Below are 144,179 nucleotides of genomic sequence, written 5' to 3' on the forward strand. Positions count from 1 at the left end.
AAATAATTCAACATTAAAAAATAAATACTACATTGGTTTAAAATTTAGGAATATCAATGGTGCCCTATACAGGTTGGTCAATTGTTTAAAATGGGTGTTGTTTGTGTTTCGTAGGCTTTACTGAATTTTTTACGTTATATTTATGATGCATGAAATAAAGCGCTTGTATATTTGTTGTAAGGCACAGGAACAATTTTCATTGTGTTGACAGTAATTGTTTAGTAAATAAGTCAAAATATTCAGAGAGCACATGCTGTATACAGGACTGTGCATAGTAAGTATATAGTATACTGTATATACACTGAGAGTACAAAACATTAGGGATGCCTGCTCTTTTTTTAAATAGACCGACCAGGTGAATCCAGGTGAAAGCTATGGTACCTAATTGATTTCACCTATTAAATCCACTTCAATCAGTGTAGATGAAGGGGTGGAGACAGGTTGAAGAAGAATGTTTAAGGCTTGAGACAATTGAGACATGGTTTGTGTACTGTATGTGAGGGAGAATGAGCAACAAAAAAGATTTAAGTGACTTTGGAGGGAAAATGATAGTAGGTGCCAAGCGTGCTGGTTTGAGTGTGTAAAGAATGGTAATGCAGATGAGTTTTTCAAGTTTAACAATGTCTTGTGTGTATCTGGAATGGTCTACTACCCAAAAGACATCCAGCCAATGGCAGGACAGTGGTCGAAAATGGCTCTTGATGAAAGAGGTGAAAGAAGGCTGACATGAATTGTGCAGATCAATAGACGGTCTAAATTTATCAAAGGACAGTCCAGTAGAACATTGGTGCTGAAAGACTCACAAAAAATGCACAACTCGTCGCATTTTGACACGAATGGGGCAGCCAACGACCTTACAGAGTTCCACTTTCTTCAGCTAAAAAACAATAAACTGTGGTTGAACTGGGATAAAGGACAAAAAGCTTGGATACTGGAGGATTAGTAAAACATTGCGTGGTCTGGCGAATCCCAGTTCCTGCTGTTTCATGCGGATGTGAGGACTAGGGTATGGAGAAAACCACATGAGTCCATGCATCCATCATGCTGCATCAATATTGCAGGCTGGTGGTGGTGGTGAGATGGTGCATTTTCATGGCACACATTGGGCCCCTTGCTAAAAGTGGAGCACCTTTTGTGTTGTGTTCAACAAAGGAGACACGATCCAGGTGTGTATGAAGCAGGCGTTACCTTTATTACGTATTCATACGGGAGCCAAAGCCGATGAAGCACTGATTCAACTTACTGATATAAAAGGATGCTTTTTATACAAAATCACAAACAGAAAACCCACCCAGAACAGTTTCAGTACAATTCCATGCCATATATGGTGTAAAGTCAAGGCTGTTAGCCTTGGTACGTGATAAACTGTCAGAATATTCTTGGGTTCCTTTAATTATTGTTTAAGCAGACATTATGTACTTCTAGATTTTGTTAATCAAGGCTTAAGCAGATATCAGGCACTCTCAGTTCTGGTCAGGCTACTAAATGATGTTAGTAAATTATTTACACAGTAAAAGCAAAAAAGGATAAAATAATAAAAATAAATGTTAGATCCCTCAGGGGTGTGTTTTCATGGCACACATTGGGCCCCTTGCTAAAAGTGGAGCAACATTAGCATGTCACAGGATATCTCAACATCATTGCCAATCAGGTGCATCCCTTCATGACAGCAGTGTTTCAATCTGTAAATTGATTTTTTCAGCAGGATAATGCCCGCTGCCACGAGGCTAAGACTGTCCAGGAGTGGTTCCATGAGCATGACTATCAATTCAGCTTAATGAAGTGGCCTTGAGTCACCTGATCTCAAGCCAATTGAATTCACATCTATGGGATGAGTTGGAAGGACCTATTCGTATTAAAGATCCATCAGCCAACTCAACACAACTGTGGGAAGCACTGGTATCAGCATGGGCCAACACTTACTGTATGTGGAATGTTTTCGACACCTTGTTGAGTCCATGCCCCAATGAATTAAGGTTGTTATTAGTATTCACACTAATAATCAGCAAAGTGAAAAAATCTTTTGTGGCATTTGAGGGTTTCAAATGAGAAGAAGCCATCTACTGTAGCTCTAGTAGGTAATTGGTCCAAGGATTTAATCCATCTGTTTCTTTGAATAAGCCAGGCTGTTGCCTATGATAACGTGGCCGGGTAGCTTGTTCCCAGCATTGTAACAGCAAACTATTCTGAATTGTCTTTCACTCTTCACGAGAGATGTAAAATACAAATAGGCAAATGTGCTGTAATATAGGTTGCACGTTTCAATGTTAAAGCCAAAAATAGTAGGAACATTTTGTAAATCCAACAAGTTCTTGACAAACGCTTCAACAACATTGCTGGGTAGCTTGTTGCAGAATCCTGTAAAAAGCACAGACCAGCAACATATTGTATGTGGCCAGCACCGAATGTAATACAAATCGTACATCGGTGATGCAAGCTTTGCATCAGGTTGCACATGCTGTTTTGTGTGTCACCTGCCTCTTTTAGAGCCTGGACAGAAAAGGTGCCTTTTCACTGGTCGCTGGTCTCTACAGTTCATATGTCTTCCCTGATCATTCCACAAATGTTCAGTTTGTATGGCATTCATAGCAATACTCTTATACTCTCATCGTGCAAGAAAGTCATTGTTACACAAGGAGCATGAGCATGGGCCCTTTAGAATGTTGTCATGTCAAAGTGAGCCCACAGAAAGGGCAAGTGAGGTCCCACATCTTGATTAATGCAGTGCTGTGCCATCAGATTTACTCCAATCACTACAAATGTATTTGTGTAGCAAATTGACCCTTACACCCAGACCATTGCACTTGGATGTTTCCATTGATTGGTATACTGTACACAGCAGTTTTTGTATTGTTTTGCATGTCTGTGCCACACTTACTGACTCCCAAACAGGTGGCCTATAGAAAACCTACTGTATATTCATCACTAACTTTGCTGAAGAGCGTACGTGGCTTGGCCACTCGTGTGACTTATACTGTACTTGTGACTATAGTCTAGGCTCAGACATATGGCAAAAAAGTATTATTTTCTGGATAACATGTATACATTGCTTACTTTCTTTTTAATTTCTTGATTTTCACTACATTTCATATTCAAATGATTAAATCATCTCAACACCTGTGCCCAATCAATTCTCTAATAACGAAGTGATTACGTGTTTGTGCAACAAAATCACAAGATTGTCATGTCACAAATAATCAATTATTCAAAATAACATATTGTATTTAATTCAATTGTTTAAAATACTACATCAGACCCTATATTAGTTACAAATTAAAGATGATTTTTTTATATTTGACTCTATGCAAAGTGGCTATTAAAAGTATTCACTCTCTTGGGCTTTTTCACTTTTCATTATCTCACAGTATAGAATTATAAGGCATTTCATTGGAATGTTATGCCATTGATTGTCATGAAACACTACAGTATACTGCACAGTATAATGTCAAAGTGAGAGCAAAATTCTACAGATCCTCCTAAATTAATTACAAATATAAAATAGAAAATAACTTATTGAATATTTTTTCTCCCCCTTGGCTAAGACACACATAAACAGATTATGGTGCAACCAATTATCTTTAGAAGTCAAAATATTAGTTTAATGGAATAAACCTTTGTGTTAACAAGGTGTTTCATAAGTTAAGGTTAAGTACACTTATTTTTGGGATGTCCCCTGCAGCTGGGAGGTCTATCTGCATGGAGATTGTACGTTCTCCCAGTGTTCTTGTGGGCGCTCCAGTTTCCTCCCACAGTCGTAGGTTAATTGGCTTCTGGGAAAAATTGGCCCTGGAGTGAGAGTGCATGTCCGTGTTTGTATCTGTCTATTTTGCAATGGACTGGTGTTCCATCCAGGGTGTTTCACTTCTTGCAGGGATAGGCTCCGGCTCCTCCATGTCCCTGAATTGGATAAAAAGTTTAGAAAATGGATGGATGGATTATAGATATTTATTATTCTACTCTTCAAAAGCAATTTCACCAAATTATATCAAAACAATGAATTTCAAATCAAACCCAAACTAATGCTAAAATATGAACATATGAATTTAGAACATTCCCATGTGTTAAAAGAGGGTTGTAATGCTAATTAAGTCCTGTTTTCACTTTATTTTTTTACTCATACTATAGGCACATTAAGGAACCTAAGTACAACTTAAGTACTGTTCTATCTTTTTTAACTTACATGTATATTACAGATACAGTTGGTATTCTAACCATAACGGTGACAAAAATAATATTGTAATTGTGTTTCAAAATATTAAATGACTCTTAATGAAAGCTTGCGGTCTCTATAATTTTGAAATTAGATGCTTTACAACCTAATATATTTATAATTTACTGTCTGTGTCTACATGGTTGTATACAAAATTTATAAAATAAATAATATGGTGTGAAAAGCACATACTGAATCTATAATAGCTACCTAGTAGAAAGAAGGTTTTTGTTAAATAGGTAATTGAAGAATTGTTCACAATGTGATTAAGGTATTCACAAGTATGTCTGATGTTATCAAATATTATTATATGCTATGGTTTTGGAGACACCAGAAACCCTGTGGAAATATATTAATTTTTGTTTCTTTATTTAGTTTACTGCTTGTGGAAGTGGAAAATGTCTGGATTACAGTTGCTCACTTTTTAAACCTTAAAAAGTGCATGTGTATTCATAAGCACTGCAGGGGTACTAGTCTTTGTTCAACACAAGGTAGCATTTGTGCTGCAGATGTAGTATAGAAAACCATAATTTCCATCTTAAGGATCTCTGCTGCTGCTGGTTATGTATTAGTCACACAACATTCTTAGTAAGTTTAATTTACATACACTATTAATGAAAAAGTATAGTGAATAACCATATGTAGCACTTGAAGTGGAAAGCAAATTGTTAAACAATACAACAAATAGAGTTATTTATTTAAGTGTGATTAAAAAGTTGCATGGAACTATTAAATATCTACTCTGGACCTGAATTTTTTAATGTATTGTACATGCAGATAGTAGTAACATACTGTGCATTGAGTTCAAATAGTCCTGTTTCTTTGTAAAAGTCATTCACATGTTTAAAAGCATTGCTTTAACTGCAATAACAATATTATATCATTGGTCTTCACATTTATATTTTTCATCCATAGTCATAGTGTGTAGTATTCATATTACACAAACAATAAAATGCTTAATGGTTATATATATATATTTATACATTATAGAATTGTGCTACTTTTCCACGTATATACCATGTATAAGTTTTCTTCAAATAGATATTTATAGATTACATTGAATTCCAATAGTGTACAGAAGGTTTCAAGTTTTAAAAATTATCAGGATGGTTGTGACTAAAGTTCTGCTTCAGCTGATTTTGTCCAAAATGTCCTGGAACAATTTTTTGAAATACAGAGAAAACAGATGTTAAGCTCCATTTAGTGATTAATGTCAAAGTGAAATTATACTCGGAAACTGTTTGTAGAGCCTTTAAAGCTGACTCATTGGCTGAAGTATTTATTACTTTTTTATTACTTTCAATTAATTTATCACTGTAGACACATATTACCAAGTAAAATAAATGATTGGTTACTGGTCAAAAATTTTAAATGCGTATTCATTACTGTAGATATCTTCTTGACTAATAGTTCATGGCAGATTATGAGGGTTGTTTGTAGTTATGTAACTGTAAACAGATAGTCCTCAAAAACTTTTTTGTCACAATAATGAAGTGAAGATAGTATTCTAAATTGTGACTGTGACTACCTTTAAATTAAAGAAATTAAAGTACAGTCTATAAATACAGTATTTATAACCATAAACTTTCTTATTATCGAAAACAATAAAACACTTGTATGTACAAAGTGTTTACACTGATAGTGTTGAATACATTTTCCCCCACTTAATGCAAGCCAAAAGTATGAAATTGGGTAAAGAACAGAAAACCAAATTCAGAACAGAACATTTTAATCAGAGGGAAAGTAAAAAAAAAGACAATGAAGGACTGAATGTCTTATGATGCATTGAAAGACAAGGGATGCCACAGTGCATGTTAAGACATGTTAGTTATTAGTCGGAAATCCACTTCCTTAGTTTCTTGAAAAAAAAATATTTTACTTAAGATACTTATATTTTTTATTCAAATAAATGTTGATATCCATTTGAATAAGTGCCATGAAGCATTTTATAAATGGCTACCTCATATTAAGAGTGCATGCTTTTACTTCCTGTTTTACAATGCTAAAGGTACATGAAGAGTATTTACAATTATTTACATTTAATTTTACTGCAGTCACATCGTATTACTGCATTAATACAGTACGTTATTTTATCACAACAAATATTTTCTCTTTGGGAATACCTTTAGACTTCTGCTAAGGTTTACACTTAAGTCTATACAGAAGATTCATAATTGAATTTCCATATTTCTTTCATCCCAAAGCATCTTCTAGTTATTAAAGGCACTTTACATATAGGAGGGAACCACTTCATCCACCACTGTAGAGCCATTGGAGAGCCATTATCTGTCAGCAACCCCACTACACAATGGCTCAAGTAGAGACAAGTGAGAAATTGCTTCACCATTTGAATTAAAAGGGGACTTTCAGTAGGCCACGCTGTTCAAATCTAGATTGGAATTTTAGGCAAGACACCAAAGTTACTCCTGTGGGAAGTATCATAGGATCTTCAATGACCGAATAAGTATGAGCTCAGTTTAACATCACCGCACTGGGGTACTGGTTTGGAAATTCTGATCCAGAGGGAAGAGTGCCAGTCCACCAAGTAAACATGCATCTAAGATCTGAAAATTAAAAATAATTAAAACAATTGCTGTTCATTAGTACAATTCAACAGATTTTGTGCTGATGCTGCATAGTACTGCTGAATCGATTACTGCTGATATTTCACCAGTACAAGCAGAACATGATGTATTGATGAACGGTGGAGCACTGATATTTTGCATAAGATTAATATGCAATAAAGTATGTGTCCTCGTAGCTGAATTTGATCATTGCTGTCCATAAGGTTCTAATCTAAAATACTAGTTAGTTCTTTGGAATACTTCTGTTGCCTGGATATTTTTAGGTATCATTTTCCATAAAAAAAACAACTTTCTAGGCTGACTACAGAAATCTGTGTTAAATTAATAACTAAAACACTTGCTACACCATGAAAAAATTAAATTATTGAAAGGGGGATTTGATTTTTAAAATGATGTGATTTTTTAAACAATTGTAAGAAAGGTGTTCATCAGCTATAATGAAATTCTTTTGAAACAGCTGGCACAGCACAGCAATATGATCAGAAAACAACATAGCTCTTTAACTGTGTATGAAGCTGCGCACCTCAGGAGCACTGAGGCACAAAGGGAAGTTAAAATGTGGTGATATCCTGTGATTTCACCACAGAACCTAATGAAATGACTAGGAGGATGATCCTTGTACTCTATTTCAATAATTTTCTATTGTTTTAGCCATGCCCTGGGGGAAACAAGAGAATATCTCACTTTAAATCCCTTGACCTTGTTTCATGAATGCCTCAAAGAGAAGTGCCTTTTTTTAATCCCGTCCTATGTGCTGAATGTTTGATACTCTGACTAAAGGTTATGTTGAGAATGCAAAACTCATACTATTTGTAACCTGAGCAAGACCTGAACTCATGTCCTTAGAGATTAATATCTTCAAAGGAAAGTAAAAAACCTTTAAAAGGTAGTAGATGACAGATTGAATGTAGCAATATTATAATGATCTACTGTAGACTTGTATTCCACTTTAACCATTTACCTCTGCCTAAAAGACAAGAGATTGTTAACCTGTTTTGGGTCAAAGAAATTTTAAGCAACTGTTTTTAACCTTAAATTTCTAATTTACATAGAACACATTCTAGGTGGTGTAGAATTTCATTGGTATTTTAGACATAGCTAACAAAGAAGTCTTGCAAAGGATTTAGCTTGATAGTGTTTAAGAAAAAAGAGCTGGCAAAAGGTCACCTAGCTTTCTGTCCTTTGGGGAGCTCTTTTGCTGGGTGATAAATGGGAGAAGAAGGTTCCAGTGATCAAAGGGACCAGTTTCTCCTTCCCCCCCCCAAAAAAAAAAGTCTTGACTTAACCTTCAGGTTTTCCTGTCATTATTAAAAGAGCTTTCTCCAGAAAGTGACCTGCTAGAAACTTGGACCATGACTATTTTGCATCTAACTATACTTTCAATTAATTCTTTATTCAGCAGACAAAGCTTGGGTGTCGGGAAAGCATATACAGTAGTATATTTTCTATTTTTAATGTACTGTGTTGAAAGCTCTGGAAGCTCTTGTCAATGTATTTTTATTTGGTGCCGACAGCAATGTCACAATTTATCAAAACATCCTAACTCAAATTTTCTCATTTCTAATAAAAACAAATTTGAAAAATGTATGTGTACGTACAGTATAAGAATATAACAACTCTGACCTTAACATCACATACTGTATGCCATGACACTTCAGCTATTATCTCATTTTACATTTATACATAATGTTGATCATCAAAAAGAAAAGACCCAACCTTCCAGAATCTTTTTTCACAGTTGGTATTCATGAATATACTTAAATTATTAACATTTGTGTCATCTCAGCTTTATATTTGCGCCAGAAAGGTTTTGTCTACACACAGTGATCCCTGTTATTTAGCACAACAGTGCTGGTAAAACTAATTTCAAAAGGTAAATGAATTGTATAAAGTAACCCAAATACTTTGACACCCGTATGTTCACAAATACAGCGTAAACATAATACTTAGAGAAAAAAAAAACATTTTTTCAAGTGATATACATTTATATCATTGCTAAATATATGTATTTTAATGGATACAATAAACAATAGAACAGGACTTCTTTTCTTCTAGTTTAAAGAACTAGAATAGAAATTAAACAGATGTGAGAATATTGTATTTAATTAACATTGAGGCAAAGTGCTTGAAATATTACCTTTAAAAATACTGAAATTGTACAACAGATTTCTTAATTAAAAGTTTTACATTATAGTACAGAGCTTTTTTTAAAAAAAAGCTCTTATATTGTACATAGTATTGAATCATTTTCTTTTTCTTGCTATTGTAATTGGTGTTATCGCTGTCAATGCTATTAATTAAATAATTACTATTTAGAAAATAAATGTGTTGGAGTGAACCATTGACCACAATGTAGCTACTTATTTTGCCCCAGACAATCACACTTCTACTAACATGATTATTATTTACACTTTTGCCTAACTTCTGTTTTCAAGGCCTGCTTTTCTGTTTTCCTTGCTGAACTTAAAAGGTTGTGTGGGTTAACCCTGTTCATTTCCTTGTAGGATTTTACATTTCTGAATACCTATGACATTTATTATGAAACTTTAAACATATACTATACCAGAACCAACTACTGACCAAAGATAGAATAAATCCTTGATGTTTCATGGCCAAGTTTCTGTTTCCTGTGGTTAAAAGAGGGAATTGACATTAGCCAATGTCATAGCATGACATTCTGAGGTCAGCAATTAACCACCTTTGTGTAGCAATCAAAGGCAGGGCAACTAAACACATTGCCAAAGAGTTCATTTATATCATATCATAGAATAGGATGGCATTCTAAAGTAATGAACATAAAGTACATTTCTGATTTAACTAAATCCAGATGGTCTTTTCTTTTCAAAACAATCTAAAAAAAGCCATCGCACAGATGCAAATGTTTATTATATATAAATATCTTACAATAGCTCTCTTAAGAAGGGGGGGAGTGTATTCCAAGAAAGATAAAAAGAAACACAAAATTACCAGAGCATAAATATACTGTATGATATATGTGACAGCAAGATACATGGACATTACATGTACATGTAGGCACAAGCTCTGTACATTAGGATAATGCTGACTGAGTGACTACATCAAAATTTGATAGCCGACCATTATTTACTTTTTCCTGACGTCTAGCATAGCAATGTGTGTTCTGATAATGAGATAGGAGTTTAGGGAACAAGGGAAGGTAGTGTGAAAAATGTATTACACTCTTTTAATTCCTTCAGGAAGGTATAAAACCATGATAAAAACAAATGAACAGCATCAAACTTGAAAGAGAAGTAAATTGCTGCTGCTGTTTGTCACTTGCGAGAAACTGCAGGGAGTGTGTTAAGTAGCCTCCCCTCAGCTCTGCTCCACGTGTTTTTTTATGTGTGCTGTAACGCTACCAGAGGAAAGAGGTGGGTCAGACTTGCCTGTGTTCCTATTGTCAGACTGCCTAGGGAGGGAGCTGAGAAAAACCTGTCGAGGGGATCTTCTGTCATCTCCCCGCTCGCAGCAGAACACAGTCCTACTCTTTCTCTCACAGCTGCTCTTACTCACTCACTCTCTTTCTGATTGTGCAGTGGCTCTCAGTCAACTGGAGCTGAGGACAGGATTAACTGCTGCCAGTGACTATTAAAAAAATTGCTTAAAGAAAAAGGCATTACTACTGCAGCTCTCGTGAAATTTCTTTCCAAAGCCTCATTATCCACCACATACAGCTCTCTGTGGTGAATTTTCCATGTTGTTTGAAGTTCTTCTGCTTTGACTTCCACATCAGGAGCAATGTGAGCACAGCTCTTGTAAATCGTCTGCCTCTCAGTGAAACTGACCTAAATCACCTGTTAACCCTCAGCTTTTAGGATCCGGTTTTCTACTGAGTGGAGTCTTTCCTGAAGGACACTGAACAACTACACTGGGACCATGGACTACCTCATTGGGATTGTACTGCTACTCTCTGGGGTATTGCTGCCAGCAAATGTGTATTCTCAACGGGGGAAAAGCAATGTACCCAGGCTGAAGCTGTCTTATAAAGGTAAGATACCTTTTTTTATTTTATTTTATTTATTATCTACATCATGATTCTTAATATAAGGATTTATGCTGGTTTTAGTTTAAAAAAATCTACTCCTCTTGTAATTTAGAATCTTTAAGGCTATGCATTTTTACATTTCCACATGTGCTCAGAAAGTTCTATTAAAATCATTATGATTAGCTTTTACACTGTTTCCTTTTAAGTTTTGATATATCATTATTGAATTATGTCTCAGAGCAATGATGTGCTAATATCGTAGTCTTGACAACTACAGATGTAAAAAGTACATAGGCGTATATCACTTAAACAGCTTTCAGTTACATATTGAATTCAAATCATTCACATCCTATGCATCCAAATGTGAGTTTTAACTATATAAAATGTGATTGCATCCCTTTCTGGACAGGCAGCTTTTTCAAAACTGAGTATGTAATGTCTGTATTACACCTTCATGTCTAGGCCTAAATAAGGCTCTTTGTAAAGTTACAGTCAAAGCAAACTTTTCATCTTTAATTAAAATAACCACTAAAGTTTTGAGGGATTTAAATTCTTTAATGTCCATTGAAAAGGTGCTTTGATTATCTGCCCAGGACAGGACTGAAAGTTTTTTCCTTCAGAGCAAAAGGGAAAAAGTGAATTGAAAATCCTTATGGAAACAGGAGCTTTAGACATCATGCACATAGAGATCTTTTTATTTTAGGTGAATCACTGAAATACAGTGTGGTAGTACTACATTTTAAAATGCTTCCTTTTCATTTAACTTCCGTACTGTATAATCTGTAAAGATAGTAAGAGTCATTTCATGAAAGAGTGTACCTTTTCCTAGAGTTAATTTTATATCAAGCTGATTATTGTTTACATTTTGCAGAAGTTTAATCATTTTGATTAAAACATAGTTTTAGCATTTAAACACTTTAACAGTGAAATGTTTTATGTATGGCTGTTTTTAATCAACAAAAATGTCAATTGCCACATGTATATAAATGTACCTACAAGAAACTGACGAAACAGAAATAGTAAATTAAGGTGTGCTTTTTATGTTATTTAAGCAAGCTTGTTGCCTGCTTCACAATAATATTGAAGTGAAAAAAGACGTTTAGATGCTAAGGCAATTGGAATTCTAATTATGGAATTTAAACATTCAGCCTATGATGGAAACCTGGTATATGTTTGAAAATAAAGGAAACCTTTGAATAAAATAATATCTTAAAAGATACAAGTTGTGCTTTGAGAAGGTACGGCGCTATGCAAATCATATCCATATGTTTGTGGCCACAGATGTCAAAAAAGACAAATTTCAAACACAGGCAAAACCAGAAGTATTTAAAAAAATATTCACAGTCTAGGTCAATGAATTGCATCACCAAACTACTGTTTCAGAGCCAGATCCTTATGTCAGCCAAATTAAGGAGAGTTCCTGCATTTTTTATTTTATTTTAGCATGTTACATTATTGAAATGTAGAACGTACTGAATCTTTCCCAGAATAAAGATCATGACTTTAAATAAAATGACATTTATGTCTGTGGCTGTTGTAATCAAGTTTTAAACACATTCTATCTTATTTAGCTTTTGTTTACTTGTTTACAGTGCATATGAAATATTGTAACTGTATTTTACTCCCCTTGCCTTTCCATTGTCATTTATAGTCTTTACTAAAATGGTTAAAATGGTAATTGTTTTCTGCTAATAAGTAATGGTTCACAGTGAAAAAAACAATGTAACAAAAACCATCTGTGCAACAAATTATAATGTAAAATACAGATCAAGACAAACAGTCCTACAATAGTCCCATTGACAGCAGAAAAAGGGGAGTCACAATAACATAATCAGAAAATTTTATCTTACTCTTATGCAAGGTTCAATGCAAGCATATTATGAATACATAGCACCCTTAAAAATTACGTGGATATTTTATGTAACAATGTAAGTTATTTTTTGTGACAATACAAAATGATACAATCAATCACATAAAGGTATAAATCTGGAGCTACTATGGTGGGTGATGAATTATGTAAAGTATGAAGGCGCCATATAAGTGATTTCTCATTGAGAAGAATAATGAACTCTAAAATATTATCCATAAGAAAAACAATGAGCATGCATGTTATGAAAAATCCACTGAAATAAAAACACAAGCATTTGTATTTGAAAAATAACCTTAATTTAAAAAGTCAAGAATAAAACATTGCTTTTATTGTAGTGTGGTTCTAGTATAGAATTGGTCTGTACTAAGACTGACAAGCTATTAGAAATGCCTCTTATACAGTATATAGGTAACATTGTTTCAATTCGAATTCCTTTACAAGTACTGATTCCTTTCTACAAGTACATGACAGGATAGATATATAATTATATATACAGTAACAGCACCAAGCTGCCCACAACAGTAAATTACAGAAACATTTTCAGAATAGTATATATCCCACAGGTGTTGGTGTTTAATTATATTTTCAGTGTGTATTGAAGAGGTTTTTACCATACTATATAGGGTGTAGTCGGAATATATTCAATGAAGAGAGTTTCCAAAAGTAAACCCAGTGGGAGAAACTGGTTGTTAAGAAAAGTGCTATTCTGTTTATGTGTATCTAGCATAGTAATTACTTTGAATAAACTGGGAAAAGAATGCTTTCCAGACAACTGTGCAGAACAACACAAAGTGAGCAATGTTTCTCTTCCCCCCCCCAACCCTTTAATTATGCTGACATGTCTTCTTTATTTTTAAGTGTACAAGGAGTTTTTTTTTTACAATAGGTATGCCTTGAAGGCTTTTGTCACTGTGATATACCTGAAGACAAAGCTCTTACTCAGCTGGCCCTCTTATTTTGCTGAAATTTGTGTGATAAGTGTTTCTTAAACACAATATCACTCATTGCATTAATGAAGTCACATAATTGCTTTGAACTTTTGTGTATTTGGCAGTGTACTGTATCTTTCTAGTTTGTTTTTTTGGTTTCTAGCAGTATGTTTCTCAAAACATTGATTCCTTGGACAGCTGTGCATTGTCCTACACTTATAACTACTTTCACTAAACAGGAAATCCAAATTAAACATAAATTTAAAACAACCATTTAAAAAAATCAATTCCATCTTTAATTAAGAAATTATTTAAATAAGTGACTGCATTGTCCTCACATTTTTTCTGAAGAAACAATTTAAGAATTTCTATTATCTGAAAGCAGAACGATGCTTTCAGATTCACTCAGTATAGATAATACTGACCCCTGTAGGTCAAAACTTAGCACCAAATTCTAACTGCATTTCTAGGAGTAAAGATAATTTTAATTCCTCCTATATTAAATTACATATAAGCTGTAATAAAATGGCCTAGATGTATATGAATTAATAGGTTTGTAAGGATTTTAAGATTCAATTATTATGCTGTATTAAATGATTATACTTGATAAGGGTGAAAATACATAAAAAGTAGTTATATTAAAAAGTAATTACTGGTTACAAAATGTTAAGACATTAAATAACAGAAAATTGTTTATGTTAGAGCATAAACAGAAAATAGAGAGGTAATTACAATCAGAATAATCAAAAACAATTTACAGCCTCTCTTTGTAAAATAATTATACTGACAAAACACATATGTTATAATGCAAGAACTTAGTTTATTAACATTTACAAACACTTAAGCATAAAACTGTGTACATGTCATACATGTACATGTGCTATCTGTTCATAGTGTGTATTCTGTGTTATAATATTTGAGCAAAATAAAATATAACATGGTATTTTAGTTGTTGTTTAATACTGAACTATTACTACTTGGTACATTGTAAAAAGTCTAATGCCGATTATATAAAGATTAATAATCAAAGAATATCCTCACCAATTAGAATGTATTAGACTAAGTATGACTGAGGTTTACATTACAATAATAATTTTACAGTAGCCCACTAGTCACACCATCTACTTACTTCAGTGGTCAGCATGGTTTTTCACTTAGTTAAGTTAACCAAGTCTACCTGCTGTTTATACTGTAGAGTATGTGTGGTTTTATCTATTAATGGTAACTGTATGACCTTTGAGGGAAAAAAAAAGCTGTATTCTTTAGACATGGATTCCTGTACCAAAAACGCAGCTATTCAAAACTTTTGCAAATTAAAAATAAAAAATGTCCACAGACAGTGCAGACTTATTATCACTCCTTGGTCTGTTGGGATTACCCTTAGTGAATGCTTGTTTGTTCTGGTCACCACCATTAAGAAGCTGCTTTTCTGTTTAGTGGATGCAGTGAGTGCGAAACCTAACAAGACTGTCTCAACCCACAGCCAATTTGCTATCTATGTATAGTATCTTAAAGACTGAATACTCAATGAACAATGTAATGAATAGCTAAGATATTATTTCATTTAACCCAAGAATGTAGAGTATCATAAGGTAATGAAACAAGTAGTGGTTAATTTGATACTGAAAAGTAGCAAAAAAACAGAGAACAAACAAAGAGCCTTCTTCAAGTGTGTCAGAAAATGTGTTTCTTTGTACTTTTCAACGTGGAATTAGCCTCTAGTTGGTCATTTGTAGTTCGCCTGCTGACAGAGCTCTCCCTTCTCAACAATAAGGTAGTAAACAAGCCTGGTATTAAATGCTCCAAAATGAAAAAAAAAAGCTTTTACATTCATATGAATATTTTTCTGCACTAAAATGTAAGTTTTGTAAAGCTTTAAAGGTAGAATTAGAGGAGTCAAAATCATATTTTAATTTTTTTTATCTGAGATGATTTTAGAACAAAAGCAATTGAGTATTATACCACAGAGACTTCAGTCAATATATCTCCCAAAAGATGAAGAAGTTCAAATGGTAATCACTGTGGCTGAAGTGGGCTGGAAAGCATTTAGATAATTCAGCGTCATAAATTAAATTTGTGAAGCGTTTGCACATTAGTAAATACTTGAACGTTCCATACTTTTGCAGTTGGATAATGTATTTGTTTCTTGTTCCATGGCCAATCATGGTAGAAAAAATGTTCCTATTGGAAATGATGTTACATAAACATCCATGTATTCAGCAACAGATCAATTATTTAAAAAAAAGAATACGGATTAAAAAGTTCAATGTTTGGTATAGCACTTTGTTCAAAAAGTACTTCTGGATTTATAAAAATACATGTATACAAAAAGTATAAAAATAGACAATAAATAGTGATAAACATTTAAAGGTTAATGTTTATATTGTATTTAATTTGTATAAAATAAAATACATTGCATTACATTGCAAATCCAAGTGTAGTCCTAAAATTGTATTTACCAGTGCTAAGGCAAGGTGTAGTTAAGCACCAGTAAGGTGTCACACAGCCAACATACTGTAAATGAGTGGGAGGATAATACTTCTTAAAATGCTGTTGTAAATCATTGAACATTTCTAGTATAAGCTATAGATGATATAATCATTTTTTTCTGTAGCCGTTTCAAAAAAATAAAAATATTAACCATATACGAACAAATGCCATGTCTGAAACCTGGCTCGAGCTAGTTGTAAAATAATAGAAAGTACTATTTTATCATCTTATTTCTAATAATGTTAAACTATAAGTCAGCATACCAACAAAAGCAATTTGCAAAAAAAGAAAAAGTACTTCCAGTGCAGTGTAAAAGCAAGTCGTATGATAGTTTCAACACCATGAAGTAATTCTCCTTAAAAATAAACCATAGTATTTTTCCTCACAACCTTTAGTTTGATCATTAATTATTTAGCCTTGTCTGTAGGCAATTAAAAATTGAAATAGGTCTACAAGTTAAACCTTTCTACCTGGGAAAAACAAAAGGAGCTTAAACCTCTGTGTCTCTTAAAATTGAATTCTTATCCCAGTGTGCTATCACCTTGTTTTTGGTGGTACTGTGGTAATTGGTTTGGTTCTTTGTTTATCCTTCATAAGCCAACAGCTTTCTCTCATCCCTTCGATGTTTAGATCCAGGTTGAAAACTGTAATAGGCCAATAGGACAGGGAGAACTGACTGCTACTACCCAGGAGCTCCTCTTTTCATCCCCTTCTTGACACAGGCCTTATTTACATCATCAGGAAAGAAAGCTTTTCCTGGGGCAACTCACCACCCAGGAGGAGGCCTTAAACATTGCTGACATGCCAGTCCATTTTAACCTTAATGCTGTCGGAGAATTTCAAGTGCTCTAACTGCACAGCAGGTCCCAGGTTTCAAAACAGATAGACATTAATGGTAATAAAAATAATACTAAAGATGACTTAATAAAACTAAGAGTTGTGTCACAGCCTTGAACCCTAAATACTAATTTTACACATTTCATCCGGTGCAAACTGAAAATATGTGAAACGCAACATTCATCAAAGATAAAGCATCAGATCTGTGTTACCTAAAAAGAACACAAATCCACATGTTTTACTGCACTAGATTTCCTTGGAATCCATATAGGTGTTTTACTTTTTTTTAATAGTGCTTGTCATGAAATGGATTATATTACAACATACTGTATTGCCAAATTAAATATCATAAAACAAATTGTATTTTATTACAAGTTTGTAGGAAAGGGCATATGCTATCCATGTGCGTTAAAACAAATATTCTACATTCAGCTCTGGAATACAGTACTTATGAGAGGTAAAACAGCTCTCTTTTGATAGAAATTACTATATGGTACTGTATGAAAGAGCCTTTTTTACACTTATGTTAAGCTTTTAATCCACAGAAATGCAAGGAACTTAAAGCTTGAATGTCTATCTGGGTGGTTTAGGAGCAGCTTATTTTAATTGCAGGGTTTAAGATGTGATGAAGTACAGTACAGGGTTTCAAATGACTGCGTGTGCATAGAATCTATAGTTAAAACAGCACAGAATCCAATGTAATTTTCTCATCCATATTAACTAAAATGCTTTAGGTGTTTTTTTTTCTTCTAAGGAGTATAACACTGTAAAGATCTCTGCATGCTTCATTTACTGAATCTATTTTCACCTATCACTGCCAGAGGACATGATAAAAAAAGACATTTGCAGGGAGTCTGCATAATCACAGTGTGTCTGACACACCTGAATGCACTGAGTATTGCACTACCTTAGCAGAAAGAAGTAACGGAAAACAAATTCACAGTTAATCCCTTGTTGTACATCTACAGTATGCAAAGGAAAGCATGGTTTCTTGGTTTCTTGTTTTATGCTCCACAGAAAAATGAAGCAGTTCACCAAGAAGAGGTTAGTTTGGATTCAATCCAAGCAGCATTTTTCTGTAAAATGTGACATTTGATTGTCAGTAATGTACACCAATCTATCTGCCTAACAGAACCCCCAGTCCATGTTATTATATTTTTTAAAGAACAAGGCACACATAGCTGCTACACCCCCAGTGGGCTCTCCAGAGTAGTATACTTAACCTTAACTAGCACAACAGGACACTTATGTATTTTACAAGAAATATTTTCAAGGTTAGGATGTCTTTTTAACAGCTCTCACTATGAATTTTGGGAATGTATATTAATAAGCAATGTCTGGTTTCACAATGAAGAAAATGTGTCTATTTAATAAGAACCAATTTTCAGGGTTATGGTGTTTTTTAAAAGCAATCAAGCACCCATCCATTCATGTTTAGAAAGATAAGGATCATGGCATTCCAGACAATATCTCCTTCCACAAAATGTAAGGCTGGATCACTCCCTGGACAGGATGCCAGTGCATTACAGGGATCACATGTGCACTCACACATGCACATACAAACACACAGACAATTTTAGGGATTCAAGTAAGAATGTTCTTCAGATGTGGGAGGAAACCAGAGCACACTTGGGAAAACCAAAAACCTTAGTACACAATTGAACCCAGTATCCAAGTGCTGAGAAGTAACAGTATGAATTATGAGCAATAATTGGAAAGAAGCTGATGAGCTCTAAGAAGAGCAAAAGCATTTACTGTATTTGGCTTTTGATGCTGACATTATATGCACACAGTGAAATTTAAGACATCTGTTTAACTCGTTTAGCTTTCTAATGGTATTAAATAGCCAGAGTTAATTAACATTTACTTTCCTATATTGTCTAACTATCCAGTTAGTTAACTATCTAACTAGACATATAGATATCAGAGTGGGGAACTAAGCCAGCATAACATCTACACACACAGAGGTTAAATGTATGTTGAAAAGTATGAAAAACAACACAACATTATGCCTGTAAAGTTTTCTGCAGGTATATTTATCTTCTTTTTACTTTTCAGTGTGGAATTCTTACTGTATTTCTATCTGTAATTCTGTCTAGCATATGTATTATAAATATTTTCCCAAATAATATCTTTATTATGTAGTTTATTTCTTGAAATATGCTAACTTCTTGAACTAATGCACAAGGGAATGAGACTCATCTAGCTCAAGATATTATCCACTGCAAAAAGAAGCTACCCTTAAGGCAAATAACTGCTAATTATAAGTGCAAGACCTAAAACATTGAAACTTTACTTACTTGGGGTGTTTCATACTGTATTTTAAATGGTAAAGAACATTATAATCATACTTATACAAAATAAGTATATACTGTGCTCATATGGAACAAACTCATACTGTATTGTAGCTGTGAGTTTGTTCCATATGCTCACAAGTTTGTGTGAAGAAATGCCTTTTGATGTTCTCCACATTTCCCATTTTTGTAATTTGTCTCTTTAAATGCTTTTGAGAGTTTTGAATAGTTGAATCAAGTTCCCTGATAGTTGACTCCAAACAGAAGATACAAGTTGGGATTGCACTATTTACCAATTGAATAGCTTATAGGGTAAAATGCATTGCTGTGTTTACCTACAGTATGTGTAAGAGCAGTACAATGCAGCAGTGAAAATTCAAAATGTAGGGTAAAAGCATTTATTTTTATCAGATTCCAATGGGAATGTTGCAGTGCATCCATCTGCCTACTATGCTTTAAATCCACTGTAACAGAATAAATTTGCAGGACGAAAGATACCAGCATGGCAGAGAGCCTATCAGATGGTGTTGCTTTCTGTTACTATCAGTAAATGTAGCAATCTGTCAGCAGGGCAGTGATTCATCATGACGGTGAGTGTAGTGCTGTGCTTCCTTTCCACACCTAGGACCAAGGTTATGCTAACAATGCCATTTCAGAAGATGACTCATTTGTCTCATCATTGATTGTTCTCTGTGTATCAAAGATAACTACATCTCTTCCTTTTCTGTCATTTCACCTCCTTTTGCCTTTTTGTCTGTTTAACCTAACATTTTTTTTGTCATCTGAATTAATCACCTGATTTGAGGTTTTCCTCAAAAAAATAGTATGCTTTTGGAACAGGGGTAAATATATAGTTTGAAGAATACCTAAAATCTATATTTTAAGTAATAGACTCAGACATACAGTATATAGAATGTTATATAAGGTATTTGACAGTTGCTCACTCAAAACACTTCATTAAAAGTATAGCTACTTATGAAACTCCTCAGAGTCAAGTTACAACTATTACACTTATGCGGTTAATAAAATAATTACACCCACTATGTAACTGAAAGCACCCTTGGGTTAGACAATAAAGTCAAGTGTGAATCTCTAAATCCTCTAATTTAATTTACTTGGGTTAAGTGTCTGCATTCTTTTTTAATGATATTTATTTGGAATTCACAATTATTTTTTATACCACCAAAATTTGGAAATGGTAATCATCAATCAACTTCCTATGACCTTTGTTCAACCTGTTGCACAGGATGAATAAATATTTTTTTTTGTTCAGACATTCACCTGTTTTTACACTTATAGCCCAAGAGCATCTTCAGCTAGGAGCAGTTAGGATCAAATGGAGAACTGATCTAGTTGATAGCATTGTAAACTACTGTATGGTCACTATGGGTTCAAACCTGGCAAAAATGGTCCATTACAGGTGACAAATGATTTATGTACCATAAGTGGTGGGCCTGGCGTTCGTACAGTATACAGTACATCAGCTCTTGGGAACCTTCTTTTGTTTGAGCTGCATAGCTAGCAAACCCTAAACCCTAAAAACTTACCCTAAAGGAGTCCTGTAAAATGACAAAACTATAACAATCTCATTTTGCTCTATGATACAGAATATGTTGCACATAGCCCAGGCTTGAACCATTAATGCTTAAATTACATGGTTCAACCCAATTGAATAGGAACCCTTAAACAAGAGATTATTTTATATCTTAAATAAGAGATCTGTTTTGTCTGAGACATTTCTGTGAAAAAGGAAATACATTCTTGTATTCTTGTATTGCAGAAGTAGTTCAGGCGAGTAGCTGCGTCAGCATGCCTAGGCTGCAAAGGAACAACTAATAGGTTTATTCCATGGTGAAAAGAGAAGAAAGAAAACACAATGTTTCGGCTGTGGAGCCTTCATCAGGTGTGAGAAAGACAGGGCAGTAAGCAAAGGTAATGTAGCATAGGAGAACAAAAGCTGGGAGAGAGGAGGAGCGGGAGGCGGGAGCAGGGGACAGACAGAGTGGCCAACCAGGTAGTGTGAAGTCAGGATAGGTGAAGAGAGGTGTGAAATGAAACCTACTATGAATAGAGAGAATTTAGAAGGGAATTATTCTGTCATTTAGAGAAGGGGAAGGTGTGATCCTAGCTGCAGGATAATTTAGTTTCTGTAGTCTTTCTGATGTAGGAGTTAGGAAAACCATCTTTGAGAACACAGATGGAGAGATTAGTGTGACCATCAGAGGTGAAATGAGAATTGTCCTGACTGACCTTGAATGAGTGTGGTGTTAGATATGTACTTGTAGGTGATACAGCGAGATCTGTTATAAGGGAAAGTGCTTGGTGTGGATGGTTGCAAAGGGCGGTCAAGGGAGCTGTGAACAAGAAGGTTACACAGATTAGGTGGTTGGCAATATGAGATGATGGTGTGGTCAGAAAAGAGGGCCCCAATGGAGAGATCATTCAGTAGGATGGAAAAACTGTCGTTAATAGTCCTGGGGATAGAAAGTGTTGATCAAGTTGATTGTCCGAGGGGTGTTTTTGGCTGGGGCAAGTGCCCTGTCAATAATGTATCTTCTGTTAAAGAGTACATTTTGAGGGCTTGGTTCTGGAAATCGATGTTCTCACTGCAGAGTTGTCGTAGCCAAAGGAACTGTGAAAAAGTTAAAAGAGTTTATATGTGTTTGGAAGGTCTGTGAAGTTGGACCCCCTACAGACAGCACAAATATTGAAACTAACCTCATTCATTAGTGGTACTTTTGTGCAGGTTTATGCCATTGAAAGTAGCGTTTGTGCAGCTTTTGTTTCCAAGATATATCGCCTTGTTTCTTCGGGGTCATAACTTTACTCAGCTCCCCTACAACGTCGTAGGGAAACCAAGCCGGTCTCATTCGTTAGTGCTACATTTGTGCTGGTTGGTGCCGTTGAAAGTAACTTCCTAGCTTCTTTCTTTCCTGAGATATAGCTCCTTCTTATTTGGGGGTGTGATGTCACTCAGATCTCCTACATTGTCGTAGGGGAACCGAATCAGTCTCATTTGTTAGTGCTGCGTTTGTGCCGGTCTGTGCCGTTGAAAGTAGCTTCCTAGCTGCTTTAGTTCCCGAGATATAGCGCCTTGTTTGCCTGGGTGATCACGTGACCATGCACAGTGACTTTGACCTCCAGTGACCCTGTCAGCCGAGTTCAAGCGCTCTGTTACTGGTGCGAGAGTAACAATTCTGCAATTGTATTTCTCTAGTTGCCCGGGTGAGGGGCGGCGGTTGATTTTGCTTATAATACCAGTATCTTCTGTGCATTTGTGTGAACAGTACAATTGTCACCAATATCATACCCTAATCAGAACAGTTGCGAATGTAGCCTTAAAAGGCAAACATTAGAAAGCAACTGCATGTTCTTAGAAAGAGGCTTTATGTAGCACCTCTCAGTATTTCGCAGCTGTGTCCTTTATTAGAAATCTGAAGAAGTAATCGGTTTACATGGAGCCTTGATCCATTAGATGGAGAGCTCTCGCTGTAGACCACTAAAAGATTGGAAAATAATGTCAATATACCAACATTTACAAATATTAATTTATGGGTATAAATGTATTGAATCGGTGGTTGTGATAGCTGAAAATAAAAAAAGGTGCAAATCAGTGTTCCACCTTCTTCATAAAAACGTTCTGCAGCACATTTCTCATTGGAGCAAATGAAATGTTTAATTTTTGCTATATTTCCCATGAACACTTGCAAGGTTCAAATTAAAAACAATAAATAATATATGATTGAACAAGCATAAGTTACAGTATGTAAGTGCTTATAAACCACTAAAGCTGGGCAGGACCTGCAGGACCTAAGGGAACAGACATTGATAAGGACACTGCAGACAAAAAGATACAGAAGAACTGTCCTCATGTCTACCTGTTGTACTCAATACAGATTTATCAACACTTACAGTATCTCATGGAGGATTACATGTTGAGATGTGAGCTAGACAGCAACAAGTGCTAGAATGTGATTGCTTCAGCTTTCCCGACTATCCATCTTCTTCTTGGCTTTCTCCATAGCCAAGTGTTATTATGTAATCATCCATTTTTTCCCCATTTAAATAACTTCTTAATTATATATAATATCCCCTCAAATATGAAAAGTTGTTTTTTTCTCAAAAGGTTTTGGAACATTTTAGAGTTCAAATGTATTCATTACAATTAATTTGAACTCTGTTGCCAGTAATAATTCATGCCATGTCAGAACAGCTGTCAACTGTTATCCTCATGTCAATTATGTTACTTATAAATTTGTTTAAAATAAATAGTATTTTACATATATTTTATTTGGTTTGTATTTGCTCAAATTTATGAATTTATGAACATTTTATGCAAAATGTGAGAAAAAGGTAGCACCACTTTTTTGTGATTTCATATTTAATAGATGTTTAACCCATTAGTGTCAGTGCTTTTCAGGTGGCAATCTAGTCTAATATACATAATATCGCATATTAGAAATCAAAATAATTTGTAATGTGGCACTTCGGCAAAAGTGTGGTTTCTCCATCTTAAAGAGAATCTCAACACAACACCTGCTGGGCACACCCTTATCTCACAGGCTGGTGAATAATAGAAAAGGTAAATATCTTGTGGTTTAAAAGATTTAAATTTTGTTTTAGAATTTGTGTTGTAACTGTTAATACTATGGCAAATATTCAACAGTAAAATTGCAGTTCTACTGTTGATTGTCTAATATTGCAAGTCAAAAACGTTATACCAGTGATGTGATCGGATGTACATCATTAGTAAACAGGTATAATCTTTGTTTACACTTAAAAAAAGTGTAGCTGTTGTGTTGAATTATGCTATTTCTTTCCATTTGTATCAATGCAGAAAAATATTTATTTTAAATGTGTTTGGTACCTAAGCTTTTCTAGATAGGAAGATCTTGAGTCTTGAATTTGAACCAAAAAATTCCCACCTGATAGCAGATACTACAAATATCATAATCCCTCGACAACAGGGAATATTTCTAAAGACAAACAAACAATTAGAATAACAAGTTTCTGGGTTGATTTACATGATAAAGACACCTTTCATGCAAAGAGCTTTTTGCCAACTGCTAGTAACATTTTGGACGTGTGGCAGATACAGTAAATGGTCAGTAAAGAATGAAAATGCTTTATAGACTGATGGGTAATTCTATAATGACAGTACAAATATATAGAAAAAACATTCTTTCTACAGTATATAGCAGGTTGATGTGAAGATCAGATTGTGTTACTTGTTACTATAATGAATGAGACCTGTATTTGTTGTCACCTCAGTCAAATCGTACAGCACATGATTTAGAAATGTGCTTGGGTCACTGACAAAATGGTTAATTGATGTACAGTACAGATTTCATAAGTCTCTTGACCCATTTTTTAAGTTTGTTTTTATCTAAAGAGGAATTTAGATTAATATAAACGATTTCATCATGTCTTCTGATATGTGCAATATAGGTTAGCAATATTGGTTACCTTCTGTTTTTCCTTCTCAAGAGATTAAATCTGTCTCCAGTCAATATCATTTGAGTTTATCATGGACAGTCATGAAAGATCAAGTAGCCACAAAAAAAACCCAGAACATTTATTTCATATCCAAAATCTGTGTTATTTACATTTCTTTTATTGCTCTGTATATAGTTTTTATTGTCTTTGCAACACAGTTTGTTTCTTCATGATTCAATTGTGTAACAAATCCTACCCTTGTGTTCCTGTTCCACATTTCCTTTTCAGACCACAACAGCACTCAGCAGTTACACAGCACTCAAAATACCCAAACCAGCTCTAGAACAATGCACACCCTTTATAGACCAAATATACTGTAAGCCTAATTGCACTCATGTGGCAATGTAAGGGATACTCTTCACCACTAAAATAATTACATAATTATCACCCACTCTGTGGTTATTATCAAAGATTGGAAGCCATATAGTCGCCTTTTGTGGCAGGTCAGCTGTGAATGCAGCCCCATCTTGAACCAGATTCCAACACCTTCTCCCCTTTCAACTCTTACCAATGTGGGGAGCATCAATCTGTCACAAACAAGTTCAGTCCCTGCTCTTTCTCATAAGAGTTGCCACAGGTTTAAACTCAGTGACTACAGGTACAGTGCCCTAACCCTGGCAGTACTCTTCCACTTGGACAGAGATTGCTGGAAATGCAATATTGCCAACCTGCTGACACTGTCTTTCTCAGATGCAGACTGCAAGGAATGTGACACCATCATCTATGTAATGCTCTCTTCCACATCTCATTTTAGAAAAAAGGGTTGTAGACTCACTCTATCTACCACATTCTTTCATTGTAATTTGTGCCTGATGTCCCACCTATTTTTTCTCTCTTTCAAGGCCTTTCGGCCTGGCTGGCAACTGTAGATTATTATCTGCTGCCTTTTCCAAAGGTGCTGACCATGATAATAGATTTAATAACATTAATAACAGACTCTTTTTCCTCCTCTGAAGACTCAGACAAGGAGGCAAAGTCAAACTATTATGTCTTTCCTTCTCTAGCTAACCAAGGTGCAACACCATCTGTCAGGTCTTGGTGAGAACAACTGCACCTCCTTAAACTGAGGAGACTCTTGAGTCACGGATCATTGTGCCTCCAGCACTAAAGTAATGTCTGGAAGGATTTATGGTTTGCCTATTCAGGTTGCAACAGCAAAAAAGGATCACCAATAATCCAAACAGCTACAATCACCCTTTATATACCAAACACCATTGTGATAATGTTATAGAAAACAACATTAAGCACTAATCTAATCATGTACATAATTACCACCCAATATGTGGCTATTTACAAGAATTAGAGGTTGTATAGTACCCTGTTTTGGCAGGTTGGGTATAAATGTAGCCCCATCTTAAGCCAGTCTGCTACAAACATTTGTTTTACCCCGAGATGCTTAAACTAACCAATATTCAATTACATTGGAGAGTGTATTGCTCTATGAGTACATACTGTATGCTGAACAATGTTCTTTTGTGTTCTGAATAGGGGAAATGTTAATTGTAAGTGCTCACTACTAGTCTGAAAAAAACACATTTGGTCTAAATGCATTGAAGATACTATTTTACAGTATTACAACAATAAATGTCACAAATTGCTAAGAAGTATTTCTGAAGATGAAAATTACATTGGCTTCAATGACATGATAAACAATTCAAGCAAGCTGACAGTAACCTTTATAGGAATAACAACAAGCAAGGAAAATGGGGGGAAAAGCGGTTTAGATTTGCAGTCTGTTCATCTTAGGACTTAGAACTTAGGATGTAAATGTTCACTTTTGATAGACATTAAAATATGATAGATGGTAATAAATGACAATGCCTGTTAATAAATAACCTGTTTTATTTGTTTTATACACATTATACATACAGAATATATACATTGATGAACTAGAACAAGTCTCGTCTGACATACAGCTTTGGAATTCTGCTATTTTTATTTTAACTTTTCCAAATATGAATTCATTATAACTGGAATTTGTCATAACCTGTAATCCATAAGGTAAACTAGGATGAATTTCTACAAAAATTCAGAAGGAAAACAAAGTACCATGTAGCAAAATGTATTTAAAATAAAAAAATACCACTTCAAAGACAAACTCTGGCAGGCAGCTCTTTAACTGTTGAAGTCTCATTTAGAAAATTAAAGTTATTCATTATTTCTATTGCTAAGAAGCTGCATACAGATGCTACTGGGATTTTTATTATTTTTTCTCCTGGAAAATATTTTCTAGAATGCACAATCTAAAACAGGTAGCATTCTTGTTTATAAGACTTCAGACCACAAAAGGGAATGATTTTCTTATTTAGATGATCACTTACATTTAGAACAATTCTAAAAATGTAAACATCATGAACAAAAAGATTAATCATGAAAATAATTAGAGAAAAAATATTTTATTAACAAGCATTTTATTTTAATAAGGAAAGTTCTTAAACAAGCTTATGTAGCAAACAAGACAAAACAGTTACTTGAAAATAAATAAATGATTCCTGGCTTCACAGCTTCTGTCTGAATGGATACAAATAAATTTGATATTTTTTTCCATTTCAGTTTGGTCTTTATTATTATCATAAATATTTCCTTCTAAGCATGGAAAATGGAAAGATTACAACTAATTTAAAAACTAATAGCAAGTTCTATTTTTGTATGCAGTGTTTCTTCCTATTTTTAAAACATTTAGTTAGGATCAACCTACAGTATCAAATTTCAAATCAAAATACGGAATCAGTTATCCTACTTCATTTTCCAACTTGTAGTTGGAACACATACAAATTATTTCACAGCTTACATTGCCAGGAGAATACTGTATTCAGCCTTTTTTAAAATATAAGAACACACTTAAATAGATCAGTAGACAGCAACTACTGTATCTTTGTTTTATTTTAATTAAGTAAAGCTATTGAGATGAATTTTAAAAGAAATATGACTGGGCTGAAAATAGGCCTCTATTGAAGAAAAAACAAAGGTGAAGCACAATGTTCTTTGCAAAATGATTTTTAAGAACAAAAGATGGTACTTGTTTTCTATTATGTATTTAAATCAATATTTTTGTGCAGTGTAGATTATTCTGATTGTATTCATGGTGCATTATAAGTGGGTTGTGTAAGCAGTGTTTAACATTACAAAGCAGGGCTGCCGCTATTGCTCACGCAATCTTCAGTCTTTAACAAAACAGGAAAAGCTATTAATCAAACCCTTCCTGACATGTAATTGCTTCAGAATTTACATTTTCAACAGAATTCCAAACCATAGCTGTCAGCTGGCCCACTAAGATTGTTTACTTTAAGTACAAGTGATTTTTTTTCCCTTCAGGTTCTGTTCATGCAAGCTCACCATAAAAGTATCGCTCAGAATTACCTTTAAGGCATTCACTCAGGATTACACTAAGCATCTGCAAAATGAGCCTTCAATGAAATTTACCAATTAAAAGTTGAAGGTCAAAAGGCTACCTCTGGAAAAGTTTAAATATCAATGCTTACATGTCATTTTTATCTCTGTTATCATATCCTTTGTGACTTTTGTATTGTTTTAAAAAAGGTTAAGTATGCAAGCTCTGCAATGGAACGAACTCACAACTGGGCATTCTTTTCTACCGTACTGTTCTGTAGGTGTCTTAATACAGACACATTTAAGTGGAGTTTTTTAAGAGTGATTAATTTGTGTATTTGTTAGTTCTTTGTAGCTTGTAGCTTGTACAGAAGTAATTTTTAAATAGCAAACAATACTGATTTTTGAAATCGTTTTTATTTTAAGGAAAGTCAATTGTTCTCTAATTTAGATGTCACATATTTTGAATGGGGTCCACAGTGGGGCTCCATCAAACATTTTGTGTGTGCCAAATGATATGAGAAGCAGTAGTTTTATATGCTGTGCAGAACCAAAGGATTTAACAGTATTATAGATGGGCAAACTTAAGAAGGTAAATATTTAAGTGACAAGAAACTGGGAATCACTCATATATTATACTTATCATTTGGCTGTTCCTTATGGTTGACGATGATTATTTTCCATTAACCCAACAATGAATGATAAGGCCAAAACAAGATCTGACACTGACAGATTAACTGACAACATTTGTTGTTTTTGGAAATGTCAGACTGTTCACTGCTCAATCTGGTTGTGGCAACATCTCCTCAAAGCTTTGCTTTTCCATTCTGACACCTTTGTCTTTCATAGGTTCCTTTCCTAATATTCTCCCTGATACAATCTCCCAGGAACTGAAACTCACATTTAATTTATTTAAATTTGCTTTTATCTTCACTTTGAAAGGATTATTTTGGCCTTCTTTGGTGTAATTACTTTGACTAGGCTGGGAGAAAGGAAATACTTAGCAACTTTGGAGTCTGACATTCAGATGACATTATTAACCTAACAAAGTGGACAGCAGATGATTAGAGCAGCAATGATTATGGTGCTTGTCTGGGATGCACTTTTGTTTGTGCATGTGTCCTTCCACTTGCTGTCATATGTAAAACTATTAATGAGATCACTTGATTCCTTTTAAGCATCTCCTTTATGTCTTTTGATGTTTCAGAAAAGAAACAAAAACTGCACAGTAGAGCAAGAGATTGGTTTCAAATTTAATGTTTTGCTCTTAAAACACCCACTTCCTCAGGGTGGAAAAGGTTGCATTAGCAGATTTCAGGTGATGCTGGATAGTTTCAACAATAACAGCCTTCTGTGAAAGATAGCTCCCAAGTTATGGATCATGTTCTACATTCTTCAGACACATGATGAATCGGATTTGAAATCACTGTTGTGTACAGTTTGAACTTGCTGATGGAGAATCTAAGTCTAAGTTTAATCTTTTTATATAGCTTAATAACTATGTTTACAGAAATGTATTATTCAACAATTGCCTGGAGATCCATTCCTGTCAAGGTACACATAGAATAATCAGCAGTGTACTGGCATTTGACGATATTGGTGTTGTTTTAGTTTCTGACTGTGCATTTTATACATCAGTTACATTCTAGCAAAGAGAATTTGTTATAAAAGACTGTGTACCTTCACTGACATAAAGTATTAACTATTCAAAAAATATTGACGATACAGTAAGGGTGTGTGACACATCCTTTTTTGACGTATGCCCAGACATCAAAGAGCTAAGTAATTGATCTATTAGAAGAAATTATTGTATTCATTTTTATAAAGATGTTATTGAAGGATGCTGTCAATAACTCCTTTAGGAGGATCATTCAGATCTCTTCTACATAGAGAGGTTGGAGCTACTCAACATTTTCCCAGTAATTAACAGGGTGTAAGAATCATGTTTGAAACCACATTGGGATTCAGGGAGACCTTCTTCAATATAAGAAAAGAAACAATTATGGATCATTTTTGTAATAATCTTGCTCACAGTTAATATCAGAAAAATCCTTCTGTAATTTCCACAGTTGAATTTGTAACCTACTTGAAAATTGTTACAATTATCCGTGAAACCTCTTTTGAGGTTGCCTCATTGCCAAGGTAATAATTACATTATGATTACATTAAAGAAGTTTAGTGTTGGTTCCTGTCCAATGTCCTTAATTATTTTAGCTGCTTTAGCTATTCACTTTGTAGGATGGATTTGAATATCCTATTTTTGACAGTAGATTCTTGGTTAAATAGACAAAATACTCCTTCTGTCTCTTTCCTTTGTCTCCTGAAGTCTGAATTTTTGTATGCTGTCTGTAAAACACTTATTTTTGATTTCACAAGTTATTTGAACCTGTGCTTGCTGGTGAACCAACATTTTCTCAATCAATCAACTAGTTTTGGTCAATCATCACGTTTTGGTCACTGTGTCATGCCCAGAATATATTGCGTTGATCTCCTGGTTATTTGTGTCAAACCAGTCCTAATAGTTCTTGTTTTTAGGCAAATGTGTCTCTTTGTAGGCATTGGTGATGTCTCTCTCAAAGACTTCCCAAGTTATTTGAATATTATTTTCTCTTTTTAGATGACTCTTTAGAGCTTATCTAGTGACTTCTTAAAAACATTGGAGCTTTTAGGGCTTTTATGTTGGTTTTATGTGAACATTGCTTCTGCTGAAGGTGATGTTTGGGAATTTGAATGACATAATAAATAGGGCTGCTTAGTGACAGTTACAGCTGCCTGTATACATTTTTCCCTCAATCCACATGTTTCATTAGCCTCTTGTAACAGCTGCCACTGTACCAGATTATGATTAGGAGCTTCCAGACATTACTATCCTGTTCTAGTCACCATTAGCTGGTTACATATCTTAACAAAAGAAGACCGTGATCTGATGACATGTAGACCAAAACAGATGGAGATCTTTATCCACAAGATCAGCAGATAAGAAACTTAGACTACATGGGGATTTTGCAGTTAATACATTTATTTAATTTAGAAGCTTTTATTTTTGCTTCTTGTTTTGCGAACCTACATTAAATAGGTTAATCTAATTAAACGATCTTTGGCAGTCTTACAAAAGTTTAAAAACTTAAATGAATAGAAAGATTTAGCAGTGATTATTTTAATATCAGTAGGATACTAAATCGTTGTTTTTTTTGTAAATAAATGGGTATTGATTTGGTTTTGTCAAACATGTTCCTCCTTGGACTTGAACTCAATTAATTCTACAATACGGATCTTTGCAGATCCGATGACTAAGCAGTCATCACCACTGTTAATTCTGATACTTTCACAAAAGTCTTACAATGTATTGGAATGACAAACATGTGAAACGGGCCATCTTCACTCACCATTTTCTAATCATCGCACATTTCTTAGAGATAAATATTTAAATAGAATGGTAGTCTCCTTTTTGGGACGTTGTTATGATCTTTACCTCTTAGAACTAAATTTTTAGTTCCATTTGTTAAAGAATATTTCTACTTACATCTGCAGTAAGTGCTCACTGAAGTGTTACAAAGGCAAAAGTCTCCTGACATCTGACATGCAAAACATAAAGAACATTCAGACACTCATTAGTAGGTGGCTGAGATCCTGGTAGCGTTGCTGTACTGCTTTTCATTTATTTTTTGTGAGTTAACATTCGCAGGTGCGGTCATCACCTCATTAAACACTTTTGGATCCTTTGTGTAGCCCTTTATAGCTATTGGAATTTTCCAGATGAGAAGTCACTTTATAGCTTACTGGTATGAAAAACACTTGGTCCATTATCGTTTTTTCTAGTGGTCTTTTGTTTTATAATGTTATGCCTCATTTTAAATAATGCCTTACTTCACAATCTTGGAGTAGAAGAGTTCTCTTCACACCAGAAGAGCCTAGGTTCACATTTTCTGACACTTCTTTCTAGCACAACATTTTCTAAATTGTATAAAGAAGCCAGATTAACAAACATGGTTTGGCTATGGTTTCACAAACTAATTCCATATACATAAGTTTAAAATGGGTAAAATAAAAACTTGAAGATATGTTTACCTTTATCTCTATTCACATAACTTTTGCTTTTAGAGACCAGCTTCTGTTTTGTTTTTTTTAGTATATGAATGTAAATTCATACATGATGGCCAGATAAAAGGGGGAAATGGTATTTTCATTGTCATGTACAATAATCTTTATTTTGTATTGATGTACTGTATGTGGAATTTTAAGTGATTTATATTTTTTGTTAAATAAATGTCCTTTTATGGATTTCAAAGTTAGAAGCCAGTTATTTGCAGCAAATTTCCAAAAGTTACACAACTTTGCAGAGTGGCAGTTTTAGCAGAGATAATTATGAATCCTAATTTTATACACAGCAGCAATAATAATACATGTTTTTTTTTAATTAAACTGTCAATTAAAAAGTGATTATTTCCTTTCTAACAAATAATATGAGTCTCAGCATACATCAAAACTTTGTTTTTGGCAAAACTAAGGTGAAAAACACATCTCTTTGGAAACTTCCTAGACAAGAATCTGTCTGCCCCTTATTATTATTTATAAACTCTTTCACAACAAACTGTTGAGAATAAAAGACCTTTCTTGCAGCTGAAAGCTTCCCTTCCCCCAAAAGAATCTCCCCTTCAGAGTTTAAGGATATCGCCTACATTTATTCCATGCAGGCAGTTAAAGCCGAACTTCCTGATACAATTCCTAAATTCCCCAACCTTACAACATTACAACATTTGCTTTTTTCTGTGTTTTATTTATTTACCATTTCTTTCTTGTTATTAGTGTAGAAATATCAATTACAGATAAATCAAAATCTGAATTGATAATTATTATTTTATTTTACTGTGGTTTGATTTTGCTGTCTGATAATAATATTAACCAGAAGACTTTCTCTTTAAATAAAAGGTCATAGCTACCTGGTTATCCCTTAGGGTAAAATTTAAAGTTCATATTGAGCAGCTTTTCAGTAACAAAACTCTCTATTGTAAATCCCTGTGCATAATGAAAGCATATGCTTTTAATTTCCTTAGATTGGATTCAATGTCTTAGGCTGAAATATTAAATCTAGAAAAAAATAAGGAGGCTTAACTGATCAAAAGCAAAAAAAAAACATTTGTGTCCCATTGGTTATATCAAAATCTACAGCATACATTTTAGTTTTGGTATAGGATAACTATGAAGAAGAAAGCTGTTTGGATTTTTATGAGCACAGGGATTGCAGTCACCACCTTTAATATAAAATCTATTTTTATTACAAAGATCAGATAAAATGGATTCTTGCCATAATGCACTTACATAATTAAAAAAAAAAATTAAAGAGAGGAGTTCTTTGACACATTAATAAAGATCATACCTTTATATTATGCTTTTTATTACAGGGCATTTCACACTGGCAAACTTAAAACTTGATCCCTTAAGGGTTTCTGTTTCTGGGGTGGAACCTGAAACTGCCAGCAAATCCCCCACTCCTACACCAAAGTAAGAGCTTGGGAACAGATCAAAATGGAAATTGGGAAATTGAGCGAAAATCACTTCTAATTTACTTTATAGAAGGTATTAATGCATAAGTAACAGAAGTGAAAAACTTTTATAAACAAAGTACAATTAGATCAAAATATTTTTATTTGAACATGTTCTTAAGTGATCATTTAATATCACGTTTCTCCAGTATGATATAATCACATAGACAGAAGTATAGTGTTTTAGTCCATCCAAAGCAAAAAAAGTGTCGGAATTATTGTTCTTTTTTTATCGAGGATATAATTCTGTTATTCCAGCCAATGGCAGCAGTTGCTCAGAAAGTTCAGTGTTATTACATTTTCTGCCAATTGATTTTAGGGGGTCTTTTTGTTTTTTTAAACAAAAAGCAGAAGGAATTTAAACTGTATCCCTCTTGCTAATTGTTCTGCTTTTTAGTTCTTAAATATATATTTTTCAGTTTATTTCTTTAGGTCTGTGAAGGTCAGATCTGCAAAAAAAAATAATAAAAACAATGATTTTGGATACAAAGATATCCAAACGGGATAATTCTAACATCGACATACAATTTCAAGATTCATTTACAGTGATATATTTCATTTTTTAATGGAATATGGAGAACATGATCCCACTGTCAATATAACCGAGCCTATGTCACAGTATTCATTATGTGCAGTAAATGTTCCTGCTGATATTTAGACAACATATTGTCAATTTGGCCCTTAAAATACTTCACAATTTTTATATCTTATTAATTGCTTATCCGGGGCTAGCTAAAGTACCTATGCACAATTTTTATATTAGGAGAACCTTATACTTATGAATCATTTTGGTACAAGGAAATGAATTAAATGACAAAAGCTGAAACAGTTTGATGGAAAGTGAACACAAGTGCCTCAAGAAAATAAAATTGTATTTAAGATGTTAAATAAATTACCATGTATTACCATTTATAACAGACACTTGTTAAAGATTATTAATTAAATAACTTCTAAACTGTTTCTCAGTTTTTAAATAATATACACATAGTCCATTTATTCCATTGAATGTTATCTAAATAAGAATTAAGGTACACTTGAAGGAACAGTTCTCTTAAATAAGATCTTCTCAAGGATCACAGGTCATTACGAGGTCATCTGATAAGTAAGAGACCAAAACCATTTTAGTAGCAGAGTTACTTTGTCATTGAATAGATAAATCAATTTTTATTTCCTCCTCACTGTACAGTGAGTTTAACTTGATTGGCACATGTCAAGATAAGCAGCAGTGCTGGGGTGAAAGCTGAGATTGATAGAGCAACTGTGAAAAGTAATGCAAGGTGATAGTGTTAAGATAATTGATAAGATAAACTCTCTGCTTTTCTTTAGGAGAATACACCATTTGGGAATAGTAAAGAAGTGATCAGTACAAAGAAGAAAGGTTTTGAGCACAGAAACAAGTTAAAACAAGTTAAAGTGTTATTTAATCAGTATTTAAAGAAGACTGTTTTCACCTACTTTCCCCCTTACTTCTGCTTTCCTACATACAGTATATTATTCTACAAGACAATGAAATTTCAAACTGCTGATTTTTTTAATGGCTCATCCAATGGCGACAAAATAATTTTATTCTTAAAATATTTTTAAATGCTTTACAGAATGTTTTAAACGGGGTACTTTTTATTTTTATAGGAGTAAATACAGAAATAACTACAATTACCATAACATAATTTGACCTAAGAGAACATACAGTACAGTACTGTTAACTTTTATGGACATAGGAAGAAAGGAACTAATCTAATTTTTTCATGTCTTAATAAGATTTTTGCTCCTTTTAACTTTAACTCTTTTCTCCGCCATCATGTGGTAAAAAAAGAAATAAGCACATAACAAACTGTGAATTAAATTCTTTGTGACAGAAGCTATTCTTAATCATATATTTTAATTTGAAATATTAAATTAAATGTCAAATTAAAAAAAAATGTTACAATAACTATTGAAGTTAGATGACATCAGTGATGCCATAGTAAAATACCTTTAAAGCTGAAAAATTACAATTACAATAAAGATTGAAAGTAATGTAATTTGAGATAATTGTTTGCTTTTCACATTAATAGTTTATTAGATGTTTGTCATTTGTAAAATCAATAAATGACATAGGACTTGACATCATTATATTCTTATATATTTATAAAAGTACTGGTAAAACTCTCTAAAGTCATGTGATGCATATTAAAACTAAAAATGACAAATGTACTGTTATACAACACTTAGGAACTTGGGATAGTTTGTGTGAGTAGTAACATAATAAATTTACTTTAAATCAACAGTCCTCGATCAATTACAAAATTAAAGTTAGACTTGAAATTTGAACACTACATTAAACCAAATGTTTACTTGAAAATTAAATTTAAGTTTTGTTTAATGTAAACCCACTTAACACCTCTTAAAAAGGTGTACAATTACAAATGGAGTGGGGGCTACCTTCACAGCAAGCACCCTGTCTGGATTGATTTTGTTCTGAGTAATTTTGTTTGAGTAGTATTAACAGTGGTGGTTTGATGGGGTACAAGCAGACATTTGCTGGATGTTGAAATTTCCATGACCAATGATAATGTTTGTATTTTGGGTTAATGGTGGAGGGTGGGAATACCCACTTAATAATACCCATTTAAGAAACAGGATGAAAACTTCAGTTACAGTCTGTCCTTATGCAATTACCTGTATGCTTAACATCACTTATTGTGCAATAATGAGGTAGCTTGAAGTTGACTACAACTAGACTAGTAAATGTATGAAAAGGTTAAATATAAAATACTGTTAATGATATAAAACGAGGTATAAATGCATTAATAATAGCTTAATTTTGCAATTGCACTGAAATTTTGCCTGACTTTTTTATGTCAGTCACAAGTCAATCACTTCAGTCTAAAATGCCACTTTACCATATTCGCTTACATGTATATGGTATTAAATAAATAAAAGTTGATTTTAAATCTACTGAGCCACCCACACAACTCTTGGCCCAATTAATTAAAGACCACCTCCAGCACCCTGTCTTTACCAGCTGTGTTGTGGCTGGCTTGAATGCCTGTTTTGTGAGGTTGAGCACCTGGAGTGCCTGGAGTACAAAAAGGGCACGCAGGCAAGTATGACTGACTGCTTCAATTGCAGTCCATCAAGTCAAAATAAAGCCAAGTGCCTGCCTGAGGCGCTTCAGAGTTTAATAATCCACTCTCACCTGTGCTTCTGCTGCCTATATTCCCACATACAATAGTTATCTACCATACAGAAACATGTATCTTTTATCTGACAGGTAAAGGAAAACAACTATCCTTGATGAATCTGTACAACAAGTTCAGTGGATTGATCAGGATTGTTCACTCTAAGCAAGATATAGTGTAACCTTTTCTAACTGTGTAATCCTTGTAGAATCAGTAGACCAACTGTTCAATTCATATGCTGCCAGTTGTCTTTGTGTTGTGAAACAGAATGTAGCCTTTTACAGTTTAAAAATATTTTAAAAAACAAAGAAAACTGGGGGGATATTATTTAATCTAGAATGTACATACAGTATATGCAGTATATTATCCCTCAACTATATTTTTGCCTTCTAAAGCAACATTCATTTTCAAGTAAATAACAGTTGAGTACAGAGAGACCATTTCCTTTTCAAAATTTTCAGCTTGCTGGGTGTATTTATAAAATCATATGGTAATCTGCAAATGGTTGAGAAAAATACTATCATAAACATGATTAATGCTACAGTATACAGTAGGCTACATTAAGAATGCTGAGCCTCTAACAAATTATACTCTTGTCTGTGCCTTTAGACTGTAAAAAGGCAGTTTTACATTAAAAAGCAGCACTGACTGGCACATTAAGAAATGTTTCTAGATCCTGCAGTACAGTCCCTTCAGCTATTAAACATTCAGAGGAGAGACTCAAAAGCAAAAGATGAGTGTGCTGCTTGATTTAAAAAGCTGTCTCCCCTGTGGTGTTTAGAGTGGTGCCTTTTCATATTTATCACAATACATACTGGATGGAAATTTTATAAATTAAATATGGCATCAGTTTTTACTGTTTATTTTTCACTATGTTACTATGAAAAAGTATCGGGTAGAGCTAACATTTTATGAATACATTTGTTTAAAAAGGTTATGTCACAAACACTTTGCTCCATTTGCTTAGAATTTATTAAATTAATGTTTCAGCATGAAACACTGGTTTAATAAACTGAGTTAGTTGATGAATTTGCTCATTAAATGCTTGAATAAATTTAAATCAAGCTGTGCTTCAATTGATAAAATGTTTCATGATATGCTTGACAGCTTCCTGTGATATTTTGGACAGAAAGCAATGCCTTAAAAACAGAAAAGATAATACACCCATTTATCAAGAGAAAGGACAGATACTATATATCCAGTGTTTTGAATAATGCTTAATGTGATTTTCACTATTCAACATGAATATTAAAATAAGGAGAGGTAAGTCGTTGAAGCAGGCAGACATACAGTACTGATCTTCATCCATCAAGATATGAGATAAACAGCAATTTATTGTAGATTAATGAAAGTGCTTTGTGTGGTGAAAGAAAACCAAAATGACATTTTTCAGGAATTTTGTACTTGTCATATTTGAGCTAAATCAGAGAATATAATGAAAAAAAGTAGTTTTAAGAAAATGCAGGCATATTGCATTTTTGAATTATTGTTTTTTGAGCTTGTTGGTTGACCTTTCTTATTTGAATGTAATGTTTTAACAGATAACATACAGTATTATACATGCAGTACCAATAAAAAGTTTGTGCAGTATATACAGTATGGACAATATATAATTTAGATAGCATGATACACCAACAATGGGCTTATAGATATACTGTATAATAGATATATAATTTTAGAAAATTATTGTGAATATGTACAGGTAGGACCTTTATGATGTCTTCAGTGCAGTAATAATCAACAAAATTATCACAAACATATAGACTTATACACTTTCATCCACACATTGCTAAACATCTAATTTACAGTGAAATGTCATATTTTCTCATGAACTGGTAGAGAGCATTGCAGTGGGTGTAATGTTTACATTTCTGGTGTTGGTTATTTCCTCCGAAAGGGTGCCATTAAATGCTACATGCACCTCCTAATGAAAAACATGTAGGAACAGCTGGGATCTTTACATGCACTACAGGCATTAAGTGGAAAGCAGCACAGAAATGGCGCCTTGACATCAAAATGATATACTGATATGCAACACTTATTTATTACTACATTCTTTCAGATGTAATTTTCAAATTGTACTTTTCTGTTGACATATGATATTCTTTATTTCTTTTTCAGAAATGTTGGAGTCCAACAACCTAATTACCTTTAATGGCCTGGCTAACAGCTCCAGTTATCACACTTTCCTGTTGGATGAGGAAAAGGGGAGACTATTGGTGGGAGCCAAGGACCATATATTTTCCTTTAATCTTGTCAACATTAACAAGGACTATTTAAAGGTAACCTTGATTGCTTTAGGAATGACAGGCATAGTGAAACGTGGAAAGGGGGAGTATTTGAAAATAATGTCATTTTCTTTAAGCTTTTTCTTTCTTCACGAATTAATTAGGTGCTGAGATACCATGTGTGCCATTTGTATTTTTAAGTCATACATGACTTTTGAGAAAAATATTGTATTACATGTTTCTAGTCTGTGATTAAATTATCTAGTATATAGTATACTGTTTCTATTCAGTGTGGCATTGCAGCGTAGTAAATGCTACTGGTTCATAACTTGGGTCCTAAGTTTGTTTCCATACTTGGCTGTCTTTTATGTGGAATCCATATGCTTGTGTGGGTTTTCACCAGCTCTGGATTCCTCCAACCTTCCAACGATAAGCAGGCTAGTTTGTATCTCTAAACTGTGTGTGCCTGTGCCAAGCAATGGATTGGCTTTTCATCCTGTACGTAATTCCACCTTGTGCCTTTTGCTTCTGAGACCCTTACCAGAAGTAGTTGCACTAATGTTTGTATTTGGGCACCACGATGGAATAGCTGTTACTATTGCACAGCTCTTGGGGCACATTCTGTGTAGGCTTTCTGCTTTTTCTGTTTGTGTGAGTTTGCTTTGCATCCTTTTGTTTCCTACCACTTTCCAAAGACAGGCTTGCTTGGTTACTTGGTGTGTTTACCCTGTGTTAGGTATCCCTATTGGTATCCAAGGTGTAGTCTCACCTTGCACTCAGTAAATTTCTGGAATACATTTCGGTTTGCTGCAAACCTTACCTGAATGCTGTTCAGATAATATGACATCATAAACAAGCAGCTAAAAGGTCTTGGTTTTACTCATCCATCTTCTAAGTACTTTATACAATACAGGGCCTTAGGGGAACCGGAGCCTATCCTGGCAAGCAACAAGAGCAAGGCAGGTTACACACTGGATAGGATGCCAGTCAATCACAGGGCAAATGCAGACACATACAGTACACACGAACTCTCAAATGAGCCATTTTTCCCATTACTATAACATGCATAGTCACGGACTAAGTGTCCACAGTAACATTTCCTATTGATATTTAATAATGAAGCTGGTCTGAAAATGCGGGGGAGGAAAATGTGGGAGGAAATTAGAGCACCCAGAGGAGACCCACACAAACAAGGGGAGAAAGTAGAAACTCCACACAAATAGCACCCCAGGAAATGAGCCCAGGGCTCCAGCATTGCATGGCAGTAAGTGCTAACTGCTGAACCACAGTGCCCTCCATATGTGTTTTAGTCCAAATAAAATCAATAATAAATATGATGAAGATAAAATAAAATAATTACATATTTCAAATATCTGCTACAGCTAGCTTTGAAGAAAAACATTTTTTGCAGACTACTATAACATGCACAGTCAGGGACTAAGTGTCCACAGTAATGTATCCTATTAATTTTTAAAAGTGAAGTTGGCATGAAAATCTAAAGATGGACCACCCATGTATGATGTGCATCATACGCCTGGGTAATGAACAATAAACTGTAGACAGAATACTGAAGAATACTGTATGTTTCATTTTAGTTTTTTTTTCCATACTCCATTAGCTTTTTCTGTTATGCTACCCTTTGTTTACTCTCAGACTCACTCCTCAGATGAGCCCCTCAATGATCTCCATTATATAATTACCTTTATCTTCATCATACTGTTTATTTGAACTCTAAATTGTTTTTAGATAGTTCTTTTAAGCCACTAAAAGATATGTTTTATTTGTTAAACCTGTGATACAGCAGCAATAGCTTCAGAAGCTAGTGACTTTCAAATAAAACATGTCCAATGAATCAGTATACAGTAGTTATTGTAAAGTATTGGTTTTCAAGGGGTTTAATCTACTTAGAGAGATTAGTTTTGCTTCATCATTTCCTACCTTTAAAATAAGATAATTTGTTGATTAAATCCTGTGCTAGAGATGTCAAAATATTAATGGGGTTTCTCCTGTTCAATAATGTTTGGGAAGATCTTACTAACCAACAGCAGATTCAAACAAAGTTGGGGATGTAAAGGCAAAGTGATTCCCTAATACACAACGAAAAAGATGAAAATTGCATCACAACAGGAAATAGAAATACAATAAACTTACTATATGATCCACTATAAATCTGTAATATAAAGAACTATTAAAAGCAACACACAAAACATAAAGCCTCCCTATTTCATATGTGTTGCAAAATATACTGTTATATAAAGTGATGCTTTTTAAATGCTGAGATTTTTTCATTAAAATGTTCTATAAAGTTATGTATTATTTAGGCATAATAATTCAGTTTTAAATACCAAATATTCTTACTGCAGGTAAATATTAACCATAATCATAATAATAATATGGAACAAATAAAGGTTTATTCCATGCTGAAAACAGAGGAAAAGAAAAAAAATTTAGCTGAGAAGCCTTCTTTGTGTGTGCCGAATAATAATATAATACATTTTATTTGTAATAATGACTGTGTTTTCATTGCAGGTGATAGTCATTCCAACAGGTACCATAGTACAGATGTGTTTATTATAGATTTGATTCTGATGATGCTCTTGAGCTGCTCTTCCAGCAGAAGCAGGATAAATAACAAATGTTGTACTACAGTACTGTATGAAAGCTGCAGAAATAATTGATCAACTCAATTATCAAAATGTCTTGGGCAGCACACTTTTCTTTGGAAATTTAAAGACTTAACAACCAAAAATCTAACAAGGTTACCTTAGGTTAGGTAAAGTCATTTCTTAGACTTATCAGTTTTTTTAGGTATCAGTTTTGGTATTTTTGGAATTTGTTGGTATCAGTTTTGGTAACCCCAGGATGCACTGGAACTTTTAGCTATTCTACTCATCCACCACCAAAAAAAGTAATGATTTATAACCATTCCGAAGGGTTTAGTCATGGAATCTTGTTTTTTTTGCCATTATGTTGTACATACTGTATAATTAGAATATTTCAAAATATGTTTTGTATACTCTGAGTTTTTAGTGAATTCTGTCTGGATAAATTTCAGAGTTGTACAGTTGCTTAAGTGGAAAAGCCCATATATAGACCATAGTTTTCTGTGGTGTCAGACTAAATCCAAATAAGGCAGCTCTTGTAATGTAATGTAATGTAATGTGTCTATGATACTTTATGTGGATAAACAGGTCTGTGTCTATAATTATAACAGTGTACATTTTTCTATGCAGACTTTTCTGTACAGAATTTTTTTGGGTGGGCGACATTGCTTACATTTCTTTACTTTTGTGGAATTTGCTAAAAATACATTAATAATCTTTAGGTACCTGAAATAGGTTTATAGATATCTTATCTGATAAATAAGGTAAAAAAAAACTATAAAATGCTAGGCACAAATTCCTCAAGGCTGATGTCTGAAAAAATATCTTTGTGTCAAAATAAAGTCGATATTTGAAATGAAAAGGAAAAATGATAATGTAATACTTGTGGGTTTTGCTTAACTGAAAGAGTACTTGGGCTACTTTCAGATTCTGCAATGTTTTCTTTTACTGAAGTCAATTCTCAGTACATTTTAATATTAACTTAAGCAAAATGGTATGAATGCCTTAATGTGTAAAATGTGCATATGAACATAGTTGCTGAGAAAAGCAGATATCTTGCTGTTGTTTTTTTCCAGGAAAGAAAAAGAAGTAGAAAAAATGTTTTAGATACAAATCAACATAACTAATTGTTTTTTTTATTTCCGATTTTGAATGTGGATGAACATAGGACAGAATGTTTTGTGAAATAAGCATCAACGGTTAATTCAACATTAAATGGCAGGATTTCTGATCTATTCAAATGTTGGTTAGATATTCTGTCACAATGAAAGTTATACTTATAAAAGTAGTTTTGCAAGCAAATTACTGTTACTGTTATTTATGGAACATGATTGTAATGTAAGAGATGTTAAAGACAATTACCCTTATGATAATTTTCTGGTCACTTTTAGATTGCATGGCCTGCTTCTCCCACAAGGAGAGATGAATGCAAGTGGGCAGGAAAAGATATTTTGGTAAGTAAATAGCACTAAATATCATTTAAATGCATTGAAATTCCTTTTTGAATTGCTGTTTGGACAATTAAAAATTAACCTAACTTTATTTCGGTGCAGGTGTTATTAATTTTGGGATAACACGGGGTATCACTTCTAGTCATCCAAATCTTGCAAGTATGCTTGTTTTAAATATAAAGGGATGAGTTGTCAAAGATGAAGGTTTGCATAATTTTAAATCTACTGCATTGTTACCTGTACCAGTCATTGATAATGGAAAGAGATGGCATTACATTCTCACATTCAATTTCTTCATAGATACCTTATTTCTCTGGAATAGAGGGATGTTTCTGGTCTAGTAAACTAGGAGAAGTTTAATTTAAATGTGTCAAACTCATATGGCTGCCTTCTAAAGTTCTAAGAATTTCTTTTTATATATAACAAGCAGAGCATGTCAAAATATGCACTAGGCCAACAACACTTCAGTCAGATTACCTGAAGATATCTATGAAATTAATAATGCCTAAAATTGCATTTATTTGAACTGTTAATCTTAATTGAACCTACAAATATACAACAAATGGATTATAAAAAGACTTTTACTTTAAAAAATGTTCAACACACACGCAAAAAATGAGAACTTTATGTAAACAAGTTACTTAAAAATATATTTTTAAATAATCACTTAAATGACAGGAAAACTAAAACAAAATACAGTACAGTAGTGTCTGATAAACTAGATTTATTTATTTGCATTCTTAAAACTGTCACCATTTTTTATCCAATTAAATAAAGCAAAAAATAAAACCAATTTTCCAATCATAATGTGAAGGTCAACCAAAAACAACACTCCACTTTTATTTACTATTCACTTCATAGACTGAAAAACACAACAACAATTCTTTTAATCATGACTCATTAAAGTCTGAGATAATTAGTCTTCTTTATAACCATGGGGCTTACACTGATTCACTGTGTCAGTGTTCATGTGAAATTTTGTCAGTAATAATTAATAACTTGTTATATTATCAAAAATATTATAAAGACACTGTCAAAGCTTTTTGTTTAACTGACATGTGATGGTGACATTAATATATTAGAGAGAATAGGATTCTAAAAATTCTTACATCAAAATTTACCTGGGCCTAAGTGTATAATGGGACATTATATACTGTATACTGTATATGCAACACCAATTATTAAATATACAACTGTAACTGTTTGAGTATATTATCAAAGGTTGTGATATGTTTGTACAAAACATTACATCTCATATGTTCTCCTTTTTACCTTCTGAGGAAGAAAAATAATGTGTTACCCTGGATGGTCAGAAATGTGTGCTTGTAAGATTGTATGTGCAAAGACACATAGGCAGTAGGTGTACCATCTGTAATTTCCTGATGTAGTGATGCCACAGGTCAGTAAAAGAAGGAGGGGAAATCTCTGGGAAATTTGTTAGCTTTGTTTGCACAAAGAAGACCCACAAACATAATAGCTAGACTACCCAAATGCAGCAGCCTTCAGATACAACTCACTTTGGTGCAGTTTTCACACCAAAATATGCAATAAACATTGTTCTCAGGACTCCCAACCCTGTTCCTCATTTGTCCAAGTTGGAGAATAAGGTTGTTAGTGTAACATTAATCCTTTCTTGTTTTAATGAAAATGTCACTGAACAGTGTTATGATGACAGCATTTTCAGACCGATTTTCCACCAAGACAATGGTGAACATACATAATTGCTTAATCTCTGAACATGATAATATGCAATACAGTACCTTGAAGTAAGAATCTCTTAAGACTTTCTATTTAAATTGGGGATCACTCACATACTATAGATTGGGACACCGTATTTCATTAAATGTTTACCCAGTTTGTCATCTGTAAATTGAGTTAGATAGAAGGAATGTCAACTACCAACAAACAACTACCAACAAATAACACTGGCATTTTAACAGCTGTTTTAACAATTGAATGGAGGAGTGTGAATTGACGTCATGTGATGCTGTAGTATGTCCTAAACTCTCTATCAGTCTATAAGAGTCTTGTATGTGGGTTAATGGTGGACATACTTTATTAGATACTGATCACTCATACAGTCATACCACATGCAGATTCTCTTAAACATGTTTACACATGATACCATTATGTCTTTTTCACTTTACATCAATAAACACCACTTTCTCTCATCTTGCGTTTGTCTTGAATGAGAGCTTATTTTCTTAAATTGTTTCATTGTGGCATCTAAAAGGTCAGAGAGGCCCAAACAGCGTTATATCAATATGAGCATGGCTTTACTGGTGTGTTTCATTTGTTTTCTAAACACAAAAAAGTTAAAATGTTGATAGAATGTTGAGAGACATTCTGTCTTTTGCTTTATGTACTGTACCATATTTAATTACAGAATTATAGAGAGTTAGAATACCATTTCAGATCATTCTATTAAGAAAAGTAAACAATAGTTGTAAGAGGTAAAAAAATAGTTTTTGGTTTTCCATTTGCAAAAATAAAAGTGAAAGTAAAAAAATACAGTACTTCAGCTTCAAATTGCACTATTTTTCAAGCAAGCCATTTTCTCGTGTCTCTTGTTATGTATGCTTTTACATAGAGCACTTCTGGTCTTTTATCTAATCATAATTACACATAGTGATGGAAACAGGGGTATTGCTAATGGGATACCTGCTAGAAACTCTTAAGTCTGTTTCATAATTGTCATCTGTGGATGTAAATTTAAAAAAAAACCTTAACAGGCAGATGGAGTTCTTCATTATACTGCATATACTGTTAAATTTGTATCTTAAATAGCACAGCATTTTAAAATAGAATATTTGTTTTAAATAGAAACCACTATAGCAGAAAAGAGAATGATTGGCAAATCTTAAATTATATGCAGATCATATAATAATTTGCTCTTATGTTGTATTTTTTTAAAACACTAATTTTCCATTAAAACATGTTAATAAATAATAAATACACTTTTACAGTTGCAATATGACTTAGTATGTACAGTACTATTAAACGGAACCCGCAGTATTATAAATGGAAGAATAGTATTCACAATAACTGAAGAAATTAAATTGTGAAATGATGCTGGAATACACCACTTAGTGTACTGTGAATTCTTAGTTTTAATTAATAGTTATTACATATTTAGTGTAAGTATCATCTAACTGAAGAATAGGAAAGACGTAGTAGACATTTTTGCTTTGTGCACTTAACATTTGTTCTGCTATTTTAATAATTCAATGGATTTATCCAGCCTTTATTCACAAGATTAACTTGTAAAGCATGCAACTACTTTAGCAAAGACAATAGCAGAAGCTTATAGAAAATGATTTTCTTGTGTTTATAATGAAGGGGTAAATCTATAGAGGTAAAAGATTTTTCAGCTGTTTTTGGAATACACTTAACAATAGACCTTCCGGAACATCATGATCTAACACAGACTATGGATAGTGAATTACTCATGATGTAAGCAAAAGTTTGTGCCAAGAGGATTAAACACGGATTGTTGAGCCTGTCTGCTCTTTTTTGACCATGGGCAGGTTTTAAAGACTGATGTTTTATTATTAAACAAGTTGAGCATATGCTGAGGATTAATATATATGGTTCAAAAGACTTAAGTTAAGATAAACCTTACATAATCCCTGTCTTTTATTTTGTCTTTAATTTACATTCCCTGAAGGCTAAATAGGCGACATAAAGGGCTAAAACCAACACATTAAATAACTATACTGTTATTTAAAGTGGGTAGCTACGTCAGCATGCGTAGACTGCAAAGGAACAAGTAATAGGTTTATTCCATGCTGAAAAGAGAAGAAAGAAAACACAACTTTTTGGCTGAGGTGCCTTCTTCTTCACACTCGAAGACCCGAAGAAGGCTCCACAGCCAGTTCCTTCACTGTTATTTAATGTTATTTAATACTTTTCCTATGCTTTATTTGAGATTCTGTAACTAAAAAACTAATAAAGATCACTTTATTAGCCATATTCAATTTCTTGCATTAGGAATTTGTCTTTTTCACATACCCCAACTTGCTCTCCATGACACACACAGAGAGAGAGAACCTTGGAGTCAGAGCACAGGGTCAGCCATTGTACAGCGCCCCTGGAGCAGTTTGGGTTAAGGGCCTTGCTCAAGGGAGTAGGATTCCTCTGCCAGCTGCAGGATTTGAACTAGCAACCTTTGAGCCATAGGCACAGATCCTTAGCCACAGAGCCACCACTCTGCCCCAATTCTACACATCATGTAATATTATGATTGAAACCATTGCATTAAAATACATCTTAAAAGAGAAAAAGATCTATCTGCAGAACAGCATTTATAAAAGTCCTAAGCATATACTGTACAGTACTGTACAGTGTATGTATATACTGTATATGGAATATGAAGAAGCCCTGACTGTTGAGAATGACTTTGTGGATCACTTAAAATGTGAGCAACGATCATAAGACAACCTTAAAACCAGTGCTGACATAATAAAATGTAATCAAATAAAGGACACGTTTAGTTTAAGAAAGCAAAGCTTATATATTCTGTGTGATATATATATAGTTGTAATTAAAATGCACTGCTAATTATACAGTACTTGTATTCAGAGAAATTTGGACAGGAAAAGTGTGATGCTCATTCTTAACAAATAAATTTCTTCCAGAATTTCCCCAAAATAAGAATATTTGAACACTTTCATTTAATATTATTCCACAATATTATTATTTCAAATCATGTAAAATTATTTCTTCATCCTTTACATGGACATGCATAGACATGATGGTGCAAAAATGGAAAGATGGACTATAGGCAATTGTCTGGGATTGGAGCTCTCTTCTTTCAATGTTTTTTTCACTTTCTAAGAGTGGAGTGGAACTTGAAATTGTTACGCTTAGACAAAGGCTAGCGATTCACTTCCCAAATGAATGGGAATGTTCCATACAATTGCACCAGCTATTGCTCCACCACTGTTACACACATGGCTTATTTTCATTTAAATATGGGCTTATAATAGTACTTAAAATATAGCTGCTTGCAGCTGAGTCAAATACCCTAAGCAGTAACACAGAAGAATGATTATATTTTTTGGACTTGATTTCTGACTTCTTGTCAGTTCTAGTGCACTTGGAACACATACAGTACACCCATGCTGGCAAAAGATGCTCTAAAAATAATAATAATGCAAAGAGCCTGTCAACTTCAAAATGTCGCTCAGTAAAATGATAAATGAAATGGCACGAAATCTCTAGATTAAACATCAGCATATGAATATATACAGATTACACACACTGATAAATTTCAACAAGATATTGCCCTGGGCAATTCAATGAAATACGAAATTGTAATAACAGAGCTTTTGCCTAGATGGGTTCATATGGAAACTATCTAGCTCTATTGACTTTGAGTAGGTTTTGTTTGAACTACTGTATTTTTTTTTCAAACACATGAATGTCAGGTGATCTCTTTAAACAGGTTTTCTGTCTGGACAGAGATTTGCTAATGAAAGGAGAGGCTGACTAAAGCTATTTGTTACTGAGCTGGAACAATGTCATTTTTCAGCCTATTGATACTAAATGGAATTACTGAGTATCTGTCTTGTCAAAAAATAAAAGACTGAAGGCTCTGCAGCAGAGCGAGATAACAAAGGGTGCTGCAGCTTAGCTATCTTTTTATTGTTATATTTCCTACTAAGCTGAGTCTGAGGACAATGGAGCTGAAATAAGTTGAAATCTGTAATCTTCTTGGATAATGATCAAGTGTGATTGGTTAACATTTGCTAATCCAGTGGGGAAAGTGCAATTTTACTAAATGGCATGATTAGCTTTTTTTAAAAGTTATATCCATAAAATAATGCCTGTAGCATTCCAAACAATCTGTAACTTAAACCTTACTTCCTGTAAGAGTAATTCTACCACTTTACAATAAATTATATGTAAGGCTTCAAGTCTGTAGTATATTTATTTTTGTATCTAAACCCAAGTTAAGTAATTTTTTTTTAATTTTTCATATCTACCTCTTTAAGGTACAGTTCTGCATCATAGTCATTTTAATTGTGATCCTTTTTTCCCATTGGTGTTTATGATTCCAATGCTTACTATGTTTATGTATTAGATGTTGTTTATTGACAGGAAATGTAAGTGAAAATAAATTGTTAGGTACACTATATTGATGTAAAATTGAAACAGGAATTAGTTTTAACTTGACTTTTTATGTGTGGGGGCAGGAATACAGATGCAGCAACTGTTTTTTGGATCTGTCTATTTGATTCCTGATATTTTCAGTTAATTAACTTATCTAGCACCACTATACTCAGCTACCATGAGGAATATGAAGTAAAACATAATAATATTGAATAAATCAATACAACCTTTATGTTTTTATATAGTATATAGTCATACCTTAGAACACAGATCTGTGAAGATCAAGACTAAAACCACCAAGCTAAAAGATTTGTTCCTTGCTGTGGGGTATGACATTAATATCCAGAACAGTTATATTTTATACTACAACACAATTTACAGTTTACTTACTTTATGCCTGGCAAACTGAAATTGAATCTATGAAAACAAATTCTTAATACTGTATTTGTAAATTTGTTTGATAAGTAATTTGAATTGATTGAGTTTTTAAAATTTGGAATATGTTTACTATACAGTATATACTGTAATATAACACATTGTTTTCTAAGAATCAAATATTTAATTAAAAAGGATCGCATTGGTCACTTATTAGACTGATTCCTCTTCGCACAATTCCTCAAAGATCACACTCCTTCAGCTTTAGGTAACTATACACATTGACGAAACAAAAAAGCCTAAGACTCTATGTACTGTTCTAGACAACTAGGACTCCACAGCTGTGTTGTAGAAAGACAACAAGCCACTCACCTGAATATACAGTATAACATACCTTACCAGTAGTGTCCTTTATTAATAAAATAAAATTCTTGATCCTTAATCAAGATATACTTGAAAATAAAGCTGTCAGATCTTTTTCAAGGAATCATTGAGATCTTGCAGAGTTCTTTTATGTTTCCTGCAGATTTTTAACATTTTGATTTTTCTTGTGTTCAGTGGCCCTGCAGAAACCATTTAAAGTTGTTTAAAGACTGTAATTAAATCATTTAAAGACCATTTAAAGACTGTGTTAAATCTATGGAAGTAGAATGATCAAACCAGCTGAAATATTCTAATTAAGAATACTCTTGTAACAGTGCCCTTCAGGAAAATTAACTTTCTGGAATAATAAAAATATCAACCATGTAATTGCTGATGTAGTTTCATTGACAACTATCCAGTGACATTTCATATTCATGTGTGCTTAAAAAGAGATCATATTTCTGTATGACATACAAAATACAAGAGACACAAGTTTGCTTTCCCTTTTGAACAGATGTTTACACAGATGGATGTTCTTTATTGTTTTAACAATTCTGAAAAGGTCTGCATTAATCTTTGTGGATTTGTGCTTTGGAATATGAAATGCTCACTGATATGACCTTTGCTAAAGAAGCTCTTGTGAATGTTTATTATTCAGGAAGTGGCCTGCAGAAAAAAGATATGATATCTTTAAATATAAATAAAAAATGTGGTGTACATATGTTTTTAGGACAAACACAACTCACTTTTTAGGATTATCTCAAATTCCCAGTATTAAAATAATTACTTCTGAAAAACAGTCTTCTCACTCTCAGTTACAAATGAATCACAAAGATTATTGTTGCTGACATTATTAGAAGAACAGATCTACAATGTCACTCAGAATGTAATGTGTTGTAATGAAAGAGATACTTATCACAATATGAGCATTAACAAATAAAATATTTTTGGATTGGTTTCTAAAATATTTCTAAAAATATAAGTTCCAATATTAATGGTGTAGGTTTCTGTGAAGGTTTCTTGTTAGAGCTTGTAATTTACTATGTTTGAAATTTGCTTGTGATTTATTTCAAAATGAACAGGCCTTCATAGTTTATTGACTTTTGAAAGCACGTTTATTTCTATCTTTAAAGGTGATTTTCTTAAAATGAATAAACTTTTTGTCCATTAACAGGATAATTATACATGGCTTTCTCTTTGGAGAAAAATTCTGAAAGGTGAAAATGTAAAAAAAGTAGAAAGGTATAAATAAATGTTTTAATCCAATATAATTCAATGTATTTGTATTGATACAAATTCTACATTACTTTATTTGAGTGTTCAGTTCAAGAAGTAAACACATTTCGTGGCTTGATTAGTTAAAATGGCATGGCTTTCTCCAATTTACATTTGTATAGTCTGGAGTAGTAATGTGTTTCAGATATGTCCACCTGTATGTACTGTATCATATGGGAAAGATTTCCTCCATAGATGCTCTCCTAAAACATCCTGCTGGGTCTCTATGATTTTTTAGGAATGCTATTAAATTTTTGTTAGAGGGCCTCCACTACATCCAGCCTTTGAGAGAATACATAAAACAGGTGGAAACAATTCAGTTGGGAAGAATCAATTTAAAATTTATAAACTGAAAGCAAGATCGTGAAGCTTATGGTTACCAAAGACCAAGGTTTTTCTAACCACAAATATACAGTAGTACCACAAGAGAAAGAAAATTGAACATGTTACTGATTAAATCCTATTGTTGCACTATTATCTTTCCCAATAGAAAGAATGTTCCAATTTCATCAAAGTGCTTCAAACCTTTAACCAAACACATCTGTATGTTTGTGGAACTGGGGCCTTTCATCCTATTTGTGCCTACCTTGAAGTTGGAAGACGTCCTGAGGTAATTATTTTCTTTTAAGTTCATTGTTAACATTTTTGGTTGATTCATGTCTTGCCGGTTTAAATAACATTGGCAAAGAATAATTTAATAACAAGAGGAACAGATGTGTATAACAGTCATTTTTAGTTTTAAAGTGTAAATTAAGTATTTTACATGAAAGCAGATTGATTGGACCTTTATTACAAGTGTGTGTTACATTAAATACAGTATACTGTATATAGTACAAACACACATACAATGTTTTCCCATTAAACATTTTGATGTTCAGAACTTCAATATATTCATTAAAAATGCTAACATTTGGCTTCTTCCTTTGTAATTGTGAGCTCAATGCTTATAAAATAGAAAACTATAATCCAGTACTGTTACAGGTCCTACATTTTGTCTACAACATCATCCACTAAGTCATGTCTTTTGGCTTATCTCTGTATCACTACTCTCATTTGACATTACAAGCACTTCTGAAGAGCTGAATCAGCAGGATGTGTAAAGACTGTTCTCATTTGTTTTGTTGGATATTGACAAAAGGTTCACTGAATGCACACAGCACAGTATCTGAAAACATACTCAAGCCTTTAGATTTTTTTTCCCTGTAACAAATGTGCTCATATACAGTAGTATACCCATTTTTACATTGTTATTGTTTTATATTGAAATGAATAAGTAGATTAGCATAATTATGTATAATTTAGTACAAGCTTTTGTCCAAAAATAGCACAGGTTCAATTAAAGTACACTGCAACAAGATAAAGCATCAAAATAGAGGAAATAAATCATACCTTGTGCACTCTATTCCCTTTAATTATACTTACAGATCAAACTCTACGAAGCCTAGTAAGTTGGCAATCACTGCACCACAGGACAATGATAGCATTATTTATGATACCGACAATTGCTATATTAAAATCTTTCATTTCCTAATGTCTGCAAACAACAAAATGCATGGGAGGCAGAAATCCATTCAGACATAAATAGGGTCTTCATTGTTTGGATGTCTTTGTTTGGACATTGTGTGAACTGCAAATTGACATGAAAGTAACATATGAGGCTGAGAGAGATGGGATATTTTCCAGCTGTCCTGTTCAACCACTTTAAGATGTCACATTTCCACAAATGCATTTTTTTCAAAGTTAGACATGGTTCGAAAATAGAATTGGACACACAGACATACTCTATGAGTTAGGAAAATCACTTAGAATTTTTTGTACTGTGAGAAAGAGACATTAGTCTTTATTGAATGAACTTTGGTAATTTTTGATTTTTCTAATTATTATTTTTACGATGATAAAATACCTTTTAATTTGGATTTTACCTTTAAACATCCTATAAGCATGAGACTGTTTCTACTTTAACATATGAGATGTCATCTGTGATTCAAATGTACTGCATACAGATAGCTGATGGTGCCAGTGATCAAAATTTTACTTTGTAAGATGACTAGATGAACTTGCAGCTAAAAATTCTATATGAGTATTATACTATAAGATTATTACAAATTCTGATTATTGTATTCTGATCTGAAAATGTCCATGATGTACAGATTATAGTCAGACCAGATTATTTAAGTGTAAATTGAGTTCAAAATACTGAAAAAATTGTGAATCTTTATTTGTTGTATGAATTTGTTTTACATACAGACTAAGTAAATGAATATTAATTATACGGACATTTCTGTTTAAAAAAATAAAATTCCTATTTGGATATTTTTATTATTTTTATCCTTTCATTGTTGAAATAATGTTTTGAAATAGTTTTTTTCAGCTTTTTAATTATTTCCCAAGTTATTTATGAGTGTTTCAGATACAGGATTAAACTGCACGCAGTGTCATTTCTTTGGAATGCAAACAGGGAGGTTTTGTTTTTCCATATGCTCTGTATACTCCAACCATATTGTCTATTTTGCTGTATAAATAGAGGACAGAATTCCCACTGAAGAATTTCTCCATCCTATTCTTTTTTTGTTTGGAATAAAACCCATTTCCTACCTTTATATTTATTCTGATGTCTATTCACATTATATTCTTCAATAAACATTTACCTTCTCTTAACTTATTCAGAATGTATAACAGGTGCTAGGTAGTGTGAATATCTTTTAAAAAAATGTCTAGCTAATTATGAATGCAGTCTTTACGGAACAAGATTATCAAGATAATACCATAAATAAATAAAAGGTTCTCAAAACATTGTGTTAAGAGCTAACTAGTCTGAAATTTCAGATTTAAACTACAACATTTTTAACATTGTTAAACTACACAGATTTAAACGACCACAGTCAGCAGCCATATCACCCTGCAACTCACATCTGGCAATCCAATGAAGATAAGCAGTTGTGAGCCTAGCCAGTACCTGGATGGGAGACCTCCTGGGAAAGCTAAGTTTGCTGCTGGAAGAGGTGTTAGTGGGGCCAGTAGGTGGTGCTCATCCTGTGGTCTGTGTGAGTCCTAATGACCCAGTATAGTGACGGGAACACTATACTGTAAAAAGGCGCCATCCTGTGTATGAGATGTAAAACCGAGGTTCTGACTCTCTGTGGTCATTAAAAATCCCAGGGCATTTCTCAGAAAGAGTTGGGGTTCTATCCCGGTGTCCTGGTAAAATTTCTCATTGGCCTTGACCAATCATGGCTTCCTAATAATCTCCACCTATGAATTGGCTTCATCACTCTCCTCCACACTGATAGCTGATGTGTTGTGAGCATACTGGAACATTATGGCTGCCATGGCATCATCCAGGTGGATGCTGCACATTGGTAGTGGTGGAGGGGAGTCCCCATTACCTGTAAAGCGCTTTGAGTGGAGTGTCCAGAAAAGCGCTATATAAGGAATTATTATTATTAACATTTATGTAAATACAACCCATAACAAGCTATAGAGTTGCTAAAACACTGAATATTGTCTCTTAATCAGGCATGAGGAAAGTCCCCTAAGTCCTCCCGTTTTGACCACTTTCAAAACTTTGATTTTTTAAACATAAAATTTAATATTACAATATAACACAAAAATAAAATATTAATGCAGCACAGTAATATCATGATGTATACTTTTAGTGAAACTTTATACATTGAAAAATACTTACTATGATTAAACTGAATCATTTCTAAAATTCAAAGATTACTGAAAGGCTAACAGGCAGGATAATAAATCATGCCACGTTTTCCCCTTTGACATCTTAGAAATGAAATTGCTTTTCACTTTTGCCTTAACACAAATGTGGATAATGTTAAAAGCCAAAATAGTTTTCTGAAATAAAATAGTGAATAGGAGAAAAAAAAAATAGTTCTAGGGGGGATTGTCTTTGGCTTTGGTTGGAAATTTAGACTTAAACTAAGAACACAATAACAGTTTCAAACGAGAGTAGGTCATTCAGCCCTGCCCTTCTAGCTTGTTTGGTATTTAAATTAAGTCATAAGCTTACAGAGTTATAAAAAAGGACTGTTGCTCTTTTTTCACAATGAATCACTTGACACAACTGCATTGTAATTATACTTGGATTCACAAATGCTCATATGAATATTTTTTGGCCTCCACCTTTACACACTTTACTTTTCAGCTACATACCACTTTACTTTTTCCCTGTCAGTTTCCCTCATGGCGATTTGTCCCAGACAATTTGTCCCCATGACAATTCACTCCCATGACAAATCATCCCCATGACAATACATCTAAATCGGACAACTTGTTCCCAAGACAGTACATTTCAACAACAATTAGTGTGTAATAATTGGTCCCTGTAACTTGTTTTACTCACTAGAATTCACTCCTATGGCAATTTGTACCTCTAACAGCTGGTCACTACTCTTCTGATAATAATATTCCAGTAATCAATTAATGTTAAGTTTTTTTACTGTATTACTGTTGGAGTCATTACTTGTATTACTTGTGGAGTCACTTTCTGAGAACTAGGCTATGGCTGTATATAGCCTGATGACTCTTTATTAACTAGAATAAAAATAACTAGGAAAACATACAGTAGGTCATTTGTAAATGTATCTTAGTTTGAAATATATATATTCACAGCACTTATCTATCTAAAATGTATGTTAATTATGGTATGTATAATGGTAAAAATATAGATATTGGAGAAGTGAGTGTTTGTCATATGATGTACATTTTAACTTGTTTCACTTCCTAGATTACATTGGAATTGTACCTTTTAGATAGTTGTCTATTATATCAAAATCAAGGAAGAAAAAAATATGTTTTATTATCGCCTGTAGAGGAGAAAACCATTACGGTAGATTCAGTTTACAAAAATCTATATATGTATTGTAGTTAGTATCTAATTAATTACTAATTACAACTTATTTTTTTGTATTTTACCCTGTATTCATAGTCTTTGGATGTAGTGAAATACATTAAGACAGTAATGAGGTACACAAGTCAATGCTCCAGGGTAAGCAGAAATAATACATAATAATAATAATCAACTTTGTTTTATATAGCGCCTTTGAGATTTACTGTATGTGGTAAAATGAGCATTTTTAACAGAAAAAAGGTGACTTACAATGTGGTAAGCAGTATGAGGGAAATAGAAGGGTCTCCATGGGGAACTGCATTATTATTGTGCTCTTACACTCAAATGTTTTTAATACTTTTGAGTTAGCAAGTTAAAACTACATTTATCAGAATCATGTGGAGAAATACAGTACAAAACACCTGACATACAGTATACAATATAGCTACTCATATGAATGATATTCATCCATCAGTTTTCAGAAAATTGGTTATACAGTACACTAAGTAGTAAGGGTCACAGTAACCCAAAGCCTTTCACAGGGGCATACTATGCTCTGGATGGCACACCAGTCCATTGCCGAAATGGGATTCATATTCACAGAAATGATCACACATAGCTTACTTGGTACTGCATTTATCTGGAACAAAAATTGTGAATTCTACTCCAAGTTAATCTATTGAAATATAAATGTTTCTTTCATTTAGTATTCTATCTAACAAGGGGTATGTAGGCTGTAGTCTTTGATTAATTTAATCATATTTATTACAGAATATCCAATTATTTACTGAACGTCAAAATATATTTAACACAGCAAAGTAACTGGGAAATGTAAAAACTATTGATGTCCAGTTTTGGGACATTCCGAATATTCATCCTAAAAAACCTATTGTAAACAATAAAAAGACCAGAGTTATTATGTTTAATTATTATTATGTAATCCCTCAAATCACCCATTTTTTAATCACTTTATCCAAAACAGGGTCATGAGTGCAAGGCGGGATACATCCTGGATAGGAATTCTGTCCATTACATGGCATAGACAGACACAAACACTCACACCAGGGCCATTTTTCCAGAAGGCAATCCACCTTCCAGTATTTCTTTGGACTAAGGGAGGCATCTAGAGCACCTGGCAGAAACCCACATGAACATGCAAACTCCAAGCAGACAGCACCCCAAGAAGCTAACCCAGGGCCCCAGCGTTGCAAGGCAACAATGCTAATCACTGTGCCACTGTGCCACCCCGATAATGTAATATTATAAAAAATATGATTTATAGGTGGCCTTAGAGAACTTACTCCAAAGAAATAGAAGATACGTAAATACAGTATATACTGTAAGTCACAAGTGAACAGTGTGCATTTTAGTTTTATTTTGTTCTTCATTAAACTGTCGGTCACACTAAAAAGACTGACAAAACAGGGCAATGTTATAGATCAATATTTATAGGTCAGTTAACATAACTGGATGAAATCTTTGGATTAAATTAGCTACTGAAAAACATTAAATGTTTTTAAATGACCTCATTTCATTCGTAACTGTTCTTATGCAATTGGCTGCTTGTAAAAAGTGTAAAAAAGAATTTTGATTTTATAAAATAGCCCAAAACCACTGGGTGCTTATTACTGCCCACTGCAACAGCTGTTTTGTAATACATTAGAGATTGTTTTATACCACCTTTACAGCTGACATTAGCATGGAATCTGCTTTATTTTGCTTTTTCATATCTTAAACTACTGTAGTACTTTGAAAGTCTGTATCTTCTTCATCAATTTATGCTTAATACACTGAAGACCTTTCTGCCTTAAATGTTTATCTGGTGTTCTGGTTCAATTCAACTTGGAGTTGAACAATCCGGGCCTCCCAAACTCCCCCTTTAATTCGATTAGTGAAGTAATTTTTCACTTTTCCATCTATAATGCCAATTTACTGGTAGGTGTATATGAAACTCTGAGGCAGTTTCTACATACAAAATGAATGTGTTCTGTGCTGCACTGCCCTCAGCCTGTTATCTTTTTGTAAAGATCAATTTTCTTCATAGGGTTGAAGAACAATTTGATAGATTACACTTGACAACAGTGTGTTGCTCGGTCAAATTATTTTAATTGTCAATGCTTTTGGAGAAGTGTGCTTCCATCCCTGGAGAAGAAGGTTCAATACTGTTGATTGAATTCAATGTCTCCTAAGTGATTGACTTACCCTTACTACTGCCTTCATTAATCAGTGCAGGTGAAATTGCCATTTTCACAACACTTGATACACAATAATTTTATAATTAAGATTTCACTGAATTAATCAATCCTGAGATGTACTGTCTCGATTTAATAGTTCTTAATTTATGAAAAGTAAGAAACCAACTACTTCATTCCATGCATGCTCAATGGGTTACATTTTTATTTCACAAAATGCAATATACTGTTCAAGTGTGACAAATGGGTGTTTTTTGCTGATACTAATGACTTAAAGATTTAAATCTTAAATGATTTGGATCAAACAGTGAAGTAGAAAATCAAAAATAGTTTACTGTGCCATGATCTTTTAATTTGTGTAAAAATGCAATTAGATTTTTTTTTACAAAACATTAATGATTAGAAATGACAAATTACTGCATTTACAGTTATTTGGGATATAATTGCTCAAAACTTCAATAAGAAACATTTTGAAAACTCCCTGTAATGGTTAAAGAATGTATATTACACGTACCTGTACCCAAACATTTAATGTTGTCAAAATAATAGGGTTGTTATATTAATTCTATTTATTCATTATATTATATTTAATAATACTTCTCTGAATACAAAAATTCCATGTAATATATTAAGTGACAAGCATGATTATTAAAAAAGTTAAAAATATTCAATTAAATAGATTTCATTATGGTGAGACATGTCCACCCTAATGATAAAAATCTACAAAAATATTGAAAACTGAATTTTAATAATGTATTTCCTTTCATGTAAGATTTCTTACTATTGATTTTATAACTAGGATACTATCTTCAGACTGGAAACATCCCATTTTGAGAATGGCCGTGGAAAAAGTCCCTATGACCCAAAGCTGCAGACTGCTTCTCTTTTAATTGGTAAGTTTGTCATGGATAGGCTGATCATTTATTTCCCCTGGGACTTTGAATGTGTTAGCCACATTTCTAAAAATAGAAATTGCAGAGGAGCTGAGACTGGAAAACATGAAGACAAAGGTTCTTACCATGTGTGACTGATTCTTTTTTTGCTTAGGTATTAAGAAATTAAAGAAATTTACTGAAAAGTTATGAATTGGTATAAGAACGTTTATTCAGCCCTTCTTAGTCTATCCTGGAGTGCAAAGTTTTGATTGATTGTGCAGTGTTTGCCCTTAATGAAGGACACATGAAAGTTTGCAGGCTGTTAATGCTTCATGTTGACATTTCTATGTTTCTGAAAATGTAGGTTTCTCCATGGTGTCATAATCCAATGGCAGTTTAATCCAGATGTCTGTAGCTGCTATCGTAAACAGACTACCCCTTTGACCTAGCATCTGTTACAGAAGTTGTCTAAGCACTGTTGCTCTCAAAGAGTTTTATTTTAAAATGCCTTCCAGATGAAACTTTTATGTCATGAGTAAATGTAAATGTTATCCTAATGAACAGCTCAGTAATACCATTTTCTAATCTGTATGTTTATCTTATTGAGGGTAATAATAGCAACAAAATCTATAGAAAGCTTGTATCATTTTAAACTTGTGTTGGCTAAAACATGACATGCCATGTATTGTTTCCAAAACTCTATATTTTTTTATTTTTAAACTTTAAATCAGGTTCATTTAGAACATTTTTCTGTAAAAGTTTCTATCATTTTCTTGTTTGGCACCTAAAATTATTCATAGTGTTTAAAACATTTAATGAATCCACTCATATTAAAAATAGAAATTGTTTCTATTATAGTGTCTATTTGAAATTGTTAAATTTGGAAAATTCAGCAGCTATAAAAAAAGCAAATCAATTTGTTTTCATTTTGACTTAGGATTTTTTTTACCCCATTAACTTCTTAAAAAGTTTATCCAGAATCTGAATGAATCTTCTCTGCTTCCAGCATATATAATGAAGACAGGTCAGTGATTAGATAATGCTCTTTGGCTGACTGAAGTGTCAGAAGGCTGCTGACACAAGTACAAGCTTTTCAAAAAGCTCTTTTTGGACACCATGCAGCTCCTCAATGGCAGCAGCTCCATGCTTGACTTCTCATCTTTTGTTTTGCTCAGTGAGGAACGTAATTAAACTGCAGATTTGCCTGACTGCTGCAGATTAGGTTTGGTGGGCTGAATAGATCTTTAAGTGCTCTTCAAGTATGCATTCCCTGAGTGCCCAGCAAGAGATGAAAATGGCTACAATGTCAGAAGAATACATTTGTGGCTTTCTGTGACAGAGAGTTCGAGACTTGTGAGAACATGTCTCATTTTAGTTTATAAATTTATTTCCTGATTTAACAACTTTTGCCAGCTACTCCCACAGGCTTTGAGCAACCTTGGTATTTTTCACTGTACTTAACATGTTACTAAACAGTGCTGAGAAAATGTTTTTAAAACTCCAATTTAAATATTGGAATTACAATTCCTTACCATGATACCTTTGATTCAGTAAAACCAAATTCATTCAAATTTTGAGACATGCCATATAAAGGAAAAAAATAATAATTAAAAATAAATGTATGTAAAAAAAATAAATATAAAAATAACTAGTTTATTTGTCATAAACTAAGGGGTTAATCAGAATCATGTGAAATAATTGGTAATGAGTAAATGGGTATCCCTGTCCCATATGATGGTCAAAAGCTTTGATTTTCACCATACAGGTAAGTGAAAACACTTCATGATCTAAAGAGATTTCGGAGGACCTCAGGAAAAGAGTAATTGATGCTCATCTGTCTAGCAAGTGTTACAAAAACATTTCTAAACTATACATCACCTGTGAGACAGGTACTATAACTTACAAATGGAAAATATCAAGACCATGATGACAAAATCCAGGACTAGACATCCTGCCAAGACCTTCACAGAGCAACCTGGGAAATCATCCAGGGAGTCACAAGAAGCCTAAAGTAACATCTAATGATCTCTACGCCTGTTTTTCTGAGACTTATGTCAGTGTTCATCCCTGAAAAAAATAAAAAAACAGGAAAAGCCAGGGAGAAACCATTGCTCTCTAAAAAGCTTAAAAACTTGCTTATCTCCAGTTCACCAAATAGAACCCTGATGAGCCAAAAGACTACTGGAAAAATGTTCTCAAGAAAAAGAAGTCCAAAGTTTAACTTTTTGGCTACAATGAAAATGTTTTGAGTGGTGCAAACCAAATACTGACTTCCAGCAGAAGAACCTCATCACATATAAACAGATCTTCACAACAGAATAGGTGAAGAATATGAAATTTCACATTTTAGAATTTTCAAATCAAGGTCTAAATCTTAACTTCATTGAACAGTTATCAACCAAGCTGTTTGTGTAAGAAAACTCACAAATGTCTGCACTTGATAGAGTTCCTTAAGGAAGAATGGGTCAACAATGTGAAAAGCCAGTGTGGGAGACTGATAGATAGTTATTGGAAATGTCTAGTTGAAGTTGTTCTTGAACCAGTCATGAATTTAAGGCTTCACATACTTAATGTACACACAAGAGGATATTTACTGTTGGATCGTTTTGTTTATAGATATAATCCAAATATACTGTATATATAACATTTATGTGTTATACATTTAATTATTTTATGCTTATCATTTACTAAGGCTTCTTGCCGTAGTAGATGATCTACAGTAACTGTCTTTAAGTCTGAAATATATAATAATATGGATCAACCTAAGGGTTTTACAAACTTTTTCTCTGTACTGTAAATTTGCAGATGTTGCCTCAACTTAATGATTTATATTGTTCACCAGCAAAAATATAACAAAAATATTTGATGTTTAACAACATTCATCCTCTGCTTTACCATCACGTTTTTGAGAAAGCAGTTATACATTTCTTTCTAGATTTTAAGATTTAAGATTTTAATGAAATTTGAACGTGCCAAAAGATTTAATTAAATCTTCATCTTTTGGAACGCAGGAAAGAGTTGGCAAGGAGATTAATCTTAAATGGCTGAATTATGCATGACATGCTCACTATTTAATTTTTTTATTATCCCTCCTGCCAGGCCAGTCAGATTCAATTGCTGTAAATCTTTTCATTTGAGAGTCCTTAATTTCTAACCACTTCCACTGTCATACATTTCACCCTTCTTGTTTTTCATCATTGCCATATGGCACTGGGTCTTTTCACCAGCAATTAGAAATTTCACACCGCTAATTATTTCTGGTTCCTTCTTTGTTAAATGAGAATAATGTAATCAGGGTGTTCCACCATGATAAAGTCTCCATCATCTGTGAAATCTCACATTTCATATTGCTCACTAAAAATGGTTAGTGTTAAGAGGAAGAAAATGTTTAAACAAATATGTGAAAATGTAAGTTTTAATTGGGGCAGTATTTGTTTAATTACTTTTTTTTTATTATTTGCACTGTTAATGAACTCGTACAGTAAATCTTGTTCATAGGGAGCTCATTATTATATTCTTATCATCACAAGAATATATTTTCTTTAACATGAAAGGCAGCTGAAGTTTGAAAGCATATGTGAACCTACAGTTTGTAAAAAAACTGTTCCTCTAACTGGGATACGTACTGTAATATGACATGATACAACGGAAACTATAGAATGATTTTGAATAATTGTGAAACATGCATTATTGTTTAAATTACCCTGAAAAATAAAAAAAAAATACTGAATTAAAAAAAGAACGAAAAAAAAAAATAAAAAAACTGAAATGGCTTACCTAGAATAATTTCAAATGCACCCAGAAAACATTCACATTGTTAAAATTGTTTTAAATGAATTAATTAATAATTAATCATTGTTATCAAGTATTGCATTCATGTCATTTTACAGTCATTTTAAGAAATTCTGATGCTATGAATTATAATGGATTCTACATCCATAGTGATTTTTCTTCAACAATGTGTCAAAGTAGTCACAGTGTGATTATTACCTGCTATTCATGCAGTGTTATACCTTAGGTACAATAGCCACTTGTATTTTCTACAATGTACAGTATGGTCCCTTGGATTTTTTATTCATTTTTTGTCTTTAATCACAGATGGAGAATTGTATTCTGGAACAGCAGCTGATTTCATGGGCAGGGATTTTGCCATCTTCCGCACTTTAGGACAGCATCATCCAATCAGGACTGAGCAGCATGATTCCAGATGGTTAAATGGTAGGAAACATATCTTGTTTGCTTTTGCATTATAATACTGGGTAGGTATTATATTATACTGAATCTGTTTAATAAATAAGCAGGAGACTATATAAAAAGTAATGCATTTCCCAAGTAGTAGGTTTTTGTGAACTTTGAGATCAGGAAACCTACCAAGAAAAAAAAATCATTGTCCAGAAATGACCCAATATTACAGATGTTGATACAAAAACTGAACAGATAGGCTCCTCCGGATGCCATTTGTGTTTGCTTATGGGTTTTTTAACATTGGCGACTTACTGAATGTACTATCCTATGACACAAGTCTTCCTATGCTTCACTTTAATCTGTCCTTTGAAAGACAGCTTGCTAAGAGAATGGCTGTTATCAGATACTGTCTATTCATAACACACTTGTTTTTGATGTTTCATTCCCACTTCAGAGATTAAGAAAAAAGGGTAAAGTGCCCTCTAGCAAATTGTCTTTTGGAGAGGAATTACAAAATACAATGGCTAAATTTAAGGTTTAGAGGATGCTGTTGTATTTTCCCACATAGTTAAGCCTTACTGAGTTCTTATTTTTTTTGCATCCAACTTAGGCTTTTTGTCATGCTTGACTGGGCTTTTTTGTATTAACAATGAATGCAATGCACAAAAAGAAATCAGAATAGAAGGAGCAGGCATAGTCCCAACAATAATCCTTTCAGACATGCAAACATTATCATAGCAAATGTGATGTTTAATGTCCATACTTACTGATTCAGCCTATTTTATTCAAGTGTATTAACTGTCAACATTCTTTATTATATTATTTAAATAATGGACAGCAGACAAGGACAAGTACATTTCCCTCCACTGGTAGAAGAACATTCAACATAAGACACTTAGATTCTTGCACAGTGTTGTGACAAAAGATGTACTTCAAAGATTTCATTCAAAAAGGAGGTCAGCTGGAAGATAATTATTTCAGTCTGTGCTGATCAGTGTTAAAGTCATTAGCTTATGCATAGGCAGGGGTCTGTTGTATTTTACTTTTTGTGACTTGTTAAAGCTTGCAAGGCTATTGAGCTATTCTAAGCAACAGTGAGCATACATACAAGGTAATTACTATTTGAAATAGCATGCTAAAGATGGGGGGGCACTAAGGATCTGATAAGCCAATTTGTGTTGTTCTGATGCAGTCTTTTGGAGAAAGTTTCTTTATTTTAGTCATTTTAATTAGTACTTGTCCTGTCAATTCCAATTTCATTAAATCAGCTCACTACTTTATAATTATTATTTTTTTCTACTGTTAGGGATTTACTGATGAATAAGTAATTCATGTGTGCTGGGAGTTAGTCACAGATTAAGGCTCAAGTAGATACCACAATAATTTGTGTCACAGTGATGTGACCAACTCTCTTGACATGGTTCTTCTAAACTCTGTTAAAGCCCATGGCCTCTGTGCAAATTAATTAGTTTCTGTCACTAACTTGATTGTTGACCTAAAGGTTTTTAGAGTGGAAAACTATCAGGAAATACTGCAGAATAAAAACACAGAAATCTGAGTCATACACAACCACGAAAGGCTTGACTAAAGTAAAATAAATAAACTTTTATTTTTTGTATTATATACAGAGACATAGAGGTCAAATACTGATCCTGTTTGATGAATTTGATTAAATCTGCTGTAAGTGAGAATTTGGAGGAGGTATCATACTAAAATGTAAAACCATTTTAATGCATTTATGCAAAAGCAAAAACATAAGAGTTGATTTACAGTACTGTTATCTCCCTAAATTCTTTTTTTCATTGTTTGCATTTTATCAAACTAGCATTTACTTTTTTTCAGATTATTCAAACAAAAGCAACATGGTAAAATGCTTTGAAAACTTTAATACGATAGAAATAATACTTATTAAAAGTTATATAATGCTAATTAAAAAGTTTAAAACAAACAAAAAAGCTCACTGGATGTATAATGTGTTGGGACTTGTACTAGCGACAACTTTAGGAAACACTTCAGAAAACTTTGGCAAATTGTTTAGAAAACGTTTTTATTACACCGTACAGTGATCTTACCATTAATAACAACACATCAGCTCCTAAAATTCATATACTGTAAGTTCCCCAACACCTCTTACATTACAAAGCAATGTCTGTCCTTCTGAAGAGCTCAACAAACACTTAAGAACATAAAAGTGTAAAGAAAGCAATAATGGAATGAAAGCCATTCAATCCATTTAGCTTGTTTGGTTGTTAAGAAGTAGTTAATCTAAGGATCCACCCATTCCTTTAGCCTTTGTGTAAAGAAATACCCTCTGTTCTCAGTTCTAAATGCGCTTCCCTGTAATTTATAGTTGTGTCCTTTGGTTCACATTTCATTGTTGTTTCCAAAGTCCACTAGATTGATTTTGTCAATGCCTTTATGGAATATTTGAATCAGGTAATCTTGCTTTTTATTAAGGAGTAAATACTATAGATTCAGTTCTTTGTAATCTATCATAGCAGGACATTCCTGTAAGCCTGGGAATGTATCTAGTAATTCTTCTCTGGACCGATTCCAGAGCAGTACTATCTTTCTTGTAAGGAGGTGACAAAAATGGACGCAATATTCTAAATGAAATATTCGGAGTGAATTTTAACTACGCATTCATTCATTCAAGTTCTGAACTCTAAACTATATATTCTAAAAGTATGTTTGCCTTTTTATATCACCCCCATTACCCTCTTTAGCTGTATGACTAGGAAATGAAAAGGATGTGCCAGGTAGAGTTTTCATAGCTAGATTCTTTAAGCTCAGTTTTCCCATAGTGTATAGTGAGTTTATATTTCTTCTAAACTGATGTAATATGCTTCACTTTTTATATTAAAATTTCCATCACATTTGTCCAGTCCTCTATTTTCTAATTAAAATAAAAAATGACTGAATTTCTTTTGCAATCCTCTACAATGTTTTTCTGTCTTTCTAATTTGATATCGTTTGTGAATGCCAGAGACTTGATCATTGATATAAAAAAAGAGCAGTGGTCCTAATTCATAATCCACTGGTACTCTATTAATTGCATCACTCTAATTTAACCATTCACTTTCCGTTTACTATGCATTTAATAGTTCCTCAAATGTCAGCTGCCTGTAATACGAGAATTGTGTGAAGACTTTATGAAACTACTGTAATTTAATTTAAATATATCATATCAGGGTGGCACAGTAGTTAACATTTCAGCCTCATGCTGTCTACATGGAGTTTCTATGCTCTCCCCGCATTCAAGTGGGTTTCTTCCCACAGTCCAAAGACATACTGGTTGGTTAACTGGCTTCTGGAAAAACTGACCCTGGTGTGACTGTGGGTCTGTCTATGTCTGTGTGTGTCCAGCAATAGACTAGCATCTCATCCAGGGAGGACCCTGCTTTGTGCTCTTTGCTTGCCGAGATAGGCTCCAGCCCTCCTGCAACATTGAATTGGTTGAGGCTATTAAAAAATAAATGGTTATATGATGTCATATGCTCTATGTGTATCCAGTACAACTGCTGCTTGTTCAACGGCTGCTTGTTCAAACTGACAAGTTAGTTTAAACAATGCCTACCTTTTCTAAATCTAAATTTCTGTCCCTAGAATTCAAATGCTACGTGATGATCCATAATAGCATGTAACAGAAGAAATACTGTACCTACTGGCCTGGATTTACTCAGGTTTTATCACCATGTTTATGGCTATGTGTTGCATTTGCAATTTTCCAGTGAATGGGTATTACTCTGTCTTAAGTGACTATTGTAGGAATTGTATTAGCATTCTATGAGTAACCTCTATTGTTTCCTTAAGCAGAATTGGTGGAACACTATCAGGTCTTGCAGATCTGTTTACTTTAATAATGTCTCCTACTTGTAACACTTCTGACCCTTATACACTAATATTACTTAATATGTAATAATGTCTTTCCTCAGCCTGGGGCATGTCGTGGATTTTATTGTTTAAAAGTTTTCTGTTATCTTTGGGACTATTACTTCTTGCTTTGTTTGGTGTTGTATAACCGAAACAAAATATTCTTTATTTTAGTTTCCATTCTCTGTCGTGGCCTCCCTAATATGCCTTTTTATCTGTGCATGATATTACCTGTACTTGTGTTCTTTAACTGGATGCTTTTCATTTGTAGTTTCTACTTTATATACTGTACATACTCTGATATCACTAAATGAACAACAGAGAAGGGTTGTTGTTCAAAAAATAAGTCAGAAACTCCACCAATTGCCAGTATAATTGTCCATATGTTGTAATCTGTATTGCTTTTCAAAATTGAGTAAAATATTTTTGTGAAACTGCATCATAAAGTTACCTTTACTGGCACTCTTGATGACTGCAGCTTGGTTCATGATTCTTCCATGATATCCTGTTCCATCAGGAGCCATGTCCGTGTTATGTGTAAGTGACCCTTTAGGAAATGATTTTGTTCTTGCAAAAATTGATCACAATGGAGTTGATCACCAGCCCTACCTATTAATTATCTTTGGGAGTTTCTAGTGATGTTGGACAGATAGATCTTGATTGCCATACCCTGGCCATTTCTGTTAGCAGCATTCCCAAGATGTGATAACACTCCGGATTTGGTAAAAAGTACAAAAAAGGTTCTGATAAAACTTTCTAAATTCATTAAATTGATTTGCTGAATAGATTAGAGAGGGCTGTTGGTATTACTACAACTGCATCATCAGGGTTTTTTCTTATCTTACTGATTGCTCATTCTAAAAACCATTTGCATGTTGCTTCTCACAGGGCTTTGTTCTTGTTCCCAATGTTTTAATATTTATGTGTTACCTTTGTAAATATGGTATCAGGTTTTATTTCTTCTCTGATGACACCCAAGGTTCTATTTCTATATCTTATATATCTGCCTTTTCACAGTTTTGTTTACATCAGAACTCCATAAGTCAAAAGTTGATTTTGGTTCAGGCAGATAGGGTTTCCAGCTCTGTAACTGTGTTAACTTTAGTTTCCATCTAAACGCTCAGCTAAGAAATTTTGGAGTCATCGTTGCATTCAAGGCTCATGTTCTCAATATTGTTTAAGTGTCTTTTATTTTTGATCTTCTTTATTGCTTGTATTTTGTACATGGCACTCCTAGTCTGATGAGAGCAGCGAATGCAAACATTTGTCTTTTCCAGGCCTGGATATTGTATTACTCATAGTATTTATCATATTGTGTATCTTTTATTGTGAATTTGGAAGCTTAGTTAAAACTTAGTCATACTGTATGTACAGTATATCTATTTTCTCTTAGCTTCCACAAACACTGTTTCTATGTGTCACAACCTCTGCTCATAGACTATTTAGTTCAAGTAGGGACACCTGAAGAAGGCTTCACAGCCAAAACGTTGTGCTTCTTTTCTTTTCAGCATGGAATAAATCTTTACTTCTTCCTGATATACTACTTAAACCGGTTTATGAGTTAGGATTGTATAATTAATAACTACAGGTGGAAATTAATTTTGCTCTTCAGTAAAGTTACAGTACCAAAACAACATAGATTTAATAAACAGTTTGGCCTCACAATCTACAGTCTTTCTTTATGTTTTCTGGTATTTTTTACTTTCAATCTACATTCAGACTACATCCTGTACTTCAACTAATCACACCTTTGTATAATTTACAGTACATGTTCAGGTGGGTAGCTGCATCAGCATGCGTAGGCTGCAAAGGAACAAGTAATAGGTTTATTCCATGCTGAAAAAAAGAAGAAAGAGAGCACAACGTTTTGGCCGTGGAGCCTTCTTCAGGTGTGTCAAAACACCTCACACCTGAAGAAGGCTCCACGGCCGAAACGTTGTGTTCTCTTTCTTCTTTTTTTCAGCATGGAATAAACCTATTACTTGTTCATTTACAGTACATGTTAATGGTAATGGTTGTTACTAATGCACATATTGAACAAATAATATCTTTATTGTATTTGTATGAATTCTCATTTTAAGGCCATACAATAAGAAAATGAAGAAATTGTTTCCAATTTCTCCATAACACCTTTAATTGAAATCACAGATTCTTTAACATTTGTTTCATCCTGTTGGAAAATGAAGAGAAACAAATTATATCAAAACATATCAGACTTACTACTGTATGTAAAACATTTTTGCAATTTTCCTCAGCCTGAAGCTAGAATATGATGAAAAATAAAACAAAACAACTTTCCATTTATGTTTTTCAAAAAATCATTTTGTGCATTTTTCTGTGTTCTTGCCCAGAAGGCTTGAAACTTTTTTCCCCTCCAAGACAGCTTAGGCTATGACCTAACTGCCTTTTTCAATGCAGTATTCTAGGCCCCCAGTCTGTTAGATTCAAGAATAAGCCACTGAAAAATAAACAGGAAGAAGTTCATGTCTGTTCCAGAAATCTGAAAAGTTCATCAGCTTTAAAAATAAGCAGTACTAGTGTACAAACAGGTGCTTTGCATGATTATAGCCACGATGGAAACAAACTTTGACCCACCTGACAGTCAGAAATGACAGATTTCGTATTTGATAGCAGTTTTTTTGGTTTGCTGGAAACTTCTGAAGTATAATTGGTATATTAGTAACAGGCACTAATGCTAAATCCTGTGAAAATAATAAAACATGACCAGGGTTGCACTAAACATTCTTTCACATCTGTGATTTTCAATGGTACTGCACTATTCATAATTTGATTACTATACAGTACATATCAACACATTTATTTGTGTTAGTTCTAAGTTTTGATTTTGGGGGATAAAAATGTAGTCACTGTGCGCAAAAGAATTCTAATATCATTTTAAGAATGAATTTGCCTGATTTTTCTCACAATATGGATCGTTATATTGATATATCTTTTTAGATCCCAGATTTGTGAGTGTCCACCTGATTCCAGAGAGTGACAATCCTGAAGATGACAAAATTTACTTGTTCTTCAGAGAAAATGCAATGGATGGAGAGCACACTGGAAAGGCAACACATGCTAGGATTGGGCAGCTCTGTAAGGTAACAGCTTTTTTCACAATAACACAATTTCTACTTGTATAGAAGGAGGACTTGTATAGAAGTAGACTTTAACTCTTTATACAGGTACCACTTTAAAAGTACTGTAGGTATTTGGTTTTTCAATACGGTTTCTGTCCTTTTTTAATTTAACCTTGTGCTGTTATTCAATATGGTTCTTAAACCAGATTGCTTCTTTCAGTCCTACAGCTGACATAAAAGATATTGTAAGAATGCAGAAACCTTTCAAAATCCCTGCATTAATACAGTGTATAATCTTTGGCTTCATGAAGAATCTCTAAGCTGAAGAAACTGAACACCAGTACAGACCAGCCTATGCTGTTAAGTGAAGACCCACTCATCTTACACTGCAGCTGTGATTTAATTGCCAGCTGCTGATTTTGAACCTCCCTAGCAGTAAGAAAAAAAAACTTAAGGAATATGGTGTGAGCAAAATAAAATCTGCCTATAAAGTTTGTGGTTGTGCTTCTCAAGATTTTCATTGCAAAAAGTCATTTCATCTTGATTTTCCTCATCCACCTAACAAGATCTTTTCTTGCTAGAGATCAAAGTTTTATGAGTGCAAAATCAAGGTATAGGGATACGAGAGCATATTACATTCAGCAAAGGCCTCATAAAAATACCAAAGATTATCACTCTAAATACCCCATGAGTTCTTGGCACTCATTTATGTTTGAGGGGTGATTTTATACCCTGTAAAGGATATACTGTAAATTCATTCCAAATTTTAAGAATCGCTAGTATTTTGAAATGTCTTGTGGATGGATTCTTGTGGATGCCATGGATTCTTAAACCACAGTAATCCACAGTAAGAAAATATGCTGATTATGCAGGATGTGCATTTGTAATAAAAATAATTTGATTTGCCTAATATTGTTTGATGTGGAAAATAACAGTGTTGATTTTAATCAAACGTTTATTAGGATTTAAAGGTTTAATACAACTAGAGTAAATTTACATTTTCTTACATTCTATACATTTCCTTTTTGATTTAACTATTGTATGCCAAACCAGCATGTTTGATATATTCCTTTTATGATCTCTTACATACTGTATATTTAAAAATCAGTTAATAGTGAGATTGACTTCACTGGGTCTTTTTCCAGTGAATAATACACAGAAATAAGCAGTGTACTGAAAGCTCTAGCAGGTTCATACAGTAGCTTCTATCACCTAATTACTGTAGAACGTAAAGTGCACCATTATGCAAACATTTAATTAATCCTCCCAATTTGCATTTCTTTTAACTGACTAAATTAAAGTGACAGAATGCCTGTATTTAATTAAACAAACTGTGTATATTGTAGTAACTACATTTTCCTGAGAGTAAGAGTAAAGCAATTACGTTTTCTTTACAAAAAATATTTCATCCATTTGCACAAAAATGCCATTATCACAAAATTAATAGGATTTCGTTAAGGACAACATCTAATTAAATATAATTATATTTTAAATGATAGCATAAAACACATCAGAGGTGTGAAACTGTAGTATATGCAATAGTATTACTATTAAGTGTCCAACAGTTAAAATATTTAATCTATATAGAGGAAAATATTCACTATTATTATATAAGACAATAATAATATGCTTACTAGGCAAAAAATAATAATATTGGTTTACTGTGCATTAAAAACAAGTTAATTTATTTTATTTACTTACAGAATGACTTTGGAGGTCACAGAAGCCTTGTTAATAAATGGACCACCTTCCTGAAAGCGCGATTAATCTGTTCTGTACCAGGTTCCAATGGCATTGACACACACTTTGATGAATTACGTATGTATCAAGTCTTTATTATAATATACTGTAAATGATTTATCTGTATACTAGCATATACTGTATGTTTCTGAACTAATGTTTCATTGATTTCAGAGGATGTCTTTCTGATGAGCTCAAAGGATCCCAAAAATCCAATTATATATGCCGTTTTTACAACCTCCAGGTACCTGTCCATTTTGCTTGGATTGTTTGAAAGGCACACACATTTCCTGTGTTTTATCTTTAATAATAGAATCAGCCAAGATTTTTCTTTTCATTTTCAGAAATGCTGACCTAACAGTTTTTTTTTTGCAATTGTGCAATTGTCCTGCATCAGTACATTTCACAAATTGTTTCTAATACATTTACCTGCAGCTATTTCTTTGACCTCACTTTACCAGAAATGGAAAAAAAGAGATTATTTTAGCCATCTGTCAGCTCTAATAGCTGTACTCTTTATTCAAGTTTCAATCTGGCCTAAAGAAAATCTTGTTAACATGAAACACAAGTCTCCTCCTAGATACAGCCACTGCATTTACTAAGGATCAATGTACAGCATGTGCAACTGCACAACCAAGGGATACAGGAGCGATGTTGAATACTGCTGAAGTATTTATCAAAAAGTGAGACATAATAAGATATTTCTAAATGCATCAGGCTTACTCTTGTTGTATAATGTTTTTTATATTTGTTATAGAATGTTTTTCAAGATGCATGCTTCAATAATATTTTTAATTTTATTGAAAATTTTGAGAAAAGGTTGAATTAAATAATTTTAATAAGTAAGACAATTATTCCAAAATCACATTTGAAAAATAAATTTAATTTGACATTCATTTCCACAATTAAATTTAAAGTACCAACAAACAATGAAAAAGCTTTATTGACTTTCTCAATTTTAAGGTAAATTGCCTCTTGGTTGCTTGAATTTGCATTTTATTTCCAGAGATTTTGCAGCAGTTTCTGGCACAAACTGTTGATAATAATCAGTGGTTTAGTTAATTAAATAGTTACTAGGCAAATGTTAATACACTCATTTTTCACTCTGTCTTAATCAATATGTGGTGCTAATTGTATAAAGTAGGCAATTTATCAGCTAGATTAATCTTTCACTTAATTAAGTCTTACACTTAATGACTTTAATAGATTGATTGTATTTCCTTCAGCAACATCTTCAAGGGGTCAGCGGTGTGCATGTACAGCATGACTGATGTGCGGAGAGTGTTTTTAGGACCGTATGCCCACAGAGAAGGTCCCAACTATCAGTGGGTACCATTTCAGGGGAGGGTGCCATATCCACGCCCAGGGACTGTGAGTGCAAGACAGTATAAAACCTAATTTAATGCAGTTTTTTATTGCTTAATACAAAGATTAATGAAGTTAAATTACTAATATCTTATTAATGAGCTGTATAATGTTTTTAAATTGATTTTAAGCAGAAAGTTACATTGAATGTAATATATTTTCTTTTATTTGTGTGTTCAAATCCACATACAGTATATACAAAAATGACTTTTTTTTGGTAGTGTCCCAGCAAGACATTTGGAGGATTTTATTCAACCAAGGATCTTCCGGATGATGTCATAACTTTTGCAAGAAGTCACCCAGCCATGTACAACCCTGTTCATCCAATAAACAACCGGCCAATTATCATTAAGACCGATGTTGACTACCAATTAACTCAGATAGTTGTGGACAGAGTGGATGCAGAAGATGGACAATATGATGTCATGTTCATTGGAACAGGTGCTAATAATTGTATTAATACAAGCAAACAGCATACACTCTAAATTAATTAATTATACAATTTATTTAAGCAGAGCAGATTGTGATTGAAGTTTGTGTCTGGCAAATATTTTACAAAAAACAGAAGTTTGATCAGTCATTTAACAGTATATGTGATATATACAAAGTAAACACATTTGCTTTCTGTGATGAAATACCACCTTTAACAGATTAACACAAAAAGGAATAAAGCAGATTTAAGAAAGTCCTTGAAATGATCTACATTCAAGCCTGTACTACTCATGTTCTGCTACTCAACATTTTTTCCAAAGGCTTTCATCAACTTAACCACATCGATTGCATGATACGAATGAACGTACTAGTGTACACCTGATATTTAGAGACTTTATTCCATTCCTTTCATTTTGATATGGATCTATAAAACCCATGTATTTTTTATGTTTTGAAGATGTTGGCACAGTTCTGAAAGTTGTATCAATTCCTAAGGAGACCTGGCATGACTTGGAGGAAGTGCTACTGGAGGAAGTGACTGTTTTCAGAGTAAGTTTATTTTTTAAATAATGACTGTTAGCGAAGAACTCTTTTCACAATAATTCTGCTCAGCAGACTCAAATTCCTGATAATCTGCATTGGCTCCTACATGTTTACTTTTGCAGTTTGGACTACACTCAAAAGGACATACCATTCAAAAAATAACATTTCTTGCTTTAAGTAACTGAAAAGCAATGAGGGATGATGAGTGAAAAGGGCCTTATGTCATTACAATATGCAAGTCATGAAGGCTATAATGGGGATCCATTATGTGAGGTTTTGGGTCTTCTGGGTAAAAATAACATATTAAAAGTAGGACATGAAGCTCATTCTGATTCTTGTCAGAAAAGTTGGCTGTATGAGATCCTTGGATGAATTAGCTACTGAAAGAAAACATGTTAGGTGAGACAAATAGACTCATCGCAGTTGTAACTGTTCCTTCAAGCATGCACTGTTATTAAGAAATAAAACAGACAATCATAAGTATTATACAAAGCACACTGCAGTGAAGTTTCATCAGCTGGAAAGTATATTTCTGTGTATGTATTTGAAAATAGTGGCATGGAGATGAGTGATGCTGCCTCACAGTTCTCTGATTGTCCCTGTGTGCACTTGTGTGTGTACGTGCACCCTGTGATGGACTAGTGTCCCATTTAGTGTGTATTTTCAGGTTGCTTCTGGAGTGAGCAACATATATTATATATTAATTATACCTGTACTAACTTTAAAAAAACAAACAAACTTTATAGCATATATCCCTTCAGAACATGTCTTTTACATTTCAGCTAAGCTGTGAAATTTTAGGGCATGACTGCAGTAAATATCAATGCATCCAATTTCAATAACCACTTTGTCCAATTCAAGGTCAAGGTAAGCTAGAACATAAATCATCAGGCAATGCGAGACAGGTGCAATGAATTTTAAAAGTATATATATTTCCTTTTTTATTAGTATTGAAAGCTTTGTTTGTTTCATGTTAAAACAGACAAATCCCCAAATCCAGCAGCTTTAAAATAAGAAACAAAATTGCTATTAATAATTGAGAAATATGAGAGATTATTATACAGTATTTTTTTACATATAATGCCAAATTGAAAACTGATGTAATATACTGTACATTTCAGAGAAACAAAGGGAAGAAAATCATATTGGTTTGTGTGTGATCCATATGCATTAATTTAATTAGACTTTTCCACATTGGTATTAAAATACTTAATTCCATTTACTGGTAATATTATGTCAGAATGCAAACTTGTAAACACTTTAAAGGGAATGGAAAGGTCTCATTTACTTTTTTATATTAATAGCATCCGAGCAGCACTATATAAGTGTCATTAACACACAGAGTTTGTCTTTGAAAAATAAAGGATTTTGTTGTTTACCTCATTGCAGGAACCTACTGCCATTACAGCAATGGACATCTCAACAAAACAGGTAAGTTACGGGTTAATTGGAATGAATTAAATTACTGATGTCTGATCTAGGCCCTATATATAAAATGCATTCAAAAGAAATAACAAAAATATGAAAAATAATAGTGTAAAATTGCGGACCATGGAGCACAAAAATTGTCTTTTTAACATAAAGTATGTTCAGGAGGAGGGCAAATTCTAATGTTGCACTACCGTTCTCCTACAGATAAATACTTCCTGGCTGCACACAATTCTTTGCCCCCTCCACCCCAGCTTCACCATTGCAGCTGCCTCCCAGGTCATTCCTCAGAAGTGAGGGAGACTGGGACAGCACTGATTTTCGGCCAGCACTGTCACTTCCTCAGCCAGACAAGTTAACTCTGAAGTATTAAGTGCACTACTCCTTTATTTTCTTTGGCTTGTTTCATCATGGTTACAATTTGACTAAACTACTGTAGAAGCCACTTGTTGTCAGCAGACAGCTTGATAAGTTTTAATGATGCATAGCTTCTGACATACAAATGTACTGTTGGACAGATCTGTTTATGTTGTAAGCTCTACAAAGCAAAAGTGTCAGCAAACAGCTGTGAAACACTACAGATAAGATAAGGCCGAGCACATTGGTAATCAAAAAATGATTCACAGAAGTTCATGAAGAATAATAAATTCTGAAAACCTAAAAAAAATCTAGCAGAAGGGTTATTTCCTTTCCATCAGGAACGTGCCTTCCCAATCGCACAGAAAAACTAAGGAAGGGACTAAAGATGAAGAAATCATACTGTACTGTACATTTAGCAAAGAATTCCTTGAATTTAAATCTTGAATTTAAAATTTAATCTTGAGTTTGTATTTGTCTAAATTCAAAGATTTGAATTTAAATTCAATAATTTAAAGTTTTGAATATTTACTTAATAGTTTTACATTACATTATTTTTGGCATATTTTAGCTTTTCATTCTTTTCTAGTACTAATCAATCCTGTTAATGTAATGTATATCATGGTGTTGCAGTGGTTACTATTGTGGCATTGCAGTTCTGGGGTCCTGGATTCAATTCTGGACCTGGGATGCTATTTGTATGTTAGCATGAGTTTGTATTTGTTTTCTCTTGTTTGTGTGGGTTTCCACTGGGCGCTCTGATTTTTTTTAATCTGAAAAAAGAATTCTGGAAGAATTCCAACAGGAACCAAAAAAAATGGTCAGAGGCACAAACATGAAAAAAAATGATAGTTTTTATCTTATTAGATCAAAAATTGACTGTGCATTTTAAAACCAAAAATAAAGATCACAAATATAAATAAAGTAGAAGATACATTTGCCTCCTGAAATATGTTTAATAAACATTTTCATAAAACCCCTTTAATTTCTTTATACAAAGTATTGCATAACCGGCATTACTGGCTATGCATCTTATCTTACAGCATCTTATAGTTTTGCATTGTAAAATGCAGTTAATGTTGTGGAATTAAGAATTACTTCTTTAAATAAATGAAGCAAAAATATTTTAGAAATCCATGCGTCAGAAGTATGAGGTTTTATAATCTGTTCAAAATAGTGTAAAGACTCAAAACAAAAAAGGGAAATTTGTTTCTTGTATGAACTACAGACCACTGGAATACATTTTCTTGCATTCTCCTTTATTATTTATAAGGTTTGTAAAACTTAAATTTTGATTAAGGACATTTAAACACTAACTGAACTTTCTGCTTTTACAGCAACAGCTCTATCTTGGCTCAGCCATTGGAGTTTCACAGATGCCCTTGCACCGCTGTGATGTCTATGGGAAGGCGTGCGCAGAGTGTTGCTTAGCAAGAGACCCCTACTGTGCCTGGGATGGTACTGAATGTTCCCGATACTTCCCCACTGCAAAGAGGTACAACTGACTTGCTGAGTTCTGGAATCTAAACCAGGCTTGGTAATCAAAGGAATACATATTCAAACTGTGCTACAGGAGGTGCCAAATATCTTTACAAAATATTTGCTTAAACAGAGAAATGAGAAACAGACGATAGAGTCCTGCTAGAATGCAATAAAGAATGTTTATTAAAAAAAAATTAAGCAAAAGCTTAGTTTAAACAGAAAAGATTTAAGACAGGCGGGTCATTTTAACGCATTACCAAAGGTTCCTGTAACATTACAGATGCCATTTCAACATACTGCATGCACTGGTTTAAAAAGGTAGTAACCTATGTGTTTATTTATATTCAGCCACAGGCAATGGGTGGTAATGAAAAGGGTTTATTTTTAGACACCTGAAACCAACAGCTCCCGAAATTACCTCAACCTCAGTCTCCACTTGCTTTTTGGCTCTAACAGGAGAGAGAAAGCTATACTTACAGTACCCTTTTCCTAGTAGTTGCTACTTGCCAGGCACACTAGGCAACTTCTAGGCAACAATGAGTTATAGAACAGGAGTGATTTAAAAAGGTGGCCAAAGACCAAAGAACATAATCCAAACTTGCATTGTATAATTAGCACATAATGCGGGAACGTATCTAAGACATTAGCATAAACAGACAGTTTAATCTCCTGATTTTTTTCAGTAATAATTGTTTTTCATCCCATCTTTATTATTTCAAAACGTGAGTTTTAATCCATGCAGTTTACACTTGGACATGTCATGCAAATAGTTTTATGCATTACCATAAAATAAACAAAAATAGTTGCATTTAATCTTGTTTGATTTAAATGTAAAATGTAGAGTTTAAATCCCTTTTACATTTTACTTATTTTTTAGCTGTACGGATTATGACTGTATGTCTATTACATGCATATAATTAGCTAATTGAACTAAACGAAAACTGAACTACTAAAAAACACAAAAAATATACATGCTTCTTAGATCTACACAATGCCTCTTTGAGTATGCCAAAAGGGCTTTCAAAGCATAATGAAAACATTAAATGGGATTTTATTAGGCATTGCAAAGTACTTCAGATGTGTGTTCACATCTGAATATATTTCTTCAACTTGTTAAGAAACAAAAGACAGCTTTACAAGGGCAGATTTTGGTGATTTATTTAACAATGGTGGTGCTATGATCAATCAATCCCTGAATGTTCAAGTCTTTTAAATGATTAAAAAATGCTCATTAAGAAGCAGTTCTGGCTTTCATGGAACATCACCTCCTTTTAATTTGTCTAATAGAAAACAAAATCTCTGGTATTCCACACCTGTCAGAAAGTACAAATAAAAAATAAGCACATTAAAATCCATGCCACAGTTACTCCTACATCTGCATTGTTTAACATTCCAGACGTGTAAATCTTGTCACTTCACGGTGGATTATGGAGATTCTTTTAGATAAACTAATTTCCTCTTTTCCATAAGACATTTTTTTACCTTTTTAACACAGGCAAATCTGTTTTTCAGAAGATTTTCACATCCCAAGATGACTTTATAGAAAACGTCTGGCACTCAAGAGACACTCAATGTGTTGCTTGTTTTGCTACCAGGACAGTAACTGCATTCCAGACAAAAATAATTTGTCAGGAAATGTTTGAAAGCAATCTCTAGTTACTGGCATTGTTGTATAAAGTACCTGTACTGAAATCATTTAGAGCTAAAGGATGAAGGGCTTTTTTTCTGAAACATCAAGAACAAATATATGTTTTACTTATTTAAACTTTGTGTACAATAAAAAAATCTAAACAAACTAAACAACAAAAATTAAATAATACTTAACAATTGTATGCTTTCGGTTTTCTGCAGTGATTTCAAAGAAAATGACAAGAGAACCAAAACAGAACTACTGTACAGTATCTTTTCATAAGATTTATAAAAAGGAATCTTCTGCTTTTTTTCTCACTGAACATAAAAAAACAGTAAATATAGAACATATATTAAATATAATGTAAAAAAGAAACTTCTAAAGCCTACTTTGGCTTTCAGTTACACAAAATACATGAGCATGTTTCTCTTAAGAGAAGAAAATAATAGTAAAATCACACATGCAGGATGCACATCTGAGACAAGTGCTCCCTAAGGCTAAATCTTGAGGTACAATTTTGCAGCATGGAAAAGCAGAGCAGTATGTTTTATCATTAATATTACCCTTTGTAACAAAATTATATCTGGCATTTTACCTAAAGCGAACACACAAAAAAAAAGTTTGCCAGTATTTTAATTAAATGCCCTCCTACCAGTATGTGCTTCGTTGGGTTATTGATTTTAATGTCTGCTGCATGGCTTCGTGTTACTTTTGTTCCACAATGCTCTGTGACTTCTTGATGAGTGCAGTATTACCCTGTAAAAGAAGCCAGTAGCTCTGCTTCCATGTATTGATTGGATCATCGAACCTCTGCTACAATCTGCTAAAGTTACAAACTGGGTGAATTCATGGATGAAACAAACTAGAGAGAAGAAGCAAAGCATGGCATCCATTGACCTTGGATCTAAAATACATTATCAATTATTTGCTTTGTCAATAGGTTTCACTGTAGGCAATAAAGCAGTTGCAATTGATTCGTTTTTTCTATTGTACTTGTTTATTGTGGTATGTCCTTTCTGTCTCGCAAAAAAAAAAATGGATTGTAGCTAAAAACCTTCAAAGTTTACATTCTAAGACAGAATACCCTTGATCATACTACTGGACTGAACATCAGTTTTTGTATTTTGTAATTTGCAATTAGCAAGACAAAACAATGTGTTTGTAACATGAAAAAATAATCACAAATTAGTGTGATATGTCATTAGTATACCCATTAAATATTTAGTTTTTATCATTTGATTTCAGGCGAACGCGACGGCAAGACATCAGAAATGGGGATCCTCTCACACAGTGCTCAGATTTACAACATCATGGTAAGCAAGTGTCCTGAAAGTTCCCCTCTTTAGAAATGTTTGATTTTGACCCATTGTTACACAGGAAGAGGAAAATTAAGTCTATTGAGCAAGGCTTGATAAAGTTTTGTGTTTGCATATTGGATTAATCTGTTAATTTAATCTTTTATTATTCTGTATGTGTAGTTATACAGAAATGTTTGCTTAACATCTTAGTCATTTAAGGCTGTAGTTATGTTTTTCTCTTTCTTAATATTAGTATTAAGTATTAAACAAAAAGAGTCCTTCAAGTATCCTTGAAGACCTATGTATTAATTGAATTTTCATATTTTGTTTTAAGGAGACAAATAATTTTGAATACTTTTAAAAAGCTTTCTCAAATGCATCAATTTTTTTGTTTTGGTTTTATTAACTTTTATATTAATTATATTAATTGGCAGTCATCATGTGCAAGGAGACTCCTGAGTTTTCTACTTGTTAAGTATGCCCTTTATACAAATTCCCAACATGCTATATATATGCATATTCTTTCCTTATTGTCTATAAAAAAGAGAGTTTCCAGCCACCCACACTGTGCAGACCACACATTGATTTCTCATGAAAGGCTTGAGGATCAGCTTGTTTTGTAAACTAAAACTGACTGAGCACTAAAATGTGGCCTGGTACCTTAAAAATGGCATTCAAGATGACTGGAGCCTAGAAACAATAGAGAAGTGCATTTCTGGAATTTTAGTTTTTAGAATGGTGACAGCTAGCAGATCAAAAATCCACAGTAATTTAAGATTTAATCTAATCTAAATCTAATAGATTTAATCTAAAAGCTTCAGAATAACAGTATTTCTATTGTTTTATGAAGAATTGTAATGTTCTCTCTGCTACGGTTTTTCATATCTAGATGAGTAAAAGTCTTCTAAATGAACCTAATTTAAAGCTGTGGTTTAATCACAATCTGTAAACCTGAAACTGTGAACAGTTTCTCGTGTCTTTTAATATCTGACAAAGGGAATAGGTTTAGAAAACACCAGAAGACAATGTGTGCAAATCAAGGAAAAATATACAGTATATCTATTTGTAAGAAAACAATATACTTTGATTTTATTAAAAGGCTCTCTCAGCTTAACAGGTACTTGAAGTTACAGAGACTTGTCATAGATAAAGAGACATCCATGTTTTAATTCATATCTCTTATTTATGAATCAATAAAAAGCACAGACAAAATGTTAATGAAATACAGTGCAGCTATTAACCTTTAGCAAGGCAGCCATGTACAGTACTTAAATGTGGCACAAAGAGACCAGCAATTCCCTTTTTGACAAAGTACAGTACCTATTTCAGGAATTGTGAATAGTTTTGCAGGCATTGGTCAAGTATCACCTACATGTCTTCAGTAAGGTAACAATCACACTAACAAGGCCTTCCTAGAGATGTGTCTTTTTCTTTAATTCACAGAAGATGTATTTTAACACCAAAATCTTTGTCAATGTTCCTCACAAGAATCTATTACCTACCCTTATGGAAACAAGACAGTAATTCTGCTTCCTTGTACTCCCTCATGCATACTTTTATGACATAAATACACTTTACCACTATAGTCCATTGCACCAATTGTCTTAGACATAAGTCAAAAGGCAGAGTAAAAGAGTATGGATTTTAGAGCCAAGTAGCATTCATCCCTTTCACATTCTAACATAATTCTACCACATTCTAGCAGGGTCAGATATCTACTGTATGTACTGTACAGTCTAGAAAAAGTTACTAGAGATGTAATATGGAATTGTGTTTGTTTATTCTGGTAGATGACTTAAATGGCCAAGGGACACTGGAAGATAAGATTATTTATGGAGTGGAAAACAGCAGCACTTTCTTGGAGTGCAGTCCCAGATCACAGCGTTCTCTGATCTACTGGCAATTTCAGAAACAGAATGAGGATCAGAAAAATGAGGTAAATCAAATTTTCCTTTCTTAAACCACTTCAGATGTTCTTCTAAAATTTAAATTTGTATGATCACAATAACTATAATTGTAGCAATAGTTAGGCACATATTTCATTAAATAAACTTCACTTTGATTTGCCATTTTAAAATTAAATTTTATGATATGTGTATTTTACCTACAATATTATGTTTTTGACTAATGATTAAAACTTTGCTCCTCTCAGAAATATAGAGCACTGTTAAAAATGTTACTTACTTTGACAGCATGCCCTGAGTTTCAAAAGAGAAACATACACTGAAAATGGATTATAACCACATCTCAGGTATAGATCCATTACCCTGAATTTATGTAATTAGTCACCTGGGATCATCAAATATTTGTCTCTCACAATATTTCAGAAAAAAAGGTCAGCATGGGCTTAGGATTTTTCTAAAGCCAGACTTCTAGAATTTGCACAGAATTATTGTTTGTTTTTTCCTTCCTATTGTTACAAGATGCATTATGTTCTTTTTGTATATCTCTTGGTGTCAAGGGATTTGCAGTGGTAAGCTGGGATAAAACCTTATGTGAATGTGATGAAAATACATTAAGGGTACTATTAGTTTTAGAAAATGAAAAATGTTTGTGTTGGGTTTTTAAGCCTCAGTGGACATGATGTGAACATAAAACCTTTTTGAACCACTTTTACCGCTATGAGCATCCATCATTGATTATGATATTCTGTTAATATAAAATTCATTTGAACACCTGTACACCATCACATAACAATGGCAGTTGAAGCCTATAATGGCTATAATGGGGCGGAGTGGTGGTTCTGTGCCTGTGACTGGAAGGTTGCCGGTTCAAATCCCGCAGCCGGCAGAGGAATCCTACTCTGTTGGGCCCCTGAGCAAGGCCCTTAACCCCAACTGCTCCAGGGGCACTGTACAAAGGCTGACCCTGTGCTCTGACCCCAAGCTTCTCTCCCTGTCTGTGTCTTATGGAGAGCAAGCTGGGGTATGTGAAAAGACGAATTCCTAACGCAAGAAATTGTATAGGACTAATAAAGCAACATTATTTTTATTAATTTGCTTTAATGTTTTATTTCTATTCAAATTGCAGATAAAAACAGAGGAAAGATTCATAAGAACAGAGCAAGGCCTTCTTATTCGCAGCCTTCAGAAAAAAGATTCGGGAATCTACTACTGTCATGCTGTAGAACATGGATTCATACAGATTTTGGTCAAGGTCACGCTGGAGGTAATTGACACAGAACACCTGGAAGAGCTGCTTCATAAAGACGAAGAGGGTGAAAGCGTGAAGCCAAAGGAGGGCCATGGAATTGTCCCACCTAACCAGAAGGTCTGGTACAGAGACTTTATGTCCCTTATCAACCATCCCAACCTGAACACCATGGATGAATTTTGTGAGCAGGTGTGGAAAAGGGAACGGAAGCAACGCAGACAGAAAGCTGCCAATACCCAAGCACACACCAACAAATGGAAACATCTTCAAGAAAACAAGAAGGGCAGAAACAGGAGGACCCATGAAGTCGACAGGGCCCCAAGGAGTGTCTGATATAATAGTCACATTTTAAAGACTTCATCCAAGTAGACTTTTAAAGAAACTCAACTGGAAATGAATGCAATATAATCTTGATCTAAGTCATTGCATTGGTGAAGATGTTTACAATGATTCAATGGAAAGGATTGACAATACCACCATGTGTTCATACTGTACGTGAACCTTTTGACTGGTCTCCATAACAAAATGATGGAAACCAATAATTGGACTCGACTTTCTGTAAATATTCAACAGCAAGATCTATATTTGACATAACTTTTTTTTTGGTTTTTATTCATTTGATAGTTCAGCTGTTAGAGAAATGATTGCCATTTTCAAGACATGAGTAAAACTTAAAACTAACACCATTTAAAATGGATGGTAACTAACTATATTTTGAATCTGAAAAGAATGACCTGAGTGTAAGAGAAACTTCATCAAAGTGTTTTGGATCACATATGTAAAATCTCTGCATGTCTCATTTGAAACGTCAACACAAAGCTCTTTTGAAGTACTGAAAATGTTTGTGGAAATCCTCATTATTGAGTTTTAAAATTCTGGCTTGTTCTCAGATGGATCAAGACTTAAAATACTGGTCTACATATAAATTAAATTAGCATAAGCAAAAAACAATATTTTTATTTCTGATTGAAATGAAAAACATTTTTTGTTAAGAGCACTATATTTAAAAATAACTTTCATAGCTGATGATTTTAAGATCTCTGCAGAGTTGTTTTTCATAAAGCAATAGTTCGATGATGTCCGATTTATGAGTTAGTCTTTTTTAATAATTCAATTAAATAAGCTCTTCCGATTCTGATACATATTAAGCTTGTTGCAAAAGGAATGTTTTATTTTTTAATTCAACAGAGTTCTATCTTAAAAGTGTCTAACATAACATAGTTTAATTTGTATTCTAATGTCTATCAGTTTTCCCACAAATACTACTGTATCCCAAAGGGGACAAACTTTTACATTCTCTTACTTTTATTTTCATTTTGTTACTCTTATTTGAAGATGTTTTCTAACTTATTTTGGATAATATTTTAAAATTCTTTTGTGAGCTTTATAAAGTGAGACTTTAACAGGCCTTCAGCATGGACAAGTGGGTACAGTTTAACCCCAAAACATATACATCCATTTGTCTTTGAAAACCATACTGTGTGCATATATTGAACCAAACTATATCTGTACTTTTTTAAAACCTGTATATGTACTAGGATTGAATGTGATGATTTATTATAGTCTGAAAGAATCATTTATGAACAGCTACTCTACTAAACTCAAATACATAAGTGTCAGGGACACGGACCAACAAATACATTTTTAATTCATATTATTTTTGTATAAAATATAAATAGTGAAAGTAATTTGTTCAATAATATATATTTTAACTTACACAAGACACAATTATAGTGTGGCAATGGTTGTGCTTTCTGTAAAGGATTCTAAGACACCACTTTACTTTGCTGTTCCTGTGGATGGATTTCTGTGACGCACAAGGCTCCTTTCCCCTATGTTTAAATTTGATTGGATAGCTGAAAAGGAATCAGCAAACTGAGCTGCATATACATGTTAATAGTTTGAGTTCTCTTCAGTTCTACACTTCTAATGGGATTTTTGGTAATGCTTATCCCAAATATACAATAATAGAGCTTTTCGTAAGGGGGGCAAAATACTGGGCCATCAGTTCAAAAGTGTTGTGTTATGCAGGGGGAAGTGCAGAGAATTCTTTCAGTATGACAATTCTGCAATACAGATTCTGTTTTTGAAAGAAAACATAACAGGGGACTGAAACAAGCTTTGCAAGAAATTGTACAAGTATACTTTCACAAGGAAAATTGAGAAAAAATATTTCCAAAGTAGTGTTGTGTGCAGTTGGTGTTGCTAACAGAATGCCTGATAAATAGCATACATATTATTTATTATGTAAATTAATTCTTATACATATGCAACAGAAATATGAAGGGTACATTTAAATACAAAACCGAGCTCTTTAATTAATATAGATAAAATTAAGGAGAGTTTTCTTGTTAATACATTATTTTATTTAATCAAACACATATTGCATTGCATTCAATAATGGGACCACAGTGATCACATATAACACATAAGCATACAGTAGTGATCATTCAGAACTTGGCACATAAACAAGATGTTGTTTTAAAACAGTTTTTTAAGTATTTTACATTTTTGTTTAATACGGTAAGTATATAACCTATGATAAATAAACATTTTCCACAACAGCATGCTAGGCTCTTTTTGTTGACCATTGTTTTTGTTAAAAGAATATTTTACATTCTTTATTTCATTTACATTCTCCCACCATGTTAAACCTGAGATCTCAGTATTTTCCTGTTTAAAGTATACCCACAAATTTGAGAGGGTAATTTTTACTTCAAAACCCTTTTGAGCAACATCTGTAAATATATGGCCCAAAAAGACCAGATAAGGAATTGTATTTGTGACTAAATTCAATTAGGTTTTGCCAAACTGTTTCATTTTCAGAGGTAATGAACACACATGCACTCATTTTTTAAGTTTTCATGGTTTTCATCATTCACCTGGATATCTTAATGTTATTTGATCAATTCCACAAACTGCTTAGTTAAAACCATTAGCCCAGATCATGTTGATATTTAGAAAAAAACTCAGTAGAAACACTCCTTCACAATTAAAGCTCAGAAGCATAGAAAAAAGGCTACAAATAACAGGTCATTCAGCTCAGCTAGCCTATTTAATAGTAAGTAACTAATTGATCTGTGAATCGGGTCCAGCCTTTTCTTTAGAATAAGCGCCCTTTTTCTCAGTTTAAAAGGCACCTTCTTTATCACTTTCACTTGCAAACCCTGCTTTGTGTTTCACTTTTTTATTCAGAAGAAGTCCATTGGTTTAACTTTGGAAATGCTTTTGAGGATTATGAATACTTGGATCAGGTTCCCTCAAAATCTTCTGTTAAAGACTAAAAGGCTTCAGTTCTTTTGACCTGTCAGTGTAGGGCATGCTTTTAACACCAGTCTGCTATTCTCTGGACTAATTCCAGACCACCAAATATTTTTTGCAATGCAGTGACCAAAACTGTACACAATATTCTAAATAAGGTTTTACCAGTGCACTGTTCAGTTTTAACATAATGTTCCTTTTATTAAAATTCAATCTTAATTATCCAAAATTTCATCCCCCAACCATCAGCTATACCACTAATAATGCACCAACATTGCTAGCAGGAGGTGAATTTTTGTTTCTTTTGCACACAGTATTTTGTTTTACTTATACTGTAATTATGCACCATTGTTGGCACCACTCCTTTAAGACCTTATGGCCTGTCTGCCTGCTAACTGGGAATTAGCTTAGTGTTTTATTTACAGTTCACACTACGATGAGCTTCACCAGAATAAAAGACATGTTTTTAGTTTTGACCAAACCAAGATTTAGAAAATACACTTAACAAAAACAAAAGTCTTGTTAATACCAGTTAACCATATAAGAGTCCTGCACTGCTCATACTGCCAGGAAATAAATTAAATCTGAAAAAAAGTGTTACAGGTCTTATGACTGAAATGTCGTCAAATTCAAAGTCGCCTCCTACTGTTATTTTAAATCTGCAGACAGCCTACATGGTGGGATTGAAAACTGTGAAACCAATCGTGTGCGTCAGCTCAGAGCTAGCAGATCAGGATCAAGAGGATAGATGTCTAAATGACAACCATCTGAGCCGTATGTTCACCCACTTTGAGAACAAAAGCCAGTTGTTATTGCTAAACTGGAATGCAAAATACTAAAAACATAAATTGTGAACAGTGATAATAAAAAATCCTTAATCTGTCATAATAAATTGCTATACAAAGTGTAATGTTTATACACAATCCTTTGCTGGATTCCAGAACTCCTTGAATGCGTTTTTTGCAAGCAACATCTTTTAGAAATGTAAATCAGAAGAGCATACCAAAAGTTTTTTTTTTTAATCTAGAAGTAAAGACGTGTTTACATAGTTGGTCTGGATTCTTTACTTTAGTTGGTTAAACTTCATCATGCAAAATGAAATATTTGCTAGATTGCATATTGTATGCAAGATGATATGTACCCTTAAAAGTAGCTGTGAATTTTATGTAAAAGGAATCATGTCATGGTCCAAAAATAAAGAATAAAATACACTGTGTAAAAGTTGCATGTGAATGCTATTTTAATGCATCAATTTTTATATATCATTTAGAAACTATTAATGTTGTGTGTAACAGATCTACATTTTTGCATTATGCAGTACACATTAACCTGTTTTAAAGGTGTATATATTTTTTCCTTAGCTAAATTAAAGGTACAGTGTAAAGTACTGTCATCTTTAGGTACTATATTCTAATGTGTTGTATATCACTTTTCATCTGCTAATATACAACAATGTTCCCCACATTGAATAAAAACAGTTATTTAATATGTCAATGCAACTCAATACAGTATCCATCAGAAAGCATGGGTGTTTTCTTAAGAGCAATGCAATTACATGATAGCATTGCTCATTGCATTTCAGATGGTCTCTATGGAACTGAATGGAAGTATAATAAAAAAAAACTGCTGCTGTAAATTATTCTTTTTTGGCATGTACTCCAGTTGTTAAAATAAACATTTCTTCTAAAACCTGAGTTTTTTGTCTTTACTAAACTGTGCATACACTATTTTTAGCATAGTTAATGTGTTAATTAATAATAGGGAGAAAGATTTTAAACTAGGATTTTTGGTTTGATTAAATCTTCTTATAGAACACAGTAATTAAATCTAATATGCATCTGTAGAACATGATACCTTTAGTTGACTTTAGCCTGTTTAAATGTTTGATTTAAAGTCTTATTATTAGCATAAATGATTAAAACCTCAGTTTAGAATCAAATCTGAATATTCAATCTTTTTTCTAAAACTTACAAATAAAGACCTCCAACGCATATGGAAAATTAAAAAAAAGGAAATAATTGATCAAGATCAAGTCTGATAGTCCTTCTTTCTGGTAGGATTTCTTGATACAAATGTTTTTTTCTGAATGTGGAAATTGCCAAAAAAGTGTTTGAGACATCAGTGTCTTTGTCTGAGAACAAATGTGTTATTAAAGTACAGTAAAAGATTAAAAAAAAATATTTGTCACAGACACAAGTGAAATAGAATATATCACAAGATATATAGAACCAACTGCAGCACTAGTCAACAAATTGGTCATCAACTAGGGCAGCACTGTGTAGCCCTGTGTAGGGCTCTGGATTCCAGACCAGTGGGTCATTGGCTGCTGCTACACAGTTAGGCGCAGTAAGTACTGTAAGTCTCCAGATCAGCATTGTAAAAAGAGAAATTCAACTGACTTACCCTCTTAAATTAAGCAATTTGTTTTATTTTATTTCCTAAAATACACAAGAGAAAGCACCAACATGTGTTATTACATAAAACTTATAGGGAAGTCGGCCTGTTTGGTAGAACCTTATCTAGTCATTATTTTAAAGAAAGGCCACTGGTCTAATTATGAGTAATTGCAAAAAACAAATACCATTATTTAGTTAAAATTCAAAACTGGGCAGATGACACTGAAAGTAGACAAGTGCAGGTTTTTTCATATAAGCAGCAAAATCAAGCTAAATGGGAAACTCCAAACTTGAAGGGGCTACTTTTGAGAAATACTTTTTAGTTTTGTAGATTTTTCATCAGACGAGCACTGTTTGAAAAGCAAGGTGTGATTCGGAGCAGCTGTCTGTGGCTGTGAGTTGAACCTACAGTGGTGTGAAAAAGTGTTTGCCCCCTTCCTGATTTCTTATTTTTTTGCATGTTTGTCACACTGAAATGTTTCAGATCATCAAACAAATTGAAATATTAGACAAAGATAACACAAGTAAACACAAAATGCAGTTTTTAAATGAAGGTTTTTATTATTAAGGGAAAAACAAAATCCAAACCTACATGGCCCTGTGTGAAAAAGTGATTGCCCCCCCTGTTAAAACATAAATCAACTGTGGTTTATCACATCTTTGGAAAGCTGAGTTAAATTTCTCTAGCCACACCCAGGCCTGATTACTGCCACACCTGTTCTCAATCAAGAAATCACTTAAATAGGACCTGCCTGACAAAGTGGAGTAGACCAAAAGATCCTCAAAAGCTAGACATCATGCTGCGATCCAAAGAAATTCAGGAACAAATGAGAAACAGAGTAATTGAGATTTATCAGTCTGGAAAAGGTTATAAAGCCATTTCTAAAGCTTTGGGACTCCAGCGAACCACAGTGAGAGCCATTATATACAAATGGCGAAAACATGGAACAGTGGTGAACCTTCCCAGGAGTGGCCGGCCGACCAAAATTACCCCAAGAGCTCAGCGACGACTCATCCAAGAGGTCACAAAAAACCCCACAACAACATCCAAAGAACTGCAGGCTTCACTTGCCTCAGTTAAGGTCAGTGTTCATGACTCCACCATAAGAAAGAGACTGGGCAAAAATGGCCTGCATGGCAGAGTTCCAAGACGAAAACCACTGCTGAGCAAAAAGAACATAAAGGCTCGTCTCAGTTTTGCCAGAAAACATCTTGATGATCCCCAAGACTTTTGGGAAAATACTCTGTGGACTGACGAGACAAAAGTTGAACTTTTTGGAAGGTGTGTGTCCCATTACATATGGCGTAAAAGTAACACAGCATTTCAGAAAAGGAACATCATACCAACAGTAAAATATGGTGGTGGTAGTGGGATGGTCTGGGGCTGTTTTGCTGCTTCAGGACCTGGAAGACTTGCTGTGGTAAATGGAACCATGAATTCTGCTGTCTACCAAAAAATCCTGAAGGAGAATGTCCGGCCATCTGTTTGTGACCTCAAGCTGAAGTGCACTTGGGTTCTGCAGCAGGACAATGATCCAAAACACACCAGCAAGTCCACCTCTGAATGGCTTAAGAAAAACAAAATGAAGACTTTGGAGTGGCCTAGTCAAAGTCCTGACCTGAATCCGATTGAGATGTTGTGGCATGACCTTAAAAAAGCGGTTAAGGCTCGAAAACCCTCCAATGTGGCTGAATTACAACAATTCTGCAAAGATGAGTGGGCCAAAATTCCTCCACAGTGCTGTAAAAGACTCATTGCCAGTTATCGCAAATGCTTGATTGCAGTTGTTGCTGCTAAGGGTGGCCCAACCAGTTATTAGGTTTAGGGGGCAATCACTTTTTCACACAGGGCCATGTAGGTTTGGATATTTTTTTCCCCTTAATAATAAAAACCTTCATTTAAAAACTGCATTTTGTGTTTACTTGTGTTATCTTTGTCTAATATTTCAATTTGTTTGATGATCTGAAACATTTCAGTGTGACAAACATGCAAAAAACTAAGAAATCAGGAAGGGGGCAAACACTTTTTCACACCACTGTAGTTGCAGGTGAAGCAAAGAAGATAGACAACAGACCAAGGTAATATCAAGCAAACAATTGGGAAATCCAGCAAACCAGGAGGACAAGTAGAAAAGGGCATCAAAGGAAAACCCACAAGCAAGTCTGAGAGAAAACAAAGGATAGTTTGTGGTCAGCAGTGATAATGGAATGCACAGGTGAAATCCAAATGCAAAGCCAAGTGAACTGAAATTCAGAACCAAAAGTAAACTTGAGGAGGAGCAAAACACAGAAGAAGCCAAGACTCAAGACAAAGCTCTAAGAACTGATGTAGACACTAATATTAAATATCCTGTGATGAATGAGGTAAGTGAATTTTAATCGAGGTCAGGTGGAATTGATTTTCGTCCTCATCGTGTTATCACAGTAACTGCTGAATTAACAGATGTAGCAGTTAAGGTTGCATCAGCTGCCATGGTAACTCTAGAGTGTCTCCAAGCAATTTGGTGTGAGGAAGTGTTACAAGAGGTACTCAAAATGTTTGGATATTTAGTTAAAAGTGTAGAAATTAATTCAGGGAATGTTATTTTAAAATGGTACAATGCACAAGACCACATATACATTAGTATATTTTGTAAGATTTTGGTCAACACAATACAAAAAATGACAGTATACTACCACTCTGGAATCATTTCAAAGAAGACCCAGTCCATTCTGCAGGCTCAAACAAATGCCTTACACTGCAAGGCTGAATTTAAAGATTATGGGGTTTCTGGATTCATGTTGTACTCAATGCAGTGGATCATAACACTATGATCGTCCATGGAGAATACTCTTGATTGACATTCAGATAATAACCATATGATCTTCATTTCTTATGAAAGCCATGGCTGTATGTTTCATTTTCTGTGCTCACTATATGAAACTTTAATAACATTATGTACTGTATGGGCCCAAAGAGCTAATGATGTAAAATGTAGACTGTTGCATCAGCATATTTTCTTTTCTTTTCCTGGATGTATTATTATCACAACACATCACATCACTACTAAAAACTTTAGATTGCTACCAGATGAGAAAATATAGTCAAGTCTTTATTTTTCGTATTAAATTAAATTACACAATTAGATCTGATAAGAAGTAACTGATAGGATTTTATACACACTCTATTTCACTTTCCTGCTGCTTCTGTTATACTTTGGTTGAAGCATGTTGTGTTATTGGGTGAGTTTACATTGAAGTGAAACAAGATACAGAGTCAGAAACAAAACTACATTAAAATCTCTTGAAACATTAATCATTAATCGAACAACAGAGAAAATTATTTACATGTACTGTATATTTTCAAGTAAAATAGCATGCTACAATTAAGAACAAGTAAATTTTTATTCCATGCTGAAAAGAGAAGAAAAGAAACACAATGTTTCGGCTGTGGAGCCTTCTTTGGCTGAGAACACACCCTAAGAAGGCTCCACAGCAGAAATGTGTTTCTTTTCTTCTCTTTTCAGCATGGAAGAAACCTTTCCTTGTTCCTTTGCAGCCTACACATGCTGACACAGCTACCTACTTGAACTACTTCATGGTACAATTAGTTTGCTGCATTATCTACCATGGGATTTTTTAAAGAAAAGGAAATTTACACAATCCCTTTTCGTGACTGAAAAACATATTGCAAAAACCGTTCCATTAGAAATTCAACTAGTTGTATTCTGAAAAGATTAAATGACTGCTATGGTACATTAACTTATACAACATATCAGTTCAGCATACCATCTGTACTCTAAAAGAGCTTTGTTTTACTTAACTCGCAATATTGGAAAAAACTTTTTGACATTAATTTAACATCTTATTTTGGGCCCTTTACTGATGTTGCATAAATGATGCAACCTACGTCTCTACTGCTTGGGTTCTTGGTGCCAGGGAAGACATTTTACATGTATGAGAGTCAGGTGTAGAAGACATAAAAGTATTGCTAGTCCCTTTACCATTGCTCAGTTGGATTCCTAGGACAGGCCACCTGGGATAGAGAGGGTTTTGAGGAAAGTAGAAAAGGGATATACTCCTAGTGGGGGAGGGAATTATGAGGGAATTTTGTTGCTGTTTATCTGTTCATTTTTTGTTTGTTTCTAAATAACAAAAAAAGTTCATCACAAAAAACAAAGTTTCCCTATCATGGTCTTCAGGACCTACACATTGGCTGGTTTTCATCACATGATGGAGTTTTTAAGTTAATTCACAAACCGAATAGGAAACCTCCTACATGTACATGTTTAAAAACTGAAAGCTAAAGCTAAAGCAAGAATTAGACTGAATATTAAGGCTTCAATTTAGTTGCATGCTCAAATGGAACAAAAAAACAGTAGGTTTAGAGGTCCCCAGTATCAGAACTGGGAAATCCTCCCTTACACCACAGAGTATTATCCAGTAGGCACTGTGCCTAGGGCCTACGAAGCCTTAAGAGCCTGTGAAAAAATGTTGACCATGTTTTTTTGTATGATAAAAACTGTAACAAAGATCTCTTCTTGAATACAGTATATACAGAAAGGATAGATATCCAAAAAATATTTCAAATATTTTTAATCACTCATCCACTCATAGAAATTAATACACCATTACAAATTCATCCAACAAAAAGCCTTCAAAACTGGTGTGCCAAGATCCTACAGTACAAGAACCTTAATCTGACCCTGCCTCAAATTAGAGAAGTTTACAGAAGCTCCAGTACAAAGAGCTAGAAAATTTTGGAAAAATCTGCTTTTCATATGCTGTCCCATTGTGTTACCTTTTCGTGTCTATGCTTAACCACAGACTAAATGTGGTTTGTTATTGAAGCACCACCACACTGAAACCAATCAAAAAGACTGTCTACCATTTACTACATACTGTACAATATGTATATAGGCAATGAATAAAGCAGCTGGTCAAATGAAAGATTACTAACAAATAGATACTTGTGTGTAAAAAAATAGGATAAACAATACAAACATGGAAATGTAAAATTCATTACATTGTATACTGACACAAAATAAAATATGTTTAACAAAAATAAGAAATCAAGTACAAAAAGCAACCCATTCATAATGCTACAGTGAGGAAAAAACAAGCTATGCCTTCTCTTTATAGAAGCGAGAAAACTAAAATTTGCAACTTCTTAGATATCCCCTCTTTTCTACATTTTTTCTCTGTGTATATACAGTACAGTACTTCCATCTGCTTTCTTCTTTCTTCACACTGAATATGTAGCACTATTATCTTTAACAAAATACCTCAGCACTGACTTCAGCAGAGGTAAAGATGTACTGTAACACTCATCTGAACAATGCCAAAGTCACATAATGAAATATTGCAAAAATAGTCATTCCTATGGAATTTTACTGCTGGCAATGCAAACATTTTCATCTAAAACCCTCTAGAGTGCCGATTCTCAAGATATTTTGCACTTTATTCATTTTGAAAGACTTTGCTGAGGCCAAAGGAAAACACCCCAAAGAGTTTGCCTCAGAGGGGCTCATGTTGGACTTAGGTGCAGTCTTTCCTGTTTCTTCTGACTACTCATTCTCTCCTTTTTTCACCTCATGCTGGAACCAGTTATCTAGAAACAACAAAAGTGCACCATCTGTTAACACCTTCCTGTGCCTCCTCAGCACCCACAAGCTATACATTGAAACTCTATGGCTTATCCTTGTTTCATAATATATGTACTGTACTTTGTCCAGTTTTACTTATTGCATCATTATAACTCTGTCAGATTATTCTATAAATAAATTTATATCACTATACTGTATGTATTTGTGCAGTGTTATTTTATATTGTTCATTCTTTTGAATGTATGATGACCAGGATAAAACCACTTACTAAACAAGTCAGTTATTACTTGCTCTGACTGCAAGTTTGGTGCAATGGTCAAGACATTATAAATTTGACCCTGGGCCATGCCATTACCTGAAGGTGACTATAATTAAGCAATTAGTTCACAGCTCATAACCTTGGTATAACAATCACTGCTTTTACTTGACAGAGAGCAGTTGCAAGGCAGTGAGGTGAATCCAGGTGTGAGGCAGGGCAGGCAGGCAGACGTCAGTCTTGGGGACAGATTGAATGTGCAGTCCAAGCTGTAGTCAGAGAACAATCACAGTTAGCAGCCAGTATAGTTGAGAATGCACAAAAAGGGAATCCAAAAGCATATCTAAAAGCACAAGTGTAGATCAAAACAGTGAAAAATAAGAAGAACACAAGGGGAAATTCAAAGTAAAGTCAAAAACACAACACGAGAGAGATCCACAGCTGAGAAGAGACAATGAGAAAAGGGTGTAAACAGGAACACTAAGACTAGAGGAAGGACTCTCTAAGACTGAGCAGGGGTGAATGGAAAATAAGTTCTTAAATATCCTTTGGAAAAAGGTAAGTACCGATTTAATAGCAGACAGGAGTGACTGACAGATTGGCTGTTAGGTAGAGCAGCAGTAATATTGCCTGCCATGGTTTCTGAGACACATCCCCTGGTAATCTGTTGTGAGTGGGTATGACACTTCAAGGATGAGGTTGGGGTGTGTTGGCCAAAGCTTCATTCCATTCATTCCGAAAGAGAAGGCTTAGAATGACACTGGAAAGCGACATACAGTACCTTTCCTCCAACCAGTACTGAACCTGGCAACAGAATCTTGTAGCCATCACTGCTAAGCAGGGCTTGGCATATAAGGAACTAGATGATATTGACCAATTCCATCTATTGAAATTAAGGTGCCACTGTAATTGGTGTTGGTCAACCAAAAGGTAGTTCAGAATTAAAAAAATAAATAAAAGACTTACCCTTTAAGGCAAACAGATTAGAAATGACAGTTACATTCTGCATCTAAAGGCTTTATATGTAAAAGCTCTATATAAATTCAACATATTACCATTAATCTCTAATAATAAGAAACAGAACTGAATTGACAAACACATGCTAATATGCTAAGTAATCCACATTTAATCTGCAGAACCCAAAAGTCTCAACTATTTGCAATACTATATAAAGAACACACACATTACAAGACACTACATTTGATAGTACATAATGTGTGGGGGATATTGCCTATTACACAGTCTATGAAACAAATGAGCAAACGTCATTTTTGCATGCTGCCCCTTTTCAGTTAAGAACAAGCTAACTCATTAATTCAAATAGCTTCATTCTTTGGGACAGCGGTGAAAAAAATTGAATATTTTGATACCACACAACAAAATGTCAGATGAACATTTACTAAAATGAAATTAAACTAAAAAAATACACATTTTAACATTTATTTCATAAGGCCAGGTCAGAATAGTGTGCTTCTCTTTACTAACATTTTATTATAAATTATCATTATTTTTCATGCATGGACAATTGATTCCTCACTGGAGATCTACGTTGTTTTTTTTTCTTGTACGAACTCTTGCATTTTACTGCTTCATTTTCATACACACATCTACTGTAGAATACAAATTATTATAATGCTTATACATTATGGTCCTTACCAACCCATTTGTTAAATTATCAAAACTACCAGAAGTCACACTTTGATACTGAACAGTGTTATTTCATAAAACAAAGGCACATTTTTTGCCTTTCACACACCTGAAATAATTATACCAGAGATCAAAAAGGTCCCAGTAAAAAGCCATCAACACCAGATGTGCTTCCTGAATTTGGAAGTGCCCTCTTTGACGGCATAATGCTCTGAGCTGCCTGGGTGCTTGAAACATATTTGTAAAATTGCACTGGTAAAAGTGAATATAAAACAAGCAATGAGTGACTTCTTACCTTGATGAAATGCAGTTCTTGCAAATATAATAAACATTATGTAAAAAGCCGACATTAAGCCGACCCACTCTACAAATGTAGGTCAATTATGAAGGAAAATATTAACCTATTAAAACATGTAAAAAGTCTTGAAATATTTATGTACTAGAGGAAAATAAAATTTAATTCTCCAAGACCTAAAGCAGCTAACTCAGGTAATTTAAATAAGTACCCAGAAATGTAATAGTACATACAGTATCAACCTTTTTGTTGTTTTAATTCTCTTGTCCTTTGAAAATATTAGTCTCTAAGTTATTTTTATAAAATGTTACATAAATTGCTTTTATAAAGTATAAAATCAAAATATGTAAAAATGAGATCGTTTTTTTCTAATGAGATGCATGATTAAAAAATATCTAGTTCAAATAAAAACCAGGAAAGTATCCAAAAGCAGCTGAAATGTTTTTCAGACTTTAAAGTATTTGTGTTGGAAAATTCCTGTAATTCATGGGCTTTCTTTTTTCCTGTCCTTGAATAAAAATTAGATTGTTTCAAAAGAACATGACTGCCACCTGGTGATTATATTGGGGTGGTTCAGTAGGTGTTTTTTTATTTTGATAGTTCAAGTGCATTAATTTACTTTTTGTTGTAGTTTTTAATGACAAGCAGCAACAACAATAAACACATTTCCATTGTCAATTGAATTTATTACAGAGCTGCTTACTCTAAATTTATGTAAAATAACAGAATAGAAATTATATTAGCTGGAATCTTATTGGAGCACATTTTTCTTAATATTATTACAATCATTATCATCACTACTGTTACTGCTACTAGTATCATTATAAAAACAGTGATGACAACTATCATAGAGTATGGTTAACCTTAAACTTACATACTGTATACAATAAAAACAGGTATTCTATTTCTACACACAGTATATAAAAATGTATACTTTCACAATCAAAAGATCTAAAGTATAACACCACTTATAGGAACTATTCATTCTTATATGGGCAACCTGCTTTCTCTTCACTAGAGTTTGTCACTGGTCCTAGGATACTTTTCTATTTCTTAATCAAAATTCAGATCCAAAACAGAATAAATCAATCGGATATAACAAGATCTTCATACTGAAACGCTAGTACTAAAAATATGAGACATGAAAGTATCTGCAGAGACACGCAACTGAGGAAAACTAGAGCCATCTAGTGGCTAAATGTGATTGCTATCAGGATCCTTAAGCAATCACACAGGATTGTGATTAAGACAGGATCCTTTCTTTTCCCACAAATTTGATTGCAATATTCATCATTATATGTTAAAAGACACAGTTCAGGTGGATATACAGTATGTCACATTTTTTATCCTGCCAATGGCAAGTGAACATAAGTGCCACAGCTTTATTTATTAGCTTATTTTTCTTCAATGCCCCTGCAACTTAATTTGTCAGTTTCACAATTTGCATATTCACATCACTGAGACTATCTTGGTACTGCTAATAAAAGTGACAGGGGGGAAAGATGACAACTATAATCAAGGTTATGGTTTTGAGTTAAAAAGTATGCACCTACAGTAATTATTTTGAGATGGTGTTCTATGTACAGTACTGTACAGTATGTGTGCTTTGGAGTTTGTCTTTAGGTCACAGTTTCCTAAGCCAAATATTTAGGTCCTTTCAAATACAAAACTGGGCTTTCTGCTAGGAAGACAAAATTTTTACCAGACAAAACTGCCATGAAGTCACATATTTTTGTCCAAAGAAGCAAGTTTAATTAAATTGTTTTTTAATTAAATTAACTTGTTTAAGCAAATTAATTTAAAGACATTGAAACAAAGAAATTGCAGTATGCATTATGTGGGCAGAAGTTTGGATATGCAATGAAACCAACACAACAGAATTTAAGGCACTTCAGAAATCTCATTACTTTGGACTAAATATTTAAGATAACTCTTGGATTAATACAAATACAAAAATACCTCCTGTGTATTTAAGTTAAATCATGAGTTATTCTTTCTGTGCAAAATACGTTTGTTTAATATTGTGCTATATTTTTCAATCTGATTGTCTATGTACTGTATTTCTTTTAACTTCTTCAACTAAAATTAAACTAAATTAGTCAATTGAAAACTTATGTGAATAAGATCATTGAAATAAATGGATGAAAACCTGTATAGTGTTTTTTTTTTCATTTTACTCAGTCTTGGACAACTGGAAGCTATCGTTTGTTATTAAAAGCCTGTGCCAATGGAACTGCTTAAAGACTAAAGAATCTCTGTATTCTGTCAAGAGCCATTGACTATGTGCACTCATGCTATCCATACCACCATGTTTTCACTGGTCTGCACATCTTGTTTATACAGTGGTGTAAGCAGTGAGATAGCACTGACAGGCGGACATTCAGCCACTGGCTCTGCAACACTCAAAATAGTCACCCACTGATCAAGGCCAACTGGGTATTGAAAACAAATGTTGGTGCTGAAACTTTGGAGACACTGAACACCACATTCATTCTCTTCAGGAAAAGTTCATGTCTAGTTCAAGGTAATGGAATATCTAGATTCAACAGCTTAGTCTCTGAAAGAACGGAGAACAAGCATAGAACTGTTCTACCATACCTGGGACAGCAGGAAATCAGTGTCTTTATAGTAAAAATGAGGTAACCTTTATTTTTAAAGAAAAATGTGATTGTCACTTCTGACTAACATAGTAATATAATTTATTGTACAGTATATGTTTCTTTGTTTTCAATTAAGTTGGATTAAAAGCAGAGGAGTGCAACAAATATTATGATGAAGTATTCAAAACTGACAAAATACAAGCCCATTATCTTGAGCATTATTTAAATAAAAAATCATCAGGATATATGAATTATAGGGAATGAATGATGCACAGAAAGAATATGGTAACACACAACAGAATGGTTTGACCTTATAGGAGCTTAGACATCTACTGTGTGTAAGATTTTACATCATAAAATACAAAGGAAAGTGTGTTCTAATTTTGTATATTCTTTATTTTATTTGTCTTTCACAGGTTGCAGCTACAGGTATACAGTATTAAAAAATTGTGTATGGACACTGATTTATGTAATCAATAAGTAAACGTTCACAGTTGTTGAAACGTTCACTGCTGTGTTTACTATATAGGAATACTGAATTCTAATAAAGTAGTACATGATTGTTTGATCTATATTATGCAAAAAAAATTGTTTATCACCTTTTCAGCAACAATAGTGACTGAGAAAGAATCCTGCACTTTTCTTTATTTTGACTTGACTATATTTGCTCAGAGCTGTGCCAAAAATTATATAATGTACTGTATATGAACTTGTCTTTAAAAGCAGCATTAAAATGGTTGCTTCATTGCAAACCTAGTTTCTAGGTTTCTATTAATGCACAGAAAAATCTTTTTAATATGTACAATGTACCTAGTCAGTTTGACATTATACTAGTGAAATGTACAGTACATGACCGTTTTGCTTTGTAGAACTGATTTTTTTTAATAAGTACAGCAATACATTATAATTTATCATGTCAACATTTAATAAAATTTAGAATTATTCTGTACGTTTTCAAACCGGCATCAATGGCTCTAATCTAAAGCCTAAATACAATCAAATATTATACAGACTTTGTCAAACTATAGATTTTTTTGTTATTAAGAAAGTATAGATCTGGATAAACATTCTGGGATTAATCTGTGGGATTAATTATTTATCAAATGCTGTAGATAAAGCAGATGACATACAAAAAAATAGGAAATAAAATGAGATGACAGGTGACAATAAAAGTAGACAAGCAGAGGGTTTGTCTTGAAGGTTAGTGAAAACAAACTACAAATAAAAAATGGGAAAGGCTGAGCTAGAAGAGGCTACTTATGAAAAAGACTGGGATGTCTATGTTCACACATCATTTACATCTTTTAGACAGTGTGGGGAAGTAATTACAAATCACACAAAATGCTAGGATATACAGTATAATTACAAGTATTAAATTAAAATCAAGGGATGTTATGCTCTAGTAAAGCTTCATTTAGAATATTGTGTTCAATTGTGGTCAATAGATTAAGAACAGATAAACAGTAGCTGCACTAGAAGCAGTCCAGAGAAGAAAAAACAGATCCTGATAGACTGATGGAACTGTACCATTTTCTTCTAATTAGAGAAGATTACAAGGTGACCATATATAGGTGTTCAAAATATTTAAAGGCATTAACAAAGTCAACTCAGTGAATGAATGAACAGTAAAACACCAACTAGACAGCACAAGTGAAAACAACATACAGTAGGAGTGCATTTATAATGAGGCCCTTCTTTACCCAAAGGGTCAGAGAGATAAGCTACCCAGCCATATTGTTGAAGTTGATATCCTTCTTTCAAGAAACATCTAGATGAGATCCTTGGATCAATTAACTACTACTGTAACTACCAAGCAGGCTAGATTTGCTGAATGGCCTCCTTGAATGGTTTGAAGGGAGAGGAATTTCTATTGTATTTCCTGAAGAGGTGCAATTTTGCCAAGATATGACTAAGCACAATATATCTACTTATAACTTAAATTAAATCTTTGCTTGTCTACATATGCACATATGGAACTTCTTACAAACCAAGAGAAACATAACACCATAAGAGTTAGAACAAGATAACTAGCATAAAATGTGTAATATGAACTATCATTTTGATCTAAGAATGCTGACCATTGACTTATGAGCCTTTCCTAAGCACTTACAATGCTCCAAGTCAAGTCGTCTTGTCATAACCAGGAAAACCTAATATCCACAGCCTAATGCCCACATTTGTACACACCAAAAATGTATGAAAACTAAAGGGGGATTTTAGTACAATGTAAAAAAAAAATAGATCAGCAACTTCACATTCAGTTCACTCTCATTAGTGCACCCATTTCAGTGAAAACCCAGAAATGCTAAAAGTGATTTTTCTTTCTTTTTTTCAACCAGTTGGATGTTTTATTTTTCTTTTATTATTTTTTGTTGCATGATTTTGTTTTGCAATTTTGTTCTTAAAAACAGAATATTGCCAAATTAGTGTTCTTAGGTATCATTCAAGGAGAAATGCACATATTAATGAATCCCAATCTTAATCTCAAATAATCCAGAACCAAACACAGATATTCCATCTCAAGACAACAACATTTTTATGGCATCTAATGACAGAATAGCACAGGAGGAAACTACTGTCTACTCTTGCATGTATAATGTGAAGAGGATGAATATTATCAACAAATGTGTAGATATACAGATGCAGCCATTCAAAATGTGCGGTACAAACCCGCGGTATGGTAATCTACCCACAAGCCACCGCAGGGCACCGTAGGGCACTGCGGTAAGTGATTGGCTGGCCAAAATGACCGACAGGGGCACTCGTGGTGCATTGGTTGGTAGTGAAAAGATTAAATCATTTAATGTCTTTACTGTGCACATTTTAATCCGCTTAGTTTTGAATATTTATATGGAATTTTACCACTAAAGGGAAATTTTAGTAGCTGAGCATGAAAAGAAGAGGAGCATAACGCATCCGAAGGTCATAAACAATATTAATTTAGGAACATAAACATTACTGTATGTACGTAAACTGTACTGTGTATGGCTGGTCTTGGTAGTTTAAAGAAAAAATATACACCAGTCTTCCATTTCTCCCTAAACATTTTAAGCATGAAAGTTTTATGGAACGGTACCCAAATATGCGATTGCTGTATAGAATGAATTTTAATTTTAAAAAATTATTTTTACACGAAAATTAAGCTGTTTACATCTTCCGCCTGAGAACAGTCACCCGTTGCTACCCAACGCAGAAACACAGCCACTAACTAGCAAAGAGAGGACATTAGCTAGCCAATATGATAAAGAAATAAATGATTATTTTGTTTATTTCTTTTGCACATTTATTTGAACATTTACATTGATTGTACAAGCACTTGGAAACTGTCCAATCCCTAGTTCGTCAGGCATTTTCTTTTACGCTCCGGGCATGCTCCCACTGGTGCCGGTCTGTGTCTTCTAGGATATAATGCCAGCGAACTCTTGTTTTTATGTCCACTATAACAGACAATCTCCTTTGCTTTTAACCGAGCGTCTAACCCCTCTGATTGGAGAAAAAAGACGTGCTGCTTTGCTATACATACTGTACCAGGAAGATGATTTCTTTCTATTCGATGTATTTTAAAAGTAAAATCATGTTTTTTATTATTGTTATAGAGAAACATGATCAGATTTTCCCCGGTTCAGAAAAAAAGATCTAAAGTATACTAGTTTGTCACTAGTATACTTTTAATACAGTCTTTGCTGTGCTCTAGAGGATCCTTGTGATATTTCGAGCTCTGGTTGAATGATAAGTGTCGCAGTTTAAATAAATTTCATTGTTGGAAATTATGAAACGCTCTGTTAAAAGCAAAGGAGTTTTTATGTCCGTTGCAGTTTTTTGAATCCCCGGCGGAACACATACCATAAGAATCAGTGCTTTTATATATCGCCTTTAAAGGTGGCTTCTCAAAACGCTTTACAGGATAAAAACAACAATAACAGCAACAACAACAGTATTGTATTTCATTGCACTTTGACAGATCGTCCTTAAATCAATTGTTGACTTTTCTCTCTTTACTACTGAACTTGTTTGGATTGACTGAGCTCCGTTCTGTACCATACAATGATCCCCCCAGAGTCTCTGCCCCGGGTGATTTGGGTTTTTTTGACAGAGGGTAAAAAACTCTCTCTCTCGCTTGCCCTCCCCCCCCCCCCGTGTATTGTCTGTTTTTTTTGTGCTGTCCTTTGACAAAACAAGGCTCGCCAGATAATGTGAATCAAAACCTGTTTTTCTAGCTTTTAAAGTCGTGCGATGTGTAAGCGGGAACACATCATTATATCTTACATACAGTATGAAAAATACATAATATAGCTCCCAAACAAACACAAACGTGTTTTTAATAAGATGTTTTTATTCACTCATAATCCGACAATTTCAGGAAGACTAAGGGAGGTCTGGCTTTTTTTCTGGAAAACCATAACTCTGGTCTTGTCCAGATTGACTGTCAGCGCCCAGGTCTGACAGTGCTGCTCCAGCAGTGCCAAGTTCTGCCGCAGCCTCTGTTCTGTGGGCGACAGCAGGACCAGGTTGTCTGCAAAGAGCAGGAACTCGATTTCTGTAATTAATGCAGATCAGTAAATCAAGGGACAAAACAATTATTGCGCCCGGCTCCTCAATGGGCTTTGACGTGTTAATGCGTTGGTTTAACAGTCCGGGTGTGGCAATGTTTTTTATTATTGTTAAAGAGAAACATGATCAGATTTTCCCCGGTTCAGAAAAAAAGATCTAAAGTATACTAGTTTGTCACTCTTCTCATCCCCTCTTTGCTAAATGGCTTTTGAATAGAGTCACATGAAGAGAGAGGTGAAACAGCCCTACACAGTCCTGTTGCAGTACACGAATATAATTATATCTTATTAATTTCATTAGATACGCGATTCTTTTAATACAGTCTTTGCTGTGCTCTTGGGGATCCTTGTGATATTTCGAGCTCTGGTTGAATGATAAGTGTCGCAGTTAAAATAATTTTCATAGTTAGAAATTATGGAACGCTCTGTTAAAAGCAAGGGAGTTTTTATGTCCGTTGCAGTTTTTTTGCAACATGAATATAATTATATCGTTATTAATTTCTTTAGATACGCAATTCCATATTATATTCCCTTTTAATCAAATTCTAAAAGTATGCTTGTTGACTCCGGTATCACGTTAGTTAAAGACTTCGATGCTTAAAATGTTTAGGGAGAAATGGAATACTGGTGTGTATGTTTTCTTTAAAGTACCGAGACCAGCCCTATACTGTATGTTTAAGTTCCAAAATTAATATTGTTTATGGCCTTCACACGCGTTACAGTATGCTCCTATTCTTTTTATGCTCAGCTACTAAGATTTCCCTTCAGTGGTAAAATTCCATATAAATATTCAATACTTAAACGGGCACAGTTAAGACATTAAATATACATATACATACTGTATACAGTACAGTTTGCATACAGTAATATGTTTATGTTCCTAAATCAATCTCTTTTATGAGCATGTGAAAGGCATGGTGAATCGATTCTCAAAAATTACTGCTTTACAGCTTGTCCAAGGTCATTCATTATTAATACTATTAGTAATATCTTCGTTAAAGACTTTGATGGCGACAGCTCAAACATGAGAGGTTGAGCTTTATTAGCTCCACCTTGCGGAAATTCCGGATACTATTATTTTGCTTGCGGTATTATAGGAGAATTTACGGTAACTAGCGGTATTTACCGGTAACTCGCTGTAGACTGCATAAAGCGCACCGCGAAATAATGCGGTATCGCCCGCGCATTTTGAATGGCTGCATCTGTACAGTGCCAAGAAAAAGTCTCAGATTTGCAAAATACCTCTGGATGATATAGAGGACAACTGAGCACCTTTGGCCACAACGAGTAATGTTTTGTGTGTGGAAAACCAAACACTCCCTTCCAACAGAAGAACCCATCCTGAGAGTTTACTGTATATTTCTGACATTTACGCATTTCTGATCTGGACAGTTTGCCATCAGTGATAAAAACATGAACAGAACATTGTATGAGAAAATTCTATGGGAGAATGTTAGGCCATCCATTCATCAGATAAAGCCGAAATGGAAGTTGATCATGTATCAAGTTAATGGTCCTAGACATGCAAGAAGATATACAACAAAATAACTGAAGAAGAGATAATTTTATATTTTGTATTGGCTAAGTCAAGGTCCACACCTTAAAATGCAATGTTATTGAAGGATTAGAAGAGAACTGTCCTCAAATATCACAGATTTAAAGCAGATTATTAAAACGTCCATGTTGAATTACATTTTAATGGATTTAACTAATTAAATATTAGATCTATCAGAATATGGACCAACCTAAGGGACTAACAATTTTTTTCTTGCCATTATACATTCCGTGCAAATAATGGGTTTTCATTCAATGGTTGTGAACATAATGAAATAGTTAAAGTGGTTCACATGATCTCAGAATAAATACATCTATCTCCGTGAGGTCATTCAGCAAGTTAATTTCAAGCAAAAATTCAACCATGAAGACCACAGAGCTTTCAAAACAGCTCAGGCATTGAATTATATAAAAGCACAGATCAGGAGAAATAAACATTTAAATGTGAAGTTGATCATTAAGAAGTGGAAAGCACCCAGACACTGTATATCAGGCTGTCCACACAAACCGAACTGCTTGGCAACAAGGAAACTAGTTAGTTGCTGTGAGGCCCACAGCAACTTTATAAGAGTTAGAGTTCATTGCCTGAGATAGCAGACTGAAATGAAGACATTAAATGTAGTAAACATGTGCAAAGTAATAATAGCTGCCTCTTAATAAACATGAAACCACAAAGTTATATTAAAGATGACAGTCCGTGAAAGAATCATTGGCTGCTTTAAACATGTCAATACTTGAAAAAGCATATTCATCTGGCAATTAAAACTTGCTTATATGTCTATTATCAAACTGTTTGTTTAAATGGGAGTGACATTTTTGTTGTTTATGTTTTATATATACATATATACTGTATATCATACAGAGATAAATACATATACAGTACATATACATATATACAGAGATATAAGCAGATTTTATTTCAAAGTTTCCTATTGAGGTATCCCATCTGTACCATGTTTTGTACAAAGTAGTTAGTCTAGGTCAGCATACCGTTTTAGAAGATACATGTAGATTACATATAAATATCACGGATTACAATGGAATTTACTCTTTCTTTTGTACCTGACCTGAGTTCTTTATAAAGATTAGTGGTCTCTGACCTTTAAAGCCTTTGAATCAGGGTGATCAGAAATCATGAATATGAAGAAGGATGAAGGGACATGATATGGATAGCAAAACAACTATTATATACTGCTCTGAGAAATGGAACAGCCAAGATAAGAGTGATATCCTCACTTGAATATTACAGAATTTAATCCACATCATCATTCTTCTTGTGTTGTAGGCAACAAGTCTGAAACAATAAGCTGACAGTCTAGTCTATAAAGAGGTTGAACGTATTTCTGACCTACAGTTGACTTGCACCTCTGTGAAGAATGGGCTTCTTTACAGTGTAAAGAAGTGTTTTTAGATTGGGGAACTTTTATTTAAATATCACAGATCCAGCCCATTCCTGGTTTAACCAAGGTCAAGGTGTGAACACTCACAAAATGTCCAAAAAAGAAAGGGAAATCTTTCAAGAGGAGGTCATTCAAATAAATCAAAATGTGGCATGTTCATGCTTTTGAATAAAATAAAACAAAATGTATATCATGATAATGATTTATAAAATGTCAGTTTGATTATGATAATATTATGTTATGATTATATTGTCAAAACAACAACATTTAAATGTTATAGAAAATATTTTATTAAAAAAATGATCCCATAATGGACAATGAAAATCTGTACTCTGTATGTTATTCTGTTCACATCTGTTAGTCTAGTTGTATTTTTTGAGTCCACAAATGCAGTATGTATAATTTAAAATCTGTTATTTTTGTGAAGTGTTCTAAATTAAATAGCTTCTCTTTCAGTAAATAATTTTATGGAAATGTTAGATTCACAGCACATATCGGGAAATACACATCAATTTTTGAAAGTGTAGGATTCAATGACTTATCCCCAGTGATCAATGATGATATCCCTGTGGCAGGTGTCCATTCTGCCATCTTCCCTTCTGACTGTTCAGCTTTAATTTTTTTTATACAAACATGCTTTTTGTAGGAAAAAGATTATAGGAAGGATGAGTCTTTTAATATTTTAAAAAATATTCTTACATTGAAGGTGGTTTAATGATTCAAGACATACCATACCTGTACATTTACACAATTCTGAACCAGACACAAGCCCCACCCCTTTGGATGAGGTTGTTGGGGGCCTGTCCAAATATAATCTGTAACATACTTCCACAACTCATCCTACACAGCTCTTTTCTTTTTTTTTTATTTTCTGACTCCATACTCTTCACAACTAACTCACACTTCACAGCCCCCAAATAATTCATTGTTACTGTTCACTGCTTTTCTTTTAAAAACATAAATCCACAACCCCAGCTGTCAGCACTTCTCTCTTGCATCCAGCCAGCCTGCGTCTTGGACACACTGCACTGTCTGTCAGGGAGCCAGGTATGGATAGCCAATGCCCATTCCTCTTACAATACAGAGGTGGGATTGACTTCATTTCATTCTCTCTGGTTCTACAGCCATGTATTCCTCACTTCGGTGGACATCCCTTCTGTCCCAATCACCACTGTATTCACATACCATGCTTTCTTCTCTGTAAATCACAGTCACACAATCTGGCGTGTACTCACCACTGCCAGACCCCTTCTCTGTTCTGTGGAGCCAACAACAGGACAGGCACCCCCTGCTACAGTACTTTTATACAGAGAGCTTTGGTTCCTGTTGCACTTTCTGCTTTCTGGTTTTCAGCCACAGTCTTCCTTTCACTCAGGCATGACATTAAACATACATCAACAGCAGACTAACAGATCATTAAAGACCACACTAAACACTTCCAGCTCCACAGTATGCCTATACAGAATACTGCCAGAGAATCCCTTTCTGTGGTCTGCAATTCACTCCAGGCTCCTAGATCACAAGTGATGCTCCCCTTCTAGAGAAGGTTTTTGTCTTCTTCACCCTGCTATGTTGCCGTACAACACGGGTTTGTGCAGCCTACAGCCACCCTGCTGTCCATCCTTACTGCATTGCAAGTGATTGTAGACAACAGCCTCTGCTGTATAAAAGTCTGTGATCACTGGGCTCTCTTCCAGAGCCTCAGTGGTCAGTATTTGCCCCTTCCAGCCATATATTTTCTGCCTCTGTGGCATCCTCAGGTTGGAAGTAACACAGGTCCTGCAGCTGCATGAACACATTTTCCTGAATCTCAGTGGCACTGGAGTGGCTATCGATACCAGCTGCATCACCACTGCCATGTCCCTGGTGAACACCCGCAATCACAGCGGGTTAGGAGAATTCTCCACCAACACACATTGCTTCAGGAGAAGCAATCTTCCTTCTCTCTCAACAGTCTGCCAGAGAGACAGCAAGGTCACTGCGGAGGGTAAGACAGGCTGTTTAAGTAGTATTGCCTACAGCTGTACATCTCTGTGAGCTCGGTGACTTTGAGACCACTTGTTATCCCAAATTGTTTGAATCTCCACAATTCAAATAGAGAAAAAAGAGCTGACTGACAAGATTTAAGATGTGGCTGTCAATGTTGGATTAAAAAAAACACGTTGCCCGACGTTAGTTGCATTGCTTGAAAAATAATTTTATTTCGAGAGACTGGATAAGTAATTCAAGTGTTTTTTTTAACTTCCTGAAAAACAAGTAATAATTTAACAATATGTGCAAACGTTTTATGATATGTCGCTGTTGTGAATGTCCGTGGAGTGTATGTTATTTGCCTGTCTGTCCTGGCTGTGCTCTCTCTCTCAATTTAATTCAATTCAAGGTGCTTTAACTTTAACTTGCTTTAACTCCACAAGTCTGAGTTCTGAGTTCTGAAGTCTGAGTACTTGTGTCCGTCGTATCCGAACCCGAAAGTATTACAATATGTATCTTTATAGCAGGTGGTGTACAGCTTTTTAGTATAGATTACACTTTTCTAAAATGTATTTAAAAAATAAAAACGATTACAATCTAATCTTTCCATGTTTGATCCCAAGATCCCAAGAAAAATAAATCTAAACAGGGAGAAAGCTATGCTGAGAGTTTATTAAGATACTTAGAAGACAAAGATATCAATTTATGTTGCATTTGTCTGATTGTGAATCAAAAAACATATATTTAAACACGCGTTTGTGATTTAAATCAAAACGCGATTTAAATCAATATAAATGTTTATATTGTAACGCATAGGTGACTATTCATTATTATTAAAATGACTTAAATTCGATCATGTTGTGATATTTAGAAATATAAATTTGTTTGGTGCGAGTGAAGTTTTATTTAATCTCTGACCCAGGGAAACGTTTTATTTTTTCAAAGAAATGTTTGTTAAAAAAAAAAGAGTCATGGCTCCAGCTGGATTTGAACGCCCAGCGTGTGATGGGGGAGTCAGGAACCTAACCCACAGCACCACTGGCAAGGTCACATGAGGAGTGTTGAAAAAGCCCTACAAAACATTATCAACAGCCATCGTACAGCATGTACAATTCCTGTGTTGCGGTACATGAATATAATTATATCGTTACTAATTTCTTTAGATACGCAATTCCATATTATATTCCCTTTTAATCAAATTCATAAAGTATGCTTGTTGACTCAGGTATCACGTTAGTTAAAGACTTCGATGCTTAAAATGTTTAGGGAGAAATGGAATACTGGTGTGTATGTTTTCTTTAAAGTACCGAGACCAGCCATATACTGTATGTTTATGTTCCAAAATTAATATCGTTTATGGCCTTCACACGCGTTACAGTATGCTCCTATTCTTTTTATGCTCAGCTACTAAGATTTCCCTTCAGTGGTAAAATTCCATATAAATATTCAATACTTAAACGGGCACAGTAAAGACATTAAATATACATATACATACTGTATACAGTACAGTTTGCATACAGTAATATGTTTATGTTCCTAAATCAATCTCTTTTATGAGCATGTGAAAGGCATGGCGAATCGGAGATTCTCAAAAATTACTGTACTTTGCATGATTGGAAACAAATGCGTGATTGCGAAATGCTGTGGTGTTACTTTTACAAAGACGGTCAATGAAAAAAATAATGTGGACCAGGGCAATACTTTGAGTTTACAGCTTGTCCAAGGTCATTCATTATTAATACTATTAGTAATATCTTCGTTAAAGACTTTGATGAGAAACATGAGAGGTTGAGCTTTATTAGCTCCACCTTGCGGAAATTCTGGATACTATTATTTTACTTCCGGTACTATACTAACTCGCGGTAGACTGCGTAAAGTGCACCGCAAAATAATGCGGTATCGCCCGCTTGTTTTGAATGGCTGCATCTGTACGTATAACATGTTTAGTTAGAAAGCACAATATACTGTATGCAAGTTAATGGAAGTTGGGGAGAGATAACTACAACCAAACCACTTTCAAACCAGCTGTTCCAAATACCCAACATAATTTCTCAAATTTATAAGTAACACACACAAATCCGTGTTATTTTGTATTTCATATCATGCACCTCCACCCCATCTTTACTTGTGCAGCTACCCCTGGGGGGTCCCAGCATTCTCTTCCTGTTGTCAGAGGACTGGCCTTCAGCCAGGGGGGTTAAGCCCAATCTTTGTAGGTTTGATTACACTACATGTATCACACTACATGTTGTTACCACCCTCTAATAGCCAAATACAAGTTTTAGTTATGATGTAAACATTACATAGAACACAAAAACTCTGGTAAGAGCCAGTCCAAATTTTGTGAAATGTACTGTAGGTGGGTGAAAAGGAGAAAATCAATTAAAATCACATTTTACAAAAGACCGGTTACAAACTGGTTAGAGCCATTTGGTAGTTAGAATCCCTGGATGGGCTGAAAAACATTAAGCCAAAAAACATGTTTTATTATTATCAGTTACAATTATTTTTTCCTTTATTTTATATTTTTAATTTGCACATTTATAGTTGTGGTGTCCACCAAATGTATTTTCGAACTTTCAGTCCTGAGTACTCAGTCTTGAATATGCTCTACTGTATATTTACAGTACCCATTCCAAAAGTTATTCATTCTTTTCATTCATAATCACCATCAACACTTACTATATGACATAATATATGACACACTCATTTACACTAATAAAACACATTTCATTTTTCCTCGCACTTTCTTAATTCACATTTAGAGCAGAAGGAACATTGAAAAATATTCCATAAGAAGGTTAAACACCTCTGCCCAGTATGTTGGCAGCAAAATGTTGACTATTGCATTAATCATTATTAAGTGTTTATTTATTCAGTGACTCAACATTGAGATGTATTCTAACTTGGTCAAGCACCAAAAAAGTTATCATAAGAGTGTGAAGCACAGAATCAAGTCAGACGAATTCTTGCCATGATTATGGGAAGTCTTAACTGCATGGAGTTTCTAGGGGGTAAAGGCATGAAAAAAGAAGATCAGACATTGTGTATATTAAGTAAAAACGTGATTTTTTAAATTATATCCAGAGACCAGGCTAAAGGCCAGTTCCAATTTCATAGTCAGGATTTACCAGTACTATTAGAATTTAAAAATACACTCTGAGGGGTAGTTTTACTCATGTTTGTGTAAAAAAAATAATAATAATTGTGTAATTTTTCAAAGCATGACTTGACACTGTGGACATTTCGTGTCTAGTTATACAAACCCTCATTTCTTGGAGTTTGGCCATACTGAAATTGGCACTACACTTGTACTGTATATGTAGAATGGTCTACTTACCTTTGCAACCACAATTGAGCATAAAAACTGTGCATAATAATCCCTTTGAATGAGAATACTGAGGAAACCTCTAAGTACTGATTTTATTTTTTTTCTTTCCACATGCACTTTGAGTGTGTTCAGAAGCACAAAGTGAGATTTATTGTTTACTTTTAAGTTAGTTATTTCTACAATTTCATAGGTTCTCCTTTTAATTTAGTGTACGTTTGTATAATGAATTAGAAAAAAAACAAAGCCACTATGAGATAAGAAGACATTACGATAATAAAAAGGTTCCCTGTATACTGAGCATCAAAAGAAGCTTGTTATTATACTGTACAGTACCTGCAACAAAAATAGTGTGATAATTTTGCTTTACAGCAAAAAAAACTTTTCAAGACAAATATTAATATTATTATACAGTATGTATAATTTAATATTATAATAATATCATAAGTTGCGCTATAAAACTGTGCATGTGCTAGTACTATATATTTTAAAGTAAGGTCCTAAGTGACTCAAGAATAACCAATTTTGTTTACATTACTCCAAACATTTATACCTTTGTGATGTACATGTTGTTTTCCAAATTCTCTGAGATCTACTGGCTTCAAAAACATGAATAAGTATCTGGGTGCAGCAGTATGGCACTGTAGATATAGCAGGTATAATTCCATTATAGACTGGAATGTCACAATTTCAAATCCCAGGTGGGGATTGTATACTAGAGCAAGAACTAGCGTTCAAATTACTGTAATAAATACCCTGCTATATAAAAAGAGTACTTTTAAGGTCGTCATAGTAAACTAGAATTTGTTCCAAACTGATGTATCTGAATTAATACAGGTGTGATGAAGCTGGCCCTCATTCTCTACCATTCCTTGTCTAGACCAGCTGCAAGTGCATCATCTTATCCTTTGGATGGGCCCTCCAGTCTCCTGTGTTGTTACCCTTCCATGGAACACTGAGTGTTCTTCATGTTGAACACCAAAGCCTTGGTGTCCCCAACATAGCAATAGTCTGTCTGTCAATTCATTCTTTCACTTTGCTTCTCTCTGTGAGACAACCTCTCTGTCTGTACAGAGGATGTGCTTGTAATTCACTCTGTACGTCTACTATTCTGGTCACCTTTCTGTAGTGAGAGGATGCATTACTGCCTTGCCAGGCAATTCCCCATTCCAATAAGTGACAACACCTCCTGACCCCTGGTGCAGTAATTCCTATTCTTCAACAGATGAATAGAGCCTAGCTACTGAACAACCTATGCAAACCATCTGTCCAGGAGTGTGATACACTTTAATATTGCAATAAGCTGACCCAGTTCTTTGAGTCGCCCATGCCTTAGTATATTAAGCCTCCTGATCTTTCAGAAGAGTGCTTAATTCTATGGAGAGTCTATCCTGTTAAATCTTTTGCCTTCGGTGGAATTCCATTCCCTCCATGTTGTCTGGACTCCATCAACCCAGCTGTGTTTCATTCTGTAGCAATTTCCTAATCACATGGTCACCACCTTGGCACAAGGCCATGGGGCCTGGGGTATGAAACAAGTTGGTTGCTTTCTCGCCTTTCATTACATCACAACAAGTTTAAATAAACATCCTTATTTTAACTTAACTAATAATATTTGACGTCAGAGACGTGTTAAGTATGTTAAGAAAATCTAACTTAATATATGTTATGTAAATGAATTAAGGAATGTCTCCATTATGTCAGAAGCATCATTTATTAATAATATGCTATAAACAATAGTTCAAACACAAAAGTAAAAATAATTCAGTATTTTTTATATACTGAATCACATACAATGGTACACTGTTCTGCCTACAGTTGGAAAATGGGGTATACAATGCATTCTTTTCCTAACCCTTTATTCTTAATTCTTTTTTTTTTCAGTTATGGTCTTCAACATCTGCCTTAAGCATTATAAAATATACTGAATTTTGGAAAAACGCTAACAAGGATTAGAAAAACACTGTTGCAGAGTGCAACTAGCTTAGCTATTTACAGCATGAATCATAGGTCATGAGCAGGTACATGATTTTCTATATATCTCACTATACAGAAGTAATAGTATCATAAGCATCTTTAAAATACTTTAAAATACTTGTTCAGTTCATACCTTTATACATTTTGAATGGCACATCATTCACATGCTACTACTACAGTATCTGCTTCAGTCACTACTAGCAGAAAAGTAGTACATGGAAAAAATATATCATCATAAATATAGATCAAATGATCAGACAGCTACCTATTGTATGTGCACCTATTATGTTGAGATTTGTCAGTAATAACTTTACTGTAGGATTACTCTTTGTGCTATTGCCACTTTGTGTTATTGTTATCTCTGGTTGCTATGGAAACAGAAGTCCCTTAGACTTTTTAGATTACTGCTTAATGATATTATATTTTAAAGCATCATATGTGTAAGAAGTGTAGAGAATAAATATTAGGAACTAGTTATAGGATTTAAGGAGGAAAAATAAGATCAGTCATCTGTGTCAAATAGATGATTAAGTTTTCTTATTTGATATCACCGATATCATTCAGTGAAGATTTCCTGCTGATAACATTGAAATGTTGCTTAAAGTAACACTTATTAAAATGGATGGATTAAAAGAATAAGCCAATGCTTCAATGAATTCTATTTTTTTTTCAGTACCACTGCTCCTTTGAAGTTAATAAGAGCACACAGTTCACAAATTTAATTTTTAATTAAGGATCTAATGCATAACATTTATTCAGTTCATAAAGTTTTTGGACAGCTATGTACTAGCAAGTCATACATCACTAGCTGATTCTCACTTCTGACAATGACATTTTGACAGAATTCCCAGAAGTCACACAGTAATATTTTACCAGTTAAAGTGAGTTATGCAAACCTTGTAGGTGTGAACAGAAAATGTGGATTGTAACCATATAGTTTAATCTTTTCATAAGTATAAAATTAAACAAAAAGATTAAAGCTTTGAAAATTTCAAAGCCCATGCACAATTTTTTGCTGTCAATAAACTAATGAAGTATGTCACTTTTAAGAAGTCGGATTCTGTAACAGCTCTGCCTTTTTCACAAGAAAAAAATTGAATACATACAAAATATAAAATTGCAAAAACATTTCAGGTATTAATTTATGAATATACTTTAAAAAGGTAGCTTATTTTCAGTGTTACCCCTTATTTACAAGTTCATCCTTATTTATAGTATTGTTCACTAGCTAAAGGAATGTAGCTGATTACATACAGTAAGTATCACTTTACATAGAAAAAACACTCATTTTATTGGTTTCCTTGTGAAAGAAATAACCAACATTCCATTACCATTTGAAACTTATTCTAGAAGGAGTTATTAGCACTATGTCTACTCAGATTAACACTTCCTTGTGTATTCTACTAGTAATAAGTAAAAACTGAAGTTATCTTGACCTGCGTTTACAAAATTAATTGTAAGTAGGCTGGAAGAGTTCTTCTCCAGTTGGTCATTGTACTGTACATGAACAATATAAAACAAAATACTTTATATACAGTACTGTATATATATATAATTAAAGTCACTGATAAATATAAAAGCAACATCAATCATAATTCCTTCCAAATGGTAAAATGCATTTTTAAATTACATTGGTAAGAAACAGGGGCATAGCAGTGAAAATGTTATGCACATGCAAAGCTTTCCACTTCTTTTCAAATAATGCCTGGTCTTATACTCTTCCTCTGATCTTTTGACAACTAATTGGCTAGAAATTACAAAGATTACTAAGCTTTATGTTAATGCAACACAGACTTTTTTGAGACATTTAAGGGTTGTGTCACACCGTTTATCTTATCAGATATTAAAGGATTTTTTTTTCAGAATCAAAACACTACAGACTCATTCCAGATTTGTCTGTATAAAAACCACATGCACTGTTTTACAATGTGAACTGTAAAAATGCAAAAATAATGCTTTTCTATTATCTAGTTTCACTATGCTCCAAGTCATACAGTACATTACTATGTAAATGTACAAATAATGTGCAGGACTACAAAGCCTTATTTCATTAAAAGTTTTCATTCATATCACTGTATATATGTGTAATATACCAAATACTTATTATACAAATATCAGTCACAGAACTGGTGCAAGGGTATCTGTAACAACATTTTTGCAAGTTAATGCAACCAGGTGCATTTCAAAGCATTTCAGTCTCTACTCAACCTTTCTGAATAGATTTCTAGTTACACTTACACCCACTAGTAAAAAATACCATGCTTGAAGATTGATCAGAAACTGGGAATCATCACTGAGTAGGAGCACAGTTTCTTCTTAGTTCAATAGCACAGTTATAACAGTCGGTTTAAAAGTAAATTAGCCACATACTGTACCTTCAAGTTTTATCACAGGACAATACAATACAAAAATGTTTTTAAAATATCTAAATATAATATATATAAATATAAGTAGGTACCTGTCACCCAATTGCATCTATGAGAGACGCAGCTGGGAGCCACCCTTATAGTGTAGCATGTGTTCTTTCCCAAACTTTAAAATGCATTAGCATGAGTGCTACATTTTTTTCAACCTTTTGGTGTAGTGGAATTCATTACTGTTTGGAGGAGGTAATGTACTGTATGGCTCATGGCTACAAGGTGCCTGAGAAATGGTGATCGAATCCAGACAAGGAATGAGCCACACTTGCTGCGTATTTAAAATAAAAATTTACAACATTGCTTGAACTGGACACTATATACATACAGTACAGGCCATAATATAGACAAAACATTTAAGAAAATATTAAATCTCACACACCTTAACGTTACAACATTAAAGAACATGCTATATATTATATATCATGAAATATTTAGACCTGTAATCAATATACATTTATTTCTGATTGTATTATATTTTTATTATAATCAGGATTCTGGACTCTTTTTGTTTAAATATTACAACATGGCTAAACCTTTATAAAATTAGATAAAGATAAAAACAAATCACTGTAGTAAGTCAAATGCTTGAAAAAATCAAATTTGTCTACCCGAAAAAGTTACTTACCTGTGTAGTTTATTGGATTGCAACAAATGCAACATTTTATTTCTAAAATTCAGCCCAATAATGTTGAAAGCCTACTGCATTAATTCATAATGTGGATGGTTAATTTAACAGTTTAAAAGCACATTTAATTCTCTCCGAACCACAGAAAGAATTATTTTCAACAAAAAGTGGCATAAATTACACAAAAGTGCTATGTCCTTGTTAAATCTGGTTTATTTCTACTTCCACATTGAACATCATAAATTACAGTACTTTATCTAGCACCTTGCCCTTAACCTGAACCCAGATAATTCTATATTCTCGCTTCCTTGCATTGCCTTTTTAAATTCATTTAACTGCAAAAAATATTCATTTAATTTGAAGAATAACCATCAAACAATGGGGTCTTCCTGCCCTCAATTTGGAGTGAAAGGAAATTAGTTTTTATAATGCTGCCAATAAATCAATTAAGAGCACACCCTATCTTGGCCCTCATTTAGAATGTGCAATTTTGGAAATCATGTTTCAAAAAGATATTGCTTCTCTGAAAAACAGTATCCAGATAAATTCCTCGGCTTGAAGGAATGTCTTGCATGACAGTTTAAACTAACTGAATCTTTTCAGTACTGAACAGAGAAGACTATGAAGAATCTGAGTCAAGTATTGCAAATCCTCAAAAGGTATTGACAAAGCCAACCACTTTTCAGACTTCTTCAGAAACAACGGTGAAACTAAAAACAGAGGTGCAAGTGGAAATTATGTGGATGTGCATTTAAAACTGAGAACAAGAGGCACTTCTATAATCAAGAAGGGTTGTGGGAGTATGGATCAAGCTATCCATGTTGCTGATTCTGGATAGATTCTGGATTGCATGTTCTCCCTATGTGATTTTCTTCCCTTTCTTCTGAAGAAATGTTGACAATTGGCATCTCTTCATTGTTCCTGTGTATTTGTGTGCTGCGATGGACTGGCATATTGACTTTAACACTGTGCTTCTGGGAGAGACTCCGGATTGCCATGGCCCTTGCCAGAAATAAGTGATTTTCTAGTAACAACTTTGTGGTTGGAAATTTTGGTAGGAGATGTTCTTATTTTAAATAAGAACATTTGGCTTCCACCCAGAATGATTTTTCCCACCCAGAATTTTCAAACATTGGTTCTACATTGATTCAGGCTATGTTTGGTGAACAGCATTTGGAATGATTCACATACCACAAGAGCCTTGGTCCTAAATGATGTGAAAGTGCAAGTGGAAAGTGAACTCACTGAATATGATTATTTGTTTTTGAACATAGACCATAATAATAACAACAGTAATTATAGTAAAAATAATAACAGTTAGTTATAAAAAGTTTCTACATGTTTTTGCAGCCTAAAGATTTTCAAAGCATTTTACACAGTCTCCCTTTAAGCAACTGCTTAGGTGCAGCTGCATTTGAGATGGCACAAATATACACTGCATATAAGGTAAAAAAAAGTGGTTTTTGCTAGGGATTGTTAAAACATTAGGGGTCTTCTGTTGTTTTCTGGCAATAATCATACAAAACCATTTTTTAGAATAACAGACTGATTTTAAATGCTAAAATAAAACAAAATGTCAGACTTGTCATGAACATAAACTGACAATCTTTTCAAGGCCTTATTTTGAAACATTTCAATATATTAAGATAAAAAATACCTTAAAATACATAGAATATGTTGACATTGGAAATGAAGTATTTGTTTTCTCACATTTGAGGTAATTGTGAAGGCATTTACAGTCAATGATAGTTACTGTTGTACTGTTGCTAGGATTCTAAAGTTAGGATAGTAGATACAGTAGTAGATCTGAAGTTTTCTTTTTGTTTTTGGTTCACAAAAGATGTTTGTGGGTGTCCTATGTCTTCTTAATTAGCTAATATACTAGAGAGTACTCTAGTATGTGGTGGTATACACACGATTCACATGAACGCTATAGCATTACGCGTTCCTATCAAGTGTCCCAGTAATCTCCTCTGTTAAAAAAAAAAAGGTTAATTTCTTTTACCCAATTAGTGACAGACACATCTTTAGGGTCAGGAATTAACTTTGTCTTTTTTTCAATTGAATCTAGTTCCTTAATACTGTATATGTATATAACTATAGTGCACTTTTCACAATATACGGTATATTTGTCTGCAATAAGAAGCCATCTACTTTTTTATTTTCCACAATTCCCATAGAAAAGTTAAGTATCAGTTAGAGGAGTAATGCAAAGTTGAGTAGCTGGTTCCATGATGTTGTGGACTACAGTAATGAACAGTCAAAGTAAATCATGCAAACAACCTTTCTACTTATAACAGACAAACACAAGACTGCAACTGGGAAACAAACAATTAAAAAGAGCCAGAGACACAAAACCTGGAAATATGACTCCAGAATACCAGGATGGCTACTAATGCTGTGCGTATTTTACATATCACTGATATTATAATGACACCAGTAAGTGTTATCTGTATTTGCATTCAAAACGTGCACTTATAAATGGGATGTTATAAATACTTTTATGGTCAAGTTAGGCTAAAGACTCATTCTACTTAAACAGCTGCTATTGGATTTGGGTTAGGTTTGATACATTAAAAGTTAGGAACAGTACAAATATTATATACTGTATATTTAGAATTCAAGTGGTTGTTCTTTTCCCTTTTAGGTAAATATTACTGTCATTGCAAGGTTAGTGTTTAGCCAGTGTGTACAGTTGAGTTTAGGTTAAATGTTGTCTTAATTTAAGGTTAACATTTCTATTAAAGTATGGATTCCAGTTGAAAATGCATTTCAAATGGCTTGATTATTAAAGCTGCAGATTGCTTTTATCTTCCAAATATTGATATTGAATATTGGATTTAGGGTTGTGACTGTAGACAGTCCTTATATTTATATTACTAGCACCACAGCCTTGGAAAAAAAATCAAGGTATAAAATGAAAATGATATCTTTCTGACTATCAGTATCACTTTCAGTATTACTAAGACCTACTCACAACATGGATGTTGATGGCTGTGTAAAATTAACAGATATTTGAATCATAACCATAGCTCATCTTTAAGTTTGGCAACAGCCTAGAGTATGTATTCTCACATCATAAAACAATATTGGATTTCAAAGCTTCTAATTTCTTCTCACAAAATCTCAGTTACACAAAAAATATAATCTACAAGTATTTAAAGTTCATCTAAACACAATTTTAAAATGTAACTGTCACACCTCCTTTTCATTAAAAAAAAAACATGGACCATAAGTACTTTTAGGGGGCACATTGGGAAATGACATAATGCATATTTGTTTGACTTGTTTACATCATGTACAGGGTTAACATTATGACAGTATTGTGCTTATACATTCTCCTGTTTCTTATTTATAGAGTTTTGACACCTTGAACATTTTCATTAAAATGTGCAAGTATCCGTGAGGGCAATTTATATTTTGTAAGTGTAGTACAGTATTTGGTATTACAATTATATGTACCCCACAATTGTACAACCAATTTATAAAAAAAGGAAAAAAAACAGAGATTGGTCCACTTTCTTGATAAATAACTCATTCAGATACCACCAAAGTGTTTTCAAAATAGTTTTATTGTTAATTTGTATGAACAATCATGGAAACACCAGTCAGAAAATACTTAACTAAACTATACAGTACCTCCTATCCACCCTCACATTTTCATGAAAAATATAATTTTGTATCTTTCTCTGTCTCATGTAGATTACACATAACGAATTATACCCTCATTCATTTTGAAACAACCAAGAACCCATTAGAAATTGTGTAAAAATAGCACTTTTAGTTGCCCTTACCTACAGTATAAGCATATTAGTAAAAAGTAGATTTTATATACTAGGTACCATCTCAAGGCATTATATTTTGTAGGCTAATATTAGTTACTTTTAGCAGAAATGTCCCAAAATATTAAAATCCTGTTTGTAATTTCAATACAAATATTGTTATATCACATGAAGTTTTATTGTTTGTATGTTATGTCTATATTTAAATCATTGTGTCCTGACTTTATATTTTTGTGTTTAGAGGATGTGTACTACTTACTGTATACCAGTATGGATAATGTTGTGGCCACTTCACATCCTATACCATTTAGCAAATTCAGACCAGAGAGCTGTGCAGATTAGAAAGCTCCAGGTGAGGTTGGAATATTACTTAGAATATTCTCTGTGATTTTTCACCAGTCAGAAGTCAGCTGCTAATTCAAACCTGGAACAAGAGATGGCCTAAGAGATCAGTTGAACTGGGATAGGGGCAAAACTATTATGCTGACAATCCCTAACCCCATATACTGTTCCTTTACAGTGGGTGGTAAAATTAGACAGGCCTCTGTGAAAGATGCCCTGAAAAAGTTAACAAAAAGGCAAGCTAAGAGAATATCCAGTCCAGTGAAACAAGCTTAGTAAAACAGGAGGAGGGCTGATCATAACTCTCTCTCATCCTCCAGACCTTAAACAACAGGACTCCATGACACCATCTACTGTACATTCAGACAAAACACCAGCAACTCCTGGACTGAAACCCAAAAGGTTTTTCAGAGCCCTGAAGAAACCAGAAGTAAATTTAAGGACAAAGGGTCATGTTTTAATCTTTAGGGAAAGATTTAATTTTTTAACCAGACAGAGCTTGCATCTCCTAGATGTATTATTTTGTTTAGAGGAACAGTTATAATAATTGTGCATTAGTTTCGAAGTGCAGACTCCTATGGAAAGTATTTTTTTATACATAAAGATCAGTATTACTGTACCTACTTATCTTGGTACTGTAAGTTCATACTGTAGTAAGGCTGGTGTGAGTGAAGGTACCTTAGGACTATAGAAGTCCTGGATTCATAGTATTTGAAAATAATGTGTAAATGATAGTTTGTGTGTTAAGGTTTTGTAAATAAACATTTGCTTTTTATAGGCTTGTGCTTCTTTACTGCACCGCCATCTCACTGTGCCAGGAAAACAAAGAAACTAAAGGTCCTGTTGGTTAATTTATTGTATATTCCATGCTGTAGGGGAGTTTTATCTTGAATTTTATCTTGAATTTGGTGTCATGTATTAAGTTTCAGTTTAGTACTCAGGAGCACATTCACTAATTACACACTCCTATTTATACACCAGTAATTAGTTTTTTTATACTTGACTTACAGTTTAAATTGTTATTGTGACAATGTCTGAATCTTTTCTTTTTATTTTTAATATTATTTCAGTTCATTTACCCTGCAAATATTACATGTGTTGTTCATCAAGTAGTTCTATGTGAAGTAGATGTTCTGTGAAAATATTCTTCTGGGTTTATAAAGCACTGTTTATTGAAATATTCGGAAAAAATGTGTAACTAAATTTGTAACTAAATTTGGTAACTAAAAAAAAATCATACAGTATAAAATATCTTACAAGCCACATCTTTAAGTCTTATCATACCTTAAGAGTAATGATGACTGTATAATTACAAAGTTACACTTTGTATAAGAAGTCAAAATCAGCACTTTGGATACACATGGATATTAATTTGCACTAGTCATGTGGCAATAGCAGAGTGCAGGACCATTTAAACAAACTTGTCATTACACATACTTCACTGCATATATTCCCCATTTCACTGGAAAGGATTAGCTATGTATACTGTAAGCTTCAGAGTGTTGTAAAAAGAAAACCTAATAATAAGCAGTAAAGTTTGGCGTTGCTGTAAGTGAAGCAAGCTATGACATCTGCATTTTGTTCTTCACAGGTTGTTTTAAATGCCTTGGCTTTGAAGTTTAAAATGGTAGAAGAGAGCCCAAGATTAGCTGAGAACAAATACTCTGACACCTCTGACATACGTTAATACTCATTTCTTTGGTATAAAGACATGCATTGTCAAAATCTGTGACCACAGCATTTCAGAATTACTTGCCGCTACAAGGTTTACGAGGTTAGTTAAGAGGTCACTGCCAGAAGATTTACAGAAGATTTGACCTCTCTTAGTAAAGGTGGACAAAATGCTGGCTTAAGACTGTCTGTCAAATTAACTGGTAAAAAAAATATTTGGGGTAAAAGCAAAAGGATCAAAGCATTTGTAAAGCAACAAAAATTTGAGGGTGGAGGTTAAAGTGATTAGTGCTAACAATGCTACCCTTTTCAGGTTTCAGAAAACGCAAATGAACCATAACTTTGGGTTACTGTAGTTGTGCTATTTAATGAGAATATTAAGTCTCTTGGTACACACTTCAGCTGATTGTGATTGTTCTGGCAACATGAATGCATTTACTGTTATCTTCTGTGTTTTAATGGACCATCTGATTTAAAAATAGTGATTTTTATATTTAGTTTTTACTTATAAACACTGAAAGAAAACATGACCATGTCCACCTTCAGTAATTTCTACTGAAATTTGCACATCTTTAAGTGCTGTTATATTGTCCATCCATCAATTTTCTAACCATTTTATCTGATACAGGGTAACAGGGTAGCCAGAGCCTATCCTGGAAAATAACAAGTGCAAGGCAAGACACACCATGGATGGGACAGCAGACCTGCAGGGCACACACAGACACAAACATGCACACATACCATGGTCAATTTCCTCAGAAGCCAATTACCCTAGCAGTGTGTTTTTGGACTATGGTGGGGAAACTGGAGCATCTTGCAAACAAGGGAGAACACATACTGTACACACAATGCAGATATCCCCAGCACTGTGAACACTGTGTCACTGTGCTGCCCATCTGTTGTATTGAGCCTGTTTTAATTTGCATGCAGTATATTGACTTGTACTTAGGTTTATCAGGGGTTTCTGCTTTAGTTAATTTGAAGAAAGGGGTGCTGGGGAACTCTCAGACAGATCCATTAGAAGAATCATTTGTTTGATGCTCAGATTAAGCTGAACATCACCATCATGAGATCATGATCAACTATTGCATATATTTCCACAAACTTTTAGAAAAAATAATTTGTAAAATAATGTTAATTATTTAATTACAGCTTATCTCTACTCATACAGTATACAGGTAACTGCCAAAATGAAGGAAACACCACTGTGAAGCATCTTAATAGGGAGTTGGTCCACCATGTGCCCAACAGCTTCAACACACCATGGCATAGATTCTGCAAGTACCTGTAACTCTATTTGACACCATCTCAATACAATCCACAGACATCATGGTCTCACAGTCACTGAGATCTCTTCTTCTAGCCATGGTACACACAATAATGGGCAACTACGACTGCCCAGCATTTTTTATACGTGACCCTAAGCATGATGGGCTGTTAATTCCTTACGTTACAGAACCACAGCTGTAGCTGAAGCACTTGCTTTCATTATACTTTGTATCCCCCATTTACTCAAGTGTTTCCTTTATTTTGGCAGTTACCTGTACCTCATCATCTAGCCTCCTTTATCAGCTGGACTTCTAAGACATTCAAAGGAACAAGAAGAGATTAATTTCATACTGAAAAGTAAAAAGTAGAACTTAACATTTCAGCTGCAAAGCCTTTTTACACTTCTCCTTTGTACTTTTTACTCTGGGATTAACCTCCAATGGTTCTATGCATTTCCATTCATATTTCTATACAGTATGCAGAATTTTCCTTGTACTGTATATACAGTAGTCCTTAGTATTGAAGGAATTGATTTTTTAAAAATAATCTTCAAATCATTATCTTAAAAGAAATGACTGTATCGCATAACCATGTATTGGACAAAGTGATTAGAGAATGGATTGAACAAAAAACATTCAAAACAATATTTTAAGTAAATGATTTAACTGGTTGATGTGGGCAGTTAGAATATATCTTATTAACAGCATACTTTATATAGTTAAAATATTATACATTATATTTATTAATACATGTAAATACTGACTTTAATATTACTGGAATTTATATGCTTTATTCCCCATTGAATAATTTATCATGACATGTTAGTAGGCTGGTGTTTTGAAGTTGAGCTGTAGTTAGCATTACTAATGAACCTTTTAGGATAGGTCACCATTTCAAAGTGGATTTCCTCTTTGGTCTTGGGGAGTGTGTATATCTGGGACTAGATAGGTGTGGGTAGGGTTAAAGTGAATGGGTTTAAAATATTTAAAGATTATGAACTACTAAAGGCCAAATGCCATTTTTTTTGTTTGGTTGCTAGTGGTATATTGATCCAAATGATTCATCTAGGTGTTTCTTGAAAGGTTCAAAAACATAACTTTGTAGCTACTACAATGCAACTTCAATTTCAATAAATGAATAAACATAAGCAAACAAACACATTTTCTAAATGTACTGTACATACTTCATTAATGCATGCTGTAACTTTGTTTTTATGAATTGCAAAAAGAACAGACAGTTGAGTTCTGTAATTAAAATTAATGCCTTTTGAAAATTAATATATAAAATGAACGATGTATTCATTGTAGTAAAATTAAAATAATGGTTGTAAATTAAGCACAGAATTAGTAGGTGACTCCTTATAAGCAGTTGCATCATGGCAGTTACAGTATACTGTATGCTAGACAACACCTTTCCATGTTTCTCTTATAGATTTAGAAACATGCTTTTCATATACTGGATATGTAAAATGCACATCTTGTATCAATAACTGATTGCACATCAATAAACACACCACAATCCAACCACAGTTAAAACTGTCTGGAAAGCCCAGTGTGTTGTACTATCTTGTCTAAAAGATGGATCTTTCCCTTAACCCACACATAAATTTGACCATACTTGACCTACGTTTTGAAAGCACTCTGATGTGATCATAAATTATCATTAAAAGTCTGACTTGAAGGGACACATCTTTTCAAAATTAAGCAGCATTAACTATCTTTAAACCTCAAACCCCTTTGAAATATGAACTTGAGATGGTTTGATGTTGTTCATTTAACTTAAAACTTCAGGTTATAAGAAAGGAATTAACCTTGGCTACATTTGGTAATAAAATAGTCTTTCCTTTTTAACTTAGGATATTATCTCAAGGGAGGTAGTTGGAATAAGGTCAAATATAGAGATTAATAAGACAATTCATGCATTACTGGAAAACTGTCAACATGTATTAATGTTGGGCTGCATGATAGGTATTCCTAAAAAAACAGAAATACAAATTTGTTTTAGTTTGAAAGTAGGATTTGTATATCCAGTGGACAAATAAAAAAGGTAATTGTTTTGGAAAGTTGAATTATTGTTTCTAGCACACAACACTATTATCTAAAATTTCCTAGGCTCTTAGTACACAAAACAATTACAAAAACCATTAGTAGTCTTTTAGTTTTATCAATAGGTTTTCCAAACACTACTTATCAGTAATCAGGAACAAATTATTATTTCTAAATTGATTTTGCAAAACAAACCCTACATCTCATACAATAGCTTATTTCTCCAAAATTGTAAAGTAACTGAATATTTTGTGACTGACATCTACTATTAATAGTATACAATGAAAAATAATTGGTCTTAAATAATTATTATTTCCAATGTACTTTTTCTGATTATTGCTTTTTATTATATGCTAAAATGTTTGATAAAAAATTATATTATATTTTGTATATGCAAATTCTGATTTAAAAAATGTGATCAACCCTTTTCTTCCTCATTGGCCATTGCACACTTGTATTGACAAGTGTATTTTATTGACTCAGAAAATCCCTTTATAACCTTCTAATTGATTTAGTAAATTAATTCTGTAGGTTGAATATAAACTAGGCAAAATACCTGAACTGGTTGTTAGAACTGTTATAATACAGCACAAGTTTTATTGTTAAGCAAATACCAGGGTCCAATACTTCAAGGAAAAGAAAACCTCCACTGCATGTATTTTAGTTAGATTTAACTTCTAACTGCTATAACATCCAACTCGGCATTTTAATCAAACCCTTATTAGAATTAAATAAAGAAGAATTTGAATTAGACTCATGTATTGGTTTAACATGCATTGCTGAATGAATGGCAACCTTACCATAAAGATTAGCCTATGAGAACCTCCCACCCCTTTTTTTACAAGGGGTGAGACACAGTCTTGCTGCAGGGTAGAGGAATGTGAATTGATAATACTCAGGCAGATGTGGAAAATCAAAATATTTATATTTAGGTGTGCCAAATCGGATGAGGTTAGGGTTTGACCTGCTCCAGAAATTTCATTTAAAATTCAATTTCAGTAGTTTAAATCAGGCATAATAAAGAAAAAATGGGTATTGACAATCTGTTTCGCTATTCTAGCCCAAAGTGAGACAGGTTGCAAGTTAATTCTTGTTACACCAGCAGATCCTGAAGTGGTGCAGGAGATGAGGGTTGATAGGCACTGCTTTAAAAACAAAAGGGATGTCAGCTGTTGTGAGCCAGGCATCTCTCCCTTTTATTTTAGAGATATAGCATGCTCAATAATTGCATAATGCAGATAATAATCAAAACTCTGGATTAGGCTGTTGGAAGTGGAGGGAGTGGTGTTATCAGAGAGGTCAATGATGAGGTACTTTTTACTGTGATACCTGTTGGTGGCTATTGTGAGGGGACTAATCATGGAGTCCTCTGAGTCAGAAAAGTCAGAATGAAAATGTAAATATGTAAATCTGTAAATACGAATCTTAATAGCTGTGGATATCCAACTATCCATTTTTTAACTGCTTCATCCAGTTCAGGGTCATGGAGAGGCAACATGTGCAAGGCATAGTACACCTGGACAGAATGCCAGTTCATTTCAGGGAACACACACACTCACTCCAGGGAAAGATTTTCCTAAAAGCCACTTAACCTATCACCTATTAACCTTTGGAAACTGGTCGCTCAGAGGAAACCCACATAAATACAAATTGGACCCAAGGTCCAGAACCCAGGGCCCCAGCACTGCCAGGTAGCAAAGCTAACAACTGTGCCACCATGTGCAATAATCATCATCATCATCATCATCATCCAGTGTGAATATTTTGAAACGGGGCACCAATATACACATCATCTACCTGCAATTGTTGCATGTGGAGGAAACAATGTAAGGATTTTTTTATCCAATGGATCTGAAAAACTTGCAGATAATATGTTCCTCCTGGAACGAAGACAAGGAAAGCCATGAGCAATGTACTTGTTCAGACTGAGGATGTACAGACCATGAAATAGTAATATCTGCTGGGGAGACAAAACATGGGGTGTTGATGTCTGGGACTGAAGAATGATTGAGAAGAGCATCAAGTCTAGGTGTAAAGAGTGCAGATTGGAGTTGAAGTCAGGCCATTTTAGAGGAGCATTTGAAGGGAAATTTGACTATTATATAAAATGATTAAAAGATTGTTTTAAATGCTTTAACATTTTCACATTCTAATCTTTCACTTTATTATTTGTTTTTCAGATATCATTTTGCTTTCCTAATAAGTGTTTGTACACAGTCACAGTTTATTTGTTTTCTGGTGCAGGAGACAAATCTAATAATCCAATGTTATTATTATGATGAATCAATAAATCAAATAAATCGCCTTCATTTTCTTTATGCACATAGATGACAGAAAAGAGAAAGTGCTTAAAAAAACTTAGATATCTGCTATATATAATGGCTAACAAACTTTTCTTTCTTCCCTGTCATTACATTAAGGATATATTTGTATATCTCTTTTTTCAGATTAAATAATTACATATCATAGATAATGTTTCAGTCATTCCAATCACACTAATACACTAACTGACTACAGACACAACAATTGTGTATGATACTAATGGGAGTGGTCATTAACAATATAATTTGATGTCAATAAAGCGAACTGTCCACACTTAGAGTAGATGAGCTGTCAGCAGCAATTTAATCTCTAAGTACAGGAAAAGGTTTACAAATCTGTATTTGGCAAGGAACTGGTAAAAACGATAATCAGCAGCAGAAGATATACCTAGTAATGATATGCATTAAGGTTATCTATGAAAGACTGAAGTTTATAAAAAGGCTTTTATTCACTTTACACTGTAAATGTTCCAGAAGTACATAGATTACAGTTACAGAAAGCAAGTGCACCTAGCATTGCTGAAATCAATAAAAGACATTTTTAAAGAGATGATGTATTAATCCTGAAAATGCATAGATTTTTTAAATCCTTTTTGTAATGTCAAAATCAGACATACATCTCTATCACAGCTCTGTATATATGTATGAAAGCACACAACTAAAAGAGATACAAACACCCTAGTGAAAGTTGTCCCAAGACGGCAATTTACATTTCTCAGTGTACGGCTTCCCATGATAGATAACCAGTCTCAAGAGATATTTTGCAGACTCAGTTTTAAAAAAATCCTGTGGCAACCTTTTAATTGTGCACAACAGTTTAATTAGTCTAGATTGTGAAGCATATACTTGATATTCTGCAGGGCTCAGGGAACACACCTTGCCCATTTAATAAAGCAAAGGAGCAATTAAAATTTAACTGTGCAACAGGTGAAGAAAACCCATAATGCAGGTGTAGTGTTTTATGTTGAGTCTAGAAGATGAAATTACCCTTTATAGCAAATTACCTTAACCGGTTTGCTGACAAGAAAAGGAATCCTACTGAGAGGATTTAAAATGGTACAAATGGATTATAGAAACAATTGCATATGAAGCAATTTTAATACCGTCTATTAAAAGTGGGTTAGAGAAAGTATAAGCCCAATTACTCTGAGTCCTAACATTCAGAGATGAAGAGAAACTAAATCTAGCATTTTGTTCTATTGCTCCAAAAAGACTGGTTGTCAAACTCTTTACAAGCATCCTTTTTCTAGGTATGCACATTATGTATATTTCCTTTTGTCAATTTGTTTGATTGTTTGAAGACTTGTTTTAGTTCTGATGTACACAATCAAAACAGCAACACAAAGCAACAAAATGACATGAGGGAAATTAAGACAATACATTTTAAAGTAGCTTAAAAGAACACTGTGCATCATTACATTATGCTTCAGAATTCATAGTGTCTGAAAGTTACCCACTTTCTGAGCTATTTTTGAGTTGGCCAAGGGTAATTGAAAAAAGTAAATTGAAGTACTGTTGTACTGCGTAAGAAAATGACTTATTTTTGCATCTCTGTGTTAGTCTATTTCACAAATATGCATTTCACATAACATCACATCTATTTCACATCGTCATGCATAACCATTTCTCATATTCAATGGAATGCAGCTAAACCTGCTAAGGATCATGCTTACATATATAATATATACTGAGCTGTTTGGACTATATGATTTTAGTCAAATTCTGTTTTTCCAGGAAGCATGCTTCGATAGAAAGATAGTCTAATCTGATCGGGAAATAGTGGGAAGGATCCCTTCATATAGAAGTAATCAACAACAATTACTTCATCAAATATGATTTACATATAAATCAATATACTGTAAAAAATGTTTCTCTACAAACTAATATTTGATTCACTTAAATTGGGAATGAAATTAAAAAAGTTAAAATGTTGTCATTTAATACAAAAACAGATATGCTTTGTCTCCCCAAAAAGTGATATGTGGATTTTTCATACAGCACCTTCTGTTTGTTCTTCATTTTTCACCTCAGAGATTTCACTGGAGGTCTGTTTCATATATTTCTTTTCAAGAAACAAAACATTTATCACATGATTTAACATAACACAGGGATCTACAAAATATAAGAAAGTATAATAAAATAATGTCCTACTACTTTTATAAGCTACTTTATTTAGTATACTAAATACATCTAAAACAAGTATTAGAAAGTTTATCAAAGTGGACTAATGTACATATACTGCTCTATAAGTGAATATTTCTTATAGAATGAGTCCTGTTTCAAGCATACCATTAAAAGTTAAATATTGATTCTGTACTTACACTTGTTTAGAGGACAGGAATGTGCACTTAGAATCTAAAATCAACAGCACATGACCTTCAAGGAAGGCACTGATCTGTCATAATCCCTGGTCATCTTTACATTAATGCGTGCTATTTTAAAATTACCCATTACACAGTACACAGGGTCAAAAGTCATGGGAAAGAGTAAATAATAGAGTCACACCATAACATGTAACCTATGCATTTCTTTTACTGTTACACATGAAGTGCAGGCTCTAATATTAATATATATATATAACCTTCATAAATAAAAATATATAGGTTATAAATATATATTCACCATTACCTATCAGAAAATAGATAATAAAAACCAGAGACTCTGCTTTAATGGAGAACAAGATTTTTGATAAAAAGGACTATCATACTGCTTCATATCTTGTTGATTTTTGTTATACAGTTTCAAGTTCAACACAAAATAATAAAATGACAAAATGACTGCTTTTAAAAAATGTAGAAAAGTGAGCTCCTTGTCCATGCATGATCATTACTACAAACTGTGTGCCTGCCATGAATCACCATAGAAAACCTGTTCCACTAATTGGATGTACAGTAGTATACATTTCTTTAATGATCATGATTATAATTGTTACTATGCTGTTTTTGTAAACATTTTTATCCAAGCCAACATAAATTAATAATAAATGGAACTCAAGCCCTTATTTCTAATAGGATTAATGGTGCAGTACTTAATTTTACCTATGAAAACTTAAATCCAATGCAATAAGTCACACAATAAGATAGAAATACTGTACAAATACAGTGTAAGACTATAATACCTAATGTTTAAACAGCAAAGTCCAAACAGACTGCTCTGTCAAAATCTTTCAATGTTTAGCACTGTGTAAATGCATTTAATGAATTGCAAGATCTCCTTTCTTTTCTAACTTTATTGATGATGAATGTGGTAACCACTGGCACTGTTTTTAACATAATTCACATCTTCGAGCCAAATACTAAATCTATACTGTTTACCTGAAATGAGCAGTGTTACACATTCTTGAAATGCTTCCAGACTGAAGTAGATCATTTAGCTTCTATCATTTTCTAAGAGTTGTGTTTCACCGGATTCTGTGAAAGTTCCTAAGGAAGAGTTCCTAGGGAATTACCATGAACTTTATGAAAGAGTTTCTTTAAAACCAAGTTTGACTTGGATGAAATGAGAGCTACAGCTTGGTCCTTAACTCCTGTTCATAATATTACATTCTTGTTTTTAGTTCTCTGCTCAAGTGTGTCAATCATTATTGAATTGTTGTGCAATGGAACAGTATATAAACAATGCAGCCATTGTGGAAGAAATAAAGTATAGGCAGTAAAAGTTTGTTTCATTATAGGCACATTTTCATTCTCAATTTTATGTTCATATATTAATTATATTATTACAGCTGGGCAATGATCATAATTACAATATAAATTACAGTGTTGCAGCGTCCCAGTTGCAAGGCCATTCAATGGAAAATGAGCATCTGATTTAAGCATTCTGTTCATCCTGTTTCTTTTAGACCTTTGACATTGTTAGTCACACTACAGTATCTGATTTTAACCGAAGAACTACAGTACGATGGTATTGTTGGAAAAACTACTGACTATTTTAAGTCCTACCTCTCTGATCAAAAGCAATTTGTGATCATGAGATGAAAAGTTTGACACCTCAGTCTCTTTTGGTGTCCCACAATGGTAAATTGTAGATTCCTACCTATTTAGCAAGCTAAATGGGCTGAATACCCTCCTCTTGTCTGAAACCTTTCATACGTTCTTAGCATCTGCATCTAGTCCTGTAGCCAGATAATCCATTGGTATGATTTTAATTTTCTTTTTTTGCAGATAAATCTGAATACTTGATCTAATTCTGACACTGCAAGGATGAGTCTGCAGGGACTCAACTGCCTTTAAATGAGAATATATTTATTTAACAAAATAACTAAACTTGTTTTTAACTATTAGATGCATAAAACAAATATTCTCATTTTACAAATACATTTTCAGTTGTTTCCTTGAAAACACTTCAATGTAATATAATTTGTCAGTGCTCTACCAAAATATCAGGGAATGGCAGACCCCAGATGGTGCTGCATGTGGTATATCTCATTATTTGTAACTCTGATTAAGTCAAACAAAGATGAAGGATGTGGCTGGAATTTCTGAATTGGGCTGCATTAGTAAATTGGTGATAGCACTGCAATTTAGTTTCCTCTAAGCAGGTGGAAGAAGAATGGAGCAACAGAAAGCTGGGGTAAGACTTATCTCTTTTGGGAAGGCAGACTCTTCCCAAAAGAGTCTGTCTTTTTTGAGAAGGAGCATTGCATGGTGTCATGGCACACAGAAAGCACAACTGGGTAAGTTAGAATTCTGATTTTATCTAGGTAGTGTGACAAACTCTTGAGGGAGTAATAATCGGATTTTTAAAATAGGTGTGTCTAGGTCAACAAACACAGCTGTAAAATGCAAAAAATACCCTAATGCATTTTATGGTGCTGAAAAAATCCCAAAAATACAATAACCCAAAGAAGCAAAACAGAAGCCTAAAGTCTCTCTGAGCTCCTGACTACACTTCAAGAAGTCCCTTCTTCACAAATGTTTAATCACAAATTCCTCTCTCTTCAGTCACAGATCAGTCCTTCTCCCTGTGGTGACTGGTGCATACAGGAGTTCTGCCCTCTGATCTCTGACCTCCGACCTCTGCTCTTGGTCCACCACTCCCACTCCCTGACAAGAAGCCACCGCTTCCACTTTTTTAAGCAGTCACCTGACGAATTGACTTCCTGGAACTGGTCAGGTGACTGAGAGCAGCATCTCTTCCCCAAGAAGATTCTGGGGAACATGGTCCTGACAAGGCTGTGCTCTCACAGTAGGCAGAAGTGGGTAAAGTCAGGGTTTAATTTCTTCACATTTTTGTTTATAAATATATGTATTTATAATAATATCAGATTAAGTATTTTCTTCACTATTTTCTTATATCAGTAAAGAAGGCTGATATAAGACATTCATAAGAGGTTCATAAGAGGATTGATTGTTGATGTATTTACTACCATTGCATCAACGAAGGCACAAGCAGACCTGTGTAATGGGTCAAATAAGACAGACTCAAAAGTTTACAGGCAGTGTTTATGGGTTTAAAAACATTGTATCAACAAAGTGCAATTTCACCTGCCGTTCATTACTAATACTCCCCCGTTCATGCAGTGCTATATTAACCTCTGTTACGTGTTAATGTCTGTATCTGCAAACATCTAATGGAATGAGTATTACAGCAAATTGCTGCTTTAATCAGCACTGGAGGTAGATTGATTTGCAAATACTATAGGTGCAATGTGTTAATAGTTTAATTCATCTTGTCTGTTTTAGTGCTCTTCTTGTCTTTCTTTAATATAATGTAACTTAAATATCTATGTTAAAATGCTTGACTATAAAACTAAATGTATATAACTTGTATCTGTTTTGTTTAAGGTTTCAAACATTCTTCATTCAATAGTTTTGCTATATCCCTTGAAAGACGGTGAGAATTTGAAAAATGTCCTATAAAATGTTTTATATTACTTTTGACATATTTAGCATTCTCACTGTTGAAATTCTAGATGCGAGGTCTTAAGCACTAGTTCCACAACAAATGCATTCCCTTAAAAAGATTTTAGATGAATCACAAATTTAAGCACATAAAATACTAAAGTGGTTATCTGCTCACCTATTTACAGTATATAATGAATATGCAATTGCCTCACTAACACATGTAACTCCATTTAAAGAATGATGTCCATACTGCCTTCACAAATGTACTGTAGTAGAGGTATTTGATGAGAAGACTCACTGTGGTAAAGCATGACAGCATTTGCTCTGTTATGCATGTCATCAGCAGTAGTAGCTACCATGTTAAATGGTCCCTGGAGTTGAGCTATTAAAGGACTGTTTATCTAAAAAGCTTAGGTTTAGTCAGGTGGTGAAATTTAGGATATGGTTTCTGTGAAGGAAAATCTGCTGTCTCCTATCATTATTAAGTACAAATTCTTAAGGATGTTAAAATGATTATTAACTTTCAAGGTGTCTATTATGTGAGTAAAGTGATACTTTAATGAATGTTTAAGACTTTGTTTCTGTAAAAGTACTGCTTTTACTGTGCTATGTAGGGAAGGAAGGACTTTTATTGGCTTTTTCATTTGGAGGTAGACCACCTAGAATTGTTTCTCTTTTTTGTATTCTATGTCTTGTATAGTTTTCAAATTTTGTCAATTAAAACTTTCAGTGATACTGTTTTGAAGTAGCAATTTACATTTGGCATATACAGTAAAACCAGTTCTATATTTGCAATTTCACCATTTCTTTTTATTATTTTTTAGTGATCGGTTTCTCCCCATTCACAGAACCTAAATCACCTATTCACAGGCTTTGGAGTTGGAGTGTAAATGCAGGCACCCATATGTGCATCTTCTTATCACGCATCTACTGTATGTTACCCACCTGAATCAGTCTCAGAAGTAAAGGCTTAGCTTCTTTAACAAAGTTAACATGTTTATGTAGCAGTGCATCATGGGTTGTGCCTTTCTCATTCACCTTCCTTCAGGAAAACATTACATGTGGGTTGTGTATATACTGTACCTGTTATCAGGGTAATGCCTTTATGTGAGTGTTGTGCTGCAAAATACCGTACATTTTAGCAAAGAAAAACCTCCGTGGGCCCCTAGGTTATGAAAGTCTCAGTTCTCACATGTCTTGTGGAAAAGGATCATGAAAGCAATTAACAGAAAGAGAATTAGACATACCACAGCTGCAGATGATGATTGAGCTGGTAGTGAGTACATCTGATACAGTAGATTGCCCAGTCAAACCCTTCATTTACCATGATGTATGGTGTTGGCAGCATTAAGTTATAATTTTGCTTCTCCTCAGTAGGAACTAGAAAGCTTGTTAGGAGACGGAGCAAAGCACAGGCAAATACTACGAGAAAACTTTTTTCCAATCTGCTTAAACGTAAAACTAGGGTAAATATTAAGCTTTCAGTAGCACATTCATTAAAAACACAAGGTTAAAGCTACAATGGAGTGACGTAAGGATAAGAAAGCGAATGTCCTTGAGTGGCTCAATCAACATCTTGAATCCTATTGCGAATCTGTGGAGAAACTTGAAAACTATTTCCCATAAGTAATCAAATAACGTGAGAGAGTTTAAGCATATCTGCCAAAGAAGAACGAGCAGAAACTTTATCAGGTGGGTGTGCTAATTTGTTAGAGATGTAAACAAACAGACTTACTGTACACATGTAATTACTGCCAAAGGTGCCTCCACAGAACATTGAGTTCATTCGTCTGAGTACTTAATGCAATCAACATATTTCTTTTTTAGAATTTGGTAATACAGTACTCTAGCTTTGACGCTAGCTTTTCTTACCCTTAGAAGACCAGTCTGAACATTCAGGTTTTGTATAAAATATATTTTTAAGTCTTTTAAAGATGAATGCAAAAATCTACTCTACTTGGCAAATACATTACATTTAACTAAATTTAGTTTTAGGTATATCATTGATAGCTAAAACCTTTAATAACTCAGTATTTTATTATTAATTTGCTACATTTGTCTTGACTGCATGTCCTATTAGATCTGTGAAATATGATATTTCTATTGGAGTGAGTCAAAGTACTACAAGCCTATGCTATCAAACTCTGGGTTCAATTTCTGTCTTAGGCATTTTGGACAGCCCAATCAATTCTCATACCCACAATTCCAAAAACCAAATACTGATATGGGAAGGTTTGAATACTCTTGAGATTCAGAGTAGAAAACTCACCATAAGATTCATTATACACTACAAGCCCAGCTACACTTGTTACAATAGAAAATGCTGTAAATATGCATCAATACACAATACACATCTCTTGTCAATACACATCTATAAGTAACTGAGGAAACCCAAGAACAAATTGGACAGCAAATGTAACTTTGTGGAAAATGTTTTTGGTAGCCTGGTGTTAAGCTGGCCCACAGCTTAGAAAAACAAAGAAGGAACCTATGAGGGTTTCAAGATCACAAATATCCTATACCAGGTAGTAAAGGAAATCCAAGCGTGGGGTCAAGGTGGACTGGTGGCACTGTGGCTAAGGTTGCCGGTTCAAATCCCACGGCTGGCAGAGGAATCCTAGTCCATTGGGCCCTTGAGCAAGGCCCTTAACCCCAGATGCTCCAGGGGGGCCATCTGCAGTAAATGGCTGACCCTGCACTGTGACCCCAAGCTTCTCTCTCCCTGTTTGTGTGCCTGTGTGTCTCATGGAGAGCAGGTTGGGGTATGCAAAAAGACAAATTCCTAATGCAAGAAATTGTATATGGCTAATAATGTGATCTTATGAAGAGGCACCATAAGTACAGAACCAAAAGTTAGATTAGAAATCAAACACCAGAGATACAGACCAAGCATCAAGATCAGAAGCTCAGGGAATATCCAGCACAGGTAAGATCCAGAGCTCTAAGTGTTGAAACAATACTGAGCAGCACCTGACCAAAGGGCAGGGTTTAAATAGGTTTGGGGAGGGGAGGTGTGGTGATGAAGGGACACTAGGCGAGCAGGGATTGGCTATTGCAGTTTGGCTGATCTGCACCTCTGCTGTTAAGAGGAAGTGCACCCTAAAGGTCAAAGTGCCCTCTGCTGGTGGGATGCTGGGACTGTAAAACCTGGTTGGTAGCAGAGCAGCTGAAGAATAGAAATACTGGACCATGCATTATCTATGCTGCAGCCCACCATCATATCAAAACAGGGAAAATTATTATTCCTTTCATCATTACTGAGCCAATAATGGGACATATTGTACTAAAGATGGTGTGTAATAACCACTTTTAATATTAACAATTAATAATATGAGCATAAATAGTAAAAATATAACTACTTCTAGGTTGAGTGCTCAAGGTTTTTTATCACATTTTATTGCAATTGAATTTTTTTAAATCACATGAATCATTACTATCTGTCTCAGACTGGAGTAATGCATGTTATTCCAACAAACTATACCAATGTGCAAATATGCATTATTTTATATATAACCATAAAGTTAGGAACTTTTCAACCCCCTGCTTGTCTTGACAAAAACAATTTTTGTTTGCTCTTTGAACAAAATTATACTTGGCGTACATTGATTCATGTTTTCGTTTAAATGACTAATTCTTAATTTTCTATTTTCATTGTTAGAACCTTTGCATGACAAAAAACAGGGCTTTATTTTAGGCTAAAACTGCATGTTGTTAAACTGTTTGCTGACAGGATTAAATGTAATGCCTATAGCTCTAAGGCTTGAAAATAAATTTAACTTCTTCACTCTCTCTAAAAATAAAAAAATCTGTTGTTTAAAATCTACCATGTGTACCATATAATGGCATGTTTTTATTGCAAACAATTTTACAAATTATCTTAATACAGTATATATAATCTATAATCTACCATGTGTACCACATAATTGCATGTTTTTATTGCAAACAATTTTACAAATTATCTTAATATAACTTAATATATAATATCTTAATATAAAGATATAAATATAAAGATGAAAAAGAAAATATTCATTGCACTTCCAAATAACACTTGTTGCTTAACAATATTATTGTATTTATTGACAAATATATCATCCTCTCTGCAATAAAAATACTCCATGAATATACTGTATGTAAATGTAATCCCCCCACCTACCTATGTGGGTTTATATTAATCTCATGTTTTGCTTGTGTGTTTTGTACTTCTGTGGATGAGGCCAAAGACAAATTTCCACAGCAGTGGACAATAAAGCATTTATTATATCTGAAGGTGCATAGGAGTCTAATCTGTGCTGGAGGAAAAACTGAGTAAATGTAGAGTTTTAAAATTAAATAAACAGGACCTAAATGCAAGCTTTTTTCCACCACATCTTGTTTTTCTTAAGGAGTAATTTTATTTCAGAGCAGTAACCAGGGTAACAGGTTGACTCAATCAATGAGAAAGGAGAGATGGATCTCACATTAAGTGTTGCACTTATTTTGTAACATAAGCTCAACATGTGTACAAGGTTTATACGCTGTATGTGCCTTATTTTGACTGTGCTCTGCTACAAAGAAATAAAGTAATTCTTTGAAAATGGAAAATGAACACAAAAAATATTTAGCAATTACATATTTGGTCTTTTCCTTGACCTGACAATCTAAAATGAATCACTCTATGCTGTTTTGCATTCAGTTGGTCCCTCTGGGAAATTCTTTTACTGAAGTAAACCCTGAACTTCTTTCTACTCTTGTTAGGCAGTGCCTGTTTCTACACGCTTAAGGGTGTACTCTTGGGTAAATAAAGTTGAACATTTGATTTGGCCTCCCAGTGGGAGTTAACAACATTAATGTGCTACATGTTCAACATAGCATTATTACAAAACTGATGGTAGAAGCTTTATAGGTTCTGTTATAGATTCAACATGTCTTCTGAAATTTAAAAAATCATTGCATCATTAAAAAATTTTAGATAAGTGGGAATGTAAGCCTTTGACTTATGTAAATGTACAATATCCATTTGAAAAGAAAACATATGTGGATACACATTTAGATCTTTCTGTAAAACAGTTACTCCTTGTAATGAAGTGTACAGTACATTACTCCCTCTGTAAGAAATCATAGATACTGTAGCTTACAAAAGTAATTGAGACAAAACAGAAATGTGAAAGTCAGGGACAAGTCAACATATGGTACTTTTAAAACAGATGTCTAGCAGAAACTAATTAGAAATGTATAGTTAATATGATATGATGGGTCCAAGGAAAGAAAAATAAAATAAAATCATGCATCCATAATTATCTTTCACTAGGAAGTGTATTAGAGAAAATACAAGAAAATGCAATATTTAGCATTTTAAAGTAGTTTTCTCAAAGTCTCTTTAGGACAAAGAAGAGATGTGATTTTAATAACAAGCTTTATTGAGGGTAATTTGCCTGGGTGAGGAAAATAATAACCTGTCTGTAAAGATAGTTCTATTGGGATCAATGAAAGAAATGTCTATAACACAAATACAGAATTCTTAAATTACAGTAGCAGATTGAATGCATGAGAAATTAAAAGTCTGAAAGAAGATTTGGCAGCATTTTTGAAATTAGTCAGAGACTTGCTGCATTGTATAAGAGTGTATGAGCTAGTGTAAAGAAAGAGAAAAAAGGAAAATAAATAGTGAATAAGGAGTGAGCCAGCAAACTAGTTTGAGTAACACGGAGCTATGCATCTTTAGAATGGAACAAATAGAAACAAAGGATAAACAGTAACAGTATTCAGAAATTTGAAGTGGCTTTAATACAATGTGTACTACAGATATACAACTTGGCGTACCAAGACAAATTGATTTCTCAGAAGAACCCCAAAGAAGACAAGCACTATGGACAGGCGTTGATGAGAGGTAAAATTCACAGAAACTATAGAGAAATAGGAAAAATCCAAAAGGTTTCAAGAGACCATGGGGCTGCAAACTATGTTAATCTTTAAAGGCACTTAAATCTATAGGTAGTGTGGCATCAGTGAAAAGTTGAAAGTTATAGGAAGACAAAGTTATAGGAGACAGAAGTCTATTACAGTTGTGTGAAAGATATGCCATTCCATTGCTCCTATTGTTGCAGAAGCAACAGTCTTAATTCCTCCAGCAGTTGAAATCCAAGTTAACATGATGGTACAGAAAGTTTGTAGAAGAATCAAGGTTCGAGAAGATAAGTGACAGTGGAACCCAAGGGATAATGCACATAGCGTAGTTAAGTGTCAGAGGAGTTTTAAGAGAATTGCCTTAATGCAGGCAAGCTTGACTTGTGGCAAGAAGGTGTGAAAATTTAGAATCAAGGACAAACTATAGTATAGAGACTCAGAGTCAATATGGTCTTAAATCTGTGCCTTAGTGATGATGGTTGCTGTGAGTTAAGCATTTCATCCTACTGCTTTGATCATGTATAGCATGGTTGATGATTGTGTAGCACAGAGGAGAGGAAGGAGTAGGGTGATGAAAATTAATGTTGGGAGCAGGAAAATTATTAAGCAGAATGATTGAAGATTAGATGCATTTAAACAGAATATGTGTGCAAGGCAATACATAGAGGGTTAATCCGAAATTAGCAAATAACAAAATGTAAAAGGAAAGCCGGAAGAGCAGGCTCCAATGGGCTGGCAAAACAATGGAAAGAGTTGCACACGCCAATGACACTAGGAGAAGGAAGGGATTACAGAGCTGAAGTTGAGGGATGTACAGTATGGTGACTCAGTTAATAATGGCAGCTCGAGGGGTTTCTGTGCATTTACTGGCACATTTTAGTTATAACAGTAAATTGAGTGAATTCACCTTGAATTAGGAATCCATTGACAATACATTTGATACATAAATTGTGTACATAAAATCATTCAAAGAAAATATGTGAGTCTGCCTGCATATGAATGACAGTTTGAGGGTTATTAAGCCATAGAAGATATCAAGAAATGATACAAAAACAAGTGTTATACAGCATGTTTAATGTATCATTGGCTACACTAACTCATTAATCAGTGTCAGTAACATACAGTATTCAACATATTTGATCCTTATAAGTAAAAACCTCTACTTAACTTAATTAAATTGATATCAACATGTTAGGATGGCAGCTGAACACTCAAGTTTGGTAATGATAAATATTGAACTATATTTATCCACAACAGTGGATTTATAATTCCTGTGGATGAGGTTACAGCTTACAAATTCCATCGTAGCGTTGATGTATATCAGTGATAATCAGTTCTCTCAAATGGGACAAAGACTGAGCACAGGCGTGATTGCTTGGTAGGGGCATGTAACACAAAAAAATAAGGAATTTGGTTTGTTTCTGGCTACTGCTGAATAATGAGATATTCAGGCATGTTGACAAAAGTCAAACCATATTTCTGCGATGATTGAGCTGTTACATGGTGGCAGCTACAGTAGCTGCTTTTAAGATGCAGGCTAGACCTCAAGCAGAGTTCTGTATTTACATTAAGGCTCAGTCTCTATCTGCGCTTCAGAAAAACAATGTTTTAGTCCCAAAGTTTAAACAAGTCATGTGGTTGTGTTGTCAGCCATCCAAGTTGGATCAGGTGAGAGAAGCAGAGTTAGAAGTAATGTGCACCACTTTTTAACTGGGAAAAATATGGTTGGTTATTCGTTTAAATTTCACAGGGTGCACTGGGTTTCCATGTCCTCCAAGTACATCGTTGGTTGGTCATCTTTTCGGATGATTGATCGTAACCTGTGACTTGAGATACAGATATGACTATGGCTCTACCAGACATCCAGGCAGCAGAGTTGGACATCTATCATGGGAAATACTACTTATCAAATTCATCTCCCTGTTTTCCAGTACACAGAGATAATTAGCTGCTCTATGGCTGGGTCCACAGAGAGGGGCCTCAATGAGGAATCTGTAGCATCACTTAGCTCTGTGGTTTATTACTAAATATTGCTGCTACACAGACATACTGTAGGTCTGAGCCCAAGTTAGAGGATGCAGAGCAGGTACTAGACAGAGAAGCTACTAAAAGGGAGCCAGGTTATCATCATCTTAGAAATACACACACTATATCTCCTAGAAGAAATTAGGTCATCAGAATGAGCAGGAGGAAAAGGGTTGACATGGTGATGAACTTGCTTCAAGATTTAGGAATAAGTAAGAGAGTTATGGGCCAACACTGAACCACCTTAAATGCCAAGCAGAGAATGGAGGAAAGAGAGTTGCAAGGGTCATCACCACATGAAGAGGTCGGTGTTGTGAAAAAGGAACTGAAAACTGACACAGAAAGGATGGACATAGAGCAAGGGGTGCACAATTGCCCTTGCAGTTGAGCTTTAAGGAAAGATGAAGTGATAAAACCAATGCAATATGTTGAGGAAGAAGCAGGACGGCAATGGAGATTCAGGTTAGTATGTGGTGGTTGGACAGGTGTGCAGACTGAATGAGGATTTTGCTGTTGGGAGATTTGCAAGGCAACTGGTGTGGCTGGATGGGGAAACTGAAGTTGTACTGAAGAAAATGACCGCTGGCAGACTTGCAAGCAGGACAGTGGACAATTTCAATTTGACATCAGGCTGGAGTTCTGTGACTTGCTGATCCAGTACAAATTCTGGAATTTGGTTTCCTTCCAAAACTTGAAAGAAGAAGAAGCCATGGATTGCTGCATACCAAGTTACATCTCCAAGAACAGATTGGAAAATCATAAAGGGAGTTAAAAAGTACTCCATAGTAAAATCCAAAGAACTGCAATGTACTCTTGATTTGTCTAATGTGACTGTCAACTATTATTAAACTACTAATGGTGTTCATGGAAGGATGCCAAGGAGAATACCACTGCTCCCAACAGCACATAGATGATCCACAAGGCTTCTGGAACAACATTCTCTGGACAGATGAGTCAAAGGTAGAAAACCTTGGCATGACAAAGGACTCTATCACTAGGCATGGGTAGCACAGGAAAATCACACAAATACACACATTCCACCGACCAGTTGCTAGCTAGCTCCTGAGGGTGCACACTCAGGGCTTGGCTGGTGACTTAATTCGTTAATTTGAGGCATAGTGGTATCCAGATACAGTACATCCGCATATACTGTAAGCATACATGTTGATTGTATTGTCTGTTTTTATGTTGCAATCGTGTGGAGAGCGCTCTCAAGATGTGTAGTACTTACTTACTGTTTGTTTGTTATTCGAGACTTCCTGGTTCTGTCGTGGTGTCAGCCTACTGTATGGAGGCTCCAAAAGTCCAAACCTAACCCCTAGGGAAATGGTAAAATGTTAGTTTTGGATACATGTGTTTTTTTCTTTCTTCTTTTATTTTGGGAAAACCAGACAAGACTGAATGAATTGTTAAAAATTTTGTGTGTAAAATCTAAGATAATTAGGATAATGGTCGATTCCAGGGGGGAGGGGCTTACAAACGATATAAGTTGCTCCT

At 33.9% G+C, this 144,179-nt stretch overlaps 1 protein-coding gene across 1 annotated transcript; it reads left to right on the plus strand.

Moving 5' to 3' along the window:
* The first annotated feature begins 10,621 nt into the window (after window positions 1–10,621).
* sema3ab (sema domain, immunoglobulin domain (Ig), short basic domain, secreted, (semaphorin) 3Ab) lies at window positions 10,622–86,199 on the plus strand. Its single transcript, XM_088923765.1, has 17 exons — window positions 10,622–10,801; window positions 38,870–39,030; window positions 42,971–43,033; window positions 51,648–51,767; window positions 58,992–59,085; window positions 63,166–63,285; window positions 70,084–70,226; window positions 71,909–72,023; window positions 72,120–72,189; window positions 73,172–73,316; window positions 73,532–73,751; window positions 74,200–74,291; window positions 75,675–75,716; window positions 77,408–77,565; window positions 80,428–80,495; window positions 82,271–82,416; window positions 83,511–86,199. The coding sequence occupies exons 1-17, from the start codon at window positions 10,690–10,692 to the stop codon at window positions 83,964–83,966; spliced, it is 2,325 nt and encodes a 774-aa protein (XP_088779891.1). The 5' UTR covers window positions 10,622–10,689; the 3' UTR covers window positions 83,967–86,199.
* Window positions 86,200–144,179: the final 57,980 nt, after the last annotated feature.

Source organism: Atractosteus spatula, chromosome 8 (genome assembly GCF_055471065.1).
Source record: "Atractosteus spatula isolate fAtrSpa1 chromosome 8, fAtrSpa1.hap1, whole genome shotgun sequence".
Lineage (NCBI taxonomy): Eukaryota > Metazoa > Chordata > Actinopteri > Semionotiformes > Lepisosteidae > Atractosteus > Atractosteus spatula.

Coding starts and splice junctions, on each gene's coding strand:
- sema3ab (XM_088923765.1), top strand. CDS start 10,690: ATGGACTACCTCATTGGGATTGTACTGCTACTCTCTGGGGTATTGCTG. Junction 63,286..70,083: donor TGATTCCAGATGGTTAAATG/GTAGGAAACATA, acceptor ATATCTTTTTAG/ATCCCAGATTTGTGAGTGTC. Junction 77,566..80,427: donor TACTTCCCCACTGCAAAGAG/GTACAACTGACT, acceptor ATTTGATTTCAG/GCGAACGCGACGGCAAGACA.